Source organism: Sciurus vulgaris (assembly GCF_902686455.1).
Source record: "Sciurus vulgaris genome assembly, chromosome: 12".
NCBI lineage: Eukaryota > Metazoa > Chordata > Mammalia > Rodentia > Sciuridae > Sciurus > Sciurus vulgaris.
The window spans coordinates 64,708,298-64,831,573 of NC_136473.1; the positions used below are offsets into that span (position 1 = coordinate 64,708,298).

General features: G+C 36.0%; 1 protein-coding gene across 2 annotated transcripts; it reads left to right on the forward strand.

Annotated features, from left to right (window-relative positions):
• Positions 1–26,876: 26,876 nt before the first annotated feature.
• RAB3GAP2 (RAB3 GTPase activating non-catalytic protein subunit 2) lies at positions 26,877–121,200 on the forward strand. Of its 2 annotated transcripts, none has more exons than XM_079107450.1 (35): positions 26,877–27,132; positions 49,063–49,127; positions 63,889–64,012; positions 64,814–64,895; positions 66,325–66,372; positions 66,451–66,526; positions 66,803–66,904; positions 70,913–71,012; positions 73,427–73,525; positions 80,591–80,739; positions 81,549–81,628; positions 81,746–81,835; positions 84,019–84,158; positions 85,874–86,090; positions 86,631–86,774; positions 86,996–87,078; positions 87,423–87,487; positions 91,172–91,262; positions 93,516–93,643; positions 95,916–96,129; positions 96,509–96,606; positions 98,578–98,683; positions 99,277–99,437; positions 100,528–100,756; positions 102,416–102,529; positions 102,691–102,797; positions 105,927–105,993; positions 106,926–106,996; positions 111,875–111,910; positions 113,929–114,003; positions 114,307–114,525; positions 118,802–118,891; positions 119,160–119,378; positions 120,525–120,683; positions 120,899–121,200. In XM_079107450.1, exons 1-35 carry the CDS (start codon positions 27,018–27,020, stop codon positions 121,052–121,054), a joined length of 4,119 nt encoding a protein of 1,372 aa, XP_078963576.1. In that variant the 5' UTR covers positions 26,877–27,017; the 3' UTR covers positions 121,055–121,200. The 2 variants fall into 2 exon arrangements, with proteins under 2 accessions (XP_078963576.1, XP_078963575.1); XM_079107449.1 differs by having other exon boundaries at positions 26,878–27,132; positions 102,416–102,589.
• Positions 121,201–123,276: the final 2,076 nt, after the last annotated feature.

The following is a 123,276-nucleotide window of genomic DNA, read 5'->3' on the forward strand; positions in this document are numbered from 1 at the left end:
AAGCCTGTGACATCAGGCCAGAGCAAACCAAACCTGCTCTCCAGGACCATGCCCTCAACCCAGGTTGCACAGGATTCCCAATCACATGTAGTTCTGCTAAAGATGATAGCAGTCCAAAAATTACAAAACACCTGAAGAAAAAAATCCACTCTGAATAAGAGAACATGATCCCAGAGAATATTTTATAAATAAAAAGGTACAGAGAAAACTTGCAAACAGAAAGATAAATCTTCAGAAACTGCCCAACATACAGCTCAAACTAAAGGAGAGATAAAGAGATAGAGAGAAACGGAAAGTGGAATGTGAAAAACCCAACATATGTTAAATAGATATTCTAAAAGGAGATAGAGGTGACTTGAAGAGCAATTAAGAACTGGTGGTGAGGAATTTCTTTGTGCATTTTTAGATGAGATCGGGCGCGTTCAGGGTGGTATGGCCGTAGATTCTTTGTGCATTTTCATTATACAGAACAGTAAGTTTCATTGTGGCATATTCATACATGCATACAACATACTTTGATCATACCCATTCCCCCGACCATCCTCTTTTCTCCTCCCTTCACCCCTCCCTCTAATAGGTGCCTTTCAATCTACTTTCATGTAGACTTTTTCATTTTTCCCTAGATTCCATATATGAGGGAAAACCAAGGGATACTTTTCTTTCTGAGTCTGGCATATTTCACTTAACATTGTAATCTTCGGTTCCATCCATTTTCCTGCAAAGTACATGATTATGTTCTGAATAATATCCCACTGTGTGTGTATATATATATATATATATATACATGCCACATTTTCTTTATCCATTCATCCACTGATGAGCACTGGGGCTGATTCCATAACTTGGCCATTGGCAATTGCACTGTGATAAACATGGGTACACAGTTATCTCCATAGTATGCTAACTTTAATTCCTTTGGGTATACACCAAAGAGTGGTAAGCCTGAATCATATAGTAGTTCTATTCTTAGTTTTTGGAGGAACCTTCATACTAATTTCCATCATGACTGTACCAACTTATACTCCTACAACAGAGTACAAGGGCCCCTTATCTCCTGCATCCTTGCCAGCATTTATTGCTTCTTGTCTTCTTAATGATAGACATTCTGACTGGGATGAGGTAGACTCTCAATGAAATTCTATTTTGCATTTCGCTGACAGCTAAGGATGTTGACCACTTTTTTATATTATATTTTACATTATATTTCTTCTTCTGAGACATATCTGTTCAGTTCATTTCCCCATTTATTGATTAGGCTATTTGTGTGTGTGTGTGTGTGTGTGTGTGTGTGTGTGTGTGTGTGTGTGTGTAAGTTTTTATGAGTTCTTTATGTATTTTGGATGTTAATCCTCTATTAGAAGAGTAGCTGTCAAAGATTTTTTTCCCGTTCTGTAGGGTGTCTCTTCACTCTGTTGTTTTCCTTCACTGTGTAGAAACTTTTTGATTTGATGCTGTTCATTTGTCAATTCTTGCCATGCTTCCTGAGCTATTGGAGTTCTATTCAGGAAGTCATTTACCTGTGCCTGTGTCTTGAAGTGTTTCCCCTGTTTTCTTCTAGCGTTTTCAGTTTCAGGTCTTATATTTAGGTCTTTGATCCATTCTGAGTTGATTTTTGAACAGGGTGAGAGACAGTAATCTAATTTTGATCTACTACGTATGGATATCCAGTTTTCTCTGCACCATTTATTAAAGATGTTGTCTCTTCTCCAATGTATGTTTTTGGAATCTTTGTCAAAAATCAGAGGGCTGTAGCTGTGTGGATTTGCCTCTGTGTTCGCTATTCTATTTCATTAGTCTACATGTGTGTTTTTATGAGAGTACTATGCTATTTTTGTTACTATGGCTCTGTAACATATTTTGAAATCAGGCATTATAATACCTCTAGCATTGTTTTTTGCTCAGCATTGTTTTGACTATGTCGGGTCTTTGTCGATTACCTATGAATTTTAGGATTTTTTTTCCTACTTCTGTGAAGAATGTCATTAGTATTTTGATGAGGAATGCATGGAATCTGTAGATTGCTTTGGGTAATACGGCCATTTTAACAATATTAATTCTGCCTATCCAAGAACATAGGAGACCATTCCATCTTCTAGTGCCTTCAGTCTCTTTTTTCACTGTTTTGTCTTTTTTTTTTTTTTTTTTTCCGGGGGTGGGGTATGGTTTACTAGGGATTGACCTCAGGGGCACTCTGGACCCACACCCATCCCCAGTCCTATTTTGTATTTTATTTAGGGACAGGGTCTCATTGAGTTGCTTAGGGCCTCACGAAGTTGCTGAGGCTGGCTTTGAATTTGCTATCCTCCTGCCTCAGCCTCCCGAGCAGCTGGGATTATTGGCGTATGCCACTGTTCTGGCTGTTTTGTAATTTTCATTGTAGAGGTCTTTCACCTCCTTGGTCAGGTTTATTCTTAGATATTTTTAAATGCTACTGTGAACAGAATTTTTTTTCTGATTTTGAAAAGTGAATTCATTATCAGTGTACATAAAAAGTTATTTATTTTTGTATGTTGATTTTTTAAGACCAATGAAAGGACATGAATTCCCAATTTTGGGAAGCCTACTAAGTCTTCAACAATATAAATAAATCTACACATAGAAACATCCCCCCAAAGTATTAGAGCCAACAAAAACTGAAAGGTAATCAAAAAAGCAACCACTGAGAAAAGATGGAACTAAAAGAAAAATTTGAAAAATTTCTAACAGACTACTCAACACCAAACATAAGAGACAGAAACAATGTAATACTTTTTAAGTAATAAGGTACAATAACTCCCAACCTAAAAGACTAAAATAACTCCAAACAAACTTAATAAGAGAATGAAATTAAGACAATGTCAGTCAAACACAGAAAGAATTAACTATTCACATATCCATGATGAAAATACTATCTAGGGATGTACTTTAGGAAAACAGAGAATTAAACTCACAGAAGAGAGACTCACACAACAATGGCTTCGGTTATTTTAGTTTCTATATGTTTTATGTTTGAAATGTTACATAATTTAAAAATTTTAAATTTTAATCAGATCCAAATCTATAAAAAATATAAATCTTTCCACCTGTCATAAGTCCATATTTTGCATAAGTCCATAAGTCACATATTTTGCTTCTTATAGTTTATTACAGCTTACATTAGAACCATGAGTGCTTTTTCTACTAGTATCTACACATTTTTATGATTTTAAGGACAATAAAATAATTCAGTAGGATGCAATATGGAATAACAATTTTTTGAAAAATAGATAGCTTTTATACAAACATGAACATTTTATCTCCAGAATAGATCCCTTGTAGGCAAGACATTTGTCCAAAGATGTTGCTATTACTTAATGTACTATTAGCTATTCTTTCAAAATATCTTCCACAAAATCAAGCATCTAGCGAAAAATCATCTCTGGGTCTACTACCTTCTAAAAAAAAAAAAATCCTACATTTCTCTCCTTTGCGCCATTTCAATTTGCACCATCTACCTCTATTTGCTTTCTCACTTGAGACAGCTGACCAACAATTCTGGGACTGTGGTCATACATAAATGTTGCTCCTGTATCAATTCAGTAGAGTTCAAAGCAGTAATCATATACCAAACCGTCACCAAGTTTTAGGCATTGAAACTGAAGGTGATTTTACAAGACAGTCTCTACTTTGAAGAACTCATTATCAGTAGAAGCAAACACATAAACTGCGAACATAATGTAGTCAATATTATGATGGAACTATGTACAAAATCAAGGTTAGGCAACAAGTTTTTTTTCCTTCTCTCTCTCTCTCTCTCTCTCTCTCTCTCTCTCTCTCTCTCTCTCTCTCTCTCTCTCTCTCTCTCTCTCTCTCTCTTCTCCTTCAGTTCTGGGGATTGAACCCAGTGGTTACTCCTCCAGTGAGCGACATCCTCAACACTTTTTATTTTTTATTTTGAGGCAGGGTCTTGCTAAATTTCTCAGGCTGACCTGGAACTTGTGAGCTTCTAACTTAGCCTCCTGAGTTGCTGGGATTACAGGTGTGAGTCACTGCACCTGGCACAATTCATTCTGTCAACAGATATGGCTAGTGAGGAAAGGGAGAATCTAGGAAGCTTCTGAGTATTGACTCTTGATTTGACTCTAAAGGAGTCATGGGAATTCAGTAGGCAGACAGGAGTGGGGGGTGGGGGGTGTGAATTCTTGATGGAGGTTAACAACATGGACAAAGAGCAGTTGATAGTACACATGACAGAGAAGACTCCAGTGCTCTAGAACACTGGACACATTTCCTGGGCAGTAAGAAGCAGATAAAGAGAAGGGAGGATGGGAGAATCCTGTAAGTGAGAACTCAGGTTGGAAACCCCTTTATGACACAAATGGCATAAATATTTATTTGGCCCTGTTGTGTACCAGGCTAAGTGTTTTTCATATGTTTCCTAATTTAAGGAGTTTGAACTTGACTCAGGAATGCTGGAGGACATTCAGAAGCAAGCCTGTCATAGAAGAGTGACAGCTGAGGAAGGAAGAATAATGTGAGTTGTCACCACGGGTTGGAAGTGCTATTGGCATCCACAGTGTATATTATAGGACAGCCCCTGCAACAAACAATTATCAGACCCCAAATTAAAAGATGCCATGCTGTGAAGCATTTTCTGAAATTATATTCTGCTGTTCACATAAATGATAGTGATTTTTAAATGTATTCATTAAATGTGAGCATCTCTACAATATCACTAGTGTGCAGTAATGGACCAAAGGCATATAGTCTTGCAGCTGACAATGCTAATAAATTCTTTATTCTGCACAATAAAGACAAACTTTTGACTAGTTGGAATAATGAAATTAAAACTTGGATTTAAAAAGTTCATTTGAAGACAATTTCAGGGGTATGTACACAACATAAATAGAGACTACAAATTCAATGAAATAGTAATGATTCTCTTAATTACTGACTGAATTCATTTTGACAACCTATTTCAAGGAAGAAGAGCCCTAATCAGTACAATAATATCAGATTTAGGGTGTGGCAGACACATATCTTTGCCTTTAAATGTCTTCCACTATTAATAAGTTCATTTATTAAAACTTCTCAAAGTGCCCTTTTCATATTTATCAGTGACTTTGGTTAAACTCTGCATCTATAGATCCATGGTCAATAATACTAAATACTTTACACTGAAATATATAAAGCATTCAAAGAATTTCACTTACTAAGATATTAACATGCATTAACCAGGACTCCATTTAGCACTGAAATATTTATTAATACATTAATGAATTATTAATTCTCTTATTTTATTCATTGCTTAACATCTCAGCACTTTTGAAATTTCTTTGAAAAAAATCTTCAAATAGATTTTGCCAGTTTATAGAACTCAATGTCATACCTCACAAAAAAATCTTGTTCTCTGAAGGGTAAGCTTATTTTAGAGAATATGATTTAGCTAGAGTGGCTGTGTTGTATCAAGCCTGCATCTAATATAATGTCTTGTACACAGAGAGTATATTACTAGTGTGCACAGATGAAGTGGTGATGGAGAGAGTGGGAAAGAGGGACAAAATAGACAAATAATAGAATGCTAATGGATGGCAAAAGAGTAATAGTATGTGGTTAAATTAATTCATAAGATGTAAGAGAAGATTATACAAAATTTAAAAAATAAAATGTAGGTAGTTCATTGCCATACATAAAATCCACATTAATTTTGTATCATCATTAATAATAGTAATTTTAAACATCGACAACAATTATACATGCCATACAATCAATTATGAAGGGTTGGCAAGTCATCTCCCTATCTCAAAGATTAACGGACATCTGGTGTGTGAGACCTATGGAACTGCATAATAAAGTAAATTTTAAACAATTCCTGTTTTTACTCCATCCTATATAATCATCACTCATTAAATATTTGGTGATAACAAGAAACTGAGGCTACATTTTAAAAATTATTGGTCCAGTGGAGATTACTGGACAATCTAAAAGTTATAGCTTTGGTTTTTTTAAGTTCTACAACAAGTGATATTTTATGTTCTAATTCTTGTCTTTTCAAACACAAAGTTTATTCAGGATAAATGGTTTTCCCAGTGAATTTGCTTTGCCCTTTGATCTTTTCAAAAGCAGTGTTTACTGCCTTCTAGATTTTTTGCCATGTACATTTAATTGCTTGAATCTTTATGGATATTGACTAAGACCTTGAACCACCGTAAATTATCTGTTGTCCATTTGTATTTTGAATTTAGTGAATTGATAGCTTCTATAATACCTGATCATTGGTCTCTTTGTCACAATTAAATTTTTCATTTCAAGTAACACGTAGATAAATCGCTAAAATACTTTTTCTAATTAATCAGAAAGCTCAGTGAGAGGATGAGGAATTAAGAAGTATTCAGAACAGGATCAGCTGTATATTAAAAATAAACATTAGATGCTCAGGAAAGGTTATTTAAGACATTTTAAAAGCTATGGTTTAAGAAAACGCATAAGATACAAAGTACCTAAGTGTCAAAAAAAAACACAAATATTTAGCTTTATGTGACCATTTTTTATTATCAATAAAGAATTTATCACTATTCTCAAAAAAAATTTGGAAATTTGAAAATTTTTTCTATAACTCTTAAGTTCAAAAGACACTCGGGAAAAGGGGGAGGCACAGAGGTGGGAAGGTTGGAGGGTGGGCACAGCTATTAAGAAAGAAGTCATTTTAGTCAGCTTTTCATTGCTGTGACCAAAATATCTGAAAAGAACAATTTAGAGAAGGAAAAGTTTATTTGGGTTTCCTGGTTTCAGAGGTCTCAGTTCATAGATGACTGATTCTATTGCTCTGGGCCCAGGGTGAGACATCATGGCAGAAGGGCGCAGTGGAGGAAAGCTGCTCACTTTATGGCAGCATCAGGAAGCAGGGGCAGAGGGCACAGAGAAGATGCACCCTACCAGAGCATGCCCCCAGTAATCTCCAAACATGCCTAGAATTACCGCCCAGTTCATTTAAACTAGTATGGACTGATTAGATTATGGCTCTCAATCCAATCATTTTACCTTCAAATATTCCTGTGACCTCTGGAAAGTTACTAAAGTTCTATGAACCTTGCTTGCCTAGACTCTAAAGTAGAGCTTGTTATGGGGCGCAACTTAAGAATAGACCAATCACCACTAAGAAGTCCAAATTTGAGAGTCTTTATTAAGCCGGCCGCTGACTGTCTCACACAATGCCCCCAAAAATGGCTATTGGGAGAATAGCCCCGACCGTAGGGTTGTAGGGGTTCTTATACCAAAAATCACATTAATCATGAGTGTCTGTTGTTATGATTCAAAATTACACATTAACATCATGAAATCATCGACAGAGGGGGAAGTGGGTCAAAATGACTCTTACCTAGGTACAAACTAAAGAATAGTTACTAACATCCACACAATCACTGTTCACATGGTACATTGTTTAGGAGCAATAGGAATCAAAAGAGAGCAATTCTTTACTACATAGTAGTTGCCATTGTATATTATTAAACATGTCACACCAAGTAACTGATGATGGGCACAGAGGCGGGGTGTTCCCAGGGGAGAAGCTTATCTCCTACATAACATGGAGTCTCAGAGCAAAATGGAGTCTGTTTAGTCATTTCCCTTAGAGTCTGGCCTAAAACATCCTCATGGAGCCAGTTCTGTCAGTCCATCACAGAGCTCACAGTTCTATTATGGTTTGGATAGAGGTGTCCCCCACAAAGGTCCTGTGTTAATGCAGGAATATTTAGAGGTGAAATGATTGGATTGTGAGAGCTATAACCTTATCAATGGATTAATGTACACATTTATACAAGACTTAGACTAGCAGGAACTGGGAATTGTGAAGAACGAGATGTGTTTTATATTAAAATATGACAAGTGCTCATGAAAACCTATTGAATACATTTTTAAAAGCTATATGTTAAGAAAACACAGTAAGTAAAAGCATATTTTTAAAATTACCTTGATCATTGTTAGTAGCATGCTGGTAAATTGACAACTGATTTTGGAAGTAAAAATAACAAATCCTAGTTTGTAGTTTTTGCTGATTTCTGTGATGTAAATATTCTTATTATGGCAGATTTCAACATATCAAGGTGAAAGTAACTGCTAATAAATTTCCAGAAAACTTAACAGTCAGCTCTGGCAAGCTGGTGGTAGCTGACTCCAGCACAATATTGCCAGTAAGTTTTAACTAATTATGAGAAAAATGTTTTATCCTGTGATTCTATCTTATTAGATCTTATTTACAATTTGCTTTGGAAAGTTGGATAGAAACTGAAAAAATCATAAAGCAGACATATAAGATGGCTAACCTACTTAAAGGGAGAATGTGAAGGTAGAATAATAAATCTGGTCACAATATTTGTCTTCTTATTTACACATAGGGTTTAGTACTATCCCCAGTTTTAGACATTCACTGAAGATCTTGAGATGCATTTCCAGAAACTAAAGGGGGATTACTATATCAAACTTCTGCAGTGAACCCTGAACTTTTTTTACTCATAGACTAAAAATAGTGCAAATATCATGGTCAATCTTAAGGATTTTCTAAGAGAAAAAAAAAACTCAATAATGAAATATAATGATTATTCTAAACTTAGAAGTGTGATAAACAGTGGCAAAGACTGAAAATGAATGCCACAAACTAAAAAGTCTACAAGAAAAAGAACCATGAGGGCAAAACAAGTTTCCACTTCATAAAATGTGAACTATTACATTTAGAGAAAATAATTTCAATTGAAAAAATTCAAAGATATTCAACTGTGATATGCAAGCTGAAATAGGATAATGTGTTTACAAGATGACCGATAGAAATGCCAAGGCTTCTGACAGAAGACAGATCAGACAGTGCAAGTCAAGTTCCATTTCCCAGACTAACATCCTGTTTGAAATTCTATTTATTTTAATTAAGTAATTAACATTAATCACATTCTGTGTATGCACACTTTTTAAAAGATATCACATTGAAAACAAAAAAGTATATTCCATTCAGATCAAGTATGTAACATGGAGTCTCCTTAGACTCTGATTCTATGGACAGGTCTTCCTACACGGGTCCTCTGCCCCAAGTTTTGGGGCCTTTTAGCAGATTCCTTGATGTCCTCATAACAACTCTGAAACAGAAGTTGACAGAAAACCCAAGAAAAAATTGGAAGGGATCAGCTTCCTCTCTCTGCTCGCCCCTCCATGCCCTCACCTCTGTGGCGTAAGACCCAAAATATCCTTTTTATTCTTTTTTAACTGAGATGTAAAAACATAAAAATCGTACATATTAATGGCATAATGTGATATTTTAATACCTGTACATATATTGTATAATGTTTAAATCAGATTAACATATTTATGCCATCAAACATTTATCATTTTTTTTTTTTTTTTGGGGTGCATTCATTTATTCACTCAAAAAACAGTTTTATGAATTACTTTTGTGTGCCAGGACGTCATCTAGGTCCTAGAGTTTCTGCAGTGAGCAAATCATAAATGGTTGCTGACCTCTTTGTATTCTTTTTTTTTTTCTTTTTTTATTGTAAACAAATGGGACACATGTTGTTTCTCTGTTTGTACATGGCGTAAAGGCATACCATTTGTGCAATCATAAATTTACATAATGTTGTTTGATTCATTGTTCTTTTTTCCCTTCCCCCCACCCCTCCCACCCCTCTTTACCCTCTATACAGTCCTTCCTTCCTCCATACTTGCCCCCCTCCCTAACCCTAACTCTAACCCTAACATTTACCCTTCCCTCCCCCCCATTATGTGTCATCCTCCACTTATTAGCGATATCATTCGTCCTTTGGCTTTTTGAGATTGGCTTATCTCACTTAGCATGATATTCTCCAATTTCATCCATTTGCCTGCAAATGCCATAATTTTATCATTCTTTATGGCTGAGTAATATTCCATTGTATATGTATACCACAGTTTCTTTATCCACTCATCAATTGAAGGGCATCTAGGTTGGTTCCACAGTCTGGCTATTGTGAATTGAGCAGCTATGAACATTGATGTGGCTGTATCTCTGTAGTATGCTGATTTTAAGTCCTTTGGGTATAGGCCAAGGAGTGGGATAGCTGGGTCAAATGGCGGGTCCATTCCAAGTTTTCTAAGGAATCTCCACACTGCTTTCCAGAGTGGCTGCACTAATTTGCAGCCCCACCAGCAATGTATGAGTGTACCTTTCTCCCCACATCCTCGCCAACACCTGTTGTTGCTCGTATTCTTGATAATCGCCATTCTAATTGGGGTGAGATGGAATCTTAGGGCGGTTTTGATTTGCATTTCTCTTATTACTATAGATGTTGAACATTTTTCCATATGTTTGTTGATTGCTTGTACATCTTCTTCTGTGAAGTGTCTATTCATTTCCTTAGCCCATTTGTCGACTGGATTATTTGAATTCTTGGAGTAAAGTTTTTTGAGTTCTTTATAGATTCTGGAGATTAGTGTTCTATCTGAAGTATGATTGGCAAAGATATTCTCCCATTCTGTAGGCTCTTTCTTCGCATTGCTGATAGTTTCCTTTGCTGAGAGAAAGCTTTTTAGTTTGAATCTATCCCAGTGGTTGATTCTTGCTTTTATTTCTTGTGCTATGGGAGTCCTGTTAAGGAAGTCTGGTCCTAGGCCGACATGTTGAAGATCTGGACCTACTTTTTCTTCTATAATCTGCAGGGTCTCTGGTCTGATTCCAAGGTCCTTAATCCATTTTGAGTTCAGTTTCGTGCATGGTGAGAGATATGGGTTTAGTTTCATTCTGTTGCATATGGATTTCCAATTCTCCCAGCACCATTTGTTGAAGAGGCTATCTTTTCTCCATTGCATATTTTTGGCCCCTTTGTCTAGTATGAGAAAATTGTATTTATTTGGGTTTGTGTCCGTGTCCTCTATTCTGTACCATTGATCTACCTTTCTATTTTGATACCAATACCATGCCGTTTTTGTTACTATTGCTTTGTAGTAGAGTTGAAGATGTGGTATTGCAATACCCCCTGTTTCACTCTTCCTGCTAAGGATTGCTTTAGCTATTCTGGGTTTCTTATTCTTCCAGATGAATTTCATAATTGCTTGCTCTATTTCTGTAAGGTACACAATTGGGATTTTAATTGGAATTGCATTGAATTTGTATAGCACTTTAGGTAGTATGGCCATTTTGACAATATTAATTCTTCCTATCCAAGAACATGGAAGATCTTTCCATCTTCTAAGGTGTTCTTTAATTTCTTTCTTTAGTGTTGTATAGTTCTCATTGTAGAGGACTTTCACCTCTTTTGTGAGATTGATTCCCAAGGATTTTATTTTTTTCGAGGCTATTGTGAATGGGGTAGTTTTCCTAATTTCTCTTTCTGAAGATTCATCACTTATGTATAAAAATGCATTGGATTTATGGGCATTGATCTTGTAACCTGCTACTTTACTAAATTCACTTATGAGTTCTAAGAGTTTTCTGGTGGAATTCCCAGGTTCCTCTAAATATATAATCATGTCATCAGGGAACAGGGATAGTTTGAGTTCTTCTTTTCCAATTCGTATCCCTTTAATTTCTTTGGTTTGTCTAATTGCTCTGGCCAGAGTCTCAAGAACGATGTTGAATAGAAGTGGTGAAAGAGGGCATCCCTGCCTTGTTCCAGTTTTTAGGGGAATGCTTTCAGTTTTTCACCATTTAGAATGATATTAGCCATGGGCTTAGCATAAATGGCCTTTACAATGTTAAGGAATGTTCCCACTATCCCTATTTTTTCTAGTGTTTTGAGCATGAAGGGGTGCTGTATTTTATCAAATGCTTTTTCTGCATCTATTGAAATAATCATGTGATTCTTGACTTTAAGTCTATTAATATGGTGAATTACGTTTATTGATTTCCTGATGTTGAACCAGCCTTGCATCCCTGGGATGAAACCAACTTGATCATGGTGCACTATCTTTTTAATATGTTTTTGTATGCGATTTGCTAAAATTTTGTTGAGAATTTTTGCATCGATGTTCATTAAGGATATTGGTCTGAAATTTTCTTTCCTCGATGTGTCTCTGTCTGGTTTAGGTATCAGGGTGATATTGGCTTCATAGAATGAGTTTGGGAGGGTTCCCTCCTCTTCTATTTTATGGAATACTTTGAGAAGTATTGGAATGAGCTCTTCTTTAAAGGTTTTGTAGAACTTGGCTGAGAACCCATCTGGTCCCGGACTTTTCTTTGTTGGTAGGCTTTTGATGACTTCTTCTATTTCAGTACTTGAAATTGGTCTATTTAAATTGTGTATGTCCTCCTCGTTCAGTTTAGGCAATTCATATGTCTCTAGAAACCTGTTGATGCCTTCAAAATTCTCTATTTTATTGGAGTATAGATTTTCAAAATAGCTTCTAATTATGTTTTGTATTTCAATCCTGTCTGTTGTGATATTTCCTTGTTCATTCCGAATTTTAGTGATTTGGGTTTTCTCTCGTCTTCTCTTTGTTAGTGTGGCTAAAGGTTTATCAATTTTGTTTATTTTTTCGAAGAACCAACTATTTATTTTCTCAATTTTTTGTATTGTTTCTTTTGTTTCAATTTCATTGATTTCAGCTCTGAGTTTAACTATTTCCTGTCTTCTACTACTTTTGGTGCTGTTCTGTTCTTCTTTTTCTAGGGCTTTGAGCTGTAGTGTTAGGTCGTTTATTTGTTGAGTTTTACTTCTTTTATTAAATGCGCTCCATGAAATAAATTTCCCTCTAAGTACTGCTTTCATAGTGTCCCAGAGATTTTGATATGATGTTTCTTTGTTCTCATTTACCTCTAAGAATTTTTTAATTTCCTTCCTAATATCTTCTGTTATCCATTCATCATATAATAGCATATTGTTTAATCTCCAGGTGTTGGAATAGTTTCTGTGTTTTACTCTTTCATTTATTTCTAACTTCAATCCATTATGATCTGATAGAATGCATGCTAGTGTCTCTATCTTCTTGTATTTGCTAACATTAGCTTTGTGGCATAATATATGGTCTATTTTAGAGAAGGATCCATGTGCTGCTGAGAAGAAAGTGTATTCGCTCTTGGTTGGATGGTATATTCTATAAATGTCCGTTAAGTCTAAATTATTGATTGTGTTGTTGAGATCTATGGTTTCTTTGTTCAATTTTTGTCTGGAAGATCTGTCCAGTGGTGAGAGAGGCGTGTTAAAATCACCTAGTGTTATTGTGTTATGGTCTATTTGGTTTCTGAAATTGAGAAGGATTTGTTTGACATACATGGATGAGCCACTGTTTGGGGCATAGATGTTTATGATTGTTATATCTTGCTGATTTATGCTTCCCTTAAGCAGTAGGAAATGACCTTCTTTATCCCTTCTGACTAACTTTGGCTTGAAGTCCACATTATCGGAAATGAGGATGGATACTCCAGCTTTTTTGCTGAGTCCATGCGCATGATATGTTTTTCCCCATCCTTTCACCTTTAGTCTATGGGTATCTTTTTCTATGAGGTGAGTCTCTTGCAGGCAACATATTGTTGGATCTTTCTTTTTAATCCAGTCTGCCAGTCTATGTCTTTTGATTGATGAATTCAGGCCATTAACATTCAGGGTTATTATAGAGAAATGATTTGGGTTCCCGGTCATTTGGTTCATTTTTTAAATTTTATTTATTTGTTTGACACAACTTGTTTCCTCCTTTATTTGACAATTCCTTTAGGATAATTCCTCCCTTTGCTGATTTGCTTCTTTGTTTTTCATCTCTTCCTCATGGAACATTTTGCTGAGAATGTTCTGTAATGCTGGCTTTCTTTTTGTAAATTCTTTTAGCTTTTGTTTATCATGGAAGGATTTTATTTCATCGTCAAATTTGAAGGTAAGTTTTGCTGGGTATAAGATTCTTGGTTGGCATCCATTTTCTTTCAGGGCTTGAAAAATGTTGTTCCAGGCCCTTCTAGCTTTTAGGGTCTGGATTGAAAAATCTGCTGATATCCGTATTGGTTTCCCCCTGAATGTAATTTGATTCTTTTCTCTCACAGCCTTTAAAATTCTGTCTTTATTTTGTATGTTAGGTATTTTCATTATAATGTGCCTTGGTGTGGGTCTGTTGTAATTTTGTGTATTTGGAGTCCTATAAGCCTCTTGAACTTGATTTTCCATTTCATTCTTCAGATTTGGGAAATTTTCTGATATTATTTCATTGAATAAATTGTTCATTCCTTTGGCTTGTTTCTCTAGGCCTTCCTCAATCCCAATAATTCTTAAATTTGGCCTTTTCATGATATCCCATAGTTCTTGTAGATTCTGTTCATGATTTCTTACCATCTTCTCTGTTTGTTCAACTTTGTTTTCAAGGTTAAATATTTTGTCTTCAATGTCTGAGGTTCTGTCTTCCAGGTGTTCTATCCTATTGGATATGCTTTCTATGGAGTTCTTAATTTGGTTTATTGTTTCCTTCATGTCAAGGATTTCTGTTTGGTTTTTTTTCAATATCTCTAACTCTTTATTGAAATGATCTTTTGATTCCTGTATTTGCTCTTTTAACTGTTGATTGGTGCGATCAATCAGTGCTTGCATTTGCTCTTTCATCTCATCATTCAGTGTGTGCATTTGCTCTTTCATCTCATCGTTTGCTTCTCTGATCATTTTAATTATGTACATTCTGAACTCCTTTTCTGTCATTTCTTCTGCCATGCTGTCATTGGGTTTTATTGATGTAACATCTAGATTTGTTTGCAGCATTTTCTTTCCTTGTTTTCTCATATTGTTCAGGTATCAGAGGACCGCTGAGATATTTCAGATTTCCTCTATTGACTTACAATGTCCCTGAAGATTTCTATATATATCCCCCCTTAGCCTTCAGTAGGCTGAAGTCTTGGAGGAAGTTGATAATGCGGTGCTCCACAAGGAAGCTGCCTCTCTAGGAGTGGTGGCCTTCAGGTGGGGTATAATCCCTGCTAGTGGGCAGAGGTGCCTCCACTTGTTGACCAATGGTCATCCAAAGGGGACCTGGGCTGTGGGCTGAGGCAAGGCCTGTTTGGGCCTGAGTCTCTGGTTTTACCATCCTTGTGGGGAAACCTCACCCAGCAGGGAAGACTCACCCGGTGGGGAGGTGTCGCTGGTCAGTTTCCTCCTAGAGGTTCCCCTCAATTTACAGCTACCGCCTGGGCTGGGCTGCCTTTCTCTGCAAATTTCCCAGGGGCCCGGCCCTACCTCCTGGGCCTGGGAGCCTCACCCTTTGCAGATGACTCTCCTTAGGCTGCCCTTCCTCAGAGAATCTGCCCGCAGGCCTGGAACCTTCACTCCGCCCTAAGACTGTCTCTGTGCAGCTGTTCCACCAAGAAGCTTCCTAGATCCTGGGACCCTGCTCTGCACCTAATCGCCTGGTTATGCGGCCCCTCCTCTGAGCAGCCACCTGGGGCCCTGTACAATCGCTCTGAATCCCAGAGACCCGCCACACGCCTTTTCCTCCAGACAGCCGCCCAGTATTCCGGTGCGGTCACTAGGAGTCCAAGAAACTCACTGCGTGCCTCCACCTCCACCAACCACCCGTAGCCCTGGGCAATCAATCACTCCGAGTCGAAGTGACCCTCCCCGTTCCTCCTCCTTCTCCAGATAACCCCCCAGGTGTTCAGGAGCGGTCGCTCTGAGTGGCTCTGAATCCATGTGACCCGCTGCACGGGTCCTCTGGGCAACCGCCTGGAGCTCTGGTGCGGCCACTCAAGACCAAGCGTCCCACCACGCTTCCCCTCCAGGCAGCCCCCCTGTGTTCAGGAGCTGTCACTTTAAGTCCAAACAACTCACCACTCGCCTTCTCCTCTGAGCAGCCGCCTGGAGCGCTAATGCAGTCACTGCGAGTCCAAACGACCCGCCGCGCTTCTCCTCCTCCTCCTCCTACTCCTCCGGGCAGGCCCCGGGGTTCAGAAGTGGTCTGAGTCCAAACAGCTCGCCACGCAGCCCCTTCTCTGGCAACCGCCTGTAGCTCTGGTGTAGTCACCCCGAATCCAAGTGGCCACGCTCCTCTCCTCCTCCTCAGGGCAGGCCCCGGTGCCCTGAGTCCACACAGCTCTCCTCGCCACTCTTCCCCTGGGCAGCCGCCGGAGCCCCAGTGGTTGCTCTGAGTCCCAGCGCTGTGCCGAGCTGCCTCCTTTAAGATGCTCCCAGTTGTCCGAGTTCACTGCTCCAGCGGGGGGAGGGGCGTCTCGCCGGCAGCTCTACTTCACAAAGTTTCCTGCGTTCCGGGACCACTGTCCCATCCGGGACGCCTTCCCAAGGGGTGAGAGTCACCCGGCTGCTTTGAGTTGGTCCCAAGCGTCTCAATATCTCCTCTTTTGAATCCTGAGTCCTGGAGCAACATGAAATGCAGCCACCCTCTAGGCCGCCATCTTGAAACTCCTTATTATTTCTTTATGGTAAAACATTTCTTTAAGCTTTTTGAAGTATGCAGTACTTGACTATTTTCTATTGGTCCCCAATAGCACATCAGAACTTCTTACTCCTACCTAAATGTAACTCAGTGTTCACTGAAGTCCCCATCCCTTCCTATCTGTGTGCCTCTGGTAACCACCATAGACTCTCAACTTCTATGACATCAATTTTAGATTGCACGTGAGTCAGATTATGCATAACCTATATTTCTGTGCCTGGCTCATTTCATATAACATAATAATCCCCAGTTCCACCCATGTTGTTGCAGGTGACAGGATTTCATTCCTTTTTATGGCTGAATAGTATTCCATGGTGTACATATTGCATGTTTTTTTTTTTTTAATCCATTCTCAGGTTGATGAACACTTAGATTATTTCTATTTCTTGGCTACTGTGAATAGTGCTGCAATAAAAATAGGTGTGCAGATGCCTCTTGTACATACTGATTTCATTTCCTTTGGATATATACCCAGTAGTGGGAACTATCCATGTGGTAGTTCTATTTTTAATTTTTTGAGGAACCTCCATAGTGTTTTCCATGTCTGTGCTAATTTGCATTCCCACCAACAGTACAGGGGCTCCCTTTTCTGCACATCTTTGCCAGAACTTCTTTTGTCTTTGTGATAATAGCTATTTTTATTGGGGTGAGGTGATATCTCACTGTAGTTTTGATTTGCATTTCCCTGGTGATGATGGGCACTGAGCATTTATTTTTTAAATAAAACTACTGGCTCTCTGTTTTTCTACTTTTGAGAAATATCTATTTAGTTTTTTGCCCATTTTTAATCAGATTATTTGGTTGTTTTGTTTGACTACTATTGAGTTCCTCATGTATTCTGGATTTGTTGTTTTTTTCTTAAACCACACTCATCCTACAGATGCAATTCAGGGACTGTCTTCTTCATGTAGTCTTCCCTGTCAACCTCCAGTCACAGCGATCTCTCCAGATTTCACTACATTGTCTTTCACCACTCTCTTTTGGCACTGAATTAAATGGGGCCTAATGTTTGCCTGTTTTGACAGATAGACCATGTTTGTCTGATACTAAGGGCAGGTAGACTCGTGTATTTTACATCATTTATATACCACCTATGGGAGTCTGGGCCACACTTCCTTCTTTTCCTCCTTTCCTCAAACATTTATTAACTAACTACCTGTTTGTTTAGTACTTTACTAAGCACAAGAGAGAGACACAAAGTTGAATAAACTGTAGTCTCTACCCTTGAGTCATTTTTATTTCACTCCTCCTTACCTCTCCATCCTCAGCTTTACACTCTCCTTTTAGCTCCATACAGGCTAAATGACACTTGATTCTCCAAACAAACTGTGTCATCTCATATACAGGGTTTTGAGCTGTTTCCTCTGTGACTAAGAATGCATGGCATCCCTACTCACATTCTATCCTCCATCAAGCCCTCAGGTCTCAGCTTCATGATACTTCCTCCAGGGAGCCCTCTGTAACTCAAAGTGAAGTGCCCTTGCATTGTTCCCAACATTGCACTTTTCAAATGGAATTGTAATTGCCTGTTTATGTACCTGTGTCTGTCACTGGAGTATATTATATATTAGTACACATGTATCTTTTTGTGTGTGTGCTACAAATTAGTCAAAAGGATGGTTAGCTTATTGGTACCTAGTAAGGTTTTTTGTTTCTGTTTTTGTTTTAATGTATTGAAAGAGTGAATTTCACAAAGGTAAACAGGTCACAATCCCTGCCCTTGAGGACATCACCATCTAGTGGGGGAGACAGAAATGCAGATAAACCATAAGGCAAGGTGTTAAGTTTGAGAATATGTGCATAAATAATCCACAATAAGGGGAGATTTTTTTAAAAAATAATAGAAATTCAGTGGAGTAGACAAAGGGGAAAGACAGGAAGGGAAGGGGGTGGGAAAGGAAAGACAGTGGAATGAATCTGACATAACTTTCCTATGTTCATACATAAATATATCACAGTGAATCGCACCATCGTGCACATCCACAAGAAATCAATTTTAAAAACTAACTCTGGGTAAATGGCAGAAAGATCACTAGAGTAGAAGAACAAGTGGGAGCTGGGAGGAGAGGGGAAGGGGAGGCACTGGGGACTGAATTAGAACAAGATATATTCCATGTTTTTATAATTATGTCAAAATGGATTCTATTATCATGTACAACTAAAAAGAATAACAACAACAACAACAAACAAATAAACGAAAAAACAAAAGGCAAGGGAGATCCAAAGTGACTCATTTTGCCTGGGAAGTCAGACCTTTTACAAAAGAGGTGATATCTGAGCTTAGTTTTGAAGGATTTGAGTTTTCTGGGTAAAGAAGAGGGACACAGCTCAGAAAGTGAGGAAATACTTTCTCCTCACTTCCTTCTACCCTCATCCACCACATAAAATGTTTTTAGTTTTCAAGACTCAGCTCAGATATGACCTCTGAAAAACCTCTAGAAAGTTCTAGTGTGCCTCTGTGCAGACCCATAGTCCTGAATAGTTCAAATCTTCCAGGTGACTTTTGGTGCAAGAACAAATAGAATAGAGTATGGCCACACATGAAAAATTCAACTAATCGTTGCAGAAAGAACTGTATTTGTAAAAAGATTTAAAATTCAATGGTCACAGATAAGTCACATCAGTGGCTGCTAGCAGGACAGTTATCGTTGACTAAATCTATTGGAAAGAAACTGCATCAATAAGAGTGAAACATCTGATCACTCGATGTCAGTTAATGTAAGGAGGAGAAATTAGAGGGCTTGGGTGGCAGGGGGAGGTGTTGTCACTTCAGATGAGCACATAAGTGAAACTTCCTCAGCTATGGAATCTGTTAGTGTAGGAAAGTTTTAGAAAGGAGGAACAGAGATCAAAATTCAACATGAATCTTGCCTCTAGTGTAAATTATCCAGGGCATCAGGGGCAGCTGGGGCAGATGAATGCATTTCCACTCCTGACCTATAAAACCTGGTCCCCTTCTGCAGCCCTAGACTGTAAGCAAGAAGTGAAAAGTGGTAATTAATGAAGAAAATGAACCAAAGGAGACATTTCTCACCTTTAAACAAACTAAGAAATACTAATTAGTCCTAAATTTCTGGAGGAAATGAAATTCCAGGAAGATTAAAATTGCTCTGTGCTCACCTTTGCCCACAGGGTCACACTTCATGTTCTAGAAACAGCTGCTTGTGTTTGTTGGCATGAGTTGTTTTGCTTCCAGGCTTTTGATCACGATGCTTTCTCTCCCTGAGATACTTTCTCCTCATTTCCTTCTACCCTCATTCACCAGATAAAATCTTTTCAGTTTTCAAGACTCAGCTCAGATATGATCTCCAAAAAAACCATTTTGCTCCCACTCTGTGCCCTTGTGATATTTTGAGCCGTCTGTGTAGTGGTTGTCTCCCACCTCTACCAGTATGGGGTCTTACTTATATTCATGATTTTAGGGATTCCAGCCATCATGGCTCCTAACGAACATCAGGAAAACAGTTCTTAAATGAATGAATAAATTAAAGAATAAATGAAAATGTCTTGGGAAGATTTACCAAGTAACATGATTAGACTTAAATGGTTTGGAAGACAGATCTAGCAGCAATGTGCAGGATGACTGACGTGGGAGGACACCAGAATCAGAAGCAGGAGGAAACAGAGAGCTATCAAAACAGCCCAGGAGAGGAGGTGGCAATGAGGGTGGTCAGGAGAGGCTCAGTTCAAGAGACATTTTGGAAGTTAAACCAATAGAACTTTGGTAGCTGACTGACGAACAGTGTGGAAAGAGATTACTGCTAATGTTTCTGTTAACAGGTCATGCATCAACAGAAGGGTGATACCATTACAGGAAAGAAAAATGTTTGGAATAATTCAGGTGACTTAGAAGAAGGGACTGGGGAAAGAGAGGAAGATGACAAGAGGGTGCAAAACAGCCAAGAAATAAAGAGCTCATAGGAGAAGGAGGGGGCTAGAGGTAGCAGCTTCATTGAAGGGAAGTTTTGGGAAAGCATTAAGGAAGGAGTTACCTAGAGTGAGAATCTATAGCGAAGTAAAGAAATATGCAGGCCTCAGCTCTCTTAATGCACACATTAATGGCAATGGCTTTTCAGACTTGGGATCCAGACTCAAATACTACAATTTCTGGAAGGTTCCCTTATTCTAACATGCCCTTGATTTTCCATTACGAAAACTGTTAGTTGAAACTTATCCCTCAGATACCAAACAACACTGGGGACATTCCTTCCTTTCACAGTCTTTTAAGGATTCACTTTTATTATGATAAGAATAAGAAAACAAGAAATATTTGGTCATCTCAGACCTATTTTTATGTGCAAATGAAGCCAAAATTATTTAAATAATTAAAAAATCCAGGTAGTTGATCTAAACTCTTTTGAATTGTGCTAGATAAAAATAATATGAGAATAATAAAAATGCTTTTATTTAAATAACATATGGAATAGACCAATCCCTTTTCATGAAGTTTCTCTTCTTACTTAGGTCTTCTCCTTACTTAGCTCAAGATTATGTTCAGTGACAATAACAGAAAACCCAAAATAGAAAAGGCTGAAAGATGTAAATATTTATTTTGTCATGTTAAAGAAGTTCAGATGTGATAATCTAAGGTTGGCTGGCAGTTTCACCATGCCGAGGAGACTTAAGCTCCTGGATTTGTGTTCCATCCTAGTTCATTTCATTGTCTAAGAAAAAGTGCTAGAGATCTAGCTATGTCAAATTCTTGGTTGGAAACATGTTAACCAAGCCACCTTTCCATCACTATAACAATAATCTGAGGCAATTAACATATAAGAAGGAAAGGCTAATTCTGGTTCATGGTTTCAGTCCATGGTAATTGGCCCATTGCTTGTGGGCCTGTGGTAAGGCAGCACATTATGGCGTGAGCACTTAATAGAGGACGCTGCTTATCTCCTACACCCAGGAAACACAGAGAGAAAGGGGGCGGGAAGAGGGGAAAGGGTTGGATTTCCAGGATCCCCATCAAGGTCATGCACCAATGATCTAAGACATCCCACTAGGCCCCACTTCAAAATGTTCTCATCACCTTCAAATAGCTTCAAGCTGAGAACTAAACCTTTAATACAAGGAGGGACATTCCATATCTAAACTATAACAAAACAAGAAAGGGAAAAGAAAAACCAAAGTGTTTTACTTAGCTGCTTCTCTTTAAATAAACTTCATGGAAATCCTCCCAACAATTCTCACAATTTATGCTCTGAGAGAGGATGAGAGACAAGGTCTGTTTTTAAATCTAGACACATAGCTGTCCCAGTTATATAGGGGTTCTCATGGTAAAGAAAAGGGGGAGTGGATAATGGATGACTAGTAGTTTCTTCTACAAACATCATTTTTCATTGTTTAAAATATAGTGACTTACTTACCTGATAAGTCCTAAATGCATTAAGGTCAAGAAGACAAGACACTTAAAAGTACTATCACACTTATATTTGTCAGTTAGCTATACTTAAGGTTTTCCCATATGCTCTTATAAAGCAGATTTTGGTCCAATGTAAATATAGGAAAATTCTGAAATTATATTTTCTTGCATTCAAAAAGAATAATAAAATGCAATGTTTAATGAAGTAGATTCTTTTCACAGTCAATGGCAGCAAAAATAAAACTTTCTCTCTTTAGTCAGAGTTGAAGAAAAAGATTGCCATTGCCTCTATGGCTATCAGAAAAATAATCTACTTCTGGAGAAAGGTCACATATTTTCTTCCAAGGAAGCAGAGTTTGGCTGTTGTACAAGCTGGACAATCACTCACATAACTCTTCCCATCAAAGGCTGTCATCTCTTCTCAGATTTCACTTTCAAATTCTTTATTGAATTCAACACAATAGATTCAAGTGCGTATGAACATTTCTTCTCCCTCCCTCGGCTTTTAGGACATGGCCCTACCATATATAATTTTCTTACTTTTTCAAATAGTCCTTCCAGCTTGCTTCCAGCCCAGTCCTGTTCTCACCCACATCAACTACACTGGCACTTTCATGCTCTCTCTTCAATATAAGCTTGGTGTGGATGACTTCCAAAGGAAGCTTCTAGCTCTGGCCTAATTCCAGATTTCTAACTTTGTTTATAGAAAGTTGCTTTTTAAAAAACCTAGCTATTCCATAGGTACTTCAGATTTAACAAATTCAAGACCAAATTCACCCCCTTCTTATTTGCCTCCAACTCTACTCCTTCTTTTATATTGTCTCTCTCTTTTTTTTTTTTTTAGTTATAGATGGACGTAATGCCTTTATTTATTTTTATGTGGTGCTGAGGATTGAACCCAGTGCCTCAGCGCTCTACCACTGAGCCACAGCCACAGCCCTGTATTCTCTATCTTGATTACTGACATGATATTATCACCTCCTCAGTTCTTTAGACTAAACACTTGAGCATCACCTTGGTTCTTATCTTCCCGTTCCACTATCTATATTAAATTATGTACCCAAACTCCCTTGATTTGTCTTCCAGATCTATTGTCATTACCTCTTGTTTAGAATATTATGACATCTTGAGTGGTCTTTCAGTCATCCCATATCCTGTAACCTCTTCTTCAAAAAGTTTCCATTGGCTACCCCTTGCACACAAGGAAATAAATATTATATTATTTGGAATTTAAGTTCCTCTATAATATAGAATCAATTCTTGTATAGACTTCCCTACCTCTTCCCCATTATTCCTCTTCCAAATAACAAGACTAATGATCAAAATTAATCTTTCCTTTATTTCTCCTGCTGCCCTTAATCCAAAGGCACCCATGGTACTCAACACATTCTGCTCTTCATTAGAGTTATTTGTGTATGTCTGTTTTCAGGTAGCAAGTCCCTGGAGAGTTTGTTCTTATTGCCTCACTGTGCTCACCACAACATCTATGGTACAATAACCCTCTATATATGTTTATTGAATAAAAATTAGTAGTAGTCAGCCCTTGCTTCTGCTCACACAATCAAGGATGAGCCTGGGTAAAGCTATGCAATAACTCTTTCTATAACTCTTTCTCTGCTCTCCTTCCTTTCACTTAGAGATGCTCAGTGTCCTCATATCCACTCTTGCTGACCTAGGCCTCTTACTGGTGTGCCATTTGAGCAACTTAAACTTCCAGACCTTTCTCTTCCCAGTCTCTTACCCAACCTACATAAACTTGGGATTACCTTAGATCCCAGCCTCTTTAAAGACCAAAAAACCAAGGCCAAAAAGGTGAGACATGCATTCCCCAAGATCATGAGACTGGTTAGTGCCAGACCTGAAACAGACCCCAGGTCACCTGACTCCAAGTCCACTGTTCTTTCTATCAGCTTTGCTGCCTATCCTGCAATAGGCCTCAGGCCGCTGTTAGGGATTGTTAAGGAACTGCTGCTAATTGTCCCTAGTGAGCACCTCTCTCTTAAGAGCCGCTAGTGCTCCAACTTACAGTGATAGATTCTGGAGGAAATTCACCTTAGTTCTTGGACCCTTCCTGTTGTTATTCTGGTCAGAGTGCCTTTCTGGTCAGAGTGCTTTTCTGAGATCCTAAGCTCATACCTCATGGAGACACTGTCTATGCTGGGATATGTAAGGTCTGTGCTTTCTTGAAGATTGTGCGGTTGGTGATATTCACTGTCTGACACAATCTTCCCACACTCCACAGAAACCATGGCAGCAGAACTCCAAGGCATCTCTTGCAGTTTTATAACTTCTCAAGGAAGGAGTTCAGTTCATGAATGTGTTGTGATTTCTGTGAAGGGTATCTAAAGTTTTAAAAACATTCACGAATGAACCTTTTCAACACCACATGGAAGGAAGTCAGGGACTTCACTATTGAAACTGAGACAACACAGTAATGAAATTCAATGACTGCCATGCAGGAAACAGATGAGGGATATATATATGCCTGAGGGCAAAACGAAGGCCAGCTGAACCAGCCAAGGGCAGTTACTTCCACAAAATGCATTTACCTGAATAGCAATTTGAGTGGTTTTCCAGGAATGGCACTGTATTCTTCCATAAAGTGTTATGTATTCTTTATTTGTTCAATAAGGCTACAAATCTAAGTTTAAATTTTGTTTGGTGTTTGTACTGAATTTAAGGGGATAATCTTTTCAGAACTGGATTGTTATATTGAGTGATGACTCAAAGAAGCATTGCATTTTTTTCAGAAGGAAGAAGGGACCAGTGGAAGCTGTCTTTTCTACAAGCTTTGATTATAGAATTATAGGTCCCTGGCACATCTATTTGTATTTAGAGAAGAGGAACTGATATCTGTTAACCTGACAACACAGAAATCATCAGTCCTATTTTGTGAGTATCATTCTACTCTAGAAGCAGGAATTAATAGAGTAAGAGCCTGGGAACTCAATTGTAGTTGTTATATTATTAGGACTAAGTATGTACATAGGCCTAACAGAAATGAATGCTCTGGATTCCATTGTTGGGACTAATGACACGTTAACTAACTCAGGCCGACTCCTTACTCCCTGGAGGGTGAGCAAGATCAAGGCCTCAAAGGCGGTTTCAAAGGTTAATGATGATAAATCGGACCACCATCAGGGATTGGTTAACAACAGTTCCATGAACGTGATCAGCTTGTGCTTGCCATATAGTCCTATGGGACTCTCACCTGTGTGAACCCCCCCATGTCTTGTTGACCTTTAAGCTGATTGGTTGCCGCCTAGCCTCCACCCTACATAAAAGCTGTGTGACTTCCTCAATAAACGAGTTCCTGCTGTGACTGGTCTCCCTGACAGGTCGGTTCGGCTATCAGTCGGCCCTATCTATCCTGGTCTGGCCTTGTTGGGGAGTGTCCCCTTCCCTTGTCGCTGGTTGAGAAGAGCAAGGGGGCTTAAGACCCCGACATTCCATCTCTTTGTCTTTGACTTTTTCTTGCTTCATTTCTTTCACAAAAAGTAGATGGCCTTTATAGGTTTCCTTTGGGAAGTATGTGAGTGCCTATAGTTCTTTGTGCTAACATTAAAAGAAACACCTTCTGTTTTTTACTCTCGGAGACACTCAGATCAATTTCTTTATTTAAAAAATCAGGATAAGGGGGGCCTGGGGATGTGGCTTAACCATAAAGTATTATCATGTGAGAAGCCCTGGGCTGGATCCCAAGCAATGCAAAAAAAAAAAAAAGTTGGGATAAGGAGCTGAAGGTATAGCTCAGCAGTAGAGCACTTGTCTAGTACAGTTGAGGGCCTGGGTTTGATTTCTAGCATCAGTAATAACAACAACAATAATAATAATGAATAAAAATTAAAATTTAAAAATTGGGATAAGACACTTTCGATATTGCATTTGCAACTATTTAATTGAACAATGTACGGAAAAGTACTTTTGAAAACAAAGTGCTTGCACAGGCCTATAATCCCAGCAACTCCAACTCGGCAGGTGCAAGTTCAAAGTCAGCCTCAACAACTTAGCAAGGCCCTAAGCAACTTGGTGAGACCCTCCCTATCTCAAAAAAAAAAAAAAAAAAAAAAAAAAAAAAAGAAAGAAAAGAGAAAAGGAAAGGAAAAGAAAAATTAAAAAGATAGCCTGTAATCTCAGTTCTTCAGGAGGCTGAGGCAGGAGGATTGCAAGTTTAAGGTCAGAAGGGCATAATTTAATGAGACAGGTTTCAAAAGGGAGGTGTGGGGAACGTAGGAATGTAGATCAGTGGTAAAGCTTCCTTGAGTTCAATCTCTAGTACCAAAAGCAAAACAAAATAAAACAAAAAAAGAAAGAAGGAAAGAAAAAAGAAAAAACAAAGTGCTTTATAGGAGAATCGGGTTATTCTATTTAATTTATGTACACATTCTATTCCATTTATTCCTTCAGCAAGTATCTATTAAGCACTTACTAAGTGCCAGGTACCATTCTAAATACTGGGTATATAAAATGGAATTAAATGAGATGCCAGATTCCCGTGTAATGTTCTCTTCTAGCAATTTGTACTTATTTCCCTCCTAGCATTTCCCCAATTTTCGTTAAATTGTTCAGTAATTAATTGCTTACAGTCTGTGTCAGTCACTAAAATTTCACTTTTACAGGGACAGGTACTTACTTCTTTTTTGTTCCAACAGCGCCTAGCATAGCTAGCGAAGAAAAGACACAAATATTTGTTGAATGGCTGAATGAACGAATGAGTGAAAAATGATGGAAACACGAGTATACCACAGTATAACCAGTACTATATTAGGCTTGCCTAGTACTATGGCCATTTTTAGTAGGAACATTCAAAAAATCAGACGAAGAGCTGATTTCCAGAAGAAAAATTAATCTTTTCAAAATACGTTACTGCCCATGCTTTGACTTTATTCCACGTACCTGCTCCTAGCTTAAAACATATTATATTCCCTGTGAAATAGCAATAGTAGGCCAGCATTAAGACTGGTTGAATGACTCAAAAGCCCAAGCAAAGTCCAATTAGATCAACTATGGCTGAAAGCCAGGATGAAGGAAAGCGTTCACTTGCCAGCGCAGAAACGGCACTGAAATCTTGCCCCAAGTCTACACGTCCACGTCTGGCTCGCCAGCGGCCCCGCCGGTCACGTGGCTTGGGCCGCACCGTCCCCAGGCAGTCCTGCGCGTGCGCAGTGCTCCGGGGCGGCAGCTCTAAGTGCGCTGACAGCTTCCGGTTTGTTTTCCCCGCCTCCTGCGTGGCTAGAGCTTTTAGGGCTTGGCGGTGGCCGCGGTGGGCTGGCGGGGCAGGGTGTGGTGAGGTAAAGTGAGTCCCCAAGCGGGGTTCCCCGCAGCCATGGCCTGTTCCATTGTCCAGTTCTGCTACTTCCAGGACCTCCAGGCCGCCCGGGACTTCCTCTTTCCTCACCTGCGGGAGGAGACCCCCAGCGGCGCCGTGCGGAGGGACCCCAGTAAGTGCCCCTCGCTTCGCAGCCTTCTTTCCCAGCCGCCCGCGGCCTGTGCTGTTCGCGTGCGGGTCCTTTACCCGCCCCGCGCCGCCTGCCCTGCCCTCTGGGCTCCCAGTTCGCAGCGCCTCCCGCCTTCCTCCTGGGACGACCCCCTGCCCGCCTGGTCTGAAAGCCTGGTCCGTCCTGGAGCGCCGGCGTTGTCTTCCTTCTTCCCCAGCTTTTCTTCGCACCTTCTCTGCCTTCTGGCCAAAAACTGCGTCTTGCTTCCTCTCACCTTTGCCTGTCACCGCTTCCCCACCCCCTCCTTCCCATTTCTAGCTTTCTCTCCGAGGATTTCCATTTCTCTCTTCCTCCATCCCGGTGTCCCCAGTTCCATACTACTTGCTCCGTGATTGTGTCCTCCCCATTCTTTGCCACATGTCAGCCCCCTACACTGGTATTGTGCCAACGCCCACTCTGCTCCATCCTTGGGACTGTGGCCTTTGCCACCTCCCCTTCCAGAAGTGTTTATCTTCCCCCACACTCTTCCTTCTTCCGCCCTTTTCTCATTTAGATTTAGAGCATAAATGACTGATTGACAAATGAGGGACTCTTAAGGTTGGTGAGTTAACTTCTTCTAAATAAGAAAAATAACCTGTTAGGAAGTGAGTCTACACTAAGAACTAAAATTACAGTGACATGACCAAGAAAAGCTGATATGCTTTATTGAGGTGAGAAACCTTCCACCTGTTATTGTCATCAATGTTAATAAGCCCTCCCCTTGCAGTCTGAAATCCCAAGGCTGGATTATTTGGTACCATATAGTTCCTCAGAATTTCTCTTTTTGGAAGGATGCATTTTGTGCTTATTGATTTTTGTTTTGTTTTGTTTTTGCCTTTTCTTTAGGAAGCATGTTACGAAGTGTGTGTTGTCAATTTGTGCTGCACTGGAATGATAATATAGGGCGCACTAAAAATACTCCTCTCCCTTTTCAAAATTTAGAAGATAACAAATCGAAAGTATGTATAAATGAATACTTACTCTGTGCCAATCATGGGTGCTACAAACCAATTAAGTTTTGTGGTTTCTGACTTCAAAAAGCTTATGGTTTATTGAGAAATACAAGTTGCTCCCATGCAGAGTGATTGAGAATATGAGGCACTCCCTTAAAGTGGTGATACTTAAGCCTATCTTTGGAATAGTGAAGGATTAAGGGGTAGTGATAACTTGTGCAGAGGAAGGAGGACTGAAATGGCATGCTATTTAGAGAATTAAGAAAAGCTAAATGGTCGTAGAGGCGGGTGTGAGAGGAAGAATGAGAGAGAAGAGGGTGTAATGCCAATAAGGAGCTAAATCATGAAGAAGATTTGTGAAAGTTATTGGATGCTTGTGAAAGACTAAGTGGAGAAATGACATGATCAGATTTGTACTTAAGGTAATCAGCATATCCTGTTGAATACCTGTAATGTGCTCTGGCAGCAGTATGGAGGAGAGATAAGAAGTTGGGAGGTTGTTCTAGTAATCCAGGCAAGAAGTCATGTGAGCCTGAACTAAGCCTTGACAGTTTGGGAGGAAGGATATATGGGAGGAGGTGGGATCTGCAGGACCTAGTGAAGATTTGACAATAGGTGTTGTAACTGGTGGAAGGGGGTTTAGGATGCCTTTGACTTGGGCAAGGGTACCTAAGAGAGAATGAAGGCATTTTAACCTTTCTAATTTGAAATGTTAGTGGTATGTCCAAGTGAAGAGTTCCATTTTATCTGTAGATATAGAAGTCTAAAACTTGGTAGGGAGTTGTGAGCCCAGAATATTAATTTGAGAGTTACCAGCAGAAATGTTAATTCAGTCTCAGGGATTATGTATATTGTGAAATGAACTGAGTACTGAAGATGTAACCTTAGAGGAATACTGAAGTTTAAGAGTCAGAAGTTACTGAGAAGGCATAGCAAAGAGAGGAAAATGAGGTGACAGTAATGTCCCAGAAGCTGAGAAAAGAGAGAATTTGATGAAGGTGAGTAGCACTCAGCAGTCTGCAAGCAGCAGAGGCCAGATAAGAATAGAAAAGCACTGCTGGACATGGTGGACACACCTCTGATCCCAGCGACTTGAGAGATGAAGCAGGAGGATCTCAAGCTTGACTCTGCCTCAAAAAAAAAATAAAATAAAATAAAAAGGACTGGGGATGTAGCTCAGTGGTAAATCCCCAGTATCAAAAAGAAAAAGTGCTTAATGGTTTTGGGAAATGGAAGGTAACAGGGACCTTAGGAAAGTTTCAGTGGAATAGTAAGGACGGAAAGCGTATTTATAAGATGTTGAGTAAAAACTGAAGTAGACTGTTTGATTTGGTTGTGAAGGATAATTGATGCAGGATTATAGACAGGGAATGAAGAGAAAAGGAACACATCTCTACTCCACTTCAGCTTCCCTGATCCAGGCCCCCATTTCCTCTCAACCTGAGTCATGGCACCTGTCTTCTAATAGATATTCCAGATTCCATTCTTGGCTTCTTCTGATTACTTTTCAATAGTAGTGAGAGTAAGCTTTTAAGACATAGTTTAATCACAGGATTCCTCTCTTTATAACCTTCTATGATTTTTGATTTTATTTAAAATAAAATTTACAGTGTTTACGTGGCTTATGAGGCCCTTGAGGCTCCCCCTCCTGCCACTTCTTGGACCTCATGCTCCTCTCCCCGTTGTCCTATCTGATACTTCAGACACCCTTTGTTGTTAAACTAGCTAAGCTCATTTGTGCCTGAGGCCTTTGCCCTTGCTGTTGACTGTGTCCTATATGCTTTTTGCACATCTTTGTCTGTTAGTTGCACCTTGTCACTGAAATCCCAACTTAAATGTCAAGTCCTGATGGCAACCTTTTCTGACCATCTAATCTAAAGCATTAGTCACAACAACCTCTCTTGCTCCTGTTTGTTGTTCTCACTCATATCATCCTGTTTGTTTTCATCACTAGGAATATTGTCCAAGATGGTGGCCGCTAGCCACGTATGGATTTTGAGCCCTTGAAATGTGACCAATGCAACTATGGAACTGAATTTTCAACTTTTCTTAATTTCAATTAATTTAAATAGACAAATGTGGCTAATGGCTATACTATTGTATGGCATAGTTATAAATATTAGAACTCAGTTTCAGACAGTTGAAATACTTGTCCAAATGTACACAGTGAAGAGTTGAAATAGGATATGAACTCAGTCAAGCCTGTTGAGGTTGTAATCACAACTTAACATTTAGATTAATTTTCACTATGTGTCTAGGTTTGCAACTAATTGAATTCATTACTCTTTTAATCAAATTCTTAGGTTTATGTAGGTATTGTGGCTACCATCAATTCATATAGAAAATAGACCCTCTTAACTGTTGAACATCTTCGTAAAACCTGTTATTTTAACCTGTGCAGAAATAATGCTTTCGTTTACAAATAAAAAAAAATCTGAAAAATAGCTTGTTTTTAGATAGTTTACTTGGAATTCTTGGAATGGCTAGGGCAATGGAATTCTGTAATCATCTCTGACCATTTTTATAAAGCATCAGGTTTTGTAAAGAGCTCTTCATTAAGAAAATCTGAACCTTTTATTACAGTGAAATTTTATGAAGTTAAATTATTCCTTTATTTGGAGATCATTTTGAGAGGCAATCTGAAAATAAATAGGAATTTCAAGGAAATTGAAACCTGAGTGTTCTTTAATTTTTTCATTCAGGTAATATTTACTGATTACCTGCTATGTACTAAGCACAAAATAAGTCTAAAAGTTCACAAAATGGATCCCTCTCAAGGAGTTTTCAGTTAATGAAAGGAGATAAATATGGAAAAAGAACAGAACAGTTATATTGTGATTTGGCACATGATGGGGAAGAATGAAAGAGTGTTGGTTCATTCTATTTTGGAAACCCAGGAAATTCTTCATACACGAGATGATATTTTCATTATTAATAGCTTAATAGATGCCCTTCAAGAGGAAAGAAGAAGACAAGGGATGTGAAATAGAATGGGGTTCAGAAAACTGCAGATAGTAAATGGTGGAGGAAGGGTAAGAGCTAAAACTGAAAAGGTCCTTGGAAGAGTTTAGATTTTATTCAGTAGCTGTCTTCAAGATGGAAATAGGAGTTCTTGGGATTACATGGAAATTTGCCAGGGGTTACTTGAGAACAGATGATTTTAAGTGAATTCTTTTCCACCTGTACTTGTGAAAGTGCCTACTTTCTCATCCTACCTTCTACCTTATTAAAGGAAGGCTCACCTCTCACACATTTCTAATCTTACTATTGTAAGATACTCCATAGTATTTAAAAAAAAAAAAGTAAATTCCTCCATCTCTAACACACCTTCAAATAATCACAAAAAAACTTTTTTCAATTCATATTCCTTCTTGCAGAGAAATTTTTGGACTGATAAAAATCTATATTACATTAAAATAGCCTTCTGTTGGTGGAAGTAGAATGGAAATAAGAATTCAAGTGGAAAAGAGAACTTTTAAAAACTGTTGAAAAGATGATATTTTTTAAATGGCTATTGATGGATATTATTTCCCTATAGTATTTAGAATCCACTGAATAAATTTTAAAAGGCACTACTTTTATTTTAAAATGTCCATGTTTGCAGTATGTCAGAAATTACCTCTTTAGTGCAAGGAATATATATTACTTAAAAATTTGGGGGTGGGAGGTGGGGCTGGCATGATGGCCCACACCTATAATTCTGTGACTCAAGAGACTGAGGCAGCAACCTAGTGAGATCTGTCTCAAAAAAAAAAAAAAAAAAAAAAAAATAGGCTGGGGGTGGATCATTCAGTCAATACACACACACACTGCTTGAGAATTTTATTTTTAATTTCATGTTATCCAATTTTTATCTCATGCATCTGCAACCTTTTTTTTTTGTTTGTTTTCTTGATTATATAATGTTGTTATCTTTCCATGCCTCTCTATATTATAACGTTATAGCCTTTTTTCCTAAGGGTTACATAGTACTCCAATGAAGACTCCACCAGGCTTCCTTGATCAATTTCCAATATTTTTGCTCTAAAAACATTTCTTTTTTTTTTTTTTTTTTTTTGCGGTCCTGGGGATTGAATCCAGGGCCTTGTGCTTGCAAGACAAAAACTCTACCAACTGAGCTATATCCCCAGCCCTAAGAACATTTCTTAAGTGTTTTTGTTGTTGTTGTTTTTCATACTGGGATTGAACTCAGGAGCAGTATACCACTAAGGTACATCTCCAGCTTTTTTTGTTTTTTGAGACAGGATCTTGATATGTTGCCCAGACTGACCTGAAATTAGCAACTTCCTGCCTTAGCCTCCCTAGTATCTGGGATTACAGGCATATTATGTGTACATGTTAGCCATAGCTGTCAAATTACTCTAAAATTAGGTTTTCAGATTCATTTCTATCCCATGATTTAAAAAAAAAAAATGCCTGTGTGCATGCATATTTGTTCTCATTGTTCAAAGTTGTTTTTTTAACTTGCTTTTCTGATGGATGAAAATGGTATATCATTGCTTTAATTTGTATTTTTTAAATTTAAGTAAAGTTGAGCATTTTAGATGTTTGTAGACCAAGTAGAGCTTATTTGCAAAAGTAACTGTTCACAACTTTTGCCAAAATTTTAATGCATTTTTTTACTTCTTTTTTTTTTTTTTTTTTTTTTTGGTACTGGGGATTGAACCCAGGTATGCTTAACCACTGAGCTACATCCCCAGTAAACCACACCCTTCTCTTTTCTCTTGAGACAGGGTGTCACTAAGTTGCTGAGACTGGTTTCAAACTTGCAATGCTCCTGCCTCAGCCTCCCAAGTTGCTGGGATTTGTAGGCATGTGCCACTGCACCTGGCTGACGTTTTCTATTATTTTAAAAGAATTTTAAGATATTTTAATTTTTCATTGATACATGGTAATTGTACATTTTGGGGATATAACGTGATATTTTAAGACATGCATGTATTACATAATGATCAGATCAGGATAATTGGTATATCCATCACCTCAGACTTTTATCATTTCTTTATGTTGGGAATATTGATAATCTAGAAAATTTTAAATTTACAGTTAATTGATATCAACCATTATTATCCTGCTGTGCTATAGAACCCTAGGAGTTATTCCTCTTATCCAGTTGTACTTCTGTACCCATTAACCATTCACTTTCCATTCCTCCTTCCCTTACCCTCTTCCTAGGCTCTGGTAACCACTATTCTACTCTATTCTATGAGATTAACTTCTTAGCTTTCACACGGAAGTGAGGGCATATGGTGTTTGTCTTTTTGTAGATTAACTTACTTATCATAATGTCCTCCAGTTCCATCTGTTGCTGCAAATGAGAAAATTTCATTTCTTATGACTAAATAATACTCTATTGTGTATATTTACCACATTTTCTTTATCCATTCATACATCAATAACTAACCTCTATTCTGTTTTCTATAATGGCCTTACTAATTCCCATCAACAGTATATTAGAGTTCCCTTTTCTTATTCCTTGCCAGCATTTGTTATTTTTTGTCTTTTAGATAATAGCTATCCTAACTGGAGCAAGAATGGCCATTTATAAATGTTCTTTTGAGGAATAACTATTTGCCTGTTTTTAAATTGGATTTTTAAATTATTTGGGTATTAGAGTTCTTACATATTCTTGCATATTAATCTCTAACTGAATGTATAGTTAGCAGATGCTATCTCCCACTCTATACATTGTCTTTTCACTCTGTTTTCTTTGCTGTGCTGAAGCTTTTTAGTATGACGTAATTTGTCCATTTTTGCTTTTGTTGCCAGTGCTTTTGGTATGCTATTCAAAAAAATCTTTTTCCAGATCAGTGTCCTAAAGTATTTCCCCTGTTTTCTTCTAGTAGTGTCATAGTTTCTGATCTTGTATTTAAATATTTGGTCCATTTTGAGTGACTGTCATATATGGTGTAGGTATAGGACTTTTTCTGTTGTTTTATAAAAACTCAAGCTATGCTTATATTTTACAAATATTAGTCTATCATTTACCTTAACTTTAATAATGAGACAGGTTTTAGATTTTATATAATCATCTCAGTCTTTTGCTTGTTACCTTCTGTTTCATATCCTTTGAAAGATCTTTCCAATCCTAAACTTATAAAATGTTAGATTTTTATGTAAATCACTTTTGTGTGTGTGTTGTGAAAGTGTGAAAGCTGAGATAGAGCCCTATCCTTATTTTTATTCCAAATGGATATGCAGTTGTTTCCACATAATTTATTAAATAATTCATCATCTCCCTACTAATTTCAGCTTTTTAGTTTGTTGTAATCCCATATGTCAACTTTTGCTTTTGCTACCATTCCCACATAGTAACTTCTCAGAAATGATGGCCTCTGTTTTTTAGACTTGCTTCTATTCCATTGATATATTTGCCAGTTCCTGCCAAACTACTCTTAATTTCAAAAGTGTACTCGAGATATATTCTTACATATTTTTCTTCCAAGTGAATTTTATAATTAATTTATTAATTTTTTTTTTCCCTCGGGGATCTGTTGATCTCAGGGCCTTACATGCTCTTGGCAGTTACCCTACTGTGGAGCTCTACACCCAATCCCCTAATTTATTAAGTTCTAAAAACAAAACCAAATTTATACTGAGATTTTGATGGGAATTGTTTTTATGGATTTGTTTTTGGTGCTAGGGATTGAACCCAGGGCCTTGTGCATACCAGGCAAAGACTCAACTCCTGAGCTACACACATTAAAAATTGTTTTAAGATTATAATTAATTTGAGAGAGGTTCATATTTTCCCAGCCTAGATAACTTTCCTTCAAGTGAAATTTATTGAGGTATATTTGACAGATAAGCATTTATATATATAAAAGATGTACAGCGTAATGATTTGATATACAGTTACATTTTGAAATGTTTTTATAATCAGACTACTGCATCCATTGCCTCATGTAATTAACCTCCTCTTTTGATGAAAAGAACACTTAAGATCTACTTTCAACACATTTCAAGTGTACAATAAGTCAGCCATAATCACCATGCTTTGCTATATATTATCCCTAGAAATTATTCATCTTATAGGTAAGATTTAGTACCATTTGATTAACCTCTCCCATTTCTCCCACTTTTCAGCCCCTGGTGATCACCATTTTACTCTATGTTCTATGAGTTCAGTGTTTTTATATTGTGCATATGTTAGGTCATAAAGTGTTCGGGTATTTTTATTTATACCTTTTGTGTTCTTTAACAATATTTTTTGCTTTTTGTATAAATCTTGCACCTTTCTTTAATATGTCTGAGTGACTAGGTACTTTATTAAATTTATTGTTATGGCTGAGGTCTCCTAAACTTATTCTAAAATTTTTTATTTTGATACAATTGGTCTAGGGCTGTAGTTCAGTGGTAAAGTGTTTGCCTAGAGTACACCCAGCTGCGGGTTCTATCCCTAGCTTGCAAACAAACAAAAATTCTTTAGTTGGTATAAGATAAATGCTGATATTTATACTTATACTTGGTTCTTTTTAATCAAGTCTAATTTTTCAAAAATTCCAATTAATAGGTTTTTATCTTCATTTTTTCTTTTGTCTTAGTTATTGAAGAATAATTCTAAAATTTTCTTTTTTTTAATTTGTTGTTTTCAGCAATACATGACAAAGTGTATTTTGACATATTATACATACATGGGGTACAACCCATTATAATTTTGATCCCATTCTTGTGGTTGAACATGATGTGGAGTTACACTGGTCATGTATTCATATATGAACATAGGAAAGTTAATCTGATTCATTCTGTCTTTCCTATTCCCATCCCCCCTCTCTTCCCTTCTATCCCCTTTGTCTAATCCAATGAACTTCTATACTTCCTCTCCCTACCCTCCCTTGTTTTGGGTTGGCATCCACATATCAGAGATAACATTTGACCCTTGGTTTTTTGGGACTGACTTTTCATCTTGCATGATATCCTCTAGTTCTCCATTAACTAGCAAATGCCATAATTTCATTTTTCTTTACAACTGGGTAATATTCCATTGTGTATATATGCCACATTTTCTTTATCCATTCATCTGTTGAAAGGCACCTAGGTTGATTCCAAAGCTTGTCTATTATAAATTGAGCTCCTGTAAACATTAATGTGACTGCATCACTATAGTATGCAGATTTTAAGTTCTTTGTGTATAAGACAAGGAGGAGATAACTAGGTCAAATGGAGGTTCCATTCCAAGTTTTCTAAGGAATCTCCATACTGCTTTCCATAGTGGCTCCTGTTTATAGTCCCACCAGCAATGTATGAGTGAACCTTTTTTCCCACATCCTCGTCAACATTTATTGTTCCTTGTATTCTTGATAATTGCCAGTCTTACTGGTTTGAGATGGAATCTCAGCGTAGTTTTAATTTGCATTTCTCTAATTGCTAGAAATGTTGATTATTTTTTCATGTATTTGTTGACCATTTGTATTTCTTCTTCTGTTCAGTTCCTTTACCTATTTATTGATTGGGTTATTTGTTTTTTTGTTATGTTTTTTGAGTTCTTTATATATCCTGGAGATTAATGCTCTAAGGTGCAGATCGTAAAGATTTTCTCCCATTCTGTCCATGTTCTTGTTTCCTTTGCTGTGAAGCTTTTTAGTTTAATCCAATTCCATTTATTGATTCTTGATTTAACTTCTTATGTATTAGGAGTCTTATTGAGGAAGTCTGTTCCTGAGCCAATATGATGGAGAATTGGGCCTACTCTTTCTTCTAGTATGTGCAGAGTCTCTGGTCCTTGATCCACTTTGAGTTGAGTTTTGTTCAGGGTGAGATATAGGGGTTCAATTTCAATCTAGTACATATGAATTTCCAGTTTTCCCAGCACCATTTGTTGAAGAGTCTATCTTTTCTCCAAAGTATGTTTATGGCTCTTTTGTCTAATATGAGATAACTGTATTTATGTGAATATGTCTCTGTGTCTTCTGTCCCATTGTTCTTCAGTTCTTTTTTTGTGCCAATACTGTGTGGTTGTTGTTAAAATAGATCAGTAGTATAATTTCAGGTCTGCTGTTGTGATGCCTCCTGCTTCACTTTTCTACTGAGAATTGCTTTGGCTGTTGTAGGCCTCTTATTTTTCCAAATGAATTTCACAGCTGCTTTTTGATTTTTATTGCTGGTTGGTTTTTTGCTGCATTGGTTTTAGAGAGTATATATGTTTCTGCTTTTTGGATGTTGTGTAAAGGTTTGCTTTTGACAGTAATGTAAACAATATTTGTGAATATACTTTGGACATAAGAAAACACTACTTGTTATAGGGGACCTAAGTATTTTGTATATAGCTTTATAGAATTGACCTCTAAAAAAGCTCCTTATTGTATTGCTTTTTAATGTGTTATCCTAATAGATACTGTGATCAGGGTTAAAATTACCAGTGACAACATCATACTGAATTCAAAAGACTGTCTAAAATAACTTACATGGTACTGAAGATGAGTGCTCTGGCAAATCCTTAGATGATTCAAAAAGTAGATAGAAATGGTCCTGCCTAGGTTTAATCCTACTTCTGCCTCTTTTCAGTTGTGTGACCTTGAGTGAGTTGTATAATTTTTTGCTTTAGAAATCCTGTCCGTAAAATGGAAATAACAGTAGTTCATACTTTACAGGGAACATTGTAGTGCTTAGAACAGTGTTTTGCATGTCATAAATGCCCTTTAAGTATATTTTTATAATACTTACAAGGTTATTGATGCTGAAGGTGCATATGAAAGGGTTTCATTTGCTGAAATATGAAAATGAATAAAGCAAGAATATTTCTAAGCTAATGTCACTGGGATTTGGAAGATTTTTGTCTTTAATGCCCTATGATGTATGACATAATTAAATGTCACACATAGATATTTGAGTGTCATTAAGTGCTTGAATTTATAATGTATTATGTTCAGATTGCCCTAAAAAAATTTTTTTTTTAAATATTTTTTGGAAACATAAATGATTGCTTTATATCTGAATTCACCTTTTCTTTACTCATTTTAAAAATAATAGTTCTTAAAACTATTTAGCACATGGAAAATAGTTTATAAAGTAAAAAAAATCTATACAGTTTAATGTTATAAGGAATTACTTGTAATTTCAAAGAAGTTGGAAATAATACCTGCTACTGGAGGGTTGATTAATTTAATTGATATGGCAAAATAAGGAGCCATGCAAAATAATGACCTACATCTGTATTAGTTGCACAGAATCCCTGTATTTTAGAGTATGTGACTAACTTTTCCCTCTAGTTTGCAGTTTTTGATAATGTCAGGCTTGTGTTGTATTTGCCTGTTGTCTCTATATTCTGCCCTAAACAGGGAGCCATTTTAATTTTAGACCAGGGAATAAGAAATATGTTCATTGTATCTTCAGCAGTGGTGCACAACTGAGTGTAGTAGGGACTTAATGAATGAATGCATATTGTTTGTTGGATTGTGCTTGAGTTGGATGTATGTCCTTGTTTTAGAAATGCTAACTGGATTAAAACACAGTGATAAATATGCTGTTTACATTTTTTTCTTTATTACATGTCCAAAAATGATGTTTCAGGTTCCATGTGCTATTGTTAAAATTACCATGCTTTCTCTTTGTGTACTTAAAACAAAAACGAAACTGTAAATAGCAACCTTAGGCTAGTTTAGGTGCTGGGGAGGTAGCTTTGTAGTAGCGTGCTTGCCTAGCACGTGTAACACACTTCAAAACAAAACAAAAAGATGAGACTGGTATAGGAAGGATTTAATTTAAATATAAAGAAAGAATCTCACAGGGAAAGTAGTTGAATATTAGGGTTAAGGAAAGAAGATATAGAATTGGTTTCCCTAAAATATCAGAAATTAACTTTAGTTAGCAAATTAGTTTTAGTTTTATTTACTTTCACCCTTTTTTCCTAATGGCCCACCCTCCTTTTTTTCTGTTGCTTTGAATATTAAAAAAAAAAAAAAAATTACTGATATCTAAGTATAAGACTGTGAGATTGTAATAAAGATATAAAAAATATGTAAGTTCTTCTTAATATACATTATATATTATTTCTCTTTAGTTACTGATTGCCTTTGAAAAACAAATAGAATAAAACCTATGAAATTTTTTAAGGTCTTGCCTCATCTTCTACAGGCCACAGGAGAAATCTGTGTATTTGGATTTCTTTGGAATGAAACCTCAGTAAATAAGATTCAGTGATCTAAGATTGAACCAAATCTGCTCTACCAAAAAAAAAAAAAAGGAAAGAAATTTTGTTAGGTCTATAGATTTGGGGGTAGGAGGAGTTTTTTTTTTTTTTTTTTTTTTTTTTTTTTTTTTTTTATAAAAGTGCATCTAAAGATTTCTTAGGTTTTTTGGGCAAAGGGAGCATGTTTACTTTTATGAACTTTTTAGAGCAATCTTACCTTAGGCCAAGGAAGATGTGCTATATTTCTGCTTTAAGATTAATTTTTGGTTCTGTCATTTTATGAATTGACTGTCAGGATGTGTTTCTTTATGGTATAAGAAGTCATTTGTGAACAGGAGTCATTGGAATCCTGGAATTGAAAAAGATGTAATCTGATTTAATCATGATGCTTCGAAAGAAATTAACCCCTGCTTATTGAAAATGGGATAACCTGGCTGAGGTTGTGGCTCAGTGGTAGAGCACTTGCCTAGCATGTATGAGGCAATGGGTTCGATCCTCAGCACCACATAAAAATAAATAAATAAAATTAAAATATTGTGTCCATCTACAACTAATATATATATAATATATATATATATATATATATATAAAGAGGGCTTTAAAGAAAATGGGATAACCTTCTTTCTTTAGTGGTTTTGTTGTTGTTTCTGTTTTTGTTTTTGGTACCAGGTATTGAACCCAGGGGTGCTCCACCTCTGAGCCAGTCCTTTTCTTATTTTTTTTATCTTGAGATAGGGTCTTGCTAAGTTGCTGAGACTGTTTTTTTATTATTATTATTTTTTTGTTGTAGATGGACGTGATATCTTTATTTATTTTTATATGGTGCTGAGAATAGAACCCAGTGCTGCACACATGCTAGGCAAGTGCTATACTGCTGAGCCACTCAGCCCCTTGGGACTGGTTTTGAACTCACAATCCTCCTGCCTCAGCCACCTGAGCTGCTGAGATTGCAGGCATGTGCCACCTCACCTGGCACCTTCCTGCTGCATATTTTTATAGTGCTGAGGGATGAAAAATTTTCCCATTTTCCATTCTCTATAAATAGATAAAAGCTAATAATTCTGAAACAACTTCCTTATTTATTTTTGTTGTTGTTGCTTACTTATTATTGCTGGGTGCTGCTTTCCATATGGTAGGCAAGAAGAACTTAGTAAAATTTGAATTACTCAGAATTATATATAAGATGTAGGTTCTAAAGGTTCTTACTTTTTATGGAAACAAGTACATTATCTCTTTTTTTTTTCCTGCCTCAGAGGAACAGAAATGAATTTGCTTCTGTGCTGAAAGATCTTTTATGAGACCATGGAAATTAAATTAAGTTTTCCTTTTCCTACCATTTAATGGATTCAGTTTCTTATTTAGTTTTTGATCTTGACATACTCATACAAATACAATGAAATTAATTGTCCACTTTTAGAATTCAATTTCCTATCTAGCTTCAGGTTCTTGTTAAAATGAAAAACACACTCAACTGATGGGGACAGACTATTCAGAAACATATTAGAATAATGTATTTTGGGAATTAAATAGAGCTATGGAAAGCAGAGTTGAATTTCTTATTTAGGCTTTTGTTAGTAGACTAAGAAATTTATTCATTGGATATAACCCCTAAATAAGACAACTACAAATTTGTTTTAATGATCGAAATAAAATGTTTTCTCTGTGGTTCAAAGGTTTCATTTATCAAGTGAGATATGGAACAGTTTTTATGCTAGTATAATCTAATCTTTTTAGGGAAAAAAATTCTCTCCAGAGGGAAATGGTGGTTACAGTTTACATTTTGAAGTCATTGGTTTAATTCTTTCAAGCAAAACATTTATCTTGATAAGAGTAAGAACAGGGCTGGGGAAATAGCTCAGTCGGTAGAGTGCTTGCCTTGCAAGAATAAGGCCCTGGGTTCGATCCCCAGCACCCCCTCTCCCCCAAAAAAAGAGTAAGAACAAGCACTTATGGTTATGTTATCAGTTATTCTAGATAATTCAAGATCATCCTGTTCAGTGATGAATATTAAAAAAAAGTTAAAGATTAAAAAGCCAGGTTAGTAACCAGTGAGGAAGGAGTTATTTTTTGTCAATATTATTTATGACTTCCTCTTGCTCCTATTTATTTCTCTTCGTGACCTAGAAGTTATGACTCATGACGTGGTGTGAGACAGGAGAGAAGGATAATTTCAGCAACTGAGGTATAAAAAAACATTTTAAGCTGGCAGACTTATTGAATGACTCAAATTGAATCCTCAGTGAAATCCTTGATTTTTCTGTGAATTTTAAAGGGAAAAAAAATGGCTCAGAATAAGTGAAAAGAATAAATTTTAAAGGAAATTCACTCTTCAAAAAAGCCTTGCAAGGGGAAAATTAAATTTCAAAACTGAGCAGGTAGTGTCTTATGTGCCCAGAAATATTTATTTTATCAGTAGTGTGTACAGAAGATGAAATAAGAAAGCCCAGTTAAAACAAGAACTTTTGAAATATTTTGCTTATAGTTGGAATACTGTCTTGATGTAATATTATTTTTTCATTTTTAAAATTTTTTTTCATACATGTATATAGGGAATAATGTCTGTCTCATTCTACCATCCTTCCCATCCCTACTGCCCTACCTCTACCAGTACTGGATACTCTGCATAATCCAAAGTTCCTTCATTCTTCTTTACCCATCCCCCACTATGGATCAGCATCTGCTTATCAGAGAAAACATTGGGTCTTTGGTTTTTTGGAATTGGCTTATTTCACCTAGCATTCCATCCATTTACCTGCAAATGCCATAATTTCATTCTTCTTTTAAACTGAGTAATATTCCATTGTATATATTTTCTTTATCCATTCATCTTTTGAAGGGCATCTAGTTTGGTTCCATAGTTTAGCTATTGTGAATTGAGCTGGTATAAACATTGATGTGGCTGCTTTGCTATAGTATGTTGATTTTAAGTTCTTTTGGGTAGTATTAGCAGCTTTATTCACCATTGGCAAAAGAATATTTAAATAATAGAGTACAGACATAACTTGAGAATAATGTGATCTTCTCTTCTTTATGGTATGGTGTTTATATGGGAACCCTGTGGCTTTGTAATTGTTTTTTCTACTCTAACAAGAAATTAGATTGTTGAAAACCACAAGGTAATGGAGTTAGCATATTGGTTTTCCATTATTGACATAGGATCATTTATTAGTCATTATACAAATTTTGTTTTGAAATGTTAAATATACATTGTGAATGTGTGGTGTCTGTGTGAAACGTAAAGATCCTTTAATCCATGTCAAACTATCTTCTTTGAAGTAGATTTCCAAAGAATCTTTTCTTATGTAATCAAATTTTGCCACTTAGACTGGAATTAAAATGAAAATACTTTATTTTCTCTTTTTTCTTATTAAAAACTAAAGCTAGGATTTGGTGCTTTTTAACTGTTTTGTCTCACTAATTAAAATGGAGTGGAATAGAATTGTCAGTATTATAGTGTTACATAGAAAAGTTGATTGAAAAAAGATGGTTTTGATTCTGGATGTGAAGTTCTGTGTGTGTGATATATATATATATATATATATAATTTTTTAAAAAATAGCTTTATTATTTTACATTTCTATTGAAATGGAAAAGGTTTAGGATCAATAACTGATTTGTTCATTATCTTTATAAATATTAATTTAGTCCCACTTGCTTTTATGAAAGTATACAGGAAAGCATTTGGGTAACAATGTAATGTTCAAAGACAAATTATTGAGCAGATATTAAGTTCTAAATAAGGAACACAATCAAATGCTGCAGTTTCACAAGAAGGAAAGATCATGGTAGATACAAGAAGACTTCTTGAAGGATTAATCTGAGATGTTGGATCTGGAGAGGCAGAGGCAAAAGGGAAGGCATTTGGTTGATGTGTACAGAATAGGCAAAGGTAGAGAGGAAGAATGAGAGTGCTATATTTGAAGAATAATAATTATAACGTGTTACGGCATTTCTGTCCCTAGTGCTTTGCAGAGACTAACTCTCTGAGGTAGATAGTCATTAAGTTCATTTCGCTAAAGAGTAAGCTAAAGCGGTAAGAAATTAAGATCATATAACTTTGTAGAGATAAAACTGGACATCCAACCCAAGCAACCTTATATCAGAGACCTGATTGTTGCTCTAGACCTGTGCTGTCTTATACCATAGTTACATACACTTGAGCATTGAGAATGTAGCAGGTATAAATCCAGATATATTCTAAGTGTAAAATACATGTTGGATTTCCAAGACTGAATATGAATAAAGAATTTTAAAATATCTCATGAATGAGTTAATTGATTCATGATTATGTACATTGGTTATATAGAAATGATAATATTCAGGTAATGTTAAGTAATATATAATGTTAATTTTATCAGTTTCTTTTTTTGTTTTTATGGTGGTTACTGGTTAATTTAAAATCAAATGTGTGGCTCATATTAAATTTCTTTTAGACCTCACTGTTGAAGACTGCCCACCAATGAGGGACAGTGCAACTAGAGTGAAAGAATTGAGAAAAGGGTGATGGTAGGCAAAGGTATAAAAGATATTTAGGATCAGATTAGACTGACACTTTATTTGTCCTTAAAATTAATGTTCCTTAAAGTGTGATCCATGTACCATCTGCCTTAGATTTGTGGGTTGGGGAAGGTTGGTTAATGCAGTTTCCTAGACACAGACCTCTTTAAACAACCCCTAAGAGTGGGACCATCTCTAAACTTTCTGTCATCCCTAACTCATTATTTTAATTTCTTTTTTGCTGAGGTTTTCAGGCTACCTGTAGATGGAGATTTGCAGAAGAAACTATAATTCTGGTTTTATCAAGACAATGAATATGAATGCCATTTTCTCAATATCTGCCTTGATTTTTATTCCTTTGGACTTCAATAAAAAGAATGGCATACAAAGGCAGTTGATAATAGTATTTAAAGAACTGCCTTTTGGAGATGGAGTGATTGCTACTTCTTTAATAAATAGGCAAAAACAATTAAATTATCCTATAATTTGTAGTCTAGTCTTTGAAATGAGCACCACAATAGCTCACTGAGCAAACTGGGTAATTGCCAATGGCTGTTATATGATGATTAGTGGTGTTTGGTTGTAATCTTTACACTGAACTCGGACCGTCCAAAAGAAGTTGCCTGTCCTGGTGTCCTTGTTCTGTACTACACTTGGTCGCACTGATTTATCTCTTAAATTATACCAGGTTTTATTTAGGACTTTCAGATTACTCTGGTCTATATTGATTTCTTTATTCTCCTAAGAGACAATCATGATAAACTATCTTAAACTTTTCTTTATAGTAATTGATAATAAGGAAGTTAGTCTTATTTCTTCATGATTACAAGGAATTTATAGATCTGAGGGTCTTACAGTAATGTTCTATGTTAACCTAAAACAGTGCACAGTTCTCAAATTTATTTTCAACTATTAACTTTGGTTACTATAACTGTGATCAGTGATCAGTTGAGAAACACTACTAATAGTCTCTGGAAGAGCACTGACCTTCATGGGTAGATTATCAGATTATCAGAAGAAGAAACTGCCTGAATACAATTCTTTACATGAATGACATCTTTATTAGCTTTTATCAACTATTTTTTCCAATATAAACCATACCCTCCGCCCCATCTATGTGGTTGAATTGCTTGCACAATTTGAAGGCATAAGGAATAACTTTGGTAAAGTGCTAGGATGCTAACACTTTTGTTTTTGTACTGGGAATTGAACCCAGGGGCACTTAACCACTGAGCCCCAGCCCCTGCCCATTTTTTTTTTTTTTTTTCATATTTATTTAGAAACAGGGTCTTGCTGAGTTGCTCAGGGCCTTGCTAAATTTGCTAAGGCTGGTCTCAACTTACAGACCTCCTGCCTCAGCCTCCCAAGCCGCTGGGATTACAGGTTTGCATCACTACACCTAACGGCTTCTAACACTTTTTAACAGTTAACGGTAACTATCAACTGGTAGCTTTCAAGACAGTATCAAATGATTTTCAATAGAAGTTAAGGCATCACAAAAATTATATCATGAGCAGTGACTAGAAATAGTCACAATGGTAGTGTCTAGTCTGCAAAATGTTTACCATTTTTAAGTTCACTAGAATTTGCAATGCATTTTATCATAATGATTATTTTAAAGAGATTTAGCATTATAATCTACAAAAATACCTTTTACCTACCTAAATAATAATGCTTTAACTGGTTTATATCTGGTAGTGTTTTAACTGGTTTATATCTGGTCTTCTTTGGGAAAGTGTATTCCTGTGATAGTGAGAAATGCCTTCATGAACATAAATGCCTTGTATAAAGTATTTCTCAAGGTCTTTCTGTTCTTGGATGTTTTGAATTGTGGCACAAAAGGATATTGGGTCTCTGCAGGAATAGGAAATCCAAATTACTGCTGTCTTTTATTTGACTGTATGAGTCATTTGTGAATTGAGTCAGGTACTTTTTACACAGATATGAAGGAGAAATAAAACATTTTTTATAGTTTTGTACAGCTTTTAACATAGATAATATATACAAACTGAGCTCTTTGAAGACTTATTTGCTTTCATATCTCTAGCCCTTAGTGCAGTGTCTGAAGATAAAAGATGCTGTTTGTTCAATGAATAAGTTAACTGGATTCCCGAAGGGCTTTACGTTCTGTGTGGTCTTTTGATGTTGTGGTAATTCGATATATGTATTATTTTTATAGCAGTTTTGCATCATGGACTTTTAATTCTTTGTACAATAGATGGTGCATATCCTGAGACTATAAATGGGATGGCCTAGTTGCCCACTATCAACTCACAATAAGAATTGTTTTTGGTGCAGTGGGAAAATTAGCAGAATAAGGAGATTACCTAATGGAATTAAATGCCAAAGAACAAACTGTGCTTTTCCAAGATTAAAAACAAAAACAAACAAACAGAAAAAAAGAACCCTCTAAATCTCAATATCAAGGGAATGTTTCTATTTTAAAATAATAAGACCTTTCATACTTTTGACCTTAAATGTAAACACCACTGTTTGCTAATCCTTTCCTTCTCCATGAGCCCCAGTAGGAGGAAGTGTAGCATGATTCTGAGGAGCATGGGTTATGGAACTCAGGCCAACCTCAATTCAAGCCCCACTGTTTTTCCCCACTGTTTTCAAGCCCCACTGTGATCTTGGTCAAGCTGCATAAACTCTATAAGTATTATAATGTCTGTTTTCCCATTGTAAAATGAGGCTGAAGTATCCTTGTGACATTTAAGTGAATTAATGTTCATAAAGTACTTATGCACGTAGAAACGTTCAGTACATGTTAAGTTACGTGTGTTTCATCTTTTTTACCTCTTTGCCTTTTCTCATTTATGTTTTCTCAATAGATTTGAAAAGTTTCTACCTATTTTGTGAAGACTTAGTTTAGAAGGTCTCTTTATTGTATTTTTTTTTTAATCTTTCACTCCCTCTTCCAAGTTACTACAGCAGTGGATATAGCACCATGTATTACAGTTACATGTTTGTCTCCTACACAAGATCATGAGTTTATATAGTTGTAGATGGACACAATACCTTTATTTTATTTATTAATTTTTATGTGGTGCTGAAGATCAAACCTAGTGCTTCACACAGGCTAAGCAGGCACTGTACCACTGAACCACAACCCCAGCCCAAGATCATCACTTCTTTAAGGCCAAGTAATATGTTTGTATTTTTCTTGGCTCCTGCTGCAAGGGTTGGCACATGGTATTTCACAGAGCACTTATAATTGTTAATTGACTTGTATATGGAAATCATCTATAAATTGTGCAGTTTTAATCAAATGTAGTACTATTTTAGGACTTAATATATGCCTAGCAATGTGCTTGGCATATTTGGAAGTAATTATTTGGCATTTAAGTGGCAATGATTAAACTATTACCACAAGCTAATTCAGCAATGATTCTAAGTACCAGACTGTAGCAATTTTTTTAATCAACTCTATATAATTTATTTCTGCAACTTTTAAAATCTTGTGTATAAGTGAAAGTTTTGTTTCCTTCCTTGCCCCTGGAAGCTATCAAAATCAGTCTGATCTTTTAAATTGATTTCCCCCAAGAATTATAAAGTTGATTGCTTAAATATAATATTTATATCTTATAATCATTATACTTTAATGGCTAAATATTGATGACTAGCATTGAGAACTTATTATATGTCAGGCACATACCTACAATGCTATTTGATTTAAACCCTTACAACCCCTATTACATAATACGCTTTTTCATGCTTTTGCAGTAAGAGAATTAGAGCTCAGAGATATGGAGTAACTTGCTTGAGGTCACAGAGCTAGTAAATGCAGGATCCTGAATTTGAACAAGCATTACATCATATGCATTACTAAAAGTTAAAAAAAAAAGTTTGATTAAATTTAAATAAAAATTCTATAATCTGATTCTGGGGCCTGAAGTTTTATTTGAACTTTATCAGTTTTTTTTTTTTAATTTATTTTTATTGTAAACAAATGGGATACATGTTGTTTCTCTGTTTGTACATGAAGTAGAGGCATACCATTTGTGTAATCATACATCTACCTAGGGTAATAGTTTTTGATTCATTGTTATTTTTTCCTTCCCCCTCACCCCTCCCACCCTCTATACAGTCCCTCCTTCCTCCATTCTTGCCCCCCCACCCCCCATTATGTGTCATCATCTGCTTATCAGCGAGATCATTTGTCCTTTGGTTTTTTGAGATTGGCTTATCTCACTTAGCATGATATTCTCCAATTTCATCCATTTGCTTGCAAATGCCATAATTTTATTATTCTTTATGGCTGAGTAATATTCCATTGTATATGTATACCACAGTTTCTTTATCCATTCATCAATTGAAGGGCATCTAGGTCGGTTCCACAATCTGGCTATTGTGAATTGAGCAGCTATGAACATTGATGTGGCTGTATCTCTGTAGTATGCTGATTTTAAGTCCTTTGGGTGTAGGCCGAGGAGTGGGATAGCTGGGTCAAATGGTGGTTCCATTCCAAGTTTTCTAAGGAATCTCCATATTGCTTTCCAGAGTGGCTGCACTAATTTGCAGCCCCACCAGCAATGTATGAGTGTACCTTTTTCCCCACATCCTCACCAACACCTATTGTTGCTTGTTGAACTTTATCAATTTTTTTAAATTTAATTTGAGTCAGTACATATAAAGGATCTAATGTTTATTTCAGAGTACTTGCTCAGAAAATGATAGTTTTATTTCTTCTGATAAATTCCAAGATAATTGTATAAAAACAAGTAACATGAGCAATGAAGGGGATGATACTCTTTAATCCTGAGAGGTTTTTAATTCTTGTTGCATTGTTTTATGAACATCTTATTTAATCCAAGATGATGTTACCACATGCAAGAAATCAGAATACTGGAAAAGGGTACAGAAGTATAGGCTTGTCTTATTTCAAAATTCAGTTCTTCTCCATTGATACTTTGACTTATCAAAAAATAAATTGTGAAATAGTAGGTGTGTTTTGTCACTATGTGTATTTGTCTAATGTCTTAGGTAGCAAACACGTGTTGTTTAAAAACTTTTAAAGTCATTCTTGCTGTTTGACTTAAATGTGATGTACTAGATGTTCAGCATCTTAAGATCCAAATAACTTGAACACAATTTTATTAGAATATAGATTTGGGAATTCTGTAAGTCATATGTTATCTCCCTGATTGTTATTACATGTCACAAAATTCTGATGTAGCATATTTTACCATTTTTTTCTTCCATAATGTCAGTGGAATGAGGGATCGGTTCTATTATGTTTAGAAGAAAATTTTTAAAATGTTTTCAGCCCTATATTTCATGTAAGCACTTTTTTTTTATTTATTTTTTTAATAGGTAAATCAACAAACTGGGAAGATGATGGGTGGGGAGCATGGGAAGAAACAGAACCCCAAGAACCTGTAAGTCTTTATAATATTTGCATGTTTTCTGATAGGGACATTTTCCTTTTGTAATGATGGTGGCGTGTTTCAATATTAGGTTGGCATTTTAAAATCTATGTCAAGAAAGTTTTTATGTTTACTTAATAGTACCTAACTTGATACTTGTTCTTAAGGAACTTAATGACTGAATTGCTAAGTGTGTGTGTGCCTTAGTCTATGCTATAACAAAATATTAGAGAATATATATATATACATATATATGTGAATAATTTATAATAAATACTTATAAATACTTATTGTCTTATGGTTCTGGAGTCCAAGATCAAGGGGCCAGTATCTAGCAAGGGCCTCTTGTTGCATCATAACACTGCAGAAGTGAAGACAGAGAAAGGGAGAGTGTTTGTGAAAGGGGGCCAAACTCACAATGACTCCTGTAATAATGAACCCACTGCTTTGATAGTGGCATTAATCCATCCCCTCTGCTCTTGTGGCCTGATCACCGCTTATTCAGCCTCACTTCCACATCCTTTTGCACTAGGGACTAAGTTTCTAACACATGCTTTTTTAGGGATAATGCAAACTATAGCAGTGGGCTAGTTGAAGAGTGGTTGTTTTAGGATTCATCTCTCATAAGTTTGTTTTTTTAGATTCTTTCACTTATTCATTCAATAATTGTTTGTTGTGCCCAGCAAACTGTAGGCATTTTCCTGGATGCTGGGAATATAGCAATGAGCAAGTAGATAAAGTTCCCGTGTATGTTATGATATTTTTATGTATGAATAATAGAAAATCTAAGTTAAACTGGCTTAAATAAGCACACATAGAAGAAGGTCAGAGATAGGATAGCTCCTAGATTGGTTGATCAGGCATTTCAACCACATTCTTCCCTTTTGTCTACTTTGTACATATAGTGTTGGCTTCATCCTGCGTCTTCTCTCACAGATGTCATGTGGCAACATGTTTGTTCATTCATGACAAAGAGAGAAAAAGACTTGGTCTTTCAATGACTCTTCAGGAGAAAGGAACAAATTTCTCAGAAGTCTCTAACAAACCTTGCCAGAATTTTCTTGGCCAGAATTGTGCTACACGTTCTCATCTAAACTAATCACTGGCTAGGGTTATGAGATTTTCATTGACCAATCATACCATCCCTTGAAGGTACATGATAAGAGGGTCAGCTTCTCTCTGGCCACACAGGAGGGGAGTTCATACCTGAACAAAAATCAGTTTTGTTTTGTTTTTTTTTTTCCTGAAGAAAGAATAAATATATGTACTGTGTAGGTCTTCTTATAGTCCTTGTTCCCAGGAGCTTACACTTTAATGGGGAGAGAGAAATAAAATTTTAAAAAAAAGAAAAAGAAAAGAAAGACAAGTGAAGAGTATTAAATAGTGGAAATAGGTGCTCATAGAATTCAGATGGTTATGTGACAGCAAGTGATTGAGTGACTACTGTAGGTCAGGGCAGGCTTTTCAAAATTGAGATCTAAAAGACAAAGTCAATGAGGTGAAGATCTGGCAAAGAGCTCTTTAGGCCAGGGCAACAGCTCATGCAGAGCCTCTGAGGCAAGAAATCTCTTGGTGTGTGAAGGAACATGAAGAAGCCCATTGTGGCAAGGGGAGGACTGAGACTGCTCCAGGGTCCAGGCAGAGAAGTAAGGATTCCTGATGTCAAGTTTATTGAGTTTGGAGCTTATTCTGAATGTTTTTGGAAACCAGACTTACCTGATTTCTATAGCTCATCTTGAAGCCTCTTTAAATAGGTTGAAGTAGGGAGAAAAGTGGAGGCAGGGAGACCAAGTAGGTGGCTGTTGCTGTAGTTTAACTGAGAAGTGAGGGTGACTTAATTAAGGTAGTAATAGTGAAAATAAGAAATAGACTCTGGATAAGTTTTGGAGATGAAAGTAAGACTTGCCAGTGAGATGATTGTGAGGGATAAAAGGAAAATGAAAAGTCAAGAATAGCTTCTTTATTCTGGGGCGTGGTATGAAATAAATAAAACATGATTGCCAAAAGGTTGACATTCTTAAAAGGTGGGTAATAAGTATCATTCTGTTTATTTTTGTTAATGTTTGAATTCTCCACGATAACAATTTTTTTTTTTTAAACTGCCATATATTTGGTCTGAAAAACTGAATGGATGGTGTCCTATTGAGTTGGGAAAGAGAAAGAAAATAATTGGTATGGAGGAAAAACAGAAGAGTGTCATGTGCTGAGAAGTAGGGATATGCTCAAGTTATTGAGATTTATATACCTCATATCTTTTTAATTCTTTTGTTATTCCTTTGTTATTTTGTGTTAAGCAAATATTTTTATTGTACAATTTAGTTGCTCAGATTTTTAACATTTTTGTTATTTTAAATACATAATATATTAATATAATTCACATACCATGTAATTTTGACCTTAAAACTATACAGTGTACTGTTTTTTAGTATTCACAAAGTTGTACAACCATTACCATGATTTAATTCCATAATATTTTCATCACCCCCAAAAGAAAATCCCATATTCATTAGCAGTCACTCCCTGTTCTTCTCTTCTTCCTAGCCCCTGACAACCACTAATTTACTTTCTGTCTATAGATTTGCCTCTTCTGAATATTTCATGTAAATAGAATTATGCAGTTAAAAAAACAGATTAACTTCTGTTTATTCGTGATTTATTCTGTTTCATGGCTTTTGCTTATATTTTTTGTTTGTGATCTTGGATTCTTCCTCTTTTTCTTTATTTCACATTCACAGCTATATCAGGACTAATAGATTTTACTCAGCTAAGGTAAGACTTCTGTTATTTCTGCTCCTGTCAATGATCATGAACAACCTCGAAGGCATAATTGGCTTCAGAGATATAACAAGAATCAAAGTAAAACTTGGCAGATGTATAAAATGTACAAGTACAAGCTCCAGTCAAGGTAACAGATATTGCTGCCCAGTTAAAGATAGGGAATTGAAAGGAAACTTGCTACTCTCTTTTGCTAGGAACAGACAGCAAACTCAAATCCTATCTTCACTAAATGCACTGGGTCTTATCCACATTATAGAGGACGCCAGAAGTGGAAGAAGTAGAATGTATTGAAGTCAGGCATCATTGTATCAAGGTGCTATAACTATAAATGTAGTGATAAGGTTCTCTATCAGTTGCCAACAGAGAATGGTAAACTTTTCTTCTTTGTTAGTCTGACTTTGGAGAGGTGTTGTGTTTTGATCATTAGGAGTACTGCAGTGGTGTGTAGATAAATGACAGAGGTAGCAAAGAGAAAAGTGGACTAGGAGCCAGTGCCACTAAATGCTGACTGGAGACCAGCTGTCTGCTACTGAGTTCATCAGAATACTGTAAAAGCTCCAGGGTGCTTTTTATCTCCATGAGTTGTTAGCTCTTTGAGAGTAGTTTCTCGTTTTTATGGCATTAGAGAGTAAAGGGCTTTTGTATTCAGAGAGACTTAGTACCAAGGATCCAGAAGAGGCCTTTGTAAGAAAAAAGAAATCCTCTTTAGCTTTTTCTGGTTCCAAGGTGTCAGCTGTAATAAGGGCTTAGTGTAGAAAGCATATTCTGGGCTCAACAGAGCGGAAGTCACTGTGAAGCCGAGGCAACAGCAGAAACAGAAGGTATAAGTTCAAGACCTTGAAAGATGATGACAGTGGGACCATGATCAGAATGAAGAAAAGAGCACACAGAAATATGATGAAAGGGGAAAAAACAAAATGAGACGAGAGCCAGATAAGTAGAAAGAGGAACATTGCTTTCCCTGGACCAGCAGAACATTCCCTGTAGTAAAGCTATACTTCCTGGGACTCCATGAGAACCCCAGGCTCTGCTACCCACTCACACAGCTGTGAACAGAATATCAAACACCTTTGACTCTGTGGAACAGATTTGAAGTTTTTTATAATCATATGATATGTCTGAAGAACCTGCTGGCCATGTTAACTTCCATCACTTCAAAGAAAATATAAGACCTGTGTGGGAGGATGATGCAAATAAAAATGGTGATAGGTGGATCATTCACCTATGGAAGGACTTGGCTTCCCATTGCTGTGAAAAGCTCATCTTGGCCATGCTAGGGAAACAGTTCATGGTTGGGGAGGAGATCTGCAGGGCTGTAGTCTCTGTTTTCAGGTGGACATCATATTAATATAGAATAAGTCTTCCAAGACTGAGCAACCCAGCCCAAATTTAGGATATACTTCAGTGAGTGCTTAACCTACCTCCCAATACCACTGAGGAAAACATCTCAAACTGACAGCATCAAGTACATGTGGAAGGGCTTGGGGACATGTCCCTGAGCTTAGCCGAAGGAGCTCTGTAGTTGGCCTTGAGAGAAGAAGGCTTGTAGAGAAGTGGTAGATCAAGCTCCCCTTAGGGCTTCTGGCCCCTTGCTTTAGTTCTGATTGATGAAGCTCCTTGCCCACATACACTTCAAGATACTTTGAAACAGCTCTTCTGTAGAACCCAAGTTGCACTGCCTGGGCTTGTTTTATTTCTATATTGTCTTTCCTACACTCACCATTATCTAAAAACAAAAGAAAGTCATCTTTTTCTGGGTATTTTGAAAGATAAATTTTCTGAACAATAAAATCTTTTTCTCTACCAAAAATTTGAGGCCAGGTGCAGTAGCGCATACCTGTGATCCCAGCAGCTCAGGAGGCTGACAGGAGGATCACAAGTTCAAAGCCAGTCTCAGCAACTTAGCAAGACTCTGTCTCAAAATGTGGAGGGGAAAAAAAAAAAGAAGAAGAAGGGTTAGGATGTGTCTCAGTGGTTAAGGGCCCCCTTAGTCCAATCCCTCATACCAAAAAAAAAAATTAAAAGAAAGAAAGCATTTTCTAATATCTACTCTCAGCTTTAACTAGCCACATCTAAGAAAGTATGCATCTGTGACACTAAGTGCTCAAAGCTTCTATGTCTTCCATAGATATTCATGCCTGTTTTTGTCTGCTGAGGCTACCATAACAATACCACAGTCTGGGTGAATCAAACAACAAAAATTTATTTTTATCACATTTCTGGAGGCCCAACATCCAAGATTAAGGTGCCATCAGTGTTGGTTTCTGGTGAGACCTTTCTTCCTGACTTGCACTGTCTTCTCTCTGTGTCCTCACTTAGCCTTTCTTCTATGCAAACATGGGCAGAAAGACGGGGGTCCAGGGAGCAAGTTCTGGTGTCTCTTCCCCTTATAAATATATCAGTCCTAATAAAATACAATCAAAAAAGGGCAACAAATTATTTAGGAGTGGGGATGTAACCCAATGGTAGATTGCTTCCTTAGCATATATGAGGTTCTAGGTTCCATCCTCAGCACCAGAAACAAACAAAGACAAAACTTAACAAAACTTTTTGGGCTGGGAGTATAGTTCAGTGGTAGAGCGTGTGCTTAGCGTGTACAGATCCCTGGGTTTGAGCCAGGCCAACAAAAACATTTTGCTGTTGTTTTGAGGGAGGTTTTGGTGCTAAGAGTAAAATTTGTGTTTAATTCATCCTTTTAATCTGAAAGTCCAAGTAGACTTTAATTTTACACATTGTTTAATTTTACCCTTTGCATTTTATATCAACTGTAATTTAATGTAAAAACTTCTCCTTCTCTCCCATTTTCCCTCCCACCGCATCCATCCATCCATCACAAGCAATGCTTGTTATGAACTTCTTTACATCTACCATGTTTCTTTGGTTACATGTGGGCATAAATTGTCATGATTGGGAGTTAAATAGCCTGAATTTCTGTCCTGCTACTTATTATAAAACCTTGGATGGGTTACTTAATTTCTCTAAGATCAATTCCCCGGTTCCAAAGTGGAACTAAGAACATTATCAAATTTATAGGATTGTTATGAGGATTTAATGAGAAGTACTTACTACCCGGAACATGGTAAATGCTCCATAGATGTCAGCTGATCTTATTATTGCAGTAGAGTGAATTCCAAAGGTGGAATTATTAAGGCAAAAGGTATATACATTTTAAATTTTAATAAAAGGTTATTGCAGTTTGTATTACAAATAGCAGTATCTGAGAATGTCTTTTCCTACTTGGCACGTGCAGACATAAAACAGCTGTGAGCCAACTGCTTTTTATCATTGATTGTGTGCTAGTGTCTATTTTGTAAAACTAAAATTGTTCTCCATTTTTATTTTTAAAAAATCAAATGTCAGGAAACAAAAATCAGAGATGAATTTTTTTGTGTGTGTATGGGGGTGTCTTGTTTGAAGGTATTTTTAAAATTGTTGACTCCCAGTATGTTATCAAACTTTCATCTTTACCATAGGTGGAAAATGCCATTTTAATGTTTTGATGTATGTTTTAATATTTTAATTTTACACATGAGTAAGCTTAGTCATCTTGTCATATTTTTCACTTTAAAGTCTTTTAGGGGTGTTTGTATTTTTTTTTCCCTAAACTCTATTAGCAATTTAAGGTTCATAACACTTAGTTGAACTATTAGATCTGTTATGATTTATGTTGAGCTCCAATTCTTTCTTATTTTTCATCTTGTTTGTTCAACTAGATGATAAAGTTTCTGAGCAGTAATTGTTTGGTAGTTTATTTTTTTTTGGGGGGGGGGTGTGCTGGGAATTGAACCTAGGGGCACCCAACCACTGAGCCACATCCCCAGCCCTGTTTTGTATTCTATTTAGAGAAAGGGTCTCACTGAGTTGTGTAGGGCCTCACTAAGTTGCTGAGGCTGGCTTTGAACTCAAGATCCTCCTGCCTTAGCCTCCCAAGCTGCTGGAATTACAGGTGTGTGCCACCGTGCCCAGCTCATTTGGTAGTTTCTTACATGACATAGTGCCTCGTGAAGCACATAGATTTAGTATTTAGTATTAAATAATTGTTCAGGAGATAGAGACATGTTTTGGGGGTTCAGAGTTTTATTGTAGTTATTTTTGAAATGCATTTTTTTTTCTTTTTATGAGTGATGAAGTTGTTTTGGTACATATTTACTATAGAAAATTCAGGTAATGTTTCAAAATAGAGGACACAGACACAAACCCAAATAAATACAATTTCCTCATACTAGACAAAGGTGCCAAAAATATGCAATGGAGAAAAGATAGCCTCTTCAACAAATGGTGCTGGGAAAACTGGAAATCCATATGCAACAGAATGAAACTAAAACCCCTATCTTTCAACCTGCACAAAAATCAACTCACAATGGATCAAGGACCTTGAAATCAGACCAGAGACCCTGCAGATTATAGAAGAAAAAGTAGGTCCAAATCTTCAACTTGTTGGCTTAGGATCAGACTTCCTTAACAGGACTCCCATAGCACAAGAAATAAAAGGAAAAATCAATAACTGGTATAGATTCAAACTAAACAGCTTTCTCTCAGCAAAGGAAACTATCAGCAATGTGAAGAGAGAGCCTACAGAGTGGGCGAATATCTTTTCCACTCATACTTCAGATAGAGCACTGATTTCTAGAATATATAAAGAACTCAAAAAACTCTACATGAAGAATACAAATAACCCAATCAACAAATGGGCTAAGGATATGAACAGACACTTCACAGAAGAAGGTCTACAAGCAGTCAACAAACATATTAAAAAATGTTCACCATCTTTAGTAATAGGAGAAATGCAAATCAAAACTACACAAAGATTCTATCTCACCCCAATTAGAATGGCGATTATCAAGAACACAAGCAACAATAGGTGTTGGAGAGGATGTGAGGAAAAAGGTACACTCATACATTGCTGGTGGGGCTGCAAATTAGTGCAGCCACTCTGGAAAGCAGTGTGGAGATTCCTTAGAAAAACTTGGAATGGATCCACCATTTGACCCCGCTATCCCACTCCTCGGCCTATACCCAAAGGACTTAAAATCAGTATATTACAGAGATACAGCCACATCAATGTTCAAGCTGTTCAGTTCACAATAGCAAGACTGTGGAACCAACCTAGATGCCCTTCAATTGATGAATGGATAAAGAAACTGTGGTATACATATACAATGGAATATTACTCAGCCATAAAGAATAATAAAATTATGGCATTTGCAGGCAAATGGATGAAATTGGAGAATATCTTGCTAAGTGAGATAAGCCAATCTCAAAAAACCAAAGGACGAATGATATCGCTGATAAGCGGATGATGACACATAATGGGGGGTGGAAGAGGGGCAAGAATGGAGAAAGGAGGGACTGTATAGAGGGAAAAGAGGGGTTGGAGGGGTGGGGGGAAAGGAAAAAGTAACAGAATGAATCAAACATCATTATGTAAATGTATGATTACACAAATGGTATGCTGTTACTCCATGTACACACAGAAACAACATGTATCCCATTTGTTTACAATTAAAATAAATTAAAATTAAAAAAAGAATTCAGGTATTACAGAAAAATAGAAATAAATAATCAACTTTATATTATCTAAGAGTAATCATTGTTATTTACTTTAAGGATTTATCCATGTAGGCATTTTTTTATAGATCTATACAGATAGAAGCTTCAGTGGGTAAATGAATGGGCACATAAAAAATTTTATAAAAATAACCAACTTCCTCTTTCCACAGGTGGTACCCTGTGGAGAGTAGTGGAAAATTTTATAAAAATGGAATTCTGTATATGCAATTGAATAATAAATAATAACTAATTCTACTTGAATTTATTTTTGAAGTAAAACTTAAGAGTTAATGAATCATGGTTAACTTCCTCAAGAAAAGTAATTTAAAAAGTTAGGATTGAAGGTAGGGTTTTTGTTATTAATTGTATTTGTGAGAATTTTTTCTTTGGGTCATTTGCAATTGAATTTAAAAAGAGTTCATGCCTTGCCCCATTTAATTTTTTTTTTTTTTGTAGTTATAGATGGACAGAATGCCTTTATTTTGTTTATTTTTATGTGGTGCTAAGCATAGAACCCAGTGCTTCACATGTGCTAGCAAGCACTCTGCCACTAAGCTATAGTACCAGCTTGCCCCATTTAATTTTGAAAAAATCTTAAGGTCTTTCACTTGAAAATTTTAGACTGTTAATCTGGAAAATGGCCAAGACTGGTACTTTTCATGCCGTATTCGAAGACACTGGCGAGTTCTATAGAGGTGCTGTGTAGCTTCTCTATCTCTGTTTTCATCCCTTTCATATATTAAAATTTTGTACAAAATTTTGTTTGGGAATAAAGGTTTTGCTCCCCTCTGCACAAAAAAAAAAAAAAATGAATGTTTAAAAAACATTGGGCATTACATATGTTAGTAGCAGATTAGAGGGAAAAAAAAACCCCTAGTTTTGTGGCATTGTTTACTTTCTTTTTGTGTTTCAAAATTGCTGAAACACTTATGTCTCTTGCTTTAAAGTGCAGATGAGTATTTCATTTTTATGAAGTAGGTGGCAAACTCCTAAGAATTACAGTGAGCGTACTGACAGTCCCTTAATTACACTGGTTTTTATTGGCACCACTATAATGTGTACATATCTTTAAAGTCAACAGGATGACAGGAACAATGCAAATGATGGATTCAACTAAAATTGAAAGGTTTGAGAAACTACTCCTGGCTACTTCAGTGGCTGTCTAATCACTATAATACCTGATATGCCAAAAAATATTTGCTGCTATGTTTATCATACTGACCCCGGTAGTAACTAGCTATAATTGAATGGATGGTTTTATACTACTACAATTTTATCATTTGATACATTATGAAAGCAAAATCATTTGACAGATTTGTAGATTTTTATAAACTTCTTTTTGTAGTTGGGATTGATCCCAGGAGCACTTAACTACTGAGCCACATCCCCAGCCCTTTATAAATTTTATTTAGAGACAGGATCTCACTAAGTTTCTTAGGTCCTCCATAAATTGCTGGTTTTGAACTTGAGCTCCTCAGTCTTGGTCTCCCAAGCTGCTGGGATTATAGGTGTGTGCCACCACACCTGGCAGATTTCTGGACTGAAAAGAAAAAAAAAAATTATTTTATTGGTCTTAATTCAGAGAAAAAAACCTTGAAGTGTAGGCCACACTAAAATATAACTATAGATTTTACCCCCAGCGTAGGGTAAAATAGATAATAGATGGATTTAATCTAACTTTAGTAACTATGTGCTATTTTTTGTAGAAAACCAAGGTAGTCCCTGGCATACATAGCATTTTTAAGCAGTGAGGTACTTTTATTTTATTTTTAAAAAACTTCATGTCTTACTTGGGAAATCAACTACCTTGTCAAATGATGGTGTTGTTTTAGAATCATGAGCTTCAAGGGAACAATTTTAGTGACTGTAGGCTCCATTATTGTGGGGAGGTTTTCCAGAAACCTAATTGGTAGGCAAATGTCCTTATGAAACAAAACAAAATGATGAGCCTGCATCTTGTCAGCCATGGAGTGCATGCTAGTGTTCTATGAAGCTTCACAAAACATTTTTCTGCACAGCCCAGTTTCCTGCCTGAGTTTCTTCATGAATTAGAAATCAAGTTTTGCTGCAGAAGCTAAGATCAGTTTATTTGGGTCTACCTAGAGTGGACTTTCCTCCATCTCCACTATACCAGTATTTTCATCTAGTTTCTTACTTTGACTTGAGGCTCCCTGAAATATCTGACACAGGAACTACTTCAGACAGATCCCCATTCTTTATTTTTGGTTTTTATCTCTGCTGTCCCTTCCCTGTGCATTAAACTAGGCCCTCAAGAGCCTTTGTTCCTCTGTCAGTTCAGCTCTCAGGACTCTCAGATCTTCTGTTGCCGTAGTTCTCATCCTGCTGCAATTTTGCCTCGCACCCCAACCCCAGATGACAAAGGCTGGGGCAGTTTTGTTCATCACGCTGGGGTACTACTGGCATCTAGTGGGTGTGGGCCTAGGATGTTACCAAATATCCTACAGTGCATAGGATAGTCCCTGTTATGGTTTGGCTGTGAGGCGTCCCCCTAAAGCTCATGTGTGAGACAATGCAAGAAGGTTCAGAGGAGAGATGATTATGTTGTAAGAGTCTTAACCCAATCAGTGAATTAATCCCCTGATAGGGATTAACTAAGCGGTAATTGAAGTGGTAGGGCTTCAGTGGCCTAAGTGTCTGAAGTGACTGAAGGAGGTGGGGCATTAGGGGTATGACTTGGGGCGTTTAGTTGTATGTGGCAAGTGGAGACCTCTTTCTCTCTGCTTCCTGATCATCATGTGGAATGGTTCCCTCTGCCACACTCTTCCACTTGATCTTCTGCTTCACCTAGAGCCCTGAGTATTGAAGTCAGACTTCTATGGACTGAGAACTCTGAAACTCACAGCCCTTAAATAAACTTTTCCTTCTCTGAAATTGTTTTGGTCAGGTCTTTCAGTCACAGCAGCAAAAAAGCTAACTAAAACAGTCCCCAACCCTGAAGAATTATCTTGCCTAAAATGTCAAAAATTCTGAAATTGAGAAACCCTGACTTAGAACAATTTATTATAAACTGCTTATCTTAACTTGGGGTGAAATCAGTTTGTGGTAGTGTTATGGTTTAGATACGAGATGTCCCCCCCCCCAGAGCTCCTGTAAATACTGGAATATTCAGAGGTGAAATGTTAGATTATGAGAGCTGTGACTTCATCGTTTCAACCTAGTTTGAGTGGGCTGGATGGCAAATGTAGTTAGGTGGGACGTGGCTAGAGGAGGTGAATTACTGGGGAGTGTGCCTCTAGAAAGGTGTATCTTCCCTGCGGCCTCTTCCCTTTCTTGACTCTGTCTCTCTTTGCTTCCTCACCCTTCCGTGAGCTGAGCAGCTTTCTTCTGCTGGGCCTTTCTGTCGTGATATGCTGCCTTACCTTGGGCCCAGAGCACTATCTGTGGACTAAGACCTCTGCAACAGTGAACCGCAAATAAACTTTCCTTCCTCTAAATTGTTCTTGTTGGATGTTTTGGTCACAGCAATGAAAAAGTTCACTGAAACACACGACTTTTAGTGCTTCTTAAAATAATAAAATTCAATTTAAAAAATATAGAGTGTATCATCGTTTTAAGGGTGATTATTATTTTGGGCAGCTTTCATCTCTAGAGTGTGAGAAAGAAGAGGGATGAAGTAACTGAAACTCAAGGGGTTATAAAATCATTTTTATTTCTACTTATTAATATTTTAAAAGTTTTAAAAACAAGACATGGGGGAGAAGAGGAGAGTAAGAGTGAGTCAGCTTGCACAGATCTGAGCAGGTAACCTCACTGCTTAATAGTGCCTTCAGTTGCTCCCCATGTCCTCTTTAACCTGGGGGAAGCTGTCTTGATAAATCTATTTTCCTATCCCAGAATGGGTAGAGTAATAGAACTTTATAGAGTTACTCTGAGAATTAAGATATATGTGTAAAGGGGTTAACATAGTGTCTGGTACATAGAAAGTGTTTGGCAAGTGTCCCTATGAAAATCACCCAAGTCACCAGTGTCATCCCTGCCTCAGTACTCTTTATTTAGTTGAACAGACCCAAACACACATGAATGACAGAACACTTGTTGATGGACACACTGTCTTGTGCTCAGGATGGTGCCAAAGGATTTCTTTATCATAAGAAGAAGTTTCAGGTCACTGTGGCCTGCTTTCTACATTTCAAATTGCTTGGGTACAAAGTAACATTACAGAATAATTTAGGACATGTATTTTTTAATCCTTTTGTTTTTTGTTTGCCTTTATATATCATATGTTCATTTTTTCCTGATGTAACAAGGGATTTCTTCTTTTTTAGGATTTATTAAAATAAATTTGATTAACACAATTTCTTCCCCTTCTCTTCTCCTGGTTCCCTATTTTTGTTTTGTTTTGTTTTGTACCAGAGATTGAGCCCAGGGGTGCTTAACCATTGAGCCACATCTCCATCCCTTTTTATTTTTTATTTTGAGACAGGGCCTCACAAAATTGCTTAGGGCCTTGCTAAGTTGCTGAGACTGGCTTTGAACTTATGATTCTCCTGCCTCAGCCTTCCACATCGCTGGGGTTATAGGCTTGTGTCACCGCATCTGACTGGTTTTCTGTTTTAAATTTATGTTATAATATGGTAGGTTTTACTCTGCTTGGAGCAAAATAGGTAAGTCTATGGGAAAAACAAATTTTTATCACTATTCATAATTTTTGAAAGTTTCATTTGGGTTTGGTTTTTGTAATTTTAGAGGCTTTTTTTTTTTTTTTTTTCTTTTTTGGATCTGATAAATCAAATACTATGCCTTAGTCACAAGGAACAACTCAGAATTACATGTGACTGGGAAGTTGCAGTTGCATAGGTATTCAGCTGCTCCCCCATGTGGCTGTGGATCAGAGGAGATTTAGAGCTCATATTAAAAGCACAAAATCTTTGCATTTTGTGACAAGGTGGCATCATTCCTGAGAAGCATTACTAAAGGTTTATATCTAGATTTTATGGCATATCAAACTCTAGTGATGATACGATATAATATGATAATATGGTAATATTTTTGCGTTCTATTTTTATAATATGAAACTCCCACTTATATGCATTAACTGCACTGTGGCAGTTTAAAAGCATATGCTCTTAGTCCCACAGTCACAAGGAAAGATGAAGTGGTAGGGAGGACATAGAAAATGTAGTCAGGCACAGTGGTGCACGCTTTGGTATGCCTGGGTATCCCAGTGACTCAGGAGACTGAGGCAGGAGTATTGCAAGTTTCAGGCCAGCCTGGACAACTTGGCAAGACACTGTCTTAAAAAAATTTTTAAAAGGAGTGGGGCCCTCCTTTGGTAGAGTGTCCTATTCCTGTATTCAGTCCCTGGTTCAAAAAAGGGGGGGTAGATTGAGGGGGTAAAAATTCACGAAAAATGATGAAGATTTTGTTTTTCTGCCTCTTTACCCTCCTGTCATCGGTAGATGAACCAGAATTCTAAGCCACATGAAATTTCATTTTCTGGTTTCATATAACTAAAAATGTACATTTATGAGCTGACTGAGGGTTAGGGATATAATATGATTATGGCATCATATTAAAATAATTTTTAATCATAAAAGTGTAATGTTTTTAAAAATGAAAGCAGCCTCATACCTTCCCTACTCTATTGAATTCAGTCTGTAAGATAATACATTAGGTTGAGTAAGGTAGAAATCTGTATCACATAAAACCAGGAAGCCATAAGAGAAGTGATCATAATTTAGTTATACAAATATAAAAAATTCCTGCATGGAAAAACAGAGCATTGGGAAAAACTTTGGTAGCTCTACTAGGGCCAATTTTCCTTTATTCTTTGCCATTGAGCTGCTCAATGGCTATCTCTCTCTGAATAGGGTTATTTAATAAATTCCCTAATACTGAATCATTGCTAAAGTGATCCCAGTGTGACATTCTTTTGATGCCTTGTTTATATTTAACATTTTTGCATTAATATCCAAAACATTTATTTATAGTGGATATTTTATTTGTTGGTCAGTTTGACATATTTTGTTAAGGAATATTATAAAACTAAAAGAATTGGGGGTCTAGGGTTGTGGCTCAGTGGTAGAGTGCTTGCCTAGTCTGTGTGATGCACTGGGTTCAATTCTCAGCACTGCATGTAAATAAATGAATAAAATAAAAGTTCATCAACAACTAAAAAAAATTTTTAAAAAAGAATTGGGAGTTTTCCTTTTTTTAGTAGTCCTTGCCTCACAAAGCAGACAAGCTAAGTTTAAATACACTTGGTATTTTTTGCATCTTTACTAATTATAGTGTCCAGGGTTTGGCTCAGTGATAGAGCAGTTGTCTACCATATACGAAGTCCTGGGTTTGATGCTCAAGCACTGCAGAGAAAAGGAAAAAAGTTGCATACAATTTCAGTGTGGCTAATGAGGCCCAAGTAGTCCAGCCCTTAGTTAAGAGAGGAAATAAAGTTATAATATAGTAATTATATTTTTACCCACAGGAAAATGAAGGAAATACTTGTAAAACACAGAAAACTTCCTGGCTTCAAGATTGTGTTTTATCTTTATCTCCCACCAATGATCTTATGGTTATAGCCCGGGAGCAAAAGGCTGTGTTTCTAGTGCGTAAGTACTCTGTTATTTTCCGTGACCTTTAGGATTAGATGAAAAGAAAAAGTATTATTTCTGTTTTATGTATTATATGGTGGCATCTCTTATCTATGCAACACTTTTATTTTTTTCTCCCCCCTTTCTTTTATCTTTTTTTCTTGTTTTTCTCTCTTAGCTGCAAGGTACTTAAACTGTCTATGGCACTTCAGAGGCAATACTGGGCATTGCCCAGTCCTTGCAAAGGGACAGTCAGTGGTGAAAAGGTCATTGACCCTTTGTTATGAGTGGGGTAATTTTCAACCATAATTTGAAAACTCACAGTACTATATGCATTTTTGTTTGGTGCATAAATTTTCAGCTCATAAATTTTTTTGTTCAGGATTAAAATTAAGGTTTGGTGATATATAAAACATGAAAAACCTCGCTGGTCAAAATAGAATAGATATGGAATAGTCTTTTAAAGCAAATTTATCCCCTGTAGAATAAATCTAATACAAAAATTTTCTGAGCCATCTAAAGATAAAAGTAGCCTTACAGATAAAGTAGGGTGATTCATAGGAATTAATAACTTTATTATGCAAGACTGTGACATTACAGGGGCTCAATAGGAAGAAGGAATGAATAAACACTAGGGGACCAGCTGGTTTCATAAATTTTTTAAAAAAAATTTTAAACATTATCTTATATTTTCCTATGAAAAGATCCAAGTTAGTTAATACAAAACTATTAAGTTTTGTACTCATCCTTCTAAAGGGAAAGATCAAAATATATGACTGTCTTAGCATGCTATAATGTGCGGCACCTTATTTTTTTCAGCGAAGTGGAAATATAGAGATAAAGGAAAGGAAGAAATGCAATTTGCTGTTGGTTGGAGTGGTTCTTTAAATGTTGAAGAAGGGTAGGTGTCAGTTAATTTTATTTTCTCTGTGTGTTAATGTGTATATGAAATCTTTTGACTTATAACCGAATCTGTTAAGTGTCATCATTTGAAATGTTTAGAAAATGTATATATATGTCAACTTTAGAGGTTGTGGAGAATGATTTAGTCAGCAAATTTTAATTGTACTCATGTGATTTTTGTTTTGTTTTGTTTTTAAATCTGGTTTAAAGAAGATGACAGTTTGGAAACAATCCCATAAAATCTTTTTTACATTTTGTCTTTTCCCCCTTCTCTTCATTGCTTGTTTTATTCATCTAGAAAGCCAAGGCAGGCATTGTCCTCTGTTTTACTAGTATTAAGCTTGTATTGAAGGACACTGTGCTACATTAAATCTTAAAACTCACAAGTTAGGATATTTAAGTTTCCTGCTGACCCACTAAACCCTTTAAAACCATGATCTCTGAGTAATTACATTATGGGGCTGCTAGTCTGGAACTTTTAGCCAGGAACTATTTTCAGTTAAACTTTTATGACTGAAAACTGATCAGAGTAGATGAGATCCTTCAGACTGAATTCAGCTGAAAGATACCAAGTGCAAGGACGTAGCACACTTGCATGAAGTGGCATATTACAGATACTCAATGAAGTGTTTTCTATTATCAAAATAAATGATGCTAATTCTCTTTTCATCTAAGCATTTAAAAGACATTCAATTTGTCACAAACGCAAAGCAAAACTGGTGATGGTCACAAGGTTTGACAGGTATAAACAAAAATCAGTAAGAGTTGTTTTGATTTCAAGGTTTAGTCTCTGAGTACTTGACAATATTTCAAGTCCATATATTAGGAAAAAAAGTCTTTTTGAGGAACATTAACCTTAATATGTGCTTAGAAATAGGCTACGAGTGACAGTTTCTGCAAAATAAAAAAGGAAAAACCAGCTAGTTGAAATACTGTGTCTCAGATATATTCTCTAGAAATGCAATTTGCATGTAGTGTGACTGGCAGTTCCTCCTACCCTGAGCCCAGCCGGCCTCATCTCAAACAAGGATGTAGGTTGAAATTCTTAGTTAATATGAAAGGAGAAGGGAATGGTAGGATGTTCCTGCCAGATAATCATTTGAGCTCTTCTAGGTTTTGTATAAAATCTTTTTTGTAAGTAAATTTCTTTCTTTCATGGTTTCATGACAATACAGAGCAAAAAATTATTATCGAAGTTATTATTATTGAAGTTATTTTTTTAACTTCAAATGAACACAACTGTACATTTTTTTGTGAATGAACTTAGTGATGGAGTTCTGTTGAATTTTTATTTGTGCATCAACTAAAACTGGTCCACAAGGGTCATTTTCCACTTATTACTCTTTACCATCAAACTTGAGAGAAATAAAAATAATTGATATGTTAATTGGATAAGCATCTGATTTTGATTTTGTTTTTGTTTTCAGGGAATGTGTAACCAGTGCTCTTTGTATCCCACTAGCAAGCCAAAAGAGGTACAAATAAATAAGAGTTGTCTGTTTTCTTTACTTTGGTGCATAAGATATTAAGGTCATAAGTTTTATTCGTAACAGGAGTTCCACTGGGCGACCTGACTGGACCTGCATCGTGGTGGGTTTTACTTCAGGTTATGTCCGCTTCTACACTGAGGTGAGTTGAATTTTTAGCAGGTAGAAAAGAATGCAATACCTCTTTATGCATCCCCATTTACAAATTTGTGACTTCATTACCTGTTGCTTAGAAATATATAATTGATGCTTTATGGGGATGAGGCAAGGATAGGAAATAGGGCCTTCCTATGAATGATATACAGAAGAAAAGCCATAGTCTTCTAGACAGAGAGTACCTGAAATCCATGGAAAACTGGGGAAACCTTTTCAGGTATATTGGTGAGTAAACAGCACCCTTCTCTGTGCTTCCTCCTAGAATGGTGTACTTTTGCTTGCACAGCTGTTGAATGAAGATCCAGTGCTTCAGCTTAAATGCAGAACTTATGAAATCCCCCGACATCCTGGTGTGACTGAGCAGGTAATAGAAAAGATGATGTTCAAACTGACCTAACTCTGAGGCAGTTTCTTCCCACCTTTTTTCATGGAAATTTAAAGATGTGTTGTCTTGTGATATAGTTAGCTTTGCTTTCATAGTCTAGAGAGAAAAATCTATTTGTAGCTGTGTACACAGAATTCTAATCTTGCTGTTTTTTTTTTTAAGGAAATATTACGTTTCACTTTATAGTAAAGTAAAATACTTTACTTAGAATCCAAGAAAAGTTTCTCATTTTTAGAATTTAATAATGACTTAAAGCAAAAATGAGTTATATGACCTATGTCTTTTTTATTTTGATTTAGGTGTCAAAAATTACCCATAGTAAAAGAAAAGTTCAGGTCTTAGTAGTACTGCTGCTTTGTAGTTAAGTACCTTTTTAGCAAGGGTTGTTAAGTTTTTGTTTATAGTGGAAAATTTTTTCTATTTATTGGAAGTTTTGCCTGAGAAAACAATACTATTCAGTGTGAGGCTTTTCTATTTATTGGAAGTTTTGCCTGAGAAAACAGTACTATTCAGTGTGAGGCTTTCACTGCTTCTTAGATCCCTTGTAAGATCTTAGTTGTCTCACAGTCAAAACTGTAGAACCACTTAAGCCAATGTACTTTTATTTGGTTTGCAGTATCAGTACTCAAAAGTATGTAGCATGCCTTCCTTTTTTGTACTACTTGGCTTCCAAAAGATTTCAAGTGAACAAATTGTATGTACGCAAATTACATGCTAGAAAGATGGGAGCCATAGAAGAGACTTCATCTTTTAAGAGAGTCTAGATTAATATGTATTAATACCTATGAATGGATTAGTAATATAAAGACACACCTAATTAATTGCTGATTTATATGGACAGAATAAATTCTGTACAAGTTTTGATGTGGGCAGGGCTCAGTTAGGACTAGGACAATAAGAGAAAATGTCTGTGAGGAGGTGAGATTTGAATTAAGCTTTGAAAAGTGGCATAGACTTTAATTTGGAATGGAAATAGCAGTGTCTAGGGCAGTATGTCAGGTAATCAAGAGAAAAATGAAGGAAAATTCAAATGAAAAGCCATGTACACCACAATAAAGAAATTATGATAGGAAATAATGAGAAACTGCCTCTGGACTAAAGAGCATGGCTAAATTTTGCATAAATTTGAAAGTTAAGTAAAAATCAGAATTGATCCAGTTGAGAGAAGCCCCTAAAGATTTATGAAAAGGAAATGATGTAATTAAAAAACTATCAAAGGACACTTTCTTTAAGATGATTTGGAATTGTGAGAGACTGGAATTGGGAAGCCTAGGTTATCTCATTTTTTTTTTTTTTAGGTTATCTATAATAGATGAGGAAGGATTCATACAAAAATCATTTTGAAGGAACAAGGGACAAGACTTGGTTGTTGTCTAAAAGTAGAGAGTAGAGATCATGATTCTGAGGAGTGCCATTGACAAAGAGAAGACGTTTTCTGACATCAAGGTCGTTAACTGTGATCTGGAGCATGTTAAATTTGAGGCAATGATTGGAAACAAAATGAAGACACCAGTATCATGTAATGACGCAAAGCTAGTATGTAGGCACAGAGATTTGATTGGAAGTGATGGCTGAAGTCAGGGATTATTTGTTCTTTCAAGTAAAGGATATAGGAAAATAAAAGTATAGTCTGAAGACTAAAGTCTAGTAACATTTATCATGAGGAGATAGAAATGAAACTATTGGGGCTGCAGTTGTAGTGGTAGTGTACTCACCTAGCATGCATGAGTCCCTGGGTTCAGTCTTTAGCACCACATAAAAATAAAGGTATTGTGCCCACCTACAACTAAATATATATATATATAAAATATATTTAAAAGAAAGAAATGAAACTATTGACAGCAACAAAGAAAGGGCATTTGGAAATCTGAGATAATGATTTATAAAGGTATCTTTTAAGAACTGTTTTCCAAAAAAAAAAAAAAAAAAAGAACTGTTTTCCATTTTTCTACAAAGTCATTGTATAGTGAAGGTCCTTTAAATGCTATGATATTCATTTTTGCAGCTGATGAAAATGTAACATTTAAATTCTTGTTATTAACTATACAAACCAAGAAAATCATCTTTTAGCTGAAAAATAATTTTTTTGAACATGGAGAAGGAAGTCTTTGTTGTCACTCTGTATGGTACATAAGCATCTCTGAATCTGACACATCAATTTCTATGTGTTTATCAAAAGCTTGCTATTTGCTTCCTCACAGTATACTTCCATATCTATCAGAGATCCTAGGAGCAGATTTCTAACTCAGTTCTGGGGGCAAGAAATGCAGTGGAGGGGCAACAGTGAGTCATCGTAGGGGAAGATTCCAAGAGAGAAGGTCAGCTTCTAGAATAGCAGTATGCTGCTAATGTGAAAAGAAAAAGATGAAAGAATGTTTATTTCAGTGATGTTTATAGTAATGAAAATGCATTAATTCAACCACAAATGTTTGCCTATTGCTTATTATGTGCCCAGTCTAGTTGAACTCAGTGAGGATTCTTTGGTGAGCCATACACACAACCTTGTTCTTTTCATGGCACTTAACGTATGGGGATGGTGGAGGGAATACCACAGTAAACAAGTAGAAATATCAAGGTGACTCCAGTCTCTGATAGGTGCTATGAAAGAAGTCATCATGTTGATGAGATAGTAATGTGTCAAGAGAATGGGGATGCTGTTTGAGAGGCTTGGGAGCAGCCTTGAGCTTCTAACCTGAGACCTGAATGATTGGAAGAATTAGGCTGGCAAAGAGCTGGGAGAAGAAGATCCAGCCACAGGTACAGGACTGAGGTGATAATGACCTTCCTATTCAAGGAGCAAAGGCAGAGATGTGAGCTAACATTAGAGGCATGTGCCAGAAGATATTATAGGCTCAGGTAAAGTGCAGAAGGAAGCCTTTGGAGAGTTTTCATTAGGAGAGTGGTTTGATCTGCTATGTCTTATGAAGATGATGCTGACTGTGTGGCATGTGAATTGCAGAGAGTAAGAGTGGAAGCAGGATGCCAAACTGAATGTCCATTCATAAGGAAGGATCGGTTAAGTAAATTTGGGTACATAGCTAGGTGTAATGGCATGCACCTGTAGTTCCAGCTACTTAGGAGGCTGAGGCAGGAGGATTGCTTGAGCTTAGGAGTTTGAGGCCAGTATACTCACCATAGTGACAACCCATCTCAAAAAAAAAAAAAAAAAAAAGCATAAAATGGAAAACTGTAGAGCCATGGAAAAAAGTGATTACATGATTTGTTTACTTATTAAAAGGGAAAAATAGGATTGACATAGTTAATTATCTGTTATAGAAGACTATGTGGTAGCCAGGAATGGTGGCACACTCCTGTAATCCCAGTAACTGGGGAGGCTGAGGCAGAAAGATCACAATTTCAAAGCTAGCCTCGGCAACTTAGCGAGGTGATAAGCATCTCAGTGAAACCTTGTCTCTAAATAAAATATAAAAAAGGACTGGGGAGGTGTCTCAGTGGTTAAGCAATCCTGGGTTCAATCCCTGGTACCAAAAAAATGGTGGGAGGCTGAGATGTGTCTCAGTGGTTAAGTGCCCCTGGGTTCAATCCCGAGTACAAAAAAATAAAAAATAAAGATTGTGCAGTATAGTTTCATGCAAATGTGTGTGAATATATTTGAGAATGTACATTAGGACATGTTTGGGATTTTAGGTGGGTTTTCTTCTTTCTGTATTGCCCGTATCTATATAGTGATTATATTTAATTTTTATAAAATTGAAAACAGTTTTTGTTACTCTTAGCATCTGTCCTGAGACCATGTTCCACAGCATACAAAAGCTCATGTTTGAGAGGAATTTTAAGTCTTGGAAATTAATTTTTCATTTATTTTTACTCTTCCTGTACCTTATATTGCTTTGTGTGTTGGGTAGTTGACTGATTAGTCAAAGTGATTGCTTTATATTATTTATGACATTCAGGTTTTAACTAGACATGTTTATTTTCCCTATCTCTTTCAGAAAAGTTACTATTTTCTTTTTATTTCTAAAATAGAATGAAGAGTTGAGTATCTTATATCCAGCTGCCATTGTAACTATTGATGGATTTAGCCTTTTTCAGTCTCTTCGTGCTTGTCGAAACCAGGTAGCAAAAGGTAATTTTTCATAAGAAATATTTAACTAATGTGATTTTGTTTTATTTAATGTGAGTTACCTACAGAATTAGCATGTCTTCTAAATTAAAACAAAGTTCAGATCTTGATTTAAGGAAAAACCTGCTTCTGTAGTTATGGGAGTGCATTGATGGGTAGAGAGCTTAAGAAGATGAAGTCAAGGTGAACAGTGCTCTTTGGAGGTTGCCAGTGGAGAGGGGCCAGCACAGGAACAGTAGGCTTTCTTCACTGACCTCGCAACATATCTTAGGAGACATTTGCCTTGTATTACAATCAACATTGGTTGAGGAGTTTGGTTGCCTCTGGCAAATTTATCACTAGGTCAGCAACTTTAGGGACAAAACACTATAATCCTATGATTCTACATTATTTCCTTCCTTTCTGAGGACATAGTGTGTACAGGAGACCCTTTCCCCACAGAAGGCAGGGCCCAGCAAAGTCAGCATCAGCCTCTTTTTGCTAACTTGAAACACAAATGGAAAAAAGCAAGGGACCTAAATATATATATATGAATATGTAGGGGATGAAAACTGCACAAATAATCAAAAATTCTTACTTTTTCTTGCTATAGTTTACATTATAGTGCTATATTAACTTAGGAAGAGGATCTTGTATCTCATTATTATACCATTGATTGTAAGGTGCACTGTTACTTTACCTCCAGGAAGAAAAATGCTGCTAATGAAAGATATCTCTCTCAATTTTAGGGATGTTAAAATAAAAGGAAGAAAAGTCTTAAATTCAGTGAAAATACCATTAGTAGAGCCTGCTTAACCTTTCTTAGAGATTGGATAGAAGAGCTTTAGTGGCTCTTATTGTAACTCCTAAATAATTTAAATAACTCCCTAAAAACAGTTTCACTAGAATATGTTTGCTACTTCATAAAAATCGTTTCTATATCCAGACTGAAAGAGGCAAAATAATTTCTCATAGGCAAAAAATGTACTATCTTATATTGCAATAGAAAATTTTTCTCTCTTTTAGCAGGTTGTGATTGGCAAATTTCTCAAGTATTGGTTTTGTGGTTCTTTTTAATAATGCATACATTTTTATTGAGTCAGAATATTTTTAAATTTTTATACCTATTTTCATAACCTATAGCATTTTTAAATTTAATCCACCATAATCTTCATTATTTTGAGAGCATTTAAAATGTCATCATTAGTATGTATGGTCAAAGAGTCTAGCAATTTTCTGTAGGTAAGAATTCTATTAATTAAAAAAAAATCTATTAATAAACTAGAAGCTGGGCATGATGGTACATGTTATAATCCCAGCTCTGTGGGAGTCTGAGATAGAAGGATTACAAGTTCAAGGCTGGTCTGAACAACTTAATGAGACCCTGTCTCAAAAAAGAAAACTTAAAAAAGGGGCTGAGCATGTAGCAGAGCAGTTGCTTAGCATGCACAAGGCCCTGGATTCACTACCCAATACTGCCTAAAAAATGAAATAAACTAGAAATAGACAGTTATGTTATAATTGGTATTATCAGCCATTGAATTTTTTACCATTTTTGAATTTTTGTTAATTGTATATAAGATTGTAAAGTTATTTCACTTTCTAGAAAGTAAGGAATTAAGCCATTTTTTGCCCTATTATTGTACATTGCTCTAGAAAGAATTCTGATTATTTAGTCACAGATTGTTGTGGCATTTATTTCAGGATTTAGGAAAATTACCTTTTGTAACCCTTGCTATCAAATCTGCAGTGTTCAGAGGATTATATTTTCCTTTTGTTGAAGTGTGCTTTTCTTCACTTTCCAGAATAAACAGCCAGAATTCAGCAGCATTCTGATCTGTAATATTTACTGGGACTTTGTGCATGAACTTATGGCATAGTTTGTTAATTGTTGCTATTCCCTTCATTACTCATTAGGTAGAAGGACTGAGGTTAAAGATTGGCATTTCGTTATTTTTTTTGGCAATGCTTTTGCTGTTAACATATCTGTCAAGTCTGGTCTTATTTACCTAGACAGAAACCATGCTGTATGTGAGCTCTGCCAAGTATATCCGGTTTTTAGTTTTTAAATGAATAGAACACAACATGCTGTTCCCAAATTTCCCCCTTTCTCAAATGAGAATAATTGCTTACTTGGCATGAAGTGCAGCATGAATTCACCTTGATTTTTAGTAGTCTTCTAGGATTTTTAATCATCTTCTCTATTTACTTAGATATTCCAAAATCATCTATGACAGCCAACTTAGTCTTTCAAGTGTTTGTATTTTTATATGTGATGTTATGGTGAGACTAAATCTCACTTTATGCCATTTCATTACTTTGTTTCATTATTAGTGTAAATTTTAGAATAACAAATTATTGTATATTTAATGATTTTTGTTAAAACTTCATTTTATCCATTATAATTGTTTGAATTGTCTAATTTTTATTTCTGACAGCTGCAGCATCAGGCAATGAGAACATACAACCGCCACCATTAGCTTATAAGAAGTGGGGTCTACAAGACATTGATACTATTATTGATCATGCTAGTATTGGTAAGCATTACTAGTTCCAATTATTTTGGAATTTACTTGTTATACTTTTTGATTAAAGTATTTTATTTCTTAGAAATGGATGTTTGTACTTCTTGAAAAAATGCATGCCTTTAAGGGGACATTTGTGAAAATTAGTTCAGATTCCAATTATAGTCTTTAAGAAACAGTAGCAGTTTTTAAAAAGATGTAATTATGCCCTTAGTGGCAGTCTTAAGTCAATCACTATTTGCATGATTTTTCAATAGTTTTGAGCCGTATAATGACTATATAAATCAGTTTTTAAAAAATGTAACCCTTAAACAACCATGTAAAATGTGAATAATAGCCCAAAAGAAAGTACAAAGAAATTATGAGTGGTGTTTTAGTGAGCTTTTTCACTGCTGTGACTAAAGGACACAACCAGCACAATTGTAGAGGAGGAAAAGTTTATTTAGGGGCTCATGGTTTCAGAGTTCTCAATTCATACACAGCAGACTCCATTCTTTGGGGCTTAAGGTGAGCCTGAACATCATGGAGGCAGAGTGTGGCAGAGGGAAGCAGCTAACATAACGATCAGGAAGCAGAAAGAGACTCCAATTGCCAAATACAAATATGTACCCCAAACCCACACCTCCAGTGCCCACCTCATCCAGCCACATTCCACCTGCTTCAAGTTACCACTCAGTTACTATCTCATCAGGGGATTAATTCACTGATTGGGTAAGGCTTCACAACCCAATCATTTCCTCACTGAACTGAACCGTCTCTCATTGTCTCAAATGTGAGCTTTTGGGGGACACCTCACATCCAAGCCATAACAAGTGATATCATACTGAAATCATGGATAATTTCCATGTAGAAGCGTTAATGTGATTTTTGTTAGAAAAGTTATTTTGACCAGTGATGTGTATCTGCATGCGTCACACATATAGGGTAGTGATGAATAATTATGTGACCTTGGACAGGTTACTGAGGATATTTAAGCCCCAGTTTGCCCATTTGTAAAAAGGTGGTGATAATGGGATGTACTTCATGGAGTTTTATGCAGGCTCAATGAGGTAATGCATTGAAAACACCAAGTTCTAATACCTAGCACTGAGTAAAAGTTAATCCAGGTTATGAAAGTGACAGTCATTTTGGAAATGGCCATGATGACATGCTGGATGTTGTTGTATCTTTGCTTATCTATTTTTTTGTTTATTCTCTTCACAGAACATTGTTCAAATGCTAATCTTGACAGTTAAAGACCACTATCATTTTAGCTCTTAAATTAGAAAAATATAGGTAAAAGCAGATTTCTTTTTGCAACCAGTATTTGAGGGCTTATTGTGTTAGGAATCAAGAATATGGATATGAAAAGTCCAGGATCTTTGCTGTCTGGAAGCATAAACTTAGTTGGAAGAAACATATGAGAATAGCTGCTATATTACAACACAATGCTTACTATAATAGACAAGAGGACCAACTATAGTGGGAGCAGAGGACAAAACCACTAGTATTGTGGGAATCAGGGAATAGAACTTGACTTTAATCTGAGATTGAAAGAATGAGTAGGACTCAACCAAGAAAGCAAGCCCCAAGGAGGCATTTTAGCCAAATGCACATAGGTAGAGGGGATCAGAGTGCATAGTGTGCTGGGGAAACAATGAGAGCCTAGGATAACTAGCCAGAGGTAAGCCAGATATGTAGAGAGGAGTCAGATTTTGAAGGGCATAATATACTATGCAGAGAAATATGTAAATTTTTTCATTTAGAGCTTTTTCCTAGCCACATTGAGAGCTATCAAAGAATTCTGAGCAAAAGAATATCATCATCACATTTGCCCATTAGAGAAATCACATTGGTGGCAGTTTAGAGGCTGCAATGGAGGGGTCAGACTAGTTAAGAAATTGAAAAGTAATGGGTTTCAGAATTAAGACAGTAAAAATGGGGGTGAAGAAAAAGGAAGTGCTATTTAAAAATATATATATTTTTCTTTCCATATCGTATGTGCTTGTTGAAAATTCATACATAAAAAGAAAACTCCTTAAATCCTACTATCTAGAGATACTTAACATTGGCATTTTGATAATCATCCTTATAGATTTTCTTGTGTGTGCATATGTGTTTGTGTGTAGGCTCAGAATTGGTTTCGTTTGTTATTTCCACAATCGCACAGTGCTGGGGACTCGAACCCGGGCCTCCAGCATGGGAGTCAGGCACTCTACGTGATGGGCTATATCGCCAGCACTGTGTTTGTGTGTAAATACATGTGTAATATGCATGTGGTCATATGCGGAGATATGTTTTCATAAATAGGATTACATCATACCAACTATATTATAAACCTTTTCTGATTAATGCATCATGAAGGATCTTTCACATCAGTTTTACTAAGTATACATCTTATCAGCTAGAATCCTAATAGAAAACAAATGACACACTTGAAATAATATAATTGAAAGAAAGTTTATTTACAGAGAAAGGAGGAATAGAGAGATGTGTTATAGAACCACAAGGAATAGTTCAGTATCACAGAGCATTTTAGCAGCCAAGCTGTTAACCACTGGTATGCCTAAAGGGAAAAGAGAAGGAAGCAGTTTCAGAACATGGAGAAAGTGGTGGAAATCAGGATGATTTTTGCTCAAGAGTCACAGCCACTTTTCAGGGAGGGAGCCAGGGAAATGGATTTCCTGACTTCCTTCTCCTTTCTCTCTTTAATCTCCTAATGGGGCTTCCCATTGTCTGAATTAAATTGGAAGTCAGTGTTATTTATACAAACTAGCCCCTAGGGAAGGAAGAGAGAGAGCAGGGGAAAAGGAAGGAGGTTGAATCTAGAGAGGCTAACAAAAGGTATCTGACATACAGGTCCTCTTATTCTACTTGCTGCACAGTTCTTGTATGGAATAATCTGTAATAAATACCTTATGGGTAAACATTTCAGTGTGTCTTTACCCTTTGCTAACATAAAAATTCTAATATAAAAATTCCAAAGTGTTGAGTTCAGTTCAGGGTATCTTCCCTGTTCTGTTAATTAAGCTTTGGAACATCGAAACTGGCTAGGGGAAATGATTGGATAGAAAATGTTATTCTATTCATTTATCCCCAGCCTACAAATGGAAGAACAAAAGATGCAGTAAATTTTATGTATGTCTTTATGTAAAGGTCTAATTAAGTTGTTCAAGAAATAAATATTGGTTATTCCTGAGGGACTAACATGTGTAGTAGAAACAAAAGATGGACTGGCACCGGCCCTGATGAAGCTTAAAATCTGGTGATGGTGAGATAAACCATAAACAGTTAAACTAAATGAGTACAGTGTCGTCACATGATAGTAAGCATGATGAAGAAAATAAGCAAGTTATGATAGTAAAGAAAGAGTCCTTTAGGTAGACTGGCGAGGAAAGGCCTCTCCAGGAAAGACAGGCAGGCTGAGACTTGAAGGGTGAGAAGGAGTCAGCTGTGGGAAGAGGAGGAAGCTGGAATACAGGCCTGGGGCCCTTGAAGATCTCATAGTATTGAAGAAACACAAGGGAGGTCAGTGGAACTTGACTACTAAGAGTGAGGGGGAACAAGAGAAGTTTGGGCTAGAGATGTCAGATCTCATAGAGATAAGGAGGTCGGATTTTATCCTAAATGCAGTGGGTAACACTGATGAACTCTAAGTAGGTGTTTATATTTTAAAATATCCCTTTGGGTGCTATTTAGCGAGCAGACAGGAGAAGAAAACAGGGAGGCCAGTTAAGAGTATTGCAGTAATTCAGTCAAGAGAACATGAACCTTTAGGGTGGAGGCAGAAGAAGCGGAGAGAGGTAGAGAGATATGGAATATATTTTCATTTGTTAAGATATAAGCTTGAGAAATAAGAGAAAGGGAAAAAAATAAGAGAAAGGGAAAAAAATCAAATCCTTAAGTTGCTTAAGTTTGAGCAACTTAAGGATTGCTCAGACAATGGGTGGATGATGAGACTCTTCAGTGAAATGAGAAAAAGGAGGAGGAAGAGACTTATGTTGGACCAATCAGGTTATTTTCTTTTATAGTTGACTTCTCACACTATACATTCAATACAGGTATCAAGTAGACAAACAGGATGAGATTCTGAGGTTCAGGGAGGAAGTTGGGATTGTAGATATAAATTGGCGGGTGGATTGGTTAGCTGTGGAATGCTTCATAGAATTCAAGAAAGAAGGGCCATGGAATTGATAACAGATCTGTTTATTAACTCTTAATAAGAGCAGTTGAAGTGAATGTTAAGGATGAAAACCAGGTTAGGTTAGGTTTAGATTTAAGAACAAATATTTCCATTCCCTTTTTTCAAACGAGAATAACAAGAAATAAAATCATAGCATCTCCATTTTTATCTCCAATCCTTATCTCTTCCTTGAATTTTATAGTCATTTTTCCAACTCTCTCCTACATACTTCCACTTATTCAGACTTAACATTCAAAATTGAATTTCTGATTTTTTCCCATCAAACTGGCTTCTCCTTTTTTCTTCCTTTTATTCCATATCATTTCTCTTCTGGTTGCTTCTTACAGTGGCATTTAAGGCCTGACCTTATCTGGCTCATGGTTCCTCTGACCCTGTCTCCTCCAGCACCCCTTCTCTCACTGTGTTCCAACATGTTGACCTTGTTCCTTAGATATACCAGGTGTCTTCTCACTTCAGAGAAGTTATACTTACTGCTCCCTCTGTCTGGAAAACTTTATGCAGCTAGTCATTGGGCTTTCTCTTTTCATTTCATTCATGTTTTTGTTCATATGTCACTTTGTCAAAGAGATTCCTTATAACAACTATAATAGACCTAGAAAATTATCCAGCGAGGTTGACATTACGGAGATTTATGCTGAGGAGAATTTTAATGTGTTTCAAAGTGTAGAAAGATCTTAGATGTTCAGGGAATATCCTAAATGACAAGATAATAACTCCAGGAGGGGAAAAAGAAAGAAAAAACACAGCTAAGGAAATGTAACTATAGGAGGTAGTTTATCTCACTAATGAGTAATATTTATATCATTTTAATGAAAACTGAATGTAGATTTAATAAAAATTTAAGATACAGATATATTAAGTTGAATTTTCTCTGGCATTGATCAAACTAATTTTCTTCCAAAGGAGAGAATGGCAGAAAGTTGAGGTCAATCAGTGTTAAGATTTAGCCAGTTGAGTGTTGGAGGAAGATTGATGCAATAATGGAGTTGTGGGTATTTGCACAAGAGTGATTTAATTAGAATATGAATATAAGCAAGAGAAGGGAAGTGAACCCAAGAGTACTTGATAAATAGTGGGAGAAAATAGTGGGATTAACAAATTGAAACTGGACAAAATTGTGAGATTATTGTAGGGATTTACTGAAGTAATTGAGGTACAAAGCTAGATGGTCAAAAAGTGATATGCTTAAAATCAAGGTTACTAGGAATTGATGATAGAATCTCAGGTATGGAAAGGGAATGCATTGAATGGGGATGGCTTGTTGTGGAAAGGAAAAGATCATTAGTGGAAAGAACAGAAAGAACAGATCAGCCATTTCTTTAGAATAAATTAGAATCAATTTCTTTAATATATTTGATATATATTGTCTAATTGTCTGCTGGATATCCTATAGCCATTTATATCCCCCATCTGTAGTACATGGGAATATGAACAGAAACTCTTTTAAACTTTAAATTTCAATTTATATACCATCATTTCACCCTTTGATCTTGTTCTGGTACAGTCAGGAAAAAGGTATTCAAATTTTATCATATAGTACAAATCTTCATATGTTAAATCTTGAATTCATTTGTGAATATGAGACTCTGACCTTTTAGAATAGTCCAGTGTTTTTAAGGATTTATTCGATCCTCAAATCCCTAGATTCAGTGAATGGGTTTGCTTATGAACTCACTAAAAAAATTTCCCTTCCCAGTACTCCTCTTTTCAGAAACAGTGTACCTTTTGACAGAGGGCAATTTAGAAGTAGTGCCTATATATGAAAATCAGTATACAGGACAATAGAAAATGAGACAATAACTCTTTTTGCATCCTGTGATACATTTGAATGCAGTTCCTCTCAACAGTCTGTCTCCTTGTACTATGTGAGTGCCCAAGTTTGAGACTTTGCATGAGTCTGCATATTTCGGAATCTAGCAGCAGAAGGGTACTTCCCATATACCTAAGCTCGCAATTTCCCCGTTTCTCTCTCTGCCACCCAGGTGAATTTAAATGATACAGGTTTTTCCTCTACTATACACAGGCATGTGAATGTCAGCATTCATGCTATCTAATTTTGCTCTTAAAGTCTTGGGGAAATGAAAAATAGCTCTTCATTATAACAGGATTCACAGACTGCAAAGTAGATGTTTAACGGTGTATTTTTCCTGTGTTTGCACAGGTACTCTCTTGGCATTTTTGATGGGAGTGCAAATGATCAACACCTCTATAGAACGCAGTGTGACAGTACTTAGTAAAATTTTTAAAATGCAGATCCCCTTTGACCTTGTATTTTTGTTTATAGGAATTTACTATACAGATAACTTTAATAGATGTGCAAAGACGTGTTAAGGAGATATATTGCAGCTTGCTTTATAGTACCAAAAGATGGGTAACAACCTAAATGTTTATTTATAGGTCAGATGAATTACAGTATGTTCATAGAAGGGAATACTAAGAGTAAATAGAATGAATGTATCTCCTTGAAATTTTATTAAATAAAAAATAAGGCACACATCAGTTTATTTGGTATGCAATCATTTGTATAGATGCAATACTTCTGGAAGGTAGCATAAGAAACTGTTATCAGTTGTTGCCTCTAAGAAGTGAACTGGTACCTGGGGATATAAGATGGATTGTATATTTTTTAGACCTTTTGAGTTTGTATCTGTTCAGAATGTTAATATTTAAATTGTGCTTTTGTAACATTTATAGGCTGGAGAAATTATGGATGACAATTTTAATATTTGAGTATTTTCTGATTTTATAGTTTTAAAAATGACTTTGTCTATTAAATAAAATCAAACATTCAACATCTTAAAATAAAATTGTAGTGACCTAAAATGATAGTGTCTTTTCAGGGCATTCAAATCATGTGTTTTTATTTTTATTTTTTTTTGTTTTTGTATCATTAGGTATTATGACTCTGTCTCCTTTTGATCAAATGAAGACTGCCTCCAATATAGGTGGATTTAATGCAACAATTAAAAACAGTCCACCTGCCATGTCTCAGTATATTACTGTAGGGTCCAATCCATTTACTGGCTTCTTCTATGCTTTAGAGGTATGAGTTTTATTACTAATCATGAGTAAAGCCATTCTTAATTTTTTAACTTGTTTAAAAAGTGGATATGTTAACATAGGTTTAGAAAGATTAAGCAGTTTACATTTCTGAGTTTTAGTTGAAGCTAAAATTAATCAGAACTACGTTTCTTCTAAATTCTTTAGATTAACTGAAAAGTTAAAACAGAACAAATCAAGGTATAGCAAACTTCTTTGTTTCTGAAGCCCTGAGTTCTTTGACAGCTGAGTTTTCTTTAAATATTGGTGCAGTAGTCAGAAGCTCAGGGTTGTTAATTATGTCAACCCATCAGAGATTTGAATAAATGAAGAATTATAAAAACAGCTCCTGATAGAAGTGGCAAAAATTGCTTCTAAATTAGGGAACAGTTAGGTGTTAAATTTGGCAGCTCTTATTTCTCACTTAAAAAACAGCCCTCTCAAAATTGTCCAAACTTTCTTTTTACTTTATACAAACTTATTTAAAAAGGAAAGAAAAGGAAAACAAGAGGGCAAGAGCCAGTTGTATGTAGATGTAAAATCCATAGCCCAGCTAGAATAATGTCATCTTAAAGACCTAATTTAACATTTTAATTAAGTTACAATTCAATGAGAGAAATCCTAAGGGTAAAATACCCTACTCATGATTTTATTTTGCTGCTAAAATGAAGTTTTTACTGTTTGAAAGAAATTGAGATACTAGTTCAGGAATTAGAGTTTTTCAAAGCATTTTAAAGTAAGTCTTATTTAGATGATAAGTTTTGTTTCTTTGTAAGCTGCTGAGTTTTCTCATTTAAATATCTTCTCTTTCAGGGAAGCACACAACCATTATTATCCCATGTTGCACTAGCAGTTGCAAGTAAACTCACTTCTGCTTTATTTAATGCTGCCAGGTAACTAAATAACAATCGTCTAGTTTATGTCTAGCTTTATTTTAACTTATATTTTGATAGTCTACACTTCAAAATTCTTGAAACTCTGGTTTTACTCTAAATTTTCTTTCTTTTCAGTGGTTGGCTTGGTTGGAAAAGTAAGCATGAAGAAGAAGCTGTCCAAAAGCAAAAGCCAAAGGTGGAACCAGCTACGCCATTAGCTGTAAGGCAAGTCCACCATGCCTGTCACTTTTGGTACTTTTAGAAATCACTGTAATGGCTGAGTGTGGTGGCTTGCACCTGTAATCCTAGCAACTTGAGAGGATAAGGCAGGAGGATTACCATGTTCAAAGCCAGCAACTTAGCAAGGACTTGTCTAGAAATAAAAAATAAAAAGGAGTGGGGATATGGCTCAGTGGTTAAGCACCCTGGGTTCAATCCCTGGTACCAAAAAAAAAAAAGAAGAAGAAGAAGAAAAGAAGAAATTACTGTTAAACTTATTTATGGTCTTTCAGTATGCAGAGTTGATTTGGTGATTTCATGAGTCTTTGGAACTTCTGAAAATCATTAGGATGGGTCCCTACCACACACACAATAAAATGTAAACTCCTTAAGAAGGGTGATACTTGCCTATTTTGTTCACAGCTATCTCCTTCTCATACTGAGGTGCTGAGAATGTATTTTCTTTTTTTTTTTTTTTTAGAATATATTTTCTGAGTGTGCTTTTTAACAGACATCTACAAACAGTTTAAATTGCTGGAAAAAAATAAGTTTAGTGATAGCTATTTAGTTCCTTTAAAACGTTTAGATAGTACATCACAAAGCTGTATAAACTTAAAAAGTAGGTTTTTTTTTTTTTTTTAAATAAAAGCAGGAGTTCTGAGTATTCAAGCACTGTTCAAAGTAGTGGGTTGTGGCTGAGTGCGGTGGCACATACCTGTAATCCCAGCAGCTCAGGAGGCTGAGGCAGGAGGATCTCAAGTTCAAAGCCAGCCTCAGCAACAGTGAGGTGCTAAGCAACTTGGTGAGGCCCTGTCTCTAAATAAAATATACAATAGAGCTGGGGATGTGGCTCAGTGGTTGAGTACCCCTGAGTTCAATCCTAAGTTCCCCACCCCCGAAAAAAAAGTAGTGTGTTGTGCTTCTGTGTTTACTTTAATAGTGCTTTATGATGTGGTAGTGTGTTTGTGAGGGTGTTTTGGTTTTTGTTTGTGGGGGGAGCACGATTTTTTGCTTGTTTTTATTTTTAAATCATTTATTACCTAATATAAAGTACTACCATAAAAGGAAATAGAATCCATCCTTTTTAAAGAAAGTCAACTAATTAACTGCCCATAAAATTTATTGAAGTCTATCTTCTATGACTTTTTCATCTTATTTTAAAATACTATGCTGTAACTTACTGAATTTCCTGAATTGACACGTCAAGAAATTACCCATGTGACTTTATGTATCTCAGATAGATACCACAAAGTTTGAGGACTTTGTCTCAGGGACTTTATCTGGAAGTGAATTCTCCTGATTCTTTTTCAGTATCTCTTTTATTTTACTCATAGTTCTAATAAGTTCTAATAATTAGTTATAGACCAATAGCAATTTATTTATTTATTTATTGGTGGTGCTGGGAATTGAACCCAGGGCCTTGTGCATGTTAGGCAAGAACTATACCAACTAAGCTGAATCCCCAGCCCTTCCAATAGCAATTTAGTGATAATTCTTTAGAAAAAGGAAAATTCTTGTTTCAGGCAGATATATTGGTGTCAATAAAATATGCTCTAGCAAAAAAGAGAACATATTAGGACTTTTAACAAGCACTTAAATGAAAAGGTTCTGGGGGGGGGTCTAAAAAAAAGAACTTAAAATAGACAAAAGATGTGTAGGAGCAAGCATTATAAAATTTAATTAGTTGTAAGGGTATTGATGTGCCTCTTAAGGAAGTATACACTTTTTGGGGGGTGAGGGTTGGCACTTGGTATTTAACCCAGGGGTGCTATACCACTGAGCCACTTTCCAAGCCCCTGCCCCCCTTTTTTTTTAATTCAGTTTGAGACAAAGTCTTACTAAGTTGCTGAGTTCAAAGTCCTCCTCAGCCTCCCAAGTCTCTAGGATTACAGGCATGCATCACTGTGCCTGGCAAGAAAGGATAAACTTATACTTGATATTTTCTAAAAATATGAGGTTGTGGATATCTGTATAGAATACTTACATAGGATTGTTATTTTTATTTTATTTCTTTTATGTATTTTTTATTGCAAATGCAGATGTGACTAATTAGTAAAATAACTCTCAATCCAGAACTAGGTTCATATTTCTTTATGTAAAAATAGATGTGGTCTGTTTTGTTCAATATTTTCTTATATGTTTCCAGATTGGAATGTGATTTGAGCTTTATATTTACTTTTAAATAACAGATTTGGACTTCCAGATTCTAGACGCCACGGTGAAAGTATATGTCTATCTCCTTGTAACACACTGGCAGCAGTAACAGATGATTTTGGCAGAGTTATTTTATTAGATGTAGCAAGAGGAATTGCAATACGCATGTGGAAAGGTACTTATTCCTTACAAAAATCCAGAAAATAGGTTAATTAACTTTTTACTCTAAGAGTTGAGCAGCATTTATCATCCTTCAGCTTTTGGTTGATAACAGTGTTTAATTCTTTGTGTTTATATTTTTCTCTTTTTAATATGCACTCAGATCAGTAACACTTGATTTAGTAGTCAATTGATATATCCTTTAAGTTTGATCACCTCATAGGCAATTTCTTTCCTTGTGCAGTTTTTTTCAGTTCTGTCATTGTCAATTTCTGAATTCAGTTTCTCACCCCTGCTATATTCATTTCCCTTCACAAGTCCACTCTTTAGCCAAAGGTTCTCACAAAGACATTCAGATTTAAGACTAAAACCTGGCATAATTCATCTTCACCAACTTGACTTTCACATCTATATGTTTAGGTCAGGCCACTTAATTTATCAATAACTATGTCAGTTTCATTTGGTTGCTCATAACAGATGCAAGTATAGGACTGACGTAATATCACTATGATATATTCAGGAAGCCAGTCTCCTTCATGCAGCTTCCCCACTCAGGGTTCTTCCTGCCAGCGCCTTCTCTGCATTCTGGGAAGGAAGAGGGGAAAAAAGAAGGATTCTCCTACCAGCTGAGTCAGTCCACTTTGACAGTAGTCCCCCAAGTCCCCCAACCTTCATCTACAATACATAGTGACAAGGTCATACCTACCTATAAGGGAGACTTGCAAATATTTTTTAATTGGGCACATTGCCAACCTGAATAAAATAACATCTAACTAAGGAAGAAGGGAATAATCCATTATTTAGAATCATCTGGAGTTGTAATGTGTCTGCATAGACCACTGGTTGGAAACCACAGTTATGGTATAATTTCGTCTATACTTAATGTGAAGGATAATTGATTTGAGTACATTAAATTACTTGGACTGGGTTGAGGCTACTGTCACCTTCTTGCCAAAGTACTCCTGCAGTGATGTGCAGAGGCAGTCTTCACTGGCCACATATTTCAATATCGGTAGAAATAAGTTTCAGTGCTATAGATATGTCATTTTTCTTCTGAAACTTCAGAGCTGTGTTCTCAGCAAGACTTGTCCAACTGGCCCAAGAAGATGTAGCTGTGCCAGATGGCCCAAATCCACTATGGCGAGCTCATTGCTGGCATTGTTGCCTGTCTTTCCACAGCTGCTGCAGTCAGTTTTCCTTTCAGTTGTGTGTTGGCCTATGAGATGGACCACCCAAAATGGAAGATAACACTAGTTGCTGCTTTCCTCTCATATTTCCCTCACATCACCTCTACAGTCATGCTTTCCCTCTGTCTGTGTACCACCAAGGTTCTTGAATAGCAGGAAATCAATTTGATCTTTTGCTTATCTTTTAATTAGGCTTTCATTTTGAGGCCAAATCTCCCCAGAATATTTTTTAAAGGAGGGAATTATTTAAAAAAAAGGAAGGAAGGGAATGGAAGCGCAGGGTATTGGGGTAAACAGGAAGCTTCAATGTTATCTATAATATTTTCTTTTTAAAGAAAAAAAGTGATTTGAAGCAAATACAACTAGGAAAATATTAAAATTTGATAAGACTCAGGGATTTATTATATTTATTTTTCTGTTTATTTCATAATAAAATTATAATTGTCTGCTATAGCTTATTTGACACCCTTCATTTCCCTCCAATATTCCAAATACTACTAAACCTGGATTAATTAACTAGCTTCTCTTTCCCTCTGTCTCCAAGGGTACCGAGATGCACAAATTGGATGGATTCAAATTGTAGAGGATCTTCATGAAAGAGTACCAGAAAAGGTGGATTTTTCCCCCTTTGGAAATAATCAGGGTCCCAGTAGAGTAGCTCAGTTCCTTGTCATCTATGCACCAAGAAGGGGAATTTTAGAAGTATGGAGCACACAGCAGGGACCTAGAGTTGGAGCTTTCAATGTGGGAAAGCACTGCAGGTAAGCTGCAAGCCCTGGCATTTTATCAGCTATAAAAAGAAATACAGGAATACTTTTATTAAAGTCAGGTTTTTATTAAATTAAAGCTACTTACTAGATTACAAATTGTTGGAGCATTGTATTGTTCTCTATTCTGGTTTTTCCTGTGAGTGACTGGTATATAATTAAATATGACATATTTAATAGCAAATACTATTGAAAATACCATAATATTCTACTAAGTTAAACTTAGCTTGGTGGAGCCATTTGCCCTTTACTTACACTGTAAAGCTCAATAGGAAAACTTCCTTCAGCTTTTCCTAATTATGATGATAAGCAAGATGAGCATTAACACATGGTATTCATTTAGTTTTCTAGTACCTTTTACAAGGTATAACTGTCAGTCAAGTCCTGCTTATGATTTTGGTGTCAGTGTTTACTTGCCTTATTAGTGCTCCCGAATTGATGATACTGTCAAGTTCCCTAGCTGTAGTCAAAGTACCTTTTGGCATTTCTCCTTTTTCTAACATTTTTGCCACATTGTTTATGTGATTTCCTTAGGCTGCTGTATCCTGGATACAAAATAATGGGCTTAAATAATGTTACCAGTCAGAGTTGGCAGCCACAGACTTACCAGATCTGTCTCGTTGACCCTGTGTCTGGAAGTGTGAAAACAGTGAATGTTCCTTTCCATTTGGCACTAAGGTGAGATCTGCTGAGTGTCTACTGATTGATTTTCCTCTGTAAACTTTTACAAGTTCCTTAGCTTGTGCTTTGTTTTGTAGTTAGTGTGGTCGTGTTTGTTTCATCATTAGAATTATATCTTTAAATAGGAAGCATGTAAAGAATAGAGAGTTGAAGTGTCTCAGGAGTAGAAGGAAAACAATTTGATATTCCGTAAGAAGTTGTTGTATTTATTATTTTAGTGATAAGAAGAGTGAACGAGCCAAGGACATGCACTTAGTAAAGAAACTAGCAGCCTTACTGAAAACAAAATCTCCCAGTCTTGGTAGGTATCCTTCAATCAAAACAATGAAGCAAATTGTTTTGTTATTTTTTTAAATCAATAAAATATTCAGAACGGAGCAATCAAAATGCTTAACTGCATTGATGAGCTGTCCCAGCTGCTTTTCAGAATGAGGTGAGAGTCCTTTAATCGCCTGTTCTTTTTATTGGAGGTACTCTCTGAGGATGAAGTGTGCCATCTAGGGGATTTTAAAATTTATAACAATAGTGTGAGAGAACACCAAAATTCTTTAGACTGACTGATGGTACAAATATATTCATTTTCTTTCAGATAAATATTTCACTGTAATAAAAAGTGAAAATTCTACTTTGATTTTCTCATTATAGATTTGGTTGAAACAGAAATAAAGGAGTTAATTCTTGATATTAAGTACCCTGCAACCAAAAAACAGGTAAGTGTATATTACATATGAACTTTCCTGACATGGGATATACATTACTCTTAAGAAAATTTTCATTTTCTTATTTCCCTCCAAATATGACAGGCTAAAGTCTTCATGTTTTTATTCATGTTTATCACTTCTTATAATTCTATGTGGAAGTTTCTGTTTTCTCTCTCTTTTATAAAAATTATTTCCATACCCTTGAATGCATGTGTCTTATATACCCACACATATATACATAATATCCTTGGATTAAAGACAAATAGTAAAATAAACACGTGTCTGATCCACTGTAGGAAATAGAATTTTATCAGGAACTCTAGAGATCCCCGTATATCCCTCCTCAATCCCATCCCCTTATCCCAAAGGTACCCACTATTCAGAATTTTGTGTTTCTCTTTTGCTTTTTAGTTGCCTTATTTCTTTGTGGCTCCTTTGAAACCTCTTGTTGCATTTTATCTCTTTAAACAGCATGCTCCGTCTTCTTTGTCTTGTTTTTTTCTTTTAACATTGTTTCTGTGAGTCATCGTCTTGATGCATGGAACTGTATAGTGATGGTTGATTCATTTACTACACCATATGAATTCCACTCTGTGGCTTTAAGTTATGTATTCCCTCTATCTCCAGTGAACATTTAGGTTGTTCCCAGTTTTTTACTATCACAAACAAATGCCATGCTTATCCTTGTATATGTTTCTTGGTGTGCACATGCAAGAGTTTATGCCTGAGATTGGAATTGCTGGGTTATGAGTGTTCTCAGCTGTACTAGATGATAAATTGTTTCTCAAAATAACTGTATTAATTCATAATTGCATTTATTCTGTGGAAGAGTCCCTATGCCCCACAGCCTCAGCCTTCCATGGTATAATCTCCATTGTGTTTTCTTTTGCCAGGCTGGTGGTTACAACATGGTAACTGATTGTGATTATTTACTGCCACTCCTCCTTGCAAACCTCCTTTTTTTTTTTTTTTTTTAATAAAGCATTCTTTTTTAATTTATTTCTATTAGTTGTTGATGAACCTTTAGTTATTTATTTGCATGCAGTGCTGAGAATCGAACCCAGTGACTCACACATGCTAGGCAAGAGCTCTTTCACTGAGCCACAATCCCAACCCCAAACTCCTCTTAATTCTGCTCATGTACTACGTTTATTACTTCTTGTGACACTTAAGTCCCCATGGGTAACCGTGAATTCCTCCCCTAATTTTTTTTTTGGTCTGGGGACTGAATCCATTACACTTTACCATTGAGCTATATCTCCAATTCTTTTTCTTTTTTGTACCGGAGATAGAACTCAGGGGCACTTAACCACTGAGTCACATCCCCAACGCTTTTTAAAATTTTATTTAGAGACAGGGTCTCACTAAGGTGCTTAGGGCCTCACTAAGTTGCTGAGGTTAGCCTTGAACTTGCTATCCTCCTGCCACAGCCTCCCGAGTCTCTGGGATTATAGGCATTTACCACTGCACCCAGCTCTCCTCTACTTTTAATTAGAACTAGATAGTTCATTTCTAGATGACTTATTTTCTACTTACTTCATGTATATTAGTCATAGTTTCCCAACTTTTTCCTCTTTACTTTTTTTAAGTGCCTTCAAGCAGGAACCTTACTGAATACTTCCTTTTTGTAACTCACGGCATTTCAAATGATGTTACTATGAAATTATAAGGAAAAAAAAATCAGTGTTTTTTCCTATTCTCTTAGTAACTTGATACTTCTGCCACTAGGTATGTGGGAATTTCCCCCCATACGCACCAACCAGTGTGAAGTGGCAGTTCACACTAAGTGTCCTCTAATTCAGTTCATTCTGTCTACCTGGAAGGAAAATCAGATCTCACAGATTGAGGGCTCAGGCCCACAGGACTTCCTGCCACTTTATACACTGGTCACACATAAGAGATGTCTTCTGACTATCACATGTACTTCTGACTGTGACTGCTCCTCTTGTTTCATTCATTTGCTAGAGCAGCTCATAGATCTTAGGGAAACCTCTTCCTTATGTTTATCCATGTATATAAAAGGATATTACAAAGGATACAGATAAACGATCAGATGGAAGAGATGAATAAGGCATGGCATGTGTCGCTCAGAAAATTACATGGGTTTTAGGAGCTTTATGCCAGTGACCCGGAGGTAGAGACTAAGATGTATATTTCTTATTTCACAGCTACCTACATAAAAGAGTTAATGAACAGTGATTTTTGTTGTGATCATCTTTAAAAGCACTTTTTATTGTTTTATTGTAGAATAAGAAAGTCTGTGTGTTGTAATCCCAGTTTCCATTCCACTGACTGTTAATTGGCTTTCATTTTCCTTGGGGCAAAGTTTCAATTATTAAAGTTGACACAGTATGATGACAAGAAGGACTTCTATAGAGGCAGTTTAGGGATCCATGGAGAGGGTCATAACCCCAACAAATCTTCCTGGGTTGATGCCATCATTCTTATCTTATGTCATGGAAAAACAGAATTGGGGAACTTGAGCATAGTGCTGGTTGTCCTCTTGGTTGGTTTGTTGTTTTTTGCTTTGTGTGTGTGTGTGTGTGTGTGTGTGTGTGTGTGTTTTTAAAGCCATACTATTATATCATGTATGAAGCTGTGGGTTTTATTAGAAATGCTAGAAAACCCAATAACAAAAGTTGTCTATTATCTTATGACATTAGAGGAAGAGAAGAATTCAGTTTAGATTTTGGGAGTCTGACTACAGTAATAGGGAGAAAGCAAGCCAGATTCTCACCTGTGTACTTATAGGCAGAACAGAGGCCCAAGTTCTTGCCTCTTTCTGTCATTTCTTTATATTCTCCAGATAATTGGCCCATTATAGACCTGGCAAGATCGTGAGCTACCCTCTAAGCTCATTTCTCTTTCATAAACATGGAAGTTATTGTGTTATAATCTGGTATTTGTCTCATGCTACATTCTTAGTCCACTTTTTAAATTAGTCTCATCAATTTAAATTAACGCAGTAAATTGATGTAAAATATATGAACTTTTAACTTCTATGTCTGACCCATCAATGTTTCCGATAGTTGGTACATGAGGCATGAGAAATTTTGGAACTAGGGAAGAAAGACTCAAGTATATAGTGGGTTGGACTGGTGAGAGGTAGGCAGAGTAGGATGGATACCATATCCACCTAGCATGGCCCTTAGATTCACGTGTGCATATGCAGTAGTTAAGCTATAACTAAGTTGTCGTCAGCTTTTATTATTGGCATGACAGACTCTTCTTGCTGGTGAATGGTTTTGTCTCTGTTTCTATTTGTCTTGGCCATTCTGTTGGACAGCACTTGCTTTCTGGTTGTTTTATTCTCACCCTGGACTTTTTGTCATTAAACCTTATGTGACATGACATGAAGTTGATTACATGTTATTTATGATACACCTTTAATTCTTTTTTAAAATATATTTTTAGCTGTAGATGGATACAGTACCTTTATTTTATTTATTTATTTTTACATGGTGCTGAGGATTGAACCCAGTGCCTCACATGTGCTAGGCAAGTACTCCTCTGCTGAGCTACAACCCCAGCCCCCACCTTTAATTCTTAAGTATGTTTACTAAGCACCTTAAATATGAAGCTTCCCTTTGAAATTTGGGATAGTGAAAGTGTAGGCATAGATATAAATATAAAACTTAAAAAAATCATTGCCTTATTAAAATTATTAGAGTTGCTCAATATCTTTTCTTCTAGGCCTTGGAAAGCATTTTGGCAAGTGAACGTTTACCATTTTCCTGCCTTAGAAACATCACTCAGACTTTACTGGACACTTTAAAAAATCAAGGTAATAGAATTTATACTCATTGGAGATTATGTTTTCACTTCAAATTTTATCACTCTCATTAGAGGGCATATGAGACCATCATGTTATTTAATATAGAAATAATATACATGAGAAATAAAGAAGCTTCTTTTTTTATTTCCCATATTTAAAGTATGCAGTCGATCTTCATCTGTGCTTTTTTCTTTCTCTCTTCGCAGTACAGAGGACTCAAACCCAGGGCCTAGTCAACCACTATCAATTGAGCTATGCCTCCAGCTCTTGTCTCTGTTCATTTATTTATTTTTGGTAGAGGGAATTGAACCCAGGGTGCTTAACTACAGAGCCATATCATATCCCCAGCCCTGTTTTTTATATTTTATTTACAGACAGGGTTTCACTGAGTTGCTAAGTGCCTCACTAAATTGCTGAGGCTGACTTTGAACTCTCATTCCTCCTGCCTCAACCTCCCAAGCCACTGGGATTACCAGTGTGCACCACTGCACCCAGATAAAAATATTTTTTATATGAATCCCACTATTGTGAGAAAAGATACCAATATAGAATATTGAGAAGTGGTTCTTCTGATAGAGTTGTAGAACATTATGAAAGCTATTGGTGTGAGGGTGGAAGCTAACTCACAGTATATAACAAAACCAGGAATTCTTGCTGCCATAGTCTTTTACTTCATAGGAGAAGAAAGATTTCTGTAGGGGTCATTCTGACCAAGATGGTTATTAAAAAATGCTTTGAATAAATGTTTTTTTAGTATATTTAGCATCAATATTGTTTCATTCTCTTCCCTCAGGAACAGAGTTAAGACTCTTAGATTATTAGTTATAAGTTGTCAATTTTTTTACTGTTTAAAATGTATTTGAAGAGAATTATATTTGAAAATGTGGGTTTTAACTCTATACTCTATCCAGCTGAGCTAGCAAAATTCAACTTATTCTGAATTCCTAACATCAATTAAATTGTGGTGTGCATCTGTTTGGTTTTTTGCTAGCCATGATAATTATATGAATCTAGCTTTATATCTATACTTTTCTTTAAATATGTTTAAGCCAACCAGTGGTAACTTAATAAACAAATCGCAGTATGTTCTTTCACGATTTCAATCATCTTAATTTTGAGACTCTTGTTTCATTGTTGACTTTTTTCCAACTGATGTATAAATATAAAGCTGACTTTTGGTAAACAGTGAACTCCTTAGTGTACAGAACTTGTTAGAAATATTGCTGCTTCTAAAAAGAATACTAGGAAGTTGATTTTAGCCTTTCTCCCCTGCTATATGATGCTGTTGCCAGTGGTCCCAAACCTATTCATGACCACCTTTCAATAAGTATATTTTACCGACTTTAAAAATGAGTAAACAAAAATAATAAAAATCACAATATACCACAACAGAAAACCCCCCACCCCTCAAGGTTTTAACATAATATCAAAATTTATTAAATGAAACATTATCTTGCACTGGGTTGAGAGTAAGCCAAACATTGTTGGGAGTTCTTCAGTCATCACAGTTTTAAATACTACCCATAAATGAGATTCCTAAAATTTTTGAGTGTTTTGTTTGCTGAGTTTTATTGTATCAATAAGAACTTGGACAATTTTCTACATTACTGCATCCTAAATAAGATTTCTTGGGGCTTTTCATTGTTTTCAAAGAACAAATATTTGTTTTATATTAGATATAAATATGTAAAATCTCATTCAGAAATGAATTTAGAAAGTATTTCCTCAGCATTAATCTTATACAAAATAAAACCTAATTGATGGGGGTCCTTAAATGGAATTCTTATTTCAATCTCTTTGTGAACCTTTCTTGAGAAAAAATTTGTCACAAGTCATAGTTCTAGTTGAATTTTATTATCTTTGACCATTACAATAATAAGAGTCAGGCAACTTTGTATTTTAATTTACTCAGTATGCGAGCATAGCAGAACATAGTAGTTACGGGATGAGGGAAACCATTTTCAAAGGATTTCCAGACTATTTTATGCAATTTGAGTATTAGACACAGATACTTCTGCCCTCCCCCCACATCATTTCTTTTCCTTCCTACTAGTAAAGCATTTTCATTTAGAAGGTTATACATTTTACCATAATGGAAAAATTACCTTTGCTTTCAAAATCTGTTATTGTTTAATCACTCCAAAAATTAATACAACAGAACATCAAGGAATTATACAATATTAAGAAATTGAGGAAAAGCCTTTTTTGTGAGTCTGCTAAATAATATCTCTGTTTAAATATGTTTTTCTTTCTGCTTTTTAGAGCTTGAGTCTGTTGATGAAGGATTGCTACAATTTTGTGCCAATAAGCTGAAATTACTGCATCTTTATGAGTCTGTCAATCAGTTGAATTCCCTTGATTTTCATTCTGATACACCAGTCTCTGATAATGTGAGTAATCCAAAACTTTAGTATTATACAAAGTAGTCCCTTTGATATATTTTCAGTTTTTAAAATTAAAGAAATAGAAAAATCAAGGTTTTTTTTTTTTTTTTAAGTTTAAAAATATATTTTCTTTATCAGGCCCCTACTGACTTTCTATGCCTTGCTGCTAAATTTATACTACTAATATGAGAATATGTAAATTTATTGTTAATTTATCTTCATTACTCTAGACTTACTTGGTTTTTCTCGACAGTTTTTAAAGGTGACTTCCTATAAATAAAACAACTTTTGGAAAAGGTTTCTGGTGAAAATATTTTCAGTTTACTGATGTTGTAAAACTTTAATTTCCTCTTATGAAAAAAATTCCATCAAACAGAAGAGATCAATTTCTCTTTGTAGTTAGCAGACAGTTAAGCTTGCTTTTTTGTGTACTACGTAATAAAATACATTCTTAAAATTCTACTTTATATCACAATATTTAAAACAGTTACAGTAAATGTTTTATTCTATAAAACAAATTTACAACAGCCCCTTGAATATTTACTATAGTATAGTATTACTTCTGAGAAATGTTTACAAAATTGTCTTCCATGCAGAGAAATAAAGTTAATCCTAATGGAGAATACAAAAAACAGTGTCTTGTGAGAAAATAACTGTAATACTAGGCAGGTTGCCCAGCCTTGAGACCTCATGTCCTCTACTTATCCGAGGGCAGATGTTGTTGAAATAATTTTAGTGATTTGTCAAAGTTACTGATGATGCTTTTAAAAAGTTATCTGGGTAGGAGGATGTCATTTAGTAGTGAAGTGCTTGCCTAGCATATTTGAGGTTCTGGGTTTGATCCCTAGCCCTGGGGGAAAAATACCTGGCGTATTTGGAAGTTCAGTGAAGTTTTAAGTGAAATCTTTTATTTTCAATACACATACACACAAATAAAATTTTTATAAATAGAAAAATGAGGGAAGATTTTGTAATGGAAATAAACAACAAATTCTGATATTGCTTTTATCTTTGGGATTTTAAATGGATTTTGTGTAGCAGTTTAATAATACTGTGTTCATGATGATAGTCTGTATTTGACATTATAACTGGGCAACCCAGTTTTTTAGGTTCTTTGATGCCTCAATTTAAAATTCTTTTGCAGGGGCTGGCAAACCAAAAAAATTTTTTTAAAAAGTTGTTAAGTTAAAAAAATATTAAGTATGTCATTAATAATTCTCTGTAGAATTAATTCCACTTGATAGCTCAATATGTAGCCCCTTATAGAATTCATTTCTACGTGATTAATATACCCACATAGTGTGCAAAAGAATCACAAAAATTTTAAAAATCAGCAGATTGTTCTTTATTATTTGTTATTTTAGAATCACTTTTAAAGAATTAAAACAGTATTTTGCTATAGACTTGTTTGGATGCTTTAAAAAGATACCACCGGTTTCTAGGCTGAATGACTAATCTTGTACATGCAAAACTAAAATTCATATCTGAATTATCTATTTTTTGCTGTTAGACTTAGTATGTATAAGTTCAGTGTACTGAACTACTGGTTTGTGTTTTAATAGCATTTTGCAGCTTAGTGTTTGTCTTTAAAAACAATAGCTTAGAGTAATGAATTCAATTTATTTAAGAAAGTGGTTTTACTTATGTAGCATGGAGGAAAGAAAGCTTTGCTTGCTATGGCAAATACGGGGTTTGTATGTGTACTTTTTGAAAAATTGTAGCAGTAGGAAAAGATGTTTCTGCATATATGGTGTATCAAAATAGTTTAAAATGCTGGTGGGAAATATCTGTGGCTTTTAAATCTTTGTGCCCCTGAGAGCCACACAGAGGAACTTACGTGTAAATATAATGAGAATTGTTTCCCATTTTTGTTTAATAATATTTATGCTGTTTAGTATGTAAGTATTTAATTTCAAATAGTTCTTTAGTTTTTTCAGAATGATGAGTATCAGTTGATGTCTTTTAAAATTTTTTTCTGATTATACAATAATACCTGTTTATTATGTTAACAATGTTAAGAATATAGAGTACTCTCAATCCTAAAATGGAACTTTTAATAGTAAGTAAATTTTTAAGCTTAGTTTATTTGAATAACTACTTATGAAATGTAATTTGAGAGTAAAGATTTAAGCAAAGTACATTATAGCTGGCACATTAATAAAAATGTCATCTTTTCCTTACAGCCTTGAATGTCGTTTTAGATAATGGAATTTGACACCCATGGCAGATTCATAGAAACATAGTGTATTCAGAATTTTTTTTTTACTCTATTTTTAAGGACTTGGCTATTTTACTAAGGCTTGAAGAAAAAGAACTACTTAAGCTCCAGACATTATTAGAGAAATATAAGCAGGAGAACACCAGAACTACTGTCCGATTTTCTGATGATAAGGACGGTGTATTGCCTATAAAGACATTTCTGGAATATTTAGAATATGAGAAAGATGTGCTCAACATAAAGAAGATAAGTGAAGAAGAATATGTGGCTTTAGGTAGGTAAAATAATACACTGCTCTTTATATCCTTCCTCTTCCAGAAGAAAGCCAGCTAGGAGAATTTAGTATCTTGTAGATTCCCTTAGTCCTAAAATTAAATTGACCAAAGAACTTAATTGACACTTTTTGGTCAATAAAAGATACTCTGGATACATATGTACTCTGTTATGTAAGTTGTATTAATGAGTATATTAAAGAGACAATGTTAAACATGTAATGATTTGCTTTCTACTTTAATAAATCAGGCATATTAACCTGTTAATTTTTCTTGTCATGCTATTTTGCTCCTCTGAAATTCTAGATTGCATCTTGGGATAATTGTTAGTCCAGATGGTAATTATTCATTGGCTAATGTGTTTTGTTTTTGTTTTGCTAGGTAGTTTCTTTTTTTGGAAGTGTTTGCATGGAGAAAGCTCCACTGAGGATATGTGTCACACTTTGGAGTCTGCTGGACTTAGCCCTCAGCTGTTGTTGGTAAGATTTTTGTTTCTGGATGCTACTATTCTTTGCAAATGTTAGCTACAAGTGTTAGTCTTCTTAAAAATAGTTTTCAGGCTGAGGTTGTGGCTCAGTGGTTGAGTGCTTGCCTAGCATGTGTGAGGCACTGCATTCAATTCTCAGCCCTGCATATAAATAAATAAATAAAATGAAGGTCCATCAACAACCAAAAAGAAATTTAAAAATAGTTTTCTTTTAGCATATCATAGAACATATTTAAAAACCTCCTAAGAATGATCGAATTCATTCATATATATGAATGAGTCAGAGTGAGTCGAATGACAAACTAATGGTGAGCCTAAAGATTAAATAAATTCCACTCTGCCCACACATTTCCTTTTGATTTGCTTCACAGCACACATGCACACAAAACAATGAGACAGTTATTTCTAAATGATTATAGAACATTTTTATTACCTTTACAGGCAAATCATTTTGCTAGCCTGCCTAATGATAATAGCAGGCAGTGTCATATTAAGTAAGAGAAAGTCTAGAAGAGAGGGAATACCCTTGATAAATGGGGTAAGGTCAGTCAGAGTTTCATGGACTAATAGGATGCTGGCTGTCAAGTAGAACAAACATGGTTCAATATGATCTTATTTTTGTAAGTCCCTGGTGCCCTGTGTCCTCCCTCTAAAATGTATAATACATATAAAATCACTAGTGGCTTTGCCCATAATAAACTTTATATAATAATTAGCATTCATTGTTGCTAATATTGTCATTCAGTGAGCATGGGGAAAATAAGAAAGGTTTTATTTTGTTGTTAAAGACATGGTTTCTATATGGCATGAGTTAGATAGGGGACTGACATGGAGAGAAGTTTAAATTTCGTACATTTGTATATACTCATGAAAAAATTTTAAAGGGAACATAAGAAAACTTGGGTTAGAATCAGCAATGTAGGTTCAGTTTGTGTATGATGCTGGCAAGTTAGGAGCTTGTTTCATTATTTCTGAAATCCCAGTGACCATCCCTGCCAGGGATGCAAAGATCAGTGAGGCAACATGCATATCAAACTCTTACCATAGCTCCTGGCCCTCAGTCATGCTCAGAAGTTCATTTCCGTCATTCACTTCTCCTTTAGCTCCCTACTGTAATGAAAAAAAGATCATTTGAACTAATACATTTAAATTGACAGTCAACCTTTTATTTTAGAGTCTTTCCACATAAAGGTACTACAGTCTTAAAATCAATCAAAGCCCTCTACAAATATCAGTTATTACAGGTGCGACACTATGCCTTTATACTTTTCATTATTCTAGAATTATCTCTGGACAAAATCTATAAATCTTAAAATTGTTGTAAACTTAAATATACTTGTTGATAGGTATCTGTTAAAAGTCACTTTGTTGACCTAGGTGTTTTTATTTAAAACATGCTTTTCATAACTTGTTAGTGATTTTAAAAGGGAAGTTTGATAGTCTTATGTACTTGTTCCCCACTGCCAAGTCCATGGCACCTTTGTTGCAGCCAAAGCAAGGGCAAGATTCATAGTGTATGCGCGCGCTCTCTCTCTCTCTCTCTCTCTCTCTCTCTCTCTCTCTCTCTCTCTCTCTCTCTCTCTCTCTCTCTCCCTCTCTCCCTCTCTCCCTCTCCCCCTCTCCCCCTCTCCCCCCCTTCCTCTCTCCCTCCCTCTCCCTCCCCCCACCCCAAACTCATACCTGTAGGCAATGGCCACCTCACTCATCCACAGCTGATTCACACATAGTAGCATCCTTACTGGTAATATGCTCTTACAAAGCAGTTTGAATTGGAAGGTAAGACAAGACAGAAATGGCAAACATTAGGTATCCAGCAGATACGAAGAATCTCTTAGGCTCTTCATTCTGACCCTGACATTACCCAATATAATAAGTAGCCAACTCAAAAGGCTGCATCATTCATGTGCACAGTGAGTCATCTAGGAACGTGCAAGATCTGAAAGAGATTTAAATTTGATTTCAGTCTCTGCTTCTGAGTGTTTGGCTTTCTAAGGAAAAAGATATTTTGGATAAACCACAGTCTGTCTGCTGTCTTCACACGATGCTGTCCCTCCTGAGCAAGATGAAAGGTAGGATGCTGCTGCATACTATAGTTCACCATTCTCAGGATTTGGGCTGCTGCTTTTACAATGTTTAGTATTTGAAATGCCACAAAAATAGGCAGGGAGGATAGTTTTAACAAAGGGAGTCTATAGTGCACAAAACAATTCACTATAGGGATTCTTTTTGTATTAATAGAAAGCATGTAATGCATTTGAAGTATACTTTATATGGAAATTAATTTTGTGTCATCACAAAATGTAATATGACATGAGTAACACATTTTCTTTAACTCTGGCAAACTGAATGATCTTTGGTGGAAGTAATTTTTTCTTATTTTTGATATGATTATCAGAACAATATCTATTAAGATATTCAGTAGTAATGATAAAAATATTCCAAATAGGGATTTAATGTTGATTCAGAAACAAGCTGACTAATAGTATAAAGAAATAGAATATGAATGTTCAAAATAAAATAGATTATAAGATTTATTTTCTAGTTCATTCAGAAACACACCAGTACATCTTTATGGACTTTAACTTTAAACATGAAAGATAAAAAGGGGAAAAAAATAAATAAGGTAAGAATTTACTTTTGACTTTTCTTCCTATCCTTCCAGTGGCTATTGATGAGACTTGGGATTCGCAGTCTGTGTCCCCATGGTGGCAGCAGATGCGCATGGCCTGTATTCAGTCTGAGAACAACGGAGCTGCTCTGTTATCTGCACATGTTGGGCATTCTGTTGCTGCACAGTTATCAAACAGTATGACAGAGAAAAAAGTAAGTCAGCAAAGGTGTGACTTTGCTCTATACTCACCATTTGGCAAAGGGAATGCTTTTCCTTCCCTGGGAATATATTGTCTTCATTTTGATGGAATGTATAGAATTCAAAATATATGTCCATCAGGTTCTTATTTGTTTGGAGTTTTTTTGTTTGTTTGTTTGTTTGGTTGGTTGGTTTTTTTTTTTTTGGAGGAAAAGGGAATTTGGAGTGCTGCCCTCAATTTGTTTATTCAGATGTTGTATATACTTGGACTTGCCACATGGCAAGGGAAAAGTGCTGAAGTTGGAGTATAGAGAGCTGGCTCTGCCAGTAACTGGTGAACTGTGGTGAGTTCCTTCAAAGTGGTTCTCCTGTCTTTGGTTTCTCATCTAAAAGAGGTCAGGCTTAGATGTCCCAAGTTTATTCTTTTCTCAAGTTCTATGATTGTTTTACTCTTCATGTTTTTATAAACCTGTCCTTGAACAACTTAAATGAGTTTTCTACTGACCTTTTGATTGAATGGTTTTTCCTCATCTCTTGAGAACTCAAATTTATATCTTAAAACAAAAGCAGAAACAAAAACTAACATCTCATTTATTTCATGGAGGCTCAAATACTTTTTCCTTGGGGATATTACATTAATTTGGAGAGACACCTACATATTCTGTGGAAATTCAGTTAACCTTGTCAGTCACAGTAGTTTATCGGCTAATTTTAATACCAACAGCTTGAGATGTTTTATAGTGATGGAGAGAGGAAATTCAGATATTAAGTTGGTCAGTGTATTCTGAAGAGATGTCATTATCCTGATTGTACTAATAGAAAAAGCTGTGGCTCTTGCCAAAGACAGCTTAGAAAACTTTTTGAAATGTATACTGATTGAACCAGGGTCATTACTACAACACCCCTCTACGATGTCCCCTGAATCTCCAGTCTACTCCTGACCTTCATGTTTCCTCTAGTCAAGTAGTAGCATTTGTGAAATAGCATCTGGGTGTTGCTTTGTGATATATTCTAACTGTCCTTCATCTTTCAAGATAAAAGCTCATTTAAGTTAACGTTGATCCAGAAAAATTGCCAGAGAATCACTCATGCATTTTCTGTTAGTTTTCCCAAACAGTTTTGGGTGCTGATTCAGAAGCCCTGACTGATTCCTGGGAGGCTCTTTCTCTTGACACTGAATACTGGAAACTCCTGCTGAAACAACTGGAGGATTGTCTCATATTACAGACTCTGCTTCACAGCAAAGGGAGCACTCGAAATTCCAAAGTGTCAGCACTGCAAGCTGAGCCACTTCCAAGGCTTTCTGTTAAGAAATTGTTAGAAGGAGGAAAAGGTAAACAAAAGTGTGAGCATTTGCATTTATATTTTTACATTGCTAGGTTTTTTAGTTAAAATGAAGCATCTGTGGGACTCCCATCTTTGTGGGTTTTTTTTTGTGTTTGTTTCTTTGTTGTTTTGCAGTTTTGGGGATTGAACCCTGAGATGCTGTTCTGCGGAGGTACACCCCCAGCCCTTTTTATTTTGAGACAGTCTCTCACTAAGTTTGACCTGAACTTAGACTTCCAAGTAATTGATATTACAGGTCTGTGTCACCTCACCCAGCTGAGCCTCCCTTCTTTGAATCTGAGCCTATCATCCTCCCTCTCCCCACCTTACCCACTCCTGAGCATCTAGTCTTACTTATTTTTCAAGGTCTGGCTGTGTGCTCCTTCCTCTAAGAATTTTTTTCCTCTTCCTCTGCCAGTTTTCTCTTCCTCCTAATATCCACAGAATTTTATTTCTTTTTTTCTTTTTATCATTTTTCCTTACATATATTTTTATTTTTAATTGACTTGGACTCATTGTATTTTTTTAATGGGGTAGTGTGTGACATTTCAGAACATGTATACAATGTGTAATAACAGAGCAGTACAATGTGTCACCTCAGACATTTATCAGTTCTTTATGTTGGCAGCATTCACAATACTCTCTATTATATTGAAATATACAATTAATTTTTGTCAACCATGGTTACCCTACTGTGCTATAGAACATTGGAAGTTGTTCCTCCTCTCCAGCTGCACCATCCTCTCTGCATCATCCCTCCCCTCCCCGCAAGTTTTTGGAATACCTTCTTCATTCTACTCTCTACTTCTGTGGGATCAATGTTTTTGCTTCCGTGTATAAGTGAGAAAATACAATGTTCGTCCTCTTTTCTGATATACCATTTTCTGCTGTCCTAGAGTCATTAGGGTTCCTGTGCTTATATTTTAAAGGACCATAGCATTGTACATTTTTAATTATCTTTGGGTGCTCACTCTTACCAGAAGTTTTTTTGGGCATTTCATACCAGGATGACTATTTGTAGGTTTATTAAGTATTTATAGATTTTTATTATTTTCTTATTCTTTATGACTCATGGTAATTTTTTAATGATGTCCATGTTCACAGATTTTGAATGTTTTTTAGTTTGCATTTATAAATTTTTGTACTATGTTTGTGACTGAAACATGGTCTTGGTGATTAGTGATGACTAAATTTTGCCCACAAATATTTCGTAGACAAATTAGTTATCTCTTTGAAGTACTATTGTATTTATTTTCCTGAGAAGACTAGATAATCACAATTGTGATTTAAATCAAAGTTTTTACAGATGTATTCATTCTTTGATCTGAGTCTGGTAAAGTATCTTTTGAATTGTAGACATAGAAAATTTGTGGTATATAGTATACACATGCATTTGCATTTAAATTTATCTAATATTTTCTGAAAGTATAAAGAATCCCTGAGATAGCAAATATCTAACTTGCCCTTGTCAGTTGAGTGATAGTCACTCTGCTATATATATCATGATATTTTGGCGTCACCTTCAGGTTTAAAATTGAATGTAACACTTAGAAATTTTCTTAAGAAAATGCATATCACATCATGCACTGTAAATTGGCTCCATTTAGCAATCACTGCTACTAATGTGTTTTAAATTTTCATTTTCTTTCTTGTCTCCAACCTGTAGGTGGCATTGCAGACAGTGTGGCCAAGTGGATATTTAAACAGGATTTTAGCCCTGAAGTATTAAAACTGGCTAATAAAGAAAGAGATGTAGAAAATCCAGATGAACCCAAAGAAGGTATTAACAGAGGTTTTTTTGAGTTGTCAGAGGTGGAGACGGACTTAGGAGCCATACCAGGTGATACATGAATAATGAGAAATATGAAATTCAGAGTAGAGAGATGTGGCTGAGTTTTCATTAAGGAAAGACCAACATCACCCCTCTCTTGTGACTTTCAGACTTGCTACGTTTAGCCTATGAGCAGTTTCCTTGTAGCCTTGAGCTTGATGTGCTACATGCACACTGCTGCTGGGAGTATGTTGTCCAGTGGAATAAAGATCCAGAGGTAAGATTCTCATTACCACCTCCGTGCTGATTCTGTTTTTGTTCTCATGCTGCATACATGTGGGGAGCTCTTTAGTTACTTTTTCCTTGTCATAGGTCTCTGTACTAGCAACTCTGCTAGGCCTTTTTCGTATATGAACTCATAATATAATAAACTATGAAGGATAGGTATTGTCACTATCTTCATTCTAGAGAAGAGAAAACTAGGGCTCAGAGAAATTTGAGTTTCCTGTCTAAGGTCATGCTGCTAAGTAAGTGCTGTTGCTAAGTAAGTGCCAGAATTTAAGCATAGATTTCTCTTATTTAAAGTCAGCATACTTTGTCCTATTCCCTAGTTAGGTGGTAACAGGCATATTTTTAATTTTCTTTTGATTTTTCTGCATGAGATAGCACCCACCTCAAATAATTTTTTTTCCCTGAGGTGCTGAGAATTAAACCAAGGACCTCACCCATGCTAGACAAGTCCTCTGCCCTGAGGTACATCCCCAGCCCATAATATATTTTAGTCATCATGATAAAAGAGTAAAGACTTTGATGACAGCCTAGTGTCTGATTGTTCAGATATGTCTCTGCATGTTTGTTACTTTTCTTATATTTGCTTCAGAAGAACAATTTTTAAAAGCCCTATTATGTACAGGGCAACTCTTGTCCAGGGTTATAATGCCTTTTTGCTCTCCCAAACTCTGCTCAGGCTTAATTTTCCTCCACCATTCTTGGTAGCTACCATCTCTTTCTGGGCAACTCATGATCTGAAAACAGTATAGGGAGAAGGTCCCAAGCTTGGATTTGGATTCCAGATGATTTGCTAACTAACAACTGGTGATTGAATCTATGACCTTTTCTATTTCACTTCCCTCCCTCCCATTAACGAAAGCGCTGACCCTTCAGGATTGACACCAGGATGAAACAGGATGTGAAAACATCTCGTGGATATTCTTCTTTGCTAATCAATCCTTCACTTAGGGCTCCCTCATTAGGGTTCTAGTAAAGCATTCCTCTCAAATCAAAATTCTTTCTTTATTGTCCTTTTATCAAGTCATGCCCTTCTAGAAAAATCTCACAGGTAAACTATTTACACTAATATATTAATAACAATACATTCTTCCTTCCTCCAAAAAGGTGTTCTTTAATGTGTAATTATTTGAAGAAAGACAGTAAAATGTAAATGATTATATATATTTTTTAAATTAAAATATTTTATTTTTACAGACACATTTTGATTCATTGTACACAAATGGGGTACAACCTTTCATTTCTATGTTTGTACATGATGTAGATTCACACCATTCATGTAATCATACATATATACAGGGTAATACTGTCTTTCATTCTACTGTTTTTCCATCCCCAACCCCTTCCACCCCTTTTTCCTCTACACCATCCAAAGTTCCTTCATTCTTCTCTTCCCCCATCACCCCCCCTCATTATATATTGTCATGATTATATATTTTTAAAAGATAATAAAATGTAAGTATTTAAATAACATATTCTTTGATGAATTAAACCTTAACCAAAAAGTGATATCAGGGAATCTTCTTAATGCTCATCAAGGCTCTCTGATTAAATGGCATATTTTTTCCAGTCCATTAAAAAAGAAAAGAATGTTGGGTTGGGGAGATAGCTCAGTCGGTAGAGTGCTTGCATTGCAAGTACAAGTCCCTGGGTTCAATCCCCAGCACTGCAAAAAAAAAAAAGAAAAAAAAAAAATGTTAACTAGAATGAGGACATAAATTCTAAAATCCAAATGAATTATTCCATGTCTGAGAAAATGACATTTAAGAAGGAAACACTACAGCATATGTTTATAAATCAAAGGCAGCTTGCATAGTGGACACAGCTCACCTAGAACCCCATTGCTACTGTGAATAGCTAATAATGATCATAGCACACAGTTAGTATGACTTTGGAAATGTCTCTGAACCCTTGTCCATTTGCTCCTGCTTTAAAAATAGTCATCTTAAAGGGTTGCAGCAGTTCATAGAGGGAAAAAAAAATGCTTAGTGTCTGGCATTTTGATTAGTGTTATTATTAGCCATTATTAGAATTGCTTGCCTTTAAAATAAGTGACTGATTTTTAAAGAATATTCATCTCCTTGCCCCATCAAATCCCTGTACCAACTCCACCATTTCACACACACACAACTTACTCTATTAGCTTGAAGTAATTGAAATTAATTACTATTAGGGAATTTCTAACACCAGTCTATGTTGGCAGTGGTGATATATTTAATATGTGTACAGGAATTCAGAATTACAATACAGATCTGGATAATTTCATCAGTACTATATTCTTTTTTTATTAGTAAAAAATATCTACATATATACACTCAAAGGAAAAGAATATACTAACAGGCATATATCTGAGGTTCTTTTTGTCAAGGGAGTCCTTCAAATAACAGAGATCTTGCAATAATAAGGTTAGAGATGAATATCCTTTTTATACATATATCTATGTGTTTGAAATTTTTTATAGTCTATTCATTATAAGTACTACATTCTATATTTGGGTTTTAATATGTTAACTTCCATGATCATAAAAAATTGAGTTTCAAATATCCCCTCTGATATTTCATTTTTCCTTTCCTATTCTAATTTTTTCTCCTTGGCACTTAGTGGTAACATACTGCATAATATACTTAATGGTCATGTTCATTGTCTGACATCCTTGCTAGAATGTAAGCTCAGTGAAGGCAAGGCTTTGGGTCTCTTATTCAGTATAGTATTCCTGGTACCTCAGACAGGGTTGCATAGTAGATACTCAATAAATATTTGTTGAATGATGAGTAAATGAATGAATGGTATTTGCAAAAGTGAACTTATTGTTTCCACATCTGTGTGAAATTCAAGAATTCACTGGAAAGAAAACTGGATATACAAACCAAAATAAATTTGAATCCAGATGTCAGCACATATAGTCCTGGAACTTTCTAGGAATAAATCATATAGGTACTGTGAACTTAAGAAGGACAATTAAAGTTTTCTTATGAAAAGCAACTTTTCATCCAATAATTCCATGTTTTTATTGTAAACTTTAAGCTTTTTAGAAATCTTTATGCAAAAGTTTATATAACCATTGGTATTTGAAGCACCTACTAAATACTTTTTTTCTTTTTTTCTGTTTATATATAAGGAAGCACGTTTTTTTGTTAGGTCAATAGAACACTTGAAGCACATTCTTAATGCACATGTTCAAAATGGTAAGTAAACATATGTTAAAAACATCACTGATTGGTTCAGAAGAGGCCTACTCCTTTAATAGGATATGAATCTTCAGATTCACATCCTGTTAAATTCTTGTTTGTCCTATCGCCTAATATTTTACTGTGAATTGCTATAGTGAAATAATGACTGATTTAACTTCTTAAAAAGTACCATCTAGAGGATGGTGAAGGACCTAGTACTGTCACCTTCTATCTCCCTCCCAAACTGAAATGTCATGTTTATGCTCCCCAATTGCCAACCATTCTAGAAAATTTTAATGCCACTGCTTAGTGAATATGTAAATATAAATTCCAGACTTTTTCATTTGGTTTTAAATGTATTTTTTGCATTTTATTTTTTAATACTTCCATATTAGTTTATGGTTGCATATTAAAAAAATCAATCTGTAGATAGTTTAATTATTTTCAGTGTTTGGCTGTTATGAATTAAGCTGTTCTCCCCAATCTTGTAACATATCTTTTGTATTTATTTCTCTTGGGTGTATAATTTAGCCATAGTAGATTCTGCCAGTTTCCAAGTGGTTTTACCAATTTGTAATCCCATCAGGATTTGTTTTCTGTACATCCTTACCAACACTTGGTGTTGTCATTTAAACTTTTTTAACCATTCTGGTGGTTGCATAATGATGATGATGTCTCATTGTGATTTTAAGTTTCTCTTGTTACTCATGATGTAAATCTTTCCTTATGGTATTGGCCATTTTGGTATACTCTTCTGCAGCATTGTTCAGACTTATTAAAGATTTCATTAACTTTGTAAATAATTTGCATGAGATACAAGAAATGATATCTGAGTTAATAGCCCATATGGTGTAATAAGTTTAAGGAAGACAGTAATTTGTTATGTAAGATGATAGTAAGGATATTTGGGCATTCCATTCACTACTGTACTCTTCTGTGCTGTCTAGGTATTGCACTGATGATGTGGAATACATTCTTGGTTAAAAGGTTTTCTGCTGCTACATACTTGATGGATAAGGTAAGGTGTTTTTAAATTTCAGGTACTGACTTCTTATTTACTTAGTTCCCTTAATTTAGTGATATTAGAAGGAATATTTACTCTGGGCCTTGTTAGACTCTGTTTTTATTTGATATTACATTTTACTCATGTTTAGTGTCATTTCTAGAACTGGTACTTTAATGACATGATGAAGAGCACCAAATCTCACAGGGAATAATATACTATAAAAAACTCTTACCCAAAGGCATTAGGATGCCTGGTCAATTCAAACATTATTTTAAAATATATGAATATATACTTATTCACCAATCTTTATGTTGGGGGGTGGTGCTGGGAATTAAAACCCAGGGCCTCATACATGGTGGACAAGTTCACCACCACTGATTTACATCCCCATAGCCCTCTTATTCACCCATCTTGAATATAGAGCCAAGGCAGGAGGATCACGAGTTCAAAGCCAGCCTCAGCACCGTAGTGGACCCTAAGCAATTCAGTGAGACCCTGTTTCTAAATAAAAAATACAAAAAAGGAAAAAAAATATACAGGGCCAAGGGTGATTCTTCAAATAGTGTTAATTGTAGTTCTGGTTTGGTTTCTTGTATAAACTTCATCCATAATGCAGTGCCTATCATTTTTAGATCCTAGTTCTTTAAAGTTGTGATATAATCTAAGTAAGAAATCTTTAGATTTTTAAAATAATTTAACAACAATGATCATTGTTGTTTCTTCTATATGTAATCTAACAGACCTAGGGATTATTTATTCTTGTCCATAAATCCTTACAGAGCATTCAGCACAGCATTCTTTTTTTTTTTTAATTTATTTTTATTGTAAACAAATGGGATACATGTTATTTGTTTGTACATGGAGTAATGGCATACCGTTTGCATAATAATACATTTACATAGGGTAATGATGTTTGATTCATTCTGTTATTTTTTTCCTTCCCCCCACCCCTCCCACCCCTCTTTTCCCTCTATACAGTCCCTCCTTCCTCCATTCTTGCCCCTCTCCCACCCCCCCCATTATGTGTCATCATCCGCTTATCAGCGAGATCATTCATCCTTTGGTTTTTTGAGATTGGCTTATCTCACTTAGCATGATATTCTCCAATTTCATCCATTTGCCTGCAAATGCCATAATTTTATTATTCTTTATAGCTGAGTAATATTCCATTGTATATATATATATATACCACAGTTTCTTTATCCATTCATCAATTGAAGGACATCTAGGTTGGTTCCACAATCTGGCTATTGTGAATTGAGCAGCTGTGAACATTGATGTGGCTGCATCTCTGTAGTATGCTGATTTTAAGTCCTTTGGGTATAGGCCGAGGAGTTGGGTAGCTGGGTCAAATGGTGGTTCCATTCCAAGTTTTCTAAGGAATCTCCACACTGCTTTCCAGAGTGGCTGCACTAATTTGCAGCCCCACCAGCAATGTTTGAGTGTACCTTTTTCCCCACATCATTTCCAACACCTATTGTTGCTTGTGTTCTTGATAATCACCATTCTAATTGGGGTGAGATGGAATCTTAGTGTAGTTTTGATTTGCATTTCTCTTACTACTAAAGATGGTGAACATTTTTTCATGTTTGTTGATTGCTTGTAGATCTTCTGTGAAGCGTCTGTTCATATCCTTAGCCCATTTGTTGATTGGGTTATTTGTATTCTTCATGTAGTTTTTTGAGTTTTTTATAGATTCTGGAAATTAGTGCTCTATCTGAAGAATGAGTGGCAAAGATATTCTTTCACTCTGTAGGCTCTCTCTTCGCATTGCTGATAGTTTCCTTTGCTGAGGGAAAGCTGTTTAGTTTGAATCTATACCAGTTATTGATTCTTGCTTTTATTTCTTGTGCTATGGGAGTCCTGTTAAGGAAGTCTGATCGTAAGTCAACAAGTTGAAGATTTGGACCTACTTTTTCTTCTATAAGATGCAGGGTCTCTGGTCTGATTTCAAGGTCCTTGATCCATTGTGAGTTGATTTTTGTGCAGGTTGAGATAGGGGTTTTAGTTTCATTCTGTTGCATATGGATTTCCAGTTTTCCCAGCACCATTTGTTGAAGAGGCTATCTTTTCTCCATTGCATATTTTTGGCCCCTTTGTCTAGTATGAGGAAATTATATTTATTTGGGTTTGTGTCCATGTCCTCTATTCTGTACCATTGATCTACCTTTCTATTTTGGTGCCAGTATCATGTCGTTTTTGTTACTATTGCTTTGTAATATAGTTGAAGTTCTGGTACCCCGTTTCACTCTTCCTGCTAAGGATTGCTTTAGCTATTCTGGGTTTCTTATTCTTCCAGATGAATTTCATGATTGCTTGCTCTATTTCTGTAAGGTACGTCATTGGGATTTTTTTCTTTTTTCTTTTTTTCTTTTCTTTTTTTTATCATCATTGGGATTTTAATTGGAATTTCAGCACAGCATTCTTATAAACAATTCCCTTTTTTCCCTTTAGTATTCATCAGTTATTTAATGAAATCACATAATTACAATGACTTGTACAGCCAGCAGATTTGAAGACCAATATAACATATAAGCATAGACCTCAGCTGATGGGAGCTGATGCTGCTCTCGTACTGGAGAGTAGCTACTTTACCTGAGGTGAGATGCTTTTAAAGGCCAGTCAAAAATGTGTGTTTGTTTGGCGTCAGTTAAGTGGATGTCAAGAGAATCACCACTAGATTGAAAATCATATTTTTTAAGTGTACAGTAATAGCCATCCTTGTGTCATGAATAGTTAGTGCTCTTGACCCTCTGTAAGGATATTGCTTCCCATGGAAATGTTTTATTTGATAATTTTTCCTACTTAAATCTAAGCACTCTTGGGCTGAGTGTGTAGCTAAGTGGTACAAGAATAAATGTGTGCACATGGCCTTGTTCAGTCCTCAGCACCAAAAAACAAAAAAAAGTAATATTTTCCCCCCATGTTCACCTTTGTTGCCCGCTTAACTATTATTTCTTAGAACTTTATTCTTTTGCCTTTTGTGACCATGATTTCTAGTCCTGTCTCACTTCTGACTATCCCCTTTTTTTTAGATACTAATAATGAATGTAAAGTATGTGTGTGTTTACAATTTAGTTTCAGTTGAATCTTAATAAGCGCTTATTGAATCAAGGAAATCTTTCAGAGCTAGGAGTCTCTTGTTCACACATTTAATCCTCACATTTTGATTTGTGTGAAAACAGTACTGAACTAGGAAGCAGGGGATTTGTCATTATTCAATAAGTACTGCATTTGATAAATACTTATAAAGCGATATCTCTTAGGTACCAAGGACTGTGGTAGGTTCTGTGATGGCACAGATGAAAGTCATAGTCCTCACCCTACAAGAAAGCATAGTCTAGAAGACAGGTAAATAGGCCGTAGGAAATTTTGGAAGCCATGAAGAAGTAAGTAGCAAGACAAGGGGAAAGCTTCTGACTCAAATTTTGATAGATAAAATGTGAACCAGTGAAGAATGGGTGAGAAGAAAATGAGCTCCATTAAAAAGCCCTGAAGAAAAGAGGCAGCTTGTTGGATTCAGAGAACTGTGAGTAACTTCATGTGACTGGAGCATATGCTGTAGGAAGGGAGGTTAAGCTGAGCATGAAGAGGTTTCTATGCAGGCTGCAGGATCTGGATTTTATACTAGTATGTGCATACTGCTTAGCTTAGGTTCTGCTTGGCACATATGGTGAGGGCTCAGTAAATGGAATCTACTGCTTGATATCAAAGACACTGGGGTAATTTTAAGGTAGAAATTACACACTCAGATTCGCACTGTAAAAGATGGTTCTGTCAACAGCACAGAATATCTTAGAGTTGTGATGGGCTGATCTTGATTGTCTAAAGTCTGTTTCAGTAATCTTAGAGGGAAGGAGGGAAGGGACTTGTACTAGAGTCCTGTCTCTGCTGCCTCCTGGTAGTTTCTTATCAAATAATGGCCCTAAGTGTAGAACTTGCACCTGTCACTTATTACCCTGTAGACATATTCAGTTGAATCTTAGTAAGTACTTATTGAATTAAAGAAATCTTTCAGAGTAGGACTATAACTACTGCCTGTTTCCTTCTTTCTAACCATCTAAAACTATTGTGTGTCTTTATCAACAAGAAAAACTCGAAGGTGCTTTTTATTGGTAGTCTTGAGTTTTGCTCTGACAACACAGTTATTTGACTGTACAAAGTGAGGGCCAGTTTTTTGTACTTTTTTCTTCATATATCAAAAATATATGATTTATTTTAGAAAAGGATGATTTGTGAGCTCAGTGTGATGGAGTATTAAGTTTCACACAAAGTTAATTCCATTACCTTTAGCAGAACCAACAGTAAATTAAGGAAACATTGCCATGTTTTTTTTTTTTTTTTCCTCATACAAGGATCCCTTTATTTTGCGCAGACGAATTCACGTCTGCATGGGGGAAGGGGGAAAAGAAAAAAAGAAAGATGGCGCACGGTTCCTCTCAGACATAGGAATTTCGCGGGCTGAGAGGAACCAATCGCGGAGAATTCTTACAGACAGACTGACGGACCAATGACATATTAGGACGTAATGCTGGAGGCAGGAAAATTACAGCAACGTAAGCCGGAAATTCCTGTAATGTGAGAGGCGGGCTAACGCAGATTGACAGGTGGTGGGGTGCCATGTTTTTTTTAGAGCTGCATTTATAGTTTTTAATAGTACTTAAAATGTTCTGTAGGGCTGGAGTTGTAGCGCTGTGGTAGAGTGCTTACCTGGTGGGTATGAGGTACTGGGTTCGATCCTCAGCACCATATAAAAATAAGTAAATAAAATAAAGGTATTGTGTCCATCTACAATTAAAAAAAAATTAAAAAAAAAATGTTCTATAACCTAGTTTTGCCTTTTAATTCAAATTACCAAATAATATAGCATTTTGTTTCCTTTTGTTGTAGGTTGGAAAATCACCAAAGGATAGGTTATGCCGAAGGGTAAGTGAATCTCTTTTAACCAGAAATATTGTTGTTAATTCTACCCTTTCCATAGTACCTTATTAGAGGTGAACTTTGCCTTTTGTCATTTTGATGACACATCAGGAGATAAGAAAAATGGAAAGTGAAGGATATGTTAAGGAAACTAATCATGAACTATGGCTTATTTTAATTTACCTTTCCAGATTGTCAGATAGGATGTTTAAACTAAGTTTTTTATTAGATGTATCCAACTTTGAACTATGGACAGAAAGATAACCTATCTTTTCTATATAATTTTGTTCTACTTTGGAAATTTAAAATACAAAAATCCAACATCAAATTGAAGCAGATTCCTATGAATAGTGAAATTTTTTTTTGGTGGGGGAGGGTACTGGGGATTGAATTGAGCCATATCCCTAGTCATTTTATTTTTTCTTTTGAGACACAGTCTCACTAAGTTGCCCAGGCTAGTCTGGAACTTCTGATCCTCCTGCCTCAGCTTGCTGAGTCACTGGGATTATAGCATGTGCCTATATTTAATAACCATACAAATACAACATTGAAATTAAATGATTTTGTTTTTTTGTTTGTTTCTCCATACTTTTACTTGTTACTGGCTATAATTTACAGTACAAAACTGAAATAGTGTGGTATACATCTGTTAAGAGTTAATTTGCATTCTGATAAGGAGGCTATACCCATTGGGTGGGAAATTAATTAACATATGAATACCCCAATTAGGAATCTTCCCAGCAAGGTGGGATTCTGGAAGCCCTTACACTACAGGGGCTTCTTCTATAAGACTGAGCAGTTCTGTTTTTACCTCTGATTAACAGAATTGTTCATTAATTAGTTTATTTATTTTGAATCAAATAATACTCTAATTCACAGATACTGGACTTGTATTTGAGGCCAGTGATTTATAGTGCCAGCTTTTGCCCAAAACTTTGAATTATTCTTATTACAAATAGCCTAAGAAATATTAGGACACACAAATCCAGGCCTCAGTCCTAAAAAAAACAAGTCACCATTGTCAAAGAATTCTGTTATGTTCTCAAGAGTGTTTGTATGATTGGTATGACTGGAGTTATGTATGTATATTTGCATGTACGTTTACATAAACACACTGAATGATGTACTTTGGGGATGTGAGAAATTTACTGGTTGTTGGTTTCAAAAAGATGCACATAAATGCAATATCCCCTTGGACTGGCCCTTTAAGGGAGTCATTGAGAGTCATCTGTTGCCCACAGCATGAATCCAATATTTAGTTCTTGAGTTGGGGATTCTAGTCTTGTTTGGAGGATTCAGTTTAGTTACTAAAAGATGTTTTGAAACCAGACCTGCCTGTTTTATTAGAACTTCTCAGATGGGACTCTTGTATACATTTTACTATCTTCTGTGATTATTTGGCTAGCAAAAGACTATTGTTTTTGTAATATATGAAGTACATTAATTTTTGTGTACTTACTTGGTGTGCATGCACTGAGGATCAGCCCAGAGCCTTGTGCATGCTAAACATATGCCCTACCACTGAGCTTACATCTCCAGCCCAGAACACTAATTTTTTTAAAGCTGATAGTAGTACAACTTTTTTTTTTTAAACGTGAGCTTTTATTTATTTAGTTTTTTTTAGTGGTAGGTGGACATAATAACTATTTTATTTTTATGTGGTGCTGAGGATCGAACCCCAGGCCTCATGCGTACTAGGCAAGCGCTATACCACTGAGCCACAACCACAGCCCATGAGAGTAATACCGCTTTTTAAAGCCAAATTTTAAAATCGTTTGGTATGCCTTTACGCCATGTACAAACAGAGAAACAACATGTATCCCATTTGTTTACAATAAAAAAATAAATAAATAAAAAAAAAGAATAAAAAAAAAAATTAAAAAAAAAAAAAAAATCGTTTGGCTCTAAAGAACCCAAAGGAGGGAATTGAATTGTATTAATGCTGTGACTTCAACTCAAATGAATAGATGTGTTGTTTTTTTGGTAAGTTTTGCTACAGGGACTAATTATATTCCTTTTTATAGGATGTGGGAATGAGTGACACAGCAATGACATCTTTCCTGGGCTCCTGCTTAGATCTTCTTCAGACTTTAATGGAGGTAAAAGAGGTGTATTTTCATTCTGAATGGCTCCTAAGATATTAATTATTCTGAAAGTTATTGGACTTAAGAAAGGACTATTATGAGTTTATTTTTCATTTATTCTCTTCTAAACTTTGACCTATGCCTAAAAGATAGTGATGTTCCTTATTAAATTCTTATTGAAATTAAACTTCATGTCTTTAACTACAGTTGGATAGTATGGAATGAGTTTGCACGTCGCTGCTGATAAACTCATTAGGATATTTGCAAGCAGTTATTTCTCCAGTTGTTAACACAGCTCTCCGTTCTCAAAATCCTTAGGCAGACGTTAGCAGGGATGAAATACAAGTGCCTGTCCTGGATACTGAGGATGCTTGGCTCTCTGTAGAAGGACCTATCTCAATAGTGGAGCTGGCCCTTGAACAGAAGCACATCCACTACCCACTGGTGGAGCACCATTCCATCCTGTGCTCCATCTTGTATGCAATCATGCGGTTTTCTCTGAAGACTGTGAAGCCACTTTCACTTTTTGATAGTAAGGTGAGTTCTCCAAAGAATTTCAGAGCTATTTTGGAGTTGCAGGTTTAGCAGATACATGGATTTTCTTATTGAATAAAAGTTGTTCAGTACTTTTATGACTTATGTAGGATAATTTATTGTGAGGTTCCAGGTCTTTATTCCCATTTTGATCACATTCTGATGATTTACTTTACATATTGGTATCCCTTAGATTTTTCCCTCTTAGCTGTCTGCCCTTCTCATTCTTTGTGTTCTCCGTAGATAGACTCATCATGCTTTCCCTTTTGTTTATCTCTAGACCTGATCTATCCTGAGTTTAAGGCATGTATTTCTATTGGACATTTCTTTTTGAGTGTCCTTAGGGGCTTAAGACACCTATTACCTAAGCTAATCTTCAAACCCTCATCCCATGCTACCCCTGACCTAAACTTGCATAATTGGTAATTAATATAACATCATGATTTGTGCATTGGCACACTCTAGAAACCTTGAAGTTATCTGGTTCAGTTCCCTACTTCAAACCAGTTTACCAACTGACATGTATTCTTAAAAGTTCTTCTTAAATCCTACCTATCCATTTCTCTCCATCACTGTTACCTTGGTGGTTACAACAGCTCCCTTCTAATTACCCTGCCACTAATTCTTTCTTAAAACCCATGCTGCAAGAGCTGTCTTCCAAAACCATAGGTCATCGAATCATCTTAGTTCCTTTCTTAAGGCTTTTTGGCTTTGGCTTTTGTTGTCCACACTCGTTAATAGAACATAACCTCCATAGTTTGGCTGCTGTGAATAATAAAACCATTTCCTCCTCCATGCAGGTGCCCAGTGAGAGAGACATAGAATTCCAACAAGTAGAGATAAAAATATCTGTTTTTTTTTCTTGGTGCATTACAATTAATAGTGGAATTCAGGGTTGGTGTTGTAGCTCAGTGGTAGAGTGCTTGCTTCACTTGTGTGAGGCACTGGGTTCAATCCTCAGTGCCACATAAAGACAAATAAATATAATAAAACAGTGGAATTCTTTATGCTATATTTGAACATGCACATAATTTGAACAACCTCATTCCCTAGGACCTTTCCGCTTCTTGCCTCTCTCCTAATGTGTGCACTCTATTCTACTGATCTCCCTTCTATTAATACTTTAATTAGTGAATTATAATCATATATATGTTCATATGTGTGTGTGTTTGTGTGTGTGTGTATATATATATATAATTGAGATTCATTGTGGTATTGTGGTATAGTCACACATGGACACATGGACATAGCATAATTTGGTAGATTTCATTCCCCAGTACTTCCCCATCCCCTTGTCTCCATCCTCCCTCTTGATTGATCTTTTTTCTCCCTTCTGTTTTTATGAGATCCTTTTTTTAATTCCTTCTCTTTTTTCTCTCTAGCTTTCACATGAGAGAAAACACTTGACCTTTGACTTTTCTGCATCTGTCTTATTTCATGTAACATGTTCTTCATTTCCATTTTTTCAGCAAATGACATAATTTCATACTTTCATAACTTAAAGAAAATCTATTATGTAAATACTGTAAACTTTTTACTGATAGAAGCTAAGCCAGATAACACAGCTTAAGCCAATGGGAAAGTGGGCTTATTTCACCTTTCTGTCAGAGACTTGCACACTCAAGAAGAGGCAGTGGGACCCCTGCAGGCCTCCCCCAGATATACTTGACTCTGTAGGAACAGAGGATATGTTCTCTCTTCATTAGGGAAAGCAAGGACATTGAGTGTTCAGTTCCTTCTTAAATTCACCAGTCCATGTGGGGAGGAGTGAGCAAGGGTTGGAGCAGGATACCTGGAATGTCATTCTAACGGGAACCTCTGCCATGTGGAAACATGAAGGAAGAAAGCTTCTCACAGCCATAACTCTCCTTCATTGCCTTATCAGCCATTCTTTTCTTGCACTATGTGCTGTAGCCACTGCTACCCACCCTCTTCCATTCCCGAGAAACCGTGCATTTTTATCACTTGTCTTCACTTGAGTTGTTTACTTTGCATACACAACTATTTTGAATGGCTCCTATTCATTCAGTTTATACTAAAGGGTCATTCCTTCAAAGTTTTTGTCTATGCATCTTGAACCAACCACCTTCTTCCCAAGTCTGTGTGCCATTATGCCTGGCACATAATAAGAGCTCAATTAATGTTTAACACATGTAATTAGGCAATGTTAAAGAAAAGTGGCATGGCACAGTATTGCAGAAGAGACTGGAGGACATAGTGTGTAGAGTTTGGAAAAGCATTGGAAGTCAGAAGTCGGAGAGGATATGGACTAGAGAAGGATTTGGAGAAATCAATAATCTAGTGACATACTGGACATAATGCCAAAGGAGATGGAAGAGGTTACAGATAAATCCATTTTTAAGCTTGCGAAAGTGGGCATGCCATTTTAAGGAAGCCCATTTAGGATGATTTTGGACATATTTAGTTTAAAGTTATATATACCTTCTGCATAATATCAGAAATAATATATTTTAAGAAATTTATTTTTAATCAGCAACATGTAACATTTAGATCCCACTGATTGAGCTGGGGGTGTAGCTGAATGGTAGAGTACATGCTTATGTCTGTACAAGGACCTGGGTTCAATCCCTAGCTGAAGGAAGGGAAGCAAGGAGGAAGGAATTTAGATAGATCCCAATAGTTTTACTTTTGAAAGAAAGACTAGGGGAAGTCTGATGGCAAATTTTAATCTTCCTAGTACAATATTTATGTATTATATTTATAGGTATTGATTTTGAATAAACGGGTATATATTTCACTTGAAATTGTAAAAGGGAAGCATACATAAAAGGAAAGGAAAAAAACAGGAAATACCAAAATAAAGTACCTAGCTCAGTACTCTCCAAAACCAGGAACTTTGTGAAACCAGAACACATTCCAAACTGGACAAGCATAGTGGTGGGGTCAATCTTAGCCCATATCATGCCAAGATGACTTAAGAGAACTATGTGGCTGTCATGAGGTAGTACAGTTTGCTGGCTAGCAAAACAGAATCCCATTTGCTAAATTAGAATCATTATTTAATCTCTCTGAGTCTCTGTTTTTTTTTTTTTTTTTTTTTTATTTAGAAAGTGAAAATATTTCTAGTGCCTACTTCATGGTTATTGTGAGGGTTAATTGACATATTCAACATAAAGTACTTTGCAGTGCCTGGAACATAGTAAATAATAGATGATATAATTGTAGTCCCTGAAATCTAAGACTGTCAGGTAGGAACTGCATAGTAACAGATGGTGGTGAGTGTATGGAAAAACTTGCCAATAGTGATGTCCAGAATGTTGCTCTGGGACGTTTGTGTGTCTTATCACTGAAGGGTGAGTAGCTTTAACCTACTTGGGAGTCACAATGGGTGACCTTGAATCATATTAGGTATGGAAGGTATTTTAGAAGATATCTGGAATGACTTGTTTGCAAAAGAAATGGTAAACCAAACGGTGGGGTCATTGTCTGAGATAGTGGAAGTGATGGCTGGGGCTAGAGCCTGCTCTTCCAACTTAAAGACCAGTGTTCTTTGCTCTGATATGTTTCCTGTCTTCTGAAATATTTTCTGATATTCTATTTTGATAACTCAGACACATCTATTCTCAGACAAGGTGGTTTTAAACAATTCAACATATTTTAAAAATGATTTAGAGTATACACTGTTCTTATGCTTTATATATCTGTTGCTGCTTAACAAATGGTCCCAAAACGTGGAGGCTAAAAGCAAACACCATTTATTATCTCAGTTGTTATGCTTTGGGAATCTGACTTCCCCTTATCTAGGCATCCCTGGTATAGTCTCTCATGAGGCTATAGTCAGATGTCAACCAGGGATGTGGTCTCACAGAAAGGCTCTGCTGGGGTGGGGACAGGGTGGTCTACTTCCAAGCAATCCTGTTGGCAGGATTCGGTACTTTGCCACATGTGCTGATGTGCAGGGCAACGTACATGGCAGATAGCTTCCCTCAAAGTGGGTGGGAATGAATGTAAGCCCTCAAGTCAGAAGCTAGTCCTTTTGTAACTTAATTTCAGAAGTGACCTGCTGTCACCTCTGCCTAATTCCATTTGCTAGCAACAAATCATCAGCCCAGTCAAGGGAGGGGATTACTGGGGATCTTAAAGGCTACCTACCATATATTAGATAATTGTTATAAGATTAAATGAGTAAAACTGTAAAATCTTATTTAAGGAGAAATTAAATCACCATGAATTATTAATGATTAAATGGTTTACTTTTTTAATCTTGTGCTTTTTCTCCCAAATAATCAACAAGCATCACTTTTCTTGATCTCTTTAGGGAAAAAATGCATTTTTCAAAGATTTAACTTCAATTCAGTTATTACCCAGTGGGGAAATGGATCCAAATTTTATTTCTATACGACAACAGGTAAATTCTAGTTATTGGATTTCATTCTCGTTTCTTGGTGGCGGGGGAACAGCAAAACAAAAATCCAGATGAACTTTATAAGGATGACCACTTTCAAGGTAATTTTTAACAGCTAGTTTCCCTTTAAATTGTGTGTTCCTTTGTTTTGTTAATAAACATTTTTAATGGAAGAGCCACTCTTAACTGAAAAAAAGCTAATAATTACTTTGATTTAGGTTTTCTTGAATGAATCATACTAACAAGACACTCTATCTCCTCCATTTTCAAGTTCTTACTGAAAGTCATCAGTGCAGCTGTCCAGTCCCAGCATTCAGTCACAAAGGAGAGAGATCCCTCAGAAGAGGTAGCAACCATTCCTGGGAAGGATCAAGATTGGCCAGTTCTAGCTGTGGATTTAGCCCATCACCTTCAAGTTAGTGAAGATGTTATAAGGAGGCATTACGTAGGAGAGCTCTACAACTATGGAGTTGACCACTTAGCAGAAGAGGTAATTATGACCCCATGAAGGATAACTGGGCTTAAGTTATAAAACTGGTAACTGGAGTAAAGAATCACTAGAATTTTGAAGTCTTTTTTTTTTTTTTTTTTTTTTTTAGTTGTAGATAGGCATACTTTTATTTGTTTTTATGTGGCGCTGAGGATGGAACTCAGTGCCTCACATTTGCTAAATAAGTGCTCTACCACTGAGCCACCACCCCAGCCCTCCAATAAAGCTTTTTGTTCTTCCTTTTGTTAGAACTTTTAGGTACAAAAATAGAATAATAGAATATTAAGATATAAAAGTGTAATCAAAGAAATTCCTACAGTATGATAGGCCTGCTCTTTGGATAGGTACAGCAGTGAGCAAAGGAGCCAAGGCTGCTTCTTAATGGAATCAATATTTGCTGCTAATTTTTGTATTAAGTGATAAGTGCTATAAGGAAAATAAAAAGCATTATATGAATAAATATGCACTACTACATTGGAACGGGAGTCAGAGAAGATGACATTCAAACCACGGCCCAAAGAATATAAAACAACCTGCCACTTAGAAACCTGGGGTAACAGCACTCAAGACAGAGTAACAAATATGTACAAGGTCCTGTAATTGGAACCAGCATGGCCAAGACCAAAAGAGCCAGTGTGGCTGCCAAACCTAGTAAGCAAGGAGCAAACGTGTGAAATGCAGAGGGGATGTTGGCAGGGGCCAATCATAGACAGTCTCCTAGCCCATTATTCTTCTGAGTACATTCAGAAGCCATTAAGAAGGTTGTAAGTAGTCATGACATGATCTAATATAATTCCTTTCCTTTGCCAAATGCTTGGAAACAAGACCTGTGTAGTTGTGCTGAATTAAAATTAGGTGATGAGGAGCTAAGGATGTAGCTCGAATAGAACACTTGTCTAGCACACAAATGGTGCCCTGGGTTTGAGTCTGAAGACTGCAAAAAAGGGGAGAGGGGAAGGTGATAATCAGTGAGCTGATCACCAGTTTGAAATTAAATGCTTATTGATTTATATTTTACTTTGAGCCATAGCTCAAAAACAAACTAGGATCTCTCTCTTCATCCAATAACATCCCCCTTGCTTTTTTCCTACAAAATATAAATTGGTTAGCTTTTACTACATTATTTCTCCATGTCCACATCCTCAGGCCATTCTACAGGTTCATGACAAAGAGGTCCTCGCCTCTCAGCTGCTAGTGTTGACAGGGCAAAGGCTGGCTTATGCTCTTCTCCACACCCAGACAAAAGAAGGGATGGAGCTGCTGGCCAGACTGCCACCCACACTCTGCACTTGGCTGAAGGCAATGGTAAGTACAATAAAGGAAATTAGAAAGAAGGTCATTGGTTATTCTACTAAATGAATATTTAGTAGCAGTTATGAAGAAAATTTAAATTACAAGTTTGATTTGCCTGGTTCCAAAGGAAAGCATTTTTATTGGGAAGTAGATATTATACTTTAAGTCGATATCAGTTACTTTTGGTTGCATATAACTAATAGATTATATTTTTGTCCCATTTGCAGAATCCCCAGGATCTTCAAAACACTGAAGTGCCAATTGCAACAACAGCTAAACTCGTAAATAAAGTAATTGAGCTTTTACCAGAAAAACATGGGCAGTATAGTCTAGCCTTACACCTCATTGAAGCTGTGGAAGCCATATCCATTCCTTCTTTGTGACACTCATCTACTGAAAATAGTCTAAAATTGTGTGACTATAACATGAATTAATGCATGGTTATTTAACATAGTAAGATCTGAAATTTTATGGAATATGTTTTTTTTTTTTGTAAAATAAAAATATATATTACTTTTAAAAAGTGCAATCCTGGCTAAATCCCACTCCTTTGGTTAATACTGAAGATAAAATATAAACAAATATTATAATAATACAGACGTTTTACTGTTTATTTTTAATTCAAATACATAAGTAGCTTTATAAAACTTTGCTATTTAAAATTGGTTATAATTTACAGATTATGTTCTTTTATTATGATTCTGTATTTCATATCTAAAAAGTTATTGTAATTAAACATGTTTGTGTATAGTCCCCATCAGCAAACTTAGAAAAAGCTCCCACTTTCCCTTAAAAAATGTTAAGGAAATATGTTTGTTATCATGCTTAATCCCATTCCAGCTGCACCTGGGAGTTCTGGGTGCTGACAGGTTCCTTTCTCAAATGTGCTGCTGGTGCCGTCAGAGGAGGAAGAATGGGTTCAAGATCATTAGTTGGGACCCTCCCTAGAATCCTTAACCTGTTTGTTATACTTGCCAAAATTGAGAATCTGAAATGCTAACAATGCAGCAAAAACAGTTGTAATGTAAATTAAGATTTGCTTTTTGCCAAGTTGCAAAGTTGTATGCACATCAGGTAACTGTAAAAATGTATTATCTTGTAAAACTTATATATATATATAAAAAAAGGCAAACATACTAAAAATTTTAAGTCCAACTTTATTTTTCCTGTAAGTGTTTAGAGATATCTGCTTCTGGGATTTGGTAATGTTATCTGTCCTTGGGAATATTACAGGAAAAAAAATGCATAGTGATATTACAGCTTTAGCAAACCTACCTCACAGCTGGGTTGAGAGGATAAAATACAACTAATTTTGTACCCTATTGTGCCTAGAGAGTCCAAGTGCTAAATAAATATTTACTGATTAAACCAAATCAACCAAAAGTTTATAAAAAAGTGCTTTGAGCTCTACAAATACCAAGAATTTACTATGGAATGTCTATGGAATGTAGCCACACAGTACAATTGTTGATATCTGTCATGGATGACAATTGTTATTCATAGTGACTCATTGTGTATAGAAGTTTGTATCTTCACTCCTTTGCAAGAAGCCAACTCTAGCATTGTGCAAAGTTGAGGAGAATGGACTTCAGGGATATAAAGAAAAAAAATAATCTGGTGTTTTGAGAATATTCCAATGTGAATTCTTTTTCACTGAAGATCCTATCTAAATGAGAACTTAACTGGCTAAAAATAATGGTGTAAATGAATATCAATTTCCAGATCTTGAAAGAAAAGTATTCTAAGTTGTTATGAGGTTTGAGGCACATCTTGTGAGCTGAGATGTATGTGGTACAGAGTAATAGCACTGGAGAGGGCCTGAAGCTAGTCTAGCCTCTCAGCCTCTGCTTGGATCTCCACTACCCCAGCTAGCCACATTCTAGGATTCCCATGAGTACATTTAGCTTTATACAGTCTCTTGTAACATGTATTCTACAACATTAGTTTTTCCTGTGATTATTTTTTTAAATGGAAAGTAGTATGAATTTAGAAGGTTGGTTAAAGAAACTTGGAGTTAAAGGCATTTTAAAATTTGAAATCCTCTCAATTCCATTGTCACTTTTTGGAGGGGTACTGAGATTACATATCAACTATAAGAACTGCTGAGAAGCAGCAGCTGAAACATGGCTCACAGAACTTTAACACAAATCACTGAGTTTCTAGTTAGATTTGCCATCTGAAAATTTAAAATTCATAGATTTTTAAAATTGAATTGAGTTTTATGGTTAAGAAAAGCAGTTACTTATTTTACTACTTAAGGATTTTTAAAATAAATCTGATAAGAAAAAAATCAGTACCTATGTATACATTCTGTAACAATAAAAAGCCACAAAAAGATGAATGAGTTTTATATAGAATGGGTGATTTCTAAAAGGTTTGGTGGCCCTCACTGCAGTTATTGATAAGCCAATAACCAATAGTGTTCTAGATACACCCCTCCACTTTTCTTCATCACATACACATTTTTTTACCTTGTTATTCTATTATATAATGTTAAGGGAAAACAAGGATCCAAAAATCATAATTTCTATTTTACAGATTGTGTTTAGATGAAAAACTAGAGAGGCCAGGATATATGTAGATAAAGAGGTACATAGCACCAGGC

Bases quoted from the DNA above. Each gene is read 5' to 3' on its own strand.
- RAB3GAP2 (XM_079107449.1), top strand. From the start codon at position 27,018: ATGGCCTGTTCCATTGTCCAGTTCTGCTACTTCCAGGACCTCCAGGCC. The intron at 27,133-49,062 runs GTAAGTGCCCCT...TTTTTTTAATAG, and splicing joins CGCCGTGCGGAGGGACCCCA to GTAAATCAACAAACTGGGAA. The intron at 120,684-120,898 runs GTAAGTACAATA...TCCCATTTGCAG, and splicing joins GCACTTGGCTGAAGGCAATG to AATCCCCAGGATCTTCAAAA.